The 133,529-nt window shown below is 38.7% G+C and overlaps 6 protein-coding genes and 1 long non-coding RNA gene across 17 annotated transcripts; 3 read left to right on the top strand and 4 right to left on the bottom strand.

Annotated features, from left to right (window-relative positions):
* Positions 1-29,146: 29,146 nt before the first annotated feature.
* On the bottom strand, positions 29,147-41,304 carry pax1b (paired box 1b). 3 transcript variants are annotated; one of them, XR_007885573.1, is made up of 6 exons: positions 41,186-41,304; positions 39,141-39,731; positions 36,973-37,106; positions 35,424-35,658; positions 34,389-34,503; positions 29,147-34,273 (listed from the first exon to the last, which is right to left on the bottom strand). XR_007885573.1 is itself a non-coding variant. In XM_051408420.1 (5 exons), the coding sequence occupies exons 1-5, from the start codon at positions 41,187-41,189 to the stop codon at positions 34,203-34,205; spliced, it is 1,035 nt and encodes a 344-aa protein (XP_051264380.1). In that variant the 5' UTR covers positions 41,190-41,304; the 3' UTR covers positions 29,147-34,202. The 3 variants fall into 3 exon arrangements, 1 of the variants encoding a protein (XP_051264380.1); XR_007885574.1 differs by having other exon boundaries at positions 34,389-34,500; XM_051408420.1 differs by lacking the exon at positions 34,389-34,503.
* Positions 41,305-42,734: 1,430 nt separating this feature from the next.
* On the top strand, positions 42,735-45,429 carry LOC127368014 (nuclear factor 7, ovary-like). Of its 2 annotated transcripts, XM_051408414.1 has the most exons (3): positions 42,735-42,836; positions 43,364-43,423; positions 43,636-45,429. In XM_051408414.1, exon 3 carries the CDS (start codon positions 43,653-43,655, stop codon positions 45,045-45,047), a length of 1,395 nt encoding a protein of 464 aa, XP_051264374.1. In that variant the 5' UTR covers positions 42,735-42,836; positions 43,364-43,423; positions 43,636-43,652; the 3' UTR covers positions 45,048-45,429. The 2 variants fall into 2 exon arrangements, with proteins under 2 accessions (XP_051264374.1, XP_051264373.1); XM_051408413.1 differs by having other exon boundaries at positions 43,364-45,429.
* Positions 45,430-47,598: 2,169 nt separating this feature from the next.
* Positions 47,599-53,808, top strand: nkx2.2b (NK2 homeobox 2b). Its single transcript, XM_051408430.1, is given in 3 exon segments — positions 47,599-51,765; positions 52,543-52,632; positions 52,635-53,808. Coding segments are annotated over 3 exon segments (792 nt in total). The 5' UTR covers positions 47,599-51,518; the 3' UTR covers positions 53,090-53,808.
* An 8,108-nt stretch (positions 53,809-61,916) lies between these two features.
* LOC127368033 (uncharacterized) lies at positions 61,917-71,272 on the bottom strand. 2 transcript variants are annotated; one of them, XR_007885577.1, is made up of 3 exons: positions 69,468-71,272; positions 66,208-67,886; positions 61,917-63,503 (listed from the first exon to the last, which is right to left on the bottom strand). It is a non-coding gene; the product is annotated as an uncharacterized LOC127368033 (long non-coding RNA). The 2 variants fall into 2 exon arrangements; XR_007885576.1 differs by having other exon boundaries at positions 66,208-71,272.
* Positions 69,683-71,587, top strand: nkx2.4b (NK2 homeobox 4b). Of its 2 annotated transcripts, XM_051408418.1 has the most exons (3): positions 69,698-69,854; positions 69,975-70,187; positions 70,906-71,587. In XM_051408418.1, the coding sequence occupies exons 1-3, from the start codon at positions 69,698-69,700 to the stop codon at positions 71,571-71,573; spliced, it is 1,038 nt and encodes a 345-aa protein (XP_051264378.1). In that variant the 3' UTR covers positions 71,574-71,587. The 2 variants fall into 2 exon arrangements, with proteins under 2 accessions (XP_051264379.1, XP_051264378.1); XM_051408419.1 differs by having other exon boundaries at positions 69,683-70,187.
* Positions 71,588-72,598: 1,011 nt separating this feature from the next.
* Positions 72,599-108,430, bottom strand: xrn2 (5'-3' exoribonuclease 2). Of its 5 annotated transcripts, none has more exons than XR_007885571.1 (31): positions 108,199-108,430; positions 106,936-107,063; positions 106,464-106,575; positions 106,070-106,181; positions 105,622-105,680; positions 104,936-105,025; positions 104,563-104,635; positions 104,129-104,179; positions 103,862-104,019; positions 103,459-103,533; positions 103,053-103,186; positions 102,376-102,433; positions 102,188-102,295; positions 101,503-101,547; positions 100,579-100,722; positions 99,976-100,020; positions 98,442-98,536; positions 96,018-96,153; positions 91,641-91,748; positions 91,066-91,155; positions 90,903-90,975; positions 90,406-90,489; positions 89,576-89,673; positions 87,917-87,996; positions 87,704-87,760; positions 86,285-86,353; positions 85,444-85,572; positions 83,895-84,010; positions 77,201-77,261; positions 74,652-74,885; positions 72,599-74,419 (listed from the first exon to the last, which is right to left on the bottom strand). XR_007885571.1 is itself a non-coding variant. In XM_051408405.1 (31 exons), the coding sequence occupies exons 1-31, from the start codon at positions 108,271-108,273 to the stop codon at positions 74,417-74,419; spliced, it is 2,856 nt and encodes a 951-aa protein (XP_051264365.1). In that variant the 5' UTR covers positions 108,274-108,430; the 3' UTR covers positions 72,599-74,416. The 5 variants fall into 5 exon arrangements, 3 of the variants coding, with proteins under 3 accessions (XP_051264365.1, XP_051264363.1, XP_051264364.1); XR_007885570.1 differs by having other exon boundaries at positions 72,599-72,968; XM_051408405.1 differs by having other exon boundaries at positions 74,652-74,841.
* A 15,389-nt stretch (positions 108,431-123,819) lies between these two features.
* Positions 123,820-128,283, bottom strand: LOC127368665 (bifunctional protein GlmU-like). 2 transcript variants are annotated; one of them, XM_051409719.1, is made up of 3 exons: positions 128,194-128,283; positions 124,999-125,190; positions 123,820-124,318 (listed from the first exon to the last, which is right to left on the bottom strand). In XM_051409719.1, the coding sequence occupies exons 1-3, from the start codon at positions 128,251-128,253 to the stop codon at positions 124,061-124,063; spliced, it is 510 nt and encodes a 169-aa protein (XP_051265679.1). In that variant the 5' UTR covers positions 128,254-128,283; the 3' UTR covers positions 123,820-124,060. The 2 variants fall into 2 exon arrangements, with proteins under 2 accessions (XP_051265679.1, XP_051265680.1); XM_051409720.1 differs by lacking the exon at positions 128,194-128,283 and adding an exon at positions 126,845-126,947.
* Positions 128,284-133,529: the final 5,246 nt, after the last annotated feature.

Raw genomic sequence — 133,529 nt, 5'->3', positions numbered from 1 at the left:
GCTAATAACCGTCTATGTAGCTGGATTTACTTCATAAAACTCAGTGATAGTCTGGTTTGTACCTGGATCGCAGCTACAGTCTGCAGCCATGAGGAAACACAATCTTCAATACACAAAAACAGCTCCTGTCTTACAGCTTCAAACTGGCTTTTATACAGTATTAAATAGGTTTACACCCTTGTGCGAAAGAGATTGTATTGTGACCGACCTATGAAATCAACAGTCACAGTTCATCTGTGTGTGTGCGTGTGTGTGTGTGTGTGTGTGTGTGTGTGTGTGTGTGTGTGTGTGTGTGTTGTGTTTGCATTATTGGGTGTTTCGAGTTGAGTTCCCGTAAAAAAAATCTTGCAATAGTGCCCGTCAGTACCAGCTAACTCCACTGCACAGCAGCCTGAAGAAGACTTTGGTTGGTTTTTTTTTTAATAACACCATACCTCCCAGCCGCTCAGTCTGACTCTTATCATAAAACATCCACCCTTCACTGGGGAGGGACAAGAAAGCTGCCGGCGGTGAAGCAGCAGTGAAATGACACTGAGCCAGATTTCATGAGCTGTCTGGGAAGCTTTCAGAGAAATAACGTCTACAGACATGGCGGGTTGTTCATTAACTTTACACACAAAGATCAATGTATGACGTTCAAACAGCCACTACACCAGCTCATGTTGAATATTAAACACTTCAACCTCTCTGGTGCAGGAGAGTTTTACCCGGAAAACCTTGTTTACATCCGGTCAGATGTAATTCATTACAGCCAGGAATTAAAAGCAAACACATCAGTGTTATTTGAAGCACATTTAGTTGTAAATACATTCAGCGCTGATATAAAAACACTCAACTCAGCTATAAGAATGCAACAGAAATGTTTCTGTATTGTGTTTTCTGTGATGGATTATCTCACTCTGCTGTATTTTTCATACTGAACATAAAAACCTAACATCTCTAAACATGACGTGTTGTCTCCAGCTGGAAATTGTGAGGTTTTTATTTTTGCATCCAGTTGGTTTAGGCCACGAGAGGACTATTGTTTGTAAACTGATAACAAAAACGGATGCTTTTTTTTTTTTTTCTTGTTCCGAAAGCTACGATAGCAGCTCTGTGAGGCCGTACTTGGGAACAGTGGGTGCTTTTAGCTAAATGCTCACAATGACAGTGCTAATATTCTGATGTTTAGCAGGTATAATGTCGCCATTTTGACCACTTTCTTAGTCATTTTTACACATATAACATAAACAAATAGTCATAATGTGGGTCATTTACATTTGTTTTGTTTTGTTATTGTGACCAACTTGTGAGAAATGGAGAATTATTGCATTATTGTGGAATAAACCCTGACAGGGTGATGCAGTACTTGGTCTTCCTGTGTACATTATCCCGCTTATTAGACACCTACTTACTAAAGAAAACGAAATTGAGTAGTCAACAAAACCCTACAATAATGTTTCTTATTGGCTGACATAAACACGAGTTTATAAGCAAGAAGATATCAGTTGATATAGGCTATCCAGCTCTAATGCTAACGTTAATTATCACAAAACAGAAAGTACAGCTGAGACTGATGCCAATATAATTTGTTTTGCAGGTGTTTGATCATAAACTAAAATACTGGACAAACTTAAATTTTGCACTGATGGTGGTGCTAGATGACGAGTCCTGAGGGATGCAGTTCATCCTGAGGGGAACATGAATGTGTGTACTAGATTTAATGGCAGTCAACCCAATAGTTGTGAAGACGCTTAAACTCAAAACTGTAGAGATAGAGCCAGGAGATCGCCAAAGTCAGAGAGATTCATCATCTGGTGACCATGAAGGTACAAAATGTTGTGTTTATCCATCAGATAGTTGTTGAACTCTTTCAGTCAGGACCAAAGTGGTTTTATACTGCTATCCATAGAGCCATCCATAGACTGCTGTCATCCATTTGACTATTCCTCTCATCAAATAGCTTCAAAGAACTCATCATGATGAAGGTAAATGCATGATGCAGAATATATGTGTGTTGTTTGATAGAGAAATGTAACTAATTTAAAGGGAAAATGAAGGGGAAAACAAAGGCATAGATTGGCGTTGAGGTATGAGGAGGTTCGTAGGACTCGCTGTCTCGCTGAGCGTCTGTTTGCTCAAGAAAGCAATCAGCCTGTTATGAATAATAATGACCTTTTTCTGACCATGAATAATGGGAAGGCTGCATGCCGAGCGACTGGAGGTCAGAGCTTAGCCAGCGATGCTGTGTTTGGACAAGGAGCTTTTACCACACATACACACACATGCATACATATGAGGGATGTCCTAACTTAAGCTTTGTATGCACTATTATTCCTACAGTGCCGCACAAACCCTCAGAGAAAAAATAAAAGCAGGGAGCCCTTTTAACACATAACTCATACAGTACATCTCAATATTGCCAAATATTAAGCTTAATTCCCAAAATTAGTGTGTGTTTCCTTAAGTGGGCGTTAAATTAATATTCTAAAAGAAGCATGAAAGATAACAGAAGTAACTCAGACGCTCTTACATTATGTAACTTCCACTTGTTTCAATCTATGATATTCATGTTAAACATCTTTAATCTCTACTCTTGATACACACCATGTTGTTTTATCAGCCAGCACTTTCATTTCTTTTTGGTCAATCTGTTGAATCGGAGGCTCAATCACATCTTTTGTCTTTGACACACCAGCTTTTCCACATCCGCCATGTTTAGATCAATGAGGCTGTAATGTCTGCCCACTACTAGGCTTAAATATCTCAAGAAATGTCGGATCAATTATGATGTAACTTTGTACAGACATTCATTGTCCTCAGTGGATGAATGACTTTGGTGATTTTCTAATTTTCCATTTTCTGGCTCTCCATGCTAAATGTTAGAATGTAAACATGCTAACTTTATTCTTGCTCTCAATAAGGTGATAAAATCAAATCATTAGAGTTTAGTGTGTGTAATGTTGCATACTAATACTAAAGATAATGGCAAATAACAATTTTTTATAGGAATGTCGCTACTGACCGTTCAAGTTCTGCTGGCAATACAAAGTGGGCTTTCTATGTGTCAGCATGGTAAGGTGAAAAAAGGTGTTGTCTTGCAAAACAGCACAAACTGCAGCTCAGCTCAATGTTGCAGTTTCCTCTAGTAACGTTACCCCCTTTTGCAATATTTAAAACTGACCGACTGACTGAGTGCAGAATAGGTCCATATCTTCCTGTGTGTAGACCGTCTTTTATTGAACGACAGCATGGCAAACTAAACACTGCTAACCTCTGTGAAAAATGCATTTAATTTCCCAGAGGCCACTCTGGAAATGGATGTGATCACACTACACCCGACAAGGAGAAAAATGCTTAGATTGAAGCTTGGCCCAGTCTGACAGTGAGAGCCCAAGCAGCAACTTCCTGGGTTGAAAAATGTAGCCAACACGGGGGAAACAAAAACTGCAGTTCCTTGAACGGCCACTCTAGGCATAAAAATTATAAAAAGGGTGCCAATCGCTTTGAGTGACAGGTGGGTGCTGTCACAGGTGCCTGGTTTCAGTAACCAGGTTTCAATAAGCCCACCTCAGCTCCACTGCTCCACGTCTTTGCTATGACTATCTGGGAGCTGGTGGAGTAAGGGCTTCCAAAATGGCAACGGCCGGTCACACTGAGCTTCAAAATGGCTCTTCAGAAACCTATAGGTGACGTCACAGAGTCAACGTCTGTGTGTCTGAAATGTCCTAAAACAGCAATCAAACGGAGGATAGACCCTTTGGATTTAGGCCTTACCTCAGAGGAACACAGCACAAAGATGCATTTTGGTAAGAATGAATGTCACAAAATACACTTCCTTCAGAGGTTAGGCTATCGGCATCTGGACCACCTTTTAAAAAAACATTCTCGCTTTCCTTGCTCTATTATTCTATAACTATAACTTAACTAACTATATTTTAATTACTACAATGAAAACTCTGCCAGATACATTTGCATTCAATCACTATCCTTTTGGTGCTTGAGTTTTCAAACAATAACCATGAGCCGGGAGGAAATTTAAGGACTTGGGAGACTGTTTGGTGTCATAACAAATATTCAAGAAGTGTAACTTTATGTATTACTGTATGTATGTAACACAGACTGTGTTTATGAGGTTGTGTTCATTTGACCATCTGTGTTGCTCTCTTTGTCTCTTTGCCTCTCCTTCCTCCTTCAGACCTCTGGTTTCTCTGCAGAGCTCGGCCGAGCCGCTCCTGCTGCCGTGTGTACACTGGGTAAACCTCCACATGCCGATGACCATCTTCCTCATATTTGCGCTTGGCTTTATCAGGCCCTCGATTGGTTTACGGAACAAACTCACCAGAAAGGGAAAAAGACTGCTGACGGGGTGAAACCCGGCAGACATGTCTTGCCTTAAAGGACAGGGAGTGTTTTTATTTGGTTTATTTAAGGATGTCAGAGAGACATGATGCCGTGCTGCTGGAGGTCGAGGTGAGGTCATCTGAGCCGTACAGCAATCAGAAACAGCAGGATGCAGCAAAACTGAATGGAAATTAGCAAATAACACTGTCACCTTCCTAAATAATTGCTACTCGTGCTAAATTTGAGCTGCGCTGCGGGAAAAGTAAGGAGTCTTTTTTTACTTTTTTACTCAGTCCACTCCTGCTTCACAGAATAAAAGAGACCGTCTGAAAAAAACATAGCATTAATATTATTTATGTAGCATCTAACTCAACAGCTTAATATAAGTCGACAAGAGTGGGAAGAGCAACACATATGACAGACGGTATAAAGACCAAGCACTCACAAAATGTGGCTAATCATATATTCCAATGATACCCTGAGTTAGACTGAGAATAACAACCATCCTCAACTGTACTTTGCGTTGAGTGCTAATTAGCAATGTTGGTGTGCCAACACGCTAAATTAAGATAACCTGGTAAATATTATGTTATATACTTTTACATTATAATGTTATGATTAGTTGCGTTTCCACTTTCTAGAAGTACAGGAACATTGGGGCTTCCAGCGCTGAACATTTCTGATTGGTCGAGTACTAGCAGCAGTATATTTTAGCCACAATGTATGTGGTTATTGTACTTTCACACATAAACATGGAGTTACAGAGGAAAGCCTACAACAGATGGGCCGACAACGATCGTCACACAAACGACACGCTTGTTGCTTTTTCATATGTCACTGAATTAATTTACCTAATCTTCACGGGTCTTTAAACCGCGTTGGAAATACAGACAGCAACGAACTGAAGGAACCTGTTATTTTATTTAAAAGTAGTTCCTGGGACTAAAAGGTCTGGGTACTTTGGGTGGAAATGCGGCTATCGTAAGCATTTTGGCATGTTGAAGGAAACATAATGCTAGCCGTGTTGCATTTTTTAAATCACCATAACAGGGGAAGTGTTAATCAACATATCTGGTAAGTTGCAAAATGTTGATACTGAGTGTTTTCCTACAATATCCACTCACTAAAATGTGATAAAAAAAAAAATGTTATGGTCATGTTTCTTGACTTCATACAGAAGAAGTCCACAGTGACTTGATGTATAAGTTTACTGTATTGACATTTAACAGAATCTTTCCATAACCTTGTTTTAAAATTAGACTCAAAACCAGGTCTTTGATGTCAAAGTCCTGAACTTTGTGCGCCCACTATCCACCCTAAACTGCCCCAAACTGTTGCACTTCCCTCATTTGAAACAAGATTCCCAGTGATAAATCCAAGCAGCAATTTCCCATCAAACTGTAATTGAAATTTGATATCAGCCTTCAAAGTCCAACATCAAGCAAATCCCAGGCTCCAGGAAGTGTTGTTGTTGTGGGTTGATGTGTGTCAGAGTGTGTTGTCCCTGACTTGCAGCCACCTGTGTTTGCTCAGCAGCTTTCCCTCGGCCTGCAGGCGGAGTGAGTGGCAGCAGCCAGATAACCCAAGGCTGCGGCCGTCTGCAAAGGCAGCAGGTTTTTAATACGGTTAATCATCATCTCTGCTCCGCTTTGTTCAGCGGCTCAACATGGACGATGAGGATCTGGGATGTTTTGTGTTGGTTTCAGGACAGACACGAGGCCACGAGTCAAAAACCAGAAGCCTTCATGTTGACTGTGATTTGATGCATTGTGGGATTTGAATACAACTAACCACCCGGTTACACACTCCAAAAAAAACACAGAGCCACCATAAAATAATGACGTAATAATAAAAACATTTAAGAATAAACTTCATCTGTTAGAAATAGCAGTAATATAGCTGTAAGCAGGGTTTATATATAGACAAGTTTATTCAACATTTTATACACAAAGACTTGGTGGTTGTATATTGGGCAAAAAACATAATAAATTATTATAAAACATTAAAACACAAATAACTTAAGACTGGAATATCTATGTAAGTGCAAGGTGGATAATAATGTTATAACATGTAAGCCATATTTAAAACCCTTTTATTCCAAAATATGACGTACTTATTTTAACCCGAAACATGATCCTTCCCTAAACCACTTAGGTTTGGTAATTAAACTTAACCAAACTGCCACTATTTCACAAGATTGACCACGTGTTTATTATTGTAACCATGATGACAAAAGTCACCTGATTATGAAGATAAAGGTCACCCACTTCATCCTTTCCTACGAGGTCCAACTCATAGACTGCATAATTAAAAAATTAGTAGTCTCCGTGACGTCACCCATAGGTGTCTGATGAGCCGCTGTGAAGCTCAGTGTGGTCGGCTCTGGCCTTCGCCATCTTAGCAGTCCTGACTCTGTCTGCATGGAGCATGGGTAGAGCTGAATGATGCCTGGTTACTGAGAACAGCCGCCTGTGACAAAATTGGACATTTTAATACTGGGGCTTATGGGGATTGAGGAACTGCAGTTTTTGTTACTTCTGTGTTGGCTTTATTTGCCACTTGGTCCACATAGACTAAGATATCCAGTCCACCTGATGAATGCAAGTCCAATATTAACTCTTCTGTTAGCTCTGGTCTCTTTAGCTGCTAAATGTTCCACTTTTGGGGCGCCCTGTTAGCTCACCTGGTAGAGCTGCCGCCCCATGTACAAAGGCCGAGTCCTTGCTGCAGTGCCCATGGGTTGGACTCCGACCTGTGGCCCTTTGCTGCGTGTCATCCCCCCCTCTCTCTGCTCCCTTACCTGTCACTCTTCAGCTGTCACTATCAATTAAAGGCTATAAAATAAAAGAAGTGTATGTAGGTAGTTTATAACTGTGTCTGTCTGCTGTTTGGTGCTGTGCAGGTTGTGTACAATGTGTTTATCTGACCACTGAAAACTTGAAACAAGGTTAATGAGACTGAATGAAAAAAATAATGTTGTGGAGACGTAAAACCACAACAAAAGAATGAGCTGAAAGACGCTAAAATGCTGAGGGGAACAGTGGGTTTATCCCTATGAGTGACATATTTTACATTACACATACTCATTTGATCCATTATTAATGTATTTAATTATTAATCCATATTCAGTTGATCAGATTGGCCAAAAGAAACATTACAGATTTATAGCATAAAAATGCACAAGTTAAAACAAACTCCAAGCATATATACTGTATATATATTAATTTCATTTTTTTTTTAATTTAAGTTTTTTCTGTATTAAGAGCCAGACTCTCCTGTAGCCAGAGATACAGACTGTTAAGATCACTGGACTTTAACATTAAAATCTTGCCAAGTGCAACTTAAAAGATCTTCATCTTTAATCTAAGTGTAAAAATACTTTTCCTACTCTAATGTCAAAGTGAACAAATGGTGAATCTGTGGTCTCACAGCAGTGGGACGTCTTTTAACCGCAAATACTTCAAAAAGAAAAAAGAAAGAAATTGGGTCCATCTTAAATAAACAGCAGTTTGCCATTCATGGAGATGTACAATGACGCTTTCTTAAGGTGAAAAGAGCTTAAGCGTCAATCTGGATGCCTTTCAGACCTCAAGCCTGGCCACCCAGAGAGCTCTGGGTCTGGGGGTTTGGGGTGGGGATAAAAATTGGCGGGGCAACGGTCAACTACGGCTAAACGTCAGAGTTATTGGCCTAAATGTCGTCTTCATTCTCCCACGTTTGAAGTGTGGGAGCACTCGATGAGGGCTGAATATCAGGCTGAATATTTATCTGTTTTTAAAGTTGAACTGCAGCGCCACGTGCAGCACAAAACTCAGCCAACTGCCTCTACGTCAACCAGCCAAATAAAACAAGTCAGAGCAGGTCACCTGACGGTACAGTTTTACAGAGAAAAGGCTTTAAATGACATGAAACCAGTTATATGTAGTGTTGTCTATTAGCTGGCAACGCAGACCTGCCACAACAAAAAGGCGCCTGAGACGGCGCCTTGATTCATGGGAACGCCTTGGCTCTGCCTTTGTGGCTGCTCCTCCACTGAGCAAATACTCCAAACTGTTCATTCCCCGCCGGCCCTTTCTCTCCTCCGGCACATTGTTTGTGCCCTCGCATTTCATTCAGGCTGGGGGGAAGATTGCTCTCAGAGCCACTGAGCAAACAGTGGAGAAAGGAGCCTGCCATCTTTACTCTGTTCCCAGGAGAACTTGCCTTTTTTTATTTTTTTATTTGAGCTCCAAGCTGTCGAGCTGAGCCGAGAGTTTGATGTCAGAAAGCTGAATTAATTGCTTTAAGCCAAAGGGGCGGGCCACCCATCACCAAACGCTCCCCGAAATGTTTTATTGGAGATTATTAAAGCTTTCCCGCTACACAAGGTGTACAAATATTGGGCAGCAGAAAGAGTCCAACTCTGTTTTAAGCCCTTTATTTATGGTTCTGAATCATTTCAAGGAAAAATTGTGGATGTTTTGCTTGCTCTTAGTCAACAGTTTTTAAGGATTATGTCTAAAGATTATTTTAGTTGTGTCTTTCTTCCAGAGAGTCAGGTACACAAGAAACTGTGGCAAATGACCACACATATGATCTACATTACGAGCCCATTTACTATGAATCATATACTTTACAAAGCATTTAACTAGAGGTTTCCTTTCATTTCAATCTGAAAATCAACTGCAGTCATTGGGCTTGCTTATATTTGTTGTCAAATCACGTTGTTGCTGTGTAATACTGCATTTCAAAAGTCTCTTTTAAGGTCTGAATGTACTCCCAGACGGATGTGTACAGAGACAACTGAGGACGCCACAGACGCCTAGTAATTCTGTTCCTGCTTTCTGGAGTCCGCCTGGAGGACACGTTCCACAACATGGACAGTAGATCGGCATCTGCAAGAAGAGGTGCCCTTGGAGAGGCCATGCAGACAGTCCGCGCAGTCACAACAAATTGGAGGCAAAGACCCTATGCGTACACCCTCTGATGACGAGATTTACGTCACGTGGACCCTAGAAGGTCCTAGCTTGTGCAAGATATCTTGACTTTTAATCCCTAGTATGGGTCAAGCTCCAAAACACGGTAGCTCACCTCGTACCAAGTGTGCACACCCTGTATTCAGGCTGCAGTAATCAATATTTTTATATAATAACAATGTATGAAATTTGAAAACAATGTGAAAGGAGCTCATAAGCCTACAGAGAATGATCCCCTTATAGAGCTCTATAGTGAGTTTCAGCTCATTGTTTAGCTGACCGGCTGCAACCTTACTGTTTTGGTTCACTCCCAGCGCTTTCATCATCTTTTTTCAGAGAAAAAAGGTCTAAAAACCCACTGCACACTACCTGCTCAACACCAAACAGCAGGCAGATGCAGTTGGAGACTAGCCAGATATTTCCCTCAGGAGTGGGTAGAGACCAGAAACAGAGCTAAAAGAGAGGGTAGTAAAGTTGCCTCATCAGGTAGACGCAAAAAACGACTCCAAATGAATCATAATGTAACTCCAGAACTGCTGGATGTGTAAATAAGTAAACAAGTTTGCCATATAAGCTGAAAAGTTGATGATAAGTTAACAAAAATCTGTTATTGCAGGTTTAACCACAGCACGGGTAAGAACAGTGCTAATTTTGTCCAGTTAATAGGGGCATCAGATCAGAAAACGTGTCTTATTTTGTCTTTTAATTTCAGGGACTTGTAGAAAGGTCTAAGCATCACAGGTGCTGGAACCTTCTTGGAATTATCTGGATTAATATCATCATCTGAGTCTCATAAACTGGAAGACCTGCAGCAACCAAACTTCTCAGACAGGTTAAACAACATACCTGCTACTCATAAGAAGTTTCATACTATGCTGATAATTCCACGTGTTTAAAAGGTTCATTCTACGTACAAAGACCTTCTCTTTAAAACTATCTCGTGCTAAAATCCCTGCTGCCATGTTACTGACCTCCACTTAACATCCATTCAATGTAAAGCACACAGTGGACTGATAAACACATCTGTGCTGTGTGTTATCAGCAGATTAGTGGCTCTTTGTTAACGAGGCTGCAAACACTGAGCGAGCTATCAAAAATCCTGAACAAAGAACAGAAGATAAACCTGCATCCTCTGAGGTTAAATATTAAAGAAATCCATCAGTTTGCCTCCTTCTTCTATGATGGCTATGATGAAACTGTGTTTTGTTTGTCTGATGAGCTTTAGAGTACTACAAATGTTGTCGTCACTTGCTTTCACTGACTGAAACAAATAAAAAAAAAAAAGACCAATTTCTAAATGGAGTCTGGTTTTAATTTTGCATTTGGTTTCTTAAAACAGTATTATTTAAGACCAGTTCCAACTGATGACTTCACCAAGAAACCAAATAATGTCTCAAAACCAGCCAGTAAACACAACATTTAAATAAATTCATCTTAAAATTCATCAAATTTCTAGTTTTACAGCCAACAAAGAAATAATGCTGGGATATGTAAACAATAAATGAGCAGAAAATGAATAAAGTCTGGTGGTCATTTACCATCTTGAGAAAAGTGACGTAATTCAAGCTCATATCAGATGGTGAAACTCACTCCGACGGATTGTGAAATATATATAGATCATGTCAGCGAGCATCTTCGCAGATTCAACCTTCAAAATCTTAAAATCTTCCCAGGATCACAGAGAAAAATCTATCCAGCTGTCTCCTGAAATGACAGGAAACCAGCTGCTTCATCCCCAAAGATTTTTTTATATAAATCTATGTCACTAAGATGCTTAGTTAGGTTTAAAGGTGGTGGAGGAGATGGAGGAGGTGGAGGAGGTGGAGGAGATGTACGTAGCTGTTTTGTGCTTTGAGGTGAACACAAACCTTAGCACACTGAGGTCACAAGATAACAAATTAGTTCATCAAAACCTAAATAATTTAATTTTGTTTTTAACGGAAACTTCAGTGAAGTCTCAGCAGAGTATCAGTTAGCGTGTAAGCATCAGCAGTTTGGCCTGAAGCCTTCCTGCTGTTTGCTGAAGAGACACAGAAATATGAGAGAAGAAGAAAAAGTGGATTTCCAGATGAGCTGCGGCTCACTGAGCTACAGCAAACAGTCTGTTTATCTGCTGCTGCTGGAAAACATTCAGTACACACACACCAAACACACACACACACACACACACACACCCTCCTTTTTTTTTGGTGTATCCAGACTGCTTTCTGCTACAATCGTTGAATGTTTTACAGTATATCTTCTCTCTCTACAGCCTCTTTGAATACTGACTTCCTAGTTTTTACAGCTCTATATCCCTACATTTACAGGATATAATTGCCCAATAATTTAAGATTTAAATTGACTCTAAACTGTTTCTCAAGCTGCTAAAGGAGAATGGAAGAAATAAAATCAAACTTGAATTTCTTGGCATCGTATTTTTGTATCCTATTGCATTGAATTGCATTGTGTTGAATCAAATCATATTGAATTGCACTGCATTGCAATAGGGGTGAATTGTATCGTGTGTATAAATGCATAAACTGTACGTAACCACCCACCTCATGTATATGAAGTAATCTGTTACACTACTATTACATTATTATATTGCTTTGCACTGATTGTACTTGCTTACAGTATACAGAACATTTGACTTGTATATAGACATTGTATGTTGTTGGTAATTGTTGTTTCATATCTATATTTATATACATGTACACATATTTTTCACCTATTTGTACTTATACAATAGTTTATGTTTATTTTTACCATCTTTGTTGGCCTTATTTTTAGCCGTATGTCTGTTTCTATCTTCTTGTAAATTGTTCCATGTGTAACACTGAAAGCAACTTAAAGTCAAATTCCTTTGAGGGGTACACATACTTCACCAATACAGCTGATTCTCATTCTTCTGTGCCATCAATACATTTTAATTTGTCCTTATTGATCATCTATTTAGGTCAAAACATCTTTTCTAAGAGACAAAGGGGCTAAGATGATAATATGTGTTCATGTGAAATGTATCAGTGGCATAACATCATCAGTAATAGAAAGCGTTCAAGCTTTCCTTTACACAGGAGCAACAGGCTGAGGAGCAGACCTGTGGCGCCACCCACAGGCCAGGATACAACAACACAGTTCACTGCAGTGAAAGTGAAGCAGAGGTTCAGCCATCAGTGCTGCAGAACCTTTGTGGGATCCATACCGTCCTTCAACATCACGGTATGGTTCAGAGGGATGAGTGCTATCGAACTGAACCCCCTCAACATTATTGTATCATCAGGTGGGAACAAGAGCTGCTCAGCATCATCAGTAAAGAAACAGACAGTAAAAAACACCTCAAATAGCTAAATATTACTGCCCCTCACTCTTGTTATAGGTTTTTATTTACTCTAGGTTTTTATTACATTTGAATCTTGATTTGTATGTTAACTATATGTACAATATTTTATGTATCCTGGCTGCACACAGCGATTAACCAATCATGACCATTGACTGTGCTATTATTGTCTGTAATCATTTGTCTTATTTGTCCACTGCAAATGAAGTTCTTCATGGAAAATAAAGTAATTTGATCAACTGCAAAGATCAGTTCTGTTATATTTAATGTTAGCCATTTATTATTCTCCAAATCAGTGGTTATTAAGAGGAATTCATCTTTTTTTTTTTAAACCTTTGGTTATAAAGGAAGAGGGAAGTGGAGGAATGTCAGAACTGGGCCAGCTCTTTGCTTTTATTATCATAAAAGTTTAAATAAGAAGAGTGTAGATGTGTAAATACCCGACATCTGTTGGCTTACATGATTGTGTCAATGTTTACAACTTGTTTCCACTGCCCCAAGTGGCCAAAGAAATCAGTCATTGCAGGTTTAAAGTATAGTGCTTGGGCATTAAAAGTGGAGTTTTTGACCACAAGTAGTGCTATGGAGCAATATTTTTATGTGAGTCTCCTGATATTACTGCATGTTTCCTCTGACAAAAGATCCCTTAAAGGAGATTTTAAGGCTGTTTTCTCCCACAGTTTCAAAATGGCACTTTGGAAAGGGAATGAGTGAAAAGAGGAGGCAAGGGAAGGAAATAAGGAATAATTTGAAGTGAAACAGATCACGCCCTCAGTCTTAGATTTCATCTCTCATTCTGCATTCAGCAGCATGATGCTTCTGTCTGCCTTCCAAATGGGAATCTGGGAGAGAAATCCCTTTAAGCAGAAAACCCTGAGAAGTGATCGGGGGGTGAGACGGCTCGTTACGACGACCAGCTGCTGTGTCAGACTTCCAAATCGAGTCTTAATGTTCGAAAGCCTGCAAGTCATTTTCTGCCAGAGAGAGTAAAGCTTCTGTAAAGCCACCATCCTCTGCTCTGATCGCCATGCTAAGCCGCTGTGACCATATGTGCAATACAGAAAAACTAAAAATATAATGGAGGTTGACATCAGCAGCACTGGCACAATGTTCACCTGAGTCACCTGCTGATGGACTTCAGTCGGCTGAAATAAAAATGTTTTTAGCCTAGTTTAGGAGTCTGCTGTTCATAAGAGGGATAGATTGACCAAAAGACATCCAACGAAAAACACATAAAAACACCAAAATGAAAATAAAAACGTGAAAGACTCAATGAAGGATGGATGGACCATGCTAAATTCTGCTGCCTGTACCATTAAGTTCTGTTCACACCAGAAAGACGCACATTGAAATTCCTCCATGTCTTCATGAAACTGGCGTTACTAGAAGCTAATGAGACAGTGAGTACTTGCAGGACTAGCTGGTGAACTACTGTAGCTGGTGAGATAACCACGCAATGGAGCATTAAAAATGTCATGGCAAGTGAAAAAGAGTTATTAAAGGGGAATGAAAAAACTTTCTCTGGTAGCAAACTTGCTGTCATTTACGAAGCTCACAACCTTGTTGCCAACGGCAGAATGAGTTCACACAGATTATTCAAAAGACGTGTTTGTTCCATTGACTACTGTCTCAGACTCTCTGACACAATTAGCTCTGACAGCTTTCTCTATTTTGTCTCCGGTTCTCCCTTAAAGGTCAGCACTGTCAAAGTTCACCACAGTTGAACTTGACACAAATAATTTGCATGTATTTACGCTGAGTGAATCCACTGAACATGGTGATTCTATTAAAATGAATTGATCTTAAGTGCTAGTGTGATGGGACCTTTACCGATGGGAAATCTCATTCAAACAGGAAGAGATTAAACTGTGTGGTAGCTGAATGCTTATATTCGTAAGATGCATGCTAACAAAGTTTAATAATGCAGACCTGAGCCTGACAAGCTGAATCTGAGATGTTCAAAAATCAAACAACCCAATAACTCAAATGATGAAAACTACAGAATACACTAAAAGTCAACAAAGAATTCCAATTGCAGAATAACAAATGCTCAATATTTTGCCTTTTTTGTTACCAAGAGATGAATTCTCCAAAAAAACAAGCCTTTTAATGACATGGCTACAGGACTAAAAACAAGCCTTTTAATGACATGGCTACAGGACTAAAAACAAGACTTGCACATAGTGACTGAACAGTACTTGATTGTGACAACAGAGGATATCACTCTGAGGGGAGTGATATCCTCTGTTGTCACAATCAAGTACTGTTCCCTCCATTGTTTATTATCACTCTGCTTATTCTATCACTTGATCATAGTTGAAGATACTTTAAAGATCCCCTCCTGACATGTATCAAGACATATATACAAACAGTCTGCTTGGAACACAAATGTGTCACAAAGTAAGTTCCATAAAAGGTTTCTACTCTTTTCTTTCTTCTCTTTTCGTTTTCCTGCTGGACACAAGATGTCTCCTACTTCACTAAAGTCCAGGTGGACTGACAGCTTCACGTTTTCTACATCACACTTACATACTGGACCAGGAACTATTTGTGATGTCATAAATTATGCTTGTAAGCCCCGCCCCTTAAAAATCTGATTTTCAGTGAGCTCAGAGAAACTTTCCACTTTCAGCAGATGAATGTAAAAACATATTTCTAGTGTCAAACTCTGCACATACATCATTCTGCACAGTAAAGCTCAAACGTCCAACTGCAGGAACAAGACGAAAAACCTATTTTTGAGTGGAGGGGAACTGTATTTATATATATATATATATATTTATATCTCCAGTAGTATACCGGGCCCAACTTACAAACTCAAAACCACAATGGACAGAAACAGTTATGTGGGCTGCAATAAAAACCTCTTCAGGTCCGTATGGTCAGTATCTGTTCGGCCGTCCAGTTTTGGGTCCGGAAAATTCCACTCGCTTACTGCATTTGTGAGCTTTGGAGTCAATATGTTAAATCGTACCAGAAGAATGTGCAATGTATTGCACCCTGGGTATGCTCGGTGGCCAAGGAAAACATACAGTGGGAGGTGTCGCCATGTGGGTCTGAGGCGGGGATATTTGTGTAGATGACTGGACTGTGTGGTCTGGTTCTGGCCGAATACGAATCCAGAATTTTCTGGAAAACGAATTTATGACTCAGTGAATTGATTTTGGCTTTGGCCTTACTGTAGTTGAATGCTAATATTAGCAAGATGCATGGTAATGTTCGGCAGCTTGCCATTGGTCAACCATTGGTCAAAGCTGAATTCAGCATAAATGATTTGCAGGGATTTACTTTGTTCCTTTGAGAAAATCCCCTGATTCACCTGGAAATTGAGTTCTGGTTTAAAAGCTGTTGTGAGCAGAGAATACTTAAAATTAAAGGCTTTTACTTCCAAAATGCGGCTCATGGGCGGCTATCTTTACTTCATCTTCCGTCCATTACAGCTTCTTTGTAAAGTATTACTACTCTGTGTGCAGAACATGCATGAATTGTAAAATTAAAAGCTTCGAAAGTGAGTCTCCCCGTCTTTCTTTGGTCCATCAGCCCACGGACGGGCTCAAAGTGTCTCAAATAGATGATAGATGTGTAACTTTCCTTCTAAACATAAGTCAGTGGTTTCAGCTGTGGACGACCCGACCAGGAGGAGCACAGACCACTGCAGAAGGAACCATTTTTCTGTTCAAGTATTTTTACTGCGTCCATTTAACTCCCAGATGGGAGAGATAGATAGTATTCAGCCTTCGTAAGATGTTTGCTCGCTTTTTCCCTGCAGGTGGTTTTGCAAATCTGGCACGAGTGCGAAGGATAACATTTTTTATTACAGGTAGTTATGTGTCTAAAAGAAATAAGAAATGACCACTGTGAAGAAAAGTAATTCAAAAAGAGTTAAATGCTCCTCTTTATATTATGTATTTTAAATTAGATTTCAAAAGAAAATTCAGTAATGCTTTAAGATTGGAGCCTGTAATTATTTGTAGTATATTATATTCTAGCAGTAGCACTTTTAAGGGCCCACTACAGGTGCTCGCCCCCTCTGCAATGAGACATCAGCTCTGCGCCTGAGAATATATGGAATCAATAAAATGCTTACTGGGTAGCTACTAGGACAAATATGTAAAGGTAAGAAGACAAGAGGTTAGGGAATAAAGGAGTAACCTGGCTTAATGTCCACACACCTGACACCATTTCTTTATAAGCATTGAGTCAAGAGCACAAATATTTCCCTCAAACAGTGTTAAAAAATGTCATCTTTGTTGCTCTAGTGTGCTGTGGGGATATTTTATAGACCAACCTTGAATTGTCCTGATTCGTTTTGCAAAGAGCCAATGGGATTTTTCCACTGGATTTTGGTTATTGCAGAAGATAAACTTTGTGGTGAACAATATGATACATGTTCAGTGCTGCAAGATAATCTTCACAAATGAATTATGATTTTTAAACCACAAATGTGATCGCCAGACAGCTTCAGGCATCTAATCAAAAACCTAGTCAAAAAAACTCACTGACTTCGAGACAAGGGAAGTGGAAGAATATAAATGTTAACTAAGCACTCTATAACTGCACGTGCAGACAATCAATCACTCACTTAGAAACAGCAGTCAAGAAGAGTGCAGACAGAAGAAAATACACACTTAGAAGAAACTAGAAATAAGCATTAAAAAGATTTTTTTAAAATAGGAATTTCCCCCCACTTTATCTACACAAAACCTGCAAGACAGATCCCACACATTAACATGTAAGTATGTGTTTTGGCACTAGGTGGCAGCACTCTGCAGGAAATTCTCCCACTGTCTGACTCTACAGACACATTTATTTCTCTCACTGAAGAAAACCAGGTATCCATCATGCTGTTTACTCAAACTGTAGCCTGGCAGTTTCAACCCTGCTGTGTGTTTATACAGCCTTTAATATTTTTCACATCAGGCACTTTAAACACTGCATCTGTGTCTGTTTTCTTCACCGAGCAGCTTGAGTGACTGTGGAAACCTATGTGACCCGAGAACTGAGCGCGCAGCCGCACACTTCGATGGAAACATGGCGTGGTGTGGTGCTACTTTTCATGTGTAGATAAAAAACAGGCAACAGCAAGATGCTCTCTTTGGGATAACAGAGTGTCACACAGCAGATACGTGATTAGCATCTTTAAATATTTAAAAAACAACACACCCCAACAGTTATAAAGGCTTAACAAGAAGAAAAAGATGCCCATACATCAAAGTCTCCTGCACCAGTCTGTTTGATTAAAGAGTTTTCAGAGCATATCCAGGTACAGGTAGCACTGTTATTAGGAGGTCATGTTTTTGCCTTGTGGCTATGTAATTATCTTTTTTTCCCCAAAAGATGACCATTATTATTATTTTTATAAATCACATACCCATTTAAGAATCATGTATGTAATAAAATTGTATGCAAGTATATTAAATTAAAAAAGTGGCCCATCCTCACCAACTCGGCTGCTGCTGATACCAGCTCTCATACATACTATACTTTTATCATCTGCTGTTCATTTTCTTATTTCTGCTACTTATCTTTGTTTATTTACAATTAAAATAATACGCATGAAGCGTCAACACAACTAACCAGTAAATAAAGTAAAACACTTGGCACACAGATTTACAGTATATTACCCTACATATTAATATTTTGGGAGTATTATTAAGTATATTGCTATACTTCAACTCGATATCCACACATCCTTTTGATGTTCATGTGGCCTGAAAGTCATGCAATGACTAATACTTTGAATCCAGATGTACCAAGGAAACGACAGTTTTGTACTCAGTCCCTCCAGGAAGTTGTGAAGTTCCGATCACACCAATGAACGCAAATTTAACCAATCCCCATGAATCCTTTAATGCTGCCAACAAGCAGCCTCCTGAAATACCTTCTACACTATCTGTTTAACCGATCTCACTGCCACGTCTTACATACAGTATATGTTTAAATATTTATACCTGTGAGATTATTTCTGCCCCTGAGAAACTCAGAGTTTTATAAGCCTCACTGTTGTGGTTGCAGCAGCGAAGAAGAAAAAGATCCACATCTCCATTATTCCACCATGATGTCATGAAGTCCACTCCACCCATGTGTGTTATTACTTCTGCCTGTTGTGTATAGTAAAGCAGCCCAGCCAGCGATTGGTCGTCTTTGATCTCAGACTCACAACGTACCGCCGGTCTCTGAGGCCTGCGACTGCACCCCCACCCTCCGACGTCAAACTAAGACCCGTCGGTCCGCCGTGAGCGTACACGAAGAGGACCGCAGACAAAACACAGAGCTGAGAAGTCCCACTCCTTCAGATCTGTCACTGTCTGTGTCTGACCCTCCCTCACCTCTGGACATGGACCCAGCACACCCAGAGGACCACAACCGCTGATGCAAGGCGAGTTTGGCAGCCATCTTGTTTTTACAGCTTCTCCATCGCCATCTCCATCTGGTCTAGTTCCTAGACTCGCAGTCGCTGTCAAATTTAGGCTGCCTACACATGATGACCAACCTTTTACAGAACACAGCGCAGAGGCAAAATGTAGAGCAGGTCTACGACATCAAGATGTTCGGTAAGGTTGCAGAAAAAACAAAAAACAAAACATTGCATCAGTCAGTTTCTTTGAGTTTAACACAAAAGATGTTCTGCCATGTAGCCCTGAAATTAATGATTATTTTCTTATTTATGTGTTTTGATAAATTCATTAATCGGTTAGTCTATAAAATGTCAGACAAGAGTGAAAAAAAAGCTTGTCACAATGTCCAAGAGCTGATATAAAATGAGAAAAGCAGCAAATATTTAGGCTGTCATTTGACATATAATAATAATTTTTTTTTCTGTCAATTGACTAATCAAGTCGTTGTCGCCGTCATCATCATATAAGGAGTACAGTCTAGACTTGCTGTATTTAAAAGGTTATGATTTGGTGCAATACAAAAAAAAAAAAAAAAACAGAAAACTAAACTGAACATAAGTACCATTGTGTTTTTGTTACCTTAGATTGAGCCGTTTTTATCTACTGAGTTTAGTCCCCATGTTTCTACAGTAGCCCAGAATGGACAAACCACAAACACTGGCTCTAGATATAGGGCCTTTTGCATTTTAGTGCGGATTTTCGCTACACGCTTGGAAGGCAGAGCTGTATTCAAATTACTGCAATCCTCAACTTCACCACTAGATGCCGCTGAATCTTACACACTCGTAAAAAAAGTACTGATTTACTGATTTTTGAAAGTATACAGAAATTGAGCCGTAGATTGCAGACATTGCTCAGGGCTAAGGAAAGTAGTTCCGCCTGCTCTGCATGTTTTTGTCTACAGTTAATTTTCCAGAAAAACACATAAGAATTGTACATTAAAGACAAGTTGTGGTCTTTGTTTGTGTAAAGATCTCTGTAGGAAACCGGACTGGAGGGTTAGTTGTTGTCGAACCACCAATATCATGGAAAGAACAGCACATCACGTTATTTGCTAGATTGATGTAAATGTATATAAATGCAGGAAATATCATTCATATTGCTTTGCTGCTGTTTATTGAAGAATCTTGTACTTCCCTGCTTCTGAAACCAAACCTACATTTTAGAAAATCTACTGATTGTCACATCAACAAAGCCCCTTTTACATGTTTATGTCTTATATATGTCACAGGAATTGTAGAAATATGAATGCAGCTTTTTGATTAACAGATCAACAAATGTATCTGAGTCACTCAAATGTAATAAATTCAGAATTTTGCTGCTTTTAGCTTCGGTTTGCAGATATTAGTCTTCAACCCGAAAACTGTTTTCTTCTCTCATGAATTCAGGCTCACATGTCACGTGGGTGAGAATGTCAGAAAATCCTCGATGGGACTATTTCTTTGCGTGGTTGGATATTTTCCACGAGCGATGGCGTGATTATCTAGGCTATTTTCACATGCCAGCCCCCCGTCCAAAACACCCGAGCGTCCCTGAGCTGCTGTAACTTATCTCAGAGGAGATTTATGACCTTCTGCTGTCGGTCCACAAGTCACAAGTTTGGAGTTCGACCAACTTGCTGTTACTTAAATTGTTTATGTAAGCGTGCAAGATGCTCATTAGATTTTCAGCTCTTTTATCACTCTTATACGGCAAATATCTTCATCAATCTGATTTAGTTTGAGCGCACACACCCCGTCCTTGTCCTGGTTCACAAATTTAACAAGTCAGACACGAGTGACCTGTGGAAACAGTGTAACTGCCCTCTGTGGACCCTGTTTCAGCACCAGCAGGGTGGGTGGTCCGTCCACATTTCTCCATTACACATCTCTTTACAATGACTGCAATGTGTTTGACAAATGAAGAAACATATCTGCTGATGAATCTGTCCCGAGGGCTGATGGTTACGTTTAATGTGAAGGTACAGTTGGTTTTATGTCCTTTTTCACATCATGATGCACTCATCGTCACAAAAACACCAATGTTTTATCAGAGCTCAGCAAGGGGTCATCTACACAAGACATTTAACATTCCTGATGAAGGAAGGATAATACTGACTAATTACTGACTCAGTCTTCAGTGATAAACCCTCATAGACCAGAGCTACATCATCGTAGGAGAGGTACAAAAAAGTGACGTGTAGTTGCGTCTACAACGTTTCCCCAGCAATAACTTTTATTTCTGAATGTAAATAAACAGTAAAACTGCAGTGATTTTTCTTCACTTTAATGTGGTTCTGTGAATGTACTAATTAGATTAAAAGGACCGAAATCAATAAACGTTAAATGTGTTATGGAAGTTGTGACTCACTGTGATGTGATCACTGCTGACATGTGCAAAGGGACAAGCCTGTGCCACTCCATTTTATGCTGATGCCAGGCTAATCTTCAGATGGCCCATTATTCTGAAACCCTAGTAGTCTGAATAATGTCCCAACCGAACCAAACTGTGACCATTTAATAACATTAACCACATCTCTATTATTGTTATCATGACGACGAAGGTCACTTGACTTTATCTTTTCTGTCCAAATAAAGATATTAAAAAACTCTAGAGAGAGTGTGTATTTTCTGGAAAACAGGGTTTTGTTTTTGGAATAACGGGGTGTCGGACAAATGGTTGTGAAAGTAAACCTATCTAGAGCCAATGTTTGGTTTGTCCATTCTGGGCTACTGTAGAAACATGGCAGTACAATATGGCGGACTCTGTAGAAAAGGACCAACTTCCCTCTGGAGATAAAAACAGCTCACTCTAAAGGTAACAAACACACAACTATTCCTATTTTCAGATGATTATACACTAATGAAAACATACCTATGAACATTATATTTGATTTCTGCCAATAGATCCTCCTAAATGTTAAACACTGTACCTTTAAGTTGATCTACTCACTTTTAAAGCTTTATACTTCTTCTGTTGGGACAGTTATTCTCAACCTCGACAGCAGTTAGTGTAAGAATGATTGACTCGTAGTTACAGCACAAGCATTAGACGTCCAGTGTTTTGTTACTGTCCTGCTGATTTATGGGATCAACGGCGCCGCATTTCCCGACTTCTCGTGCAATTTTAAAACCAGTGACATGCAACGTTAGATCAGAGCATCCTCGTCCTCATCTGCTGTTGATCAGCCGTCTCTTTTAATGTCGGACCGGAGGTTTTACTGCTGCTCTCCACCCTGCAGAGCCTTGAGGAGTCAGGTTCACCCAGACACTGGTCATAAACAGGTTCTTATTAACGAAGATATAAAGGTGGGTGAAAAGATCAATTACAGACAGGTTAAAAACACAAATTTATATGTAAGAGCAGCTGAGATAAAAAAAAAAAACTGTAAAACCTCATGAAAAGTATCAAAAATGTTTTCCAAACTGAGATGACTTAAAAATATTGTTAGTGCATGTTGAATTTATTTAAAAGCATTTAGCGTTATCTTTAGATTAAATCTGAATTCGTAACTTTTGACCATTTGAACATAAACAGCTCTTTGTATCAAATCTGTCAATTTTTTTGACTATATTTTAGACTATGGTTACAAGTAGCAGATGAAAAATCAGTCCTGCTTTCTAGGAGTCATTTATTAATGGAAATACTGTATTGTAATAGAAAATGACACGAGTTGTTTTGTCCATTAGTAGAGTATCAAACCCTGTAAAGCCACTAAGGCGTTTACAACCATTAGGATATTCTTTAAACAAGCACTATTTCCACTTGTTAATGGTTGATTAAAGGCAGTTTTCTATCAGCAGACATGATGTTGATGTAGTGGCGAACAGAGAGTTGCAGTAAGTCCGAGCGACATACATTTGCTCTCACATTAATCTGTTTTATTTCTGCTAATGAGTGCCACTGTACCGCTTTGGTGCAGATGGGGAATTTTTATTGTTTTTCCAGACTTTAGGATCAAGGTGACGATATATTAATGGCCAGAGAGAGCCAAGGAGAGCGGGAGAGGTTTTAAGAGTGGTTAAAATACAATACTGATTACCTGAGATTTACTGTACCATCATACAGTCAGAACTTGGAACAGGACCTGGTCTAAGAGCTGACTCGCAGATCCAAAAGAAACAACAACAGCACCCTCAATTTCCTCAAAAGCATTGGATAAACATTTCCCAACTGTCAGACTGTGGTAATTATTCGCCTGACTATCCTGATGACTGTGGCATCGGGAGAACGCAGCCTTTCAAAGTTAAGAATCAATAACTATTCGCATACATTAATGTCTCAGGACAGACTGAGTGGGCTCGTTGTTCGATCCATTGGAAAGCACGATGGGATCCAGAATGGATTACGCTGCTGCCAAGAAAACAATAAAGTTTAATTAATACAATTCAGCCTATGGTAAGTCATTATGATGGGATTTCTCACAGTGTTGCAATATAATGTGCCAATAGGATAATGAGAAAACTTTCTGAAGTGAAAGTGATGGGATGCGATTGCCCTAAATATTGCTTCTGGGTCTGTGTAATGCTGATAAAGTTGTGCATAATACCATTTGATATGAGCTCAATGCTGTTTAAAGGAACTATAACTAGCCCACATATAGATTTAGGCCACCTGTTGAATTCACACTAATTGGAGGCAGCTTATCACCAGAGAGTTGGGGTGTCCGCCCCTAAACATATTAACACTGTCAGTAACGTTACACAAACCTTTATAAACTATCGCTTAATAGCCGACGTTAGCATTAACAGCTGCTTAGAGTTCAGCATCAAACTTTATTCCATTTCTTGCCAAGAACAGATGTCTCTAGCAGTGGAAAGCAGCACTAGTGTTAACTCTTGCTTTGCTTCTATCACTTATTTCTTCGCCGTTGAAAGTGGTTTCTTGCACTTGTCTTGTCTTTATCCTCCTTCATCCTGAGGGCTGACTGCACTACAGTGACTTACTAACCTCACCTCTTGAAGTACAAAGTGGTAGACATGGTGGTACAGGGCTATCTGGTTAGCATGCTAACTCCATAATCTCTGCAGACTCAAGTATAATTTAAAAAAAATTACATGAAACTCCTGGTGTACTTTTCTCTGTTTACGAAGAATCCTCATGAAAAGACAAAAGTAGCTTTTGAGTTGGCATGATATCAGACATATATAGTTCTTCTATAGTTCTTCTGCTTCAAAGTACAAACAAACAACAAATTCTAGATTTGAAAAAACCCAGTGCAGATTGGTAATGCTGGTGGCCCATTATTCTGAAGCCACAACACTCCGAAAAATGTCCCATTTGACCGGAAGCCCATTTGTCGGACAGCCTGTTATTCCAAAAAAAACAAACGATCATTACGCTGAAGGCACGTTGTTCCGAAATTACACACTCTGGTATCACCGGCTTACGTAACTAACATACTTTTTTGAACCCAAACTATGATCTTTTTCTTTATATTTTCAGAACAAAGGGCCTTCAGAGCTTTTGTTTTCTCAATAATGGTCTGTTGGATAAATAGGCTTTTGGTCCCACGGGACGTTTTTCAGAAACTTGCATGTAACTTACTGCCATAACGTTTAATGCAACATTTATGTTGGGGTGTAACAGTTCAACACTGGAGGTTACTGGAAAAGAATATTTGAAAAAAGTAACCTCTGAAAATAATCCTCATATATGAACACTGTTTTGATTCCTGTTTGCCCCTCTTTGAAGTTTGAAGTCAAACATTTTTACCCCATTTTCATAGAAATGGAAGAAATAATGTTTAAGATGATGTTTTCATCCTTTCTACTTCGCTCCCAAACACCAGTTTTCCTCAGCTGATATCTTAACGGCTCGGAAACAGAAAAGCTTCCGAAAACAAACAGCCGATGTTAAACGGGAGCTGAGGGACTCAGTGCATGAAAATCCTCATAAAAAAGGCCTGTGACATCTGTTTCCTTCCCCTGGTGACCCCTGGGATGTCATGGTGGGGTCATGGGCACCAGCAGAGGTCACACAGAGGGGAAACCCTGCCAACCGCCCAGTCAACGGCAGACCACCTACAGTACTAACCTACCAGAGGACAAAGACCACCAACTCATCTTTGGGGGAAAGTTTAATTTAATTTGTTAAAGTGGTGATGGGTAACATCTTGTTTTTATTGCCATAATAATTGCAGCTATGAGTCGTTAGATCCTTCCAGATTGTTCAAATAATTCAAATAGTAAAGTCTTGAAGGAGACCAGCTTACTGGAAATCTTCTTGAGCTTTCAGCCACATGTACTGACTTTCTGTGGCGGAGTCTGTTCGGTTGTCATCTCATGACCTAAATATGTATGTATGTATATATATGTATTGAAAGTGATGAAAGATGGGGCTGAAAGCTATGTAACATTTACTGTAAGTGGACCTTTACATTTTATTTATAGAGTGCCTTTCATGGTATTCACAAACACTTCACATAAGTTAAAATAGGTTAAATGGGTAATAGAAACGACACACTAAAAAAATCTATCAATCTTTCCATCTATATATACACACACACACAATGAATTGATTAAAAGCAGTTCTGAAGATGTGGGTTTTGATTATTCTTTTGAACGTGGATGGATCAGTACAGTCTAGGACGAGGGAGGGGGCAGCTATGGAGAATGCTCTATTGCCCCAGGTATGATGCTTGGTCTTGAGTGGTGGAGACAGGAAAGTACTTGTACTTTACTTGAGTAAGTGATAATGTAGCTCTCAGCAAGCATTAATTAGCTAACCACAACACGCACACACATTGAAGAAAGTTACAACGTACTTACACTCTAAATCTTTTGTCAGGCAGTCTCTCTTTTTCTTTTCACATGACCAGTGAAGCCTTTGTTGTGGTTATGATGTGTTTCACTCACACAGGTGCTTTCACTTCCCGTTTGATTGGAGTGAACAGGCTGTAATTAACTGACATCTCAAACTATCTGAAACTAAACTACCTACACATCAGCATTTAATCTGGAATTCAATAAGTTATGATTATTAAATGTAATTTGTGGTTGTGCATCTCTTTTGTCATCATTTACTATCAGGGGTAGAATAAGAGTCACTTTAAGTTGGTTTAAGTTGACAGTACAAGAGCAAATGTAATTCAACCACTGAATTGCCACAAATAACCATCACTGTTTCTGCACACTTTAATCCCACTGTGGCATACACAGTGGACTTAATGTTAGCAAATGAAGCCGAACACTGTCTTTTAATTGTTCTTTTCTTCCAGAAACAAATATTTCTGTTGTATCTTTGTTTAATTTTATTCTAAAAGAGAAAAATAAGCAAAACTGCAGAGGTCAGAGTGTCTCATATTAATGTTCAAATGACACAAAAAAAGAAGAAGCATTTGCGCAAGCAACCAGTGCCGAGGAGAAAAATCCGCTGGAGCAACAAACATTGTTGGGAACTGTAAAAAGGTGTGAAAAAATTCTCTCCAGACAACAAAACTTTGTGGAGAAAGTCAATGTGTTTACAGAGTTATTGCTGAATGACCTCCACCATGAGCCCCAGTACACGCTGCCAAAATGTTATTTAATCCCCCAAATACTTTCACACATCTGTTAGACCAAAGTCAGCTGTTGAGATGTTGAGTTGACCTAATGAGTTCAAAATGAAGTCCTCTGTCATTAATAAGTCTGTGTGCGTACTTGCCTTGTTGTGATCTATTGTATGAAGAGATCATGATGTCAGTGAGATTTCCTGAATAAATAAAGCTTAAAGGACCAGTGTGTAGGATTTAATGGCATCTAGCAGTGAAGTTGCAGAGCTCTTTCAATACAGCTCTGCCTTCCAAGCGTGTAGGAGAACGTGAAAGGCCATATGTGTTTGGTTTGTCCGTTCTGAGCTACTGTAGAAACAATAAAAACAAACAATAGATCGGCCTAAATGTTACACACTGGACCTTTAACTAACCAACTATCAACAATATGTCCAATAAATTCTGCACTATCCCCTTAAGCTAAGCGTTTACTTCTTCTTCAGTCAAGTGTTGTGGAGGAGTAGACAAACATCCCAGAGTCCCTGCAGGTTCTTCAATGGACCCTCATTCAGATAAGTGTTGGTTCATCTCATGGTTTATACAGACGAGTCTATTCAGTGCGGTTGAGCCGAGAGGAAGTGCCACATCGGTAGTCCACCACACTGGGCCTTTTGTGTTTTTCGCAACTTTAACGCCCACCATAGTTTCTTCTACATGCTTCACAGCTCGTTCTCATTACCCGGTCGTCAAATACAGATGCGAGTGGTGTTCAGTTAGTTGCAATCTGTGAACTTTACTTCTGGTCTGTTCTATTTGTATTCTATTTAATTTATCCAATTTTTAAACTTTGATCTAAATTCTCCAGAATGACACATATTCGCAAAAGAAAAGTTCAGTTTTCTTATCTAACACAGCTGTGGTTTGTTTAGGTTTAGGCACACAAACCACTTGGTTAGGGTTATAGGGAAAGATCATGGTTTGTGTTAAAATAAGCACATGGTTAAGGTAAGGGGATGTTTGTTGTCATGGTTACAATAATAACCACAACTGGTGGCTCCCCTAGTCACGCATGTTTTCATATTACAGATAAACAGTGCACTAAAATATGTTTTTGAAAAGATTTTAGTTGAGAAATAGGCAACACAATGACAGAATCTTGATTCGTATTTGATCAGCACGGCCTAGTTTGACAGTTTTATCGTCTATGTTACTCAAAATTGGACCATAATTACATAATGTATGGAAGAACACTAGGAACCTGCGATTGAGACTAAACTAATTAGGAAACTGTTTATTGAACTAATAAATCAAGTGAGGAGTAGGGTCATTTGGCCCTATGACTCAATACTATCTGGCTTCTTTTTATGCAGCCCATGCAGCTGCCCCCTACTGGTCATTAGAAAGAATGCATATTTAACAAACTTAAGTGTTGGCTTCACAACGAAAGCTCTGTCCCCTAATTATATACTGTCAGTGTATAAAACGTGATATAAGAGCAGTACTTCCTTTTTGTTTGGTTCTAATTTACAAGAATCATAATAACTTCAGTCACTTCAACACAAACATATATATCGTTTTGGGACATTTGCTGAAACAGGATAGTTCTTATAGGGACTATTTCTTTGGTACAAAGTAGTTCAACTAAGATGTTAAATGCTCATTCTGGGAATAATTCATGTTATATGCAAAGCAAAACTTATTGTTTTAGTTTATAAGAGAACATTTTTAAACATGATCTTCACCATTTCAAAAGGTCAAGAGCATGAAGTTAAAACTATTGTATTTAAATAGAGTCACTTAGAACCACAGAATATACAGGCAGCTAACAAAGTAAATAAAGTCATTTTTCTTCTGTTTCTCACAGTTGTCATAACTTTTTGATCTTTGTGAAGCGCTGACAACTAATGATGGATGTGATTGCAACTGTATTTTCCCACACTACTTCATAAAAATATGGAAAAGTAAAAGAAATCCCACAACTTTAAGTAATACTCCCAAAAAGTACTGTCACCACAAAGCTGCACAACTGCAATAACAGGAGTAAACGTAGTTAGTTACTTCCACTCTTTTTCATGGCATCCTCACCAGCCGCAACATGCCTTGTGAGAAGCAGAGCATGGCGGTGGCTCGGCACGCTTCACTTGTCCTTAAGAAAAGAAACCTGTGCAGGTGAAAAAAGTTGTATGCCTCTTTTTTTTGTGAAACAAAACAAAAAACTGGGACAAAAGTGCTTTACCAACTCTGTGTTGTTTTTAAATCAATCTTCACTAAACAGGTGAGATACTGTATTCTGAAGGCTCGAAGGATCTCAGCATATAACAAGTCAGTGGTATGATGCCTTCAGGTACCAGGGGAAAGGTCCATCACTTCCATTTTACTGTGAAACCTGAGACTTTTGCTTATCTTCCTCCTCCCCCATTTGCTCAACTCTTTTAAAAGCCTCTTGGTGTTAATCCTCAGGTCAAATATTGTGAGAGTTTCTGTTGATGTGTGTGAGCCCAGATCTTCCCTTTAGATCAGCAGGAAGCATCAACAGATCAGCAGCACAGGTAAAAGATCTGGTGATCGGCAGAGATTCATCCACGGCTTTATGACCTGCTGGACAACCTAAGGGTATCATATTGGCTTGTCAAACAACCAGATTAGTTGTAAATAAAACAACCTGTTAAGCTTATTGTATATGGGAGAAACAAAGACACAGTGAAATTGCATCTTTAATGGGATTGTGGTGAGACATCAAACTGTAAACTAATGGAATATCAGCAGAAACGACGGAAAACCTTTGATCTGACATAGTTTTTATGGGATAGTTTTCTGATTCCTTTACTGGTTAGATATGTATGTTCACACCTATCACTACACGAGGAAAACACAAGACAGATTGACACTTTTTGGTAGTGTTAGTTACAAATCGACAGACATACCAGCGCACAGGTTGCTCATAACAGCGTAGGTAACTTGCATAGGGGGTGGCGTAGGCTTGCCGTAGAGCCGACACACAACTATGAAACAGCCTTTAGGGGAACCCCACATCAATGTAACATTATCTACCTCTAAACGTGGATCTGACTGGGGGATAAGGTAATTCACTTGAGACGGTCTGATTATGTTTTTTAAACCTTTTAAACCTTTTGTTGATGGGTAGATTTTATCTTTGTTTGAACAGAATTACTCACAAGGCATCTGTCACAGCACTAGCCTATGGTCCTAGAACTCAGTGCTATTGAGATGGAATATGGAAAACATAGTCCAAAAGCAAGCAACAGTATCAGGATGAAGAAGACTGTGAAAGGGATAGTTGTTGTTTTTGACGCCTTCACCTGAAGGAACATATTTTTCTTACTTTCCAGTCATGAATCTTGAAAACTATCACGCTTTGTAGACCCACAAAACTCTATCACACCCGACATACCTCTGATGGAGATCTGCATTAAGCTACTCATGTGGCACTATCACGAGTCGCCATAAGCAGCAACACAAAACATTCACAATAACACAAAGATGAGCTGACGGGAAGAAAGTGTAGAGCCTGGGTGGCAGCAGGGAACTATCTTACAGGAGTGTTTGAGGTTAAAGATGGCATGTCAGCAGGGTGTGTGGCATCATGGACGACAGTCAAATAGCTCAGATGGCATTTGTGATTATCCATACAACATGAACCTGTTCCCTCCTCCCTCACAGCTTTGTTATGTCTCTCTGTCTGTCTGTCAGTTTCCTGCAGCACAGGCAGCTATTCATTAGAGATGCTATCAGATGGCAAAAGACACTTGTTTTTTCAGCAGTATGATATCGAGGTGAGATCTATGGGAACCGTATCTAAATCTGCCCCAGTGAGACAGTTGTGTTTGTGTTTATGGAAACTTTGAGTACAGAGCGAGTTCATGACTGTTATCAGACAAACATCATGCGTCTTTCAGTTGGACAGCCCCACAACAGATATATAATTTAAATAATTTCTAAAATGGTATCTAATGGGTTTTGAGCAGGTTTTTTATGGGTATGTGTAACATGTTTTTGAAGCTGTTAAAAGCTCCAGTGTGTAACATTTAGGACGATGTATTGTCAGAAATGGAATATAATATTACAAGCACATGCAAAATCATTCCGATGAGGAGAAAACCTCCATCACGTGAGAGGAAAAGAAAAAAAATAAAGGAGATTCCCTGTCTGACATGTTAAGCCCTCATGATTTATACCTGATGTTGACAGGGTTTTGAAGTAATAAGCCAGGAACGTGCTTTGTGCAAGGCCACGCTACACTGGCGAAGACTGCAGCCAAGCATTCAGAAGAAACCACACGGCATTCAGTCACGAATCTATGTGAGGTGTTCACAATGCAAGATTCAACTGTGGTTAACAGCTACCGAGATGATATTAGTGATCATGAACGAGTTACGCAAGACTGACTCACTCTGTGATACTGTATTTCAATTAAAGTAATTGTTCTATGCCTACTTCATCAACAGGATGTGTATGTTGTACAAGACTCACAGTCATACAAGAAGTCAGAGAAGTTTGGTGCATCATAGTTATTGCAACAGCAGGTGTTTAAACTACGTCTGATCTAATTATGATCGTATCAGAGCGCACGGTTTGTGAGTTCGGCAGCTCACTGTTGTTTCACGTTCAGCCAGTTTTCTTCACCGCGCCGGCGCCTTGATTCTGTTGGTGCTGAGAAACAAACGTTGACCCCAGTTGGTTGGCGTGTGGGGGCGATGAGTGTGTGAAGAACAACTATGCAGAAAGGTGAAAATGAGTCATATTACAAAACATTATCTGAGCAGGTACCAACACACATAAACACAAGGGAGGTTTGGTGTGGTTAAAGGGGCAGCATGTGTACAAAACACAAGCTCTAATCCAGTTGTTAATGTCAGTAGAGAGTACAAATTTTCCATTTTATGCAACTTTATACTTCTACTCCACTAGGCTACATCTCAAAGGCATTATATATATATTTGTCTCTTTTTTCATACCCTTTCTCGTCAAAAAACTCAATAGGAAACAGTGTGAGCACAACTATGGCAAGTGTGTTAGGTATAAGATGGTCTGTGAACTGTTTTGTTTACATTTTATAAATAATAATAATAAAATAAATGTCTTTTTCTTTATACATTTTGCTAATCTGGTGTTTTGTTTGATCGTGTTTCATCAATAAAAATGAACGTTGTTGCGTTTTCCTGATCTCCATCCTTAATTTGGTCATTATAACTGAGGAATACCGGGCTTATCCTTTAATGTCCATCCCTGAGAGTCCTGGAAGTGACTCCAGGTGGATGTTTGTAGCTGAATCACTGAGCAATACAAAGCAGCTCACTGAACAGAACGAGGACTTAACAGGCTTCCTAAATGACTCAAACGCTTCCTACAGAGGCAGTTTTAAACAATGAGCTGATGTTTGCTCTGTCAGTCTGCGTCTCAGCCCGACTCAGATTGTTCAGGTATTAATGGACGGCCTCTATTTACTTTGAGCTGTTTGCTGCTGGATCATCTTACACCTTTTTCTTTACCTGCAGGAAACCTCTCCTGACCTGCACAGAGACCAGACAATGAGTGACAAACTGGAGCTGGTTTTCCAGGTTTGGTTGTTTTTCTTCCCTGTTTGATCCTTTAGTACCAATAACACACTTTAAAAATCATTTGTTATGTAAAGGTAAAGATCCTGCACTGAAAATGTTACTTAAACCTACTACAAGCAATTTTAACTACTGATGAAACAGTCTCACTGATGCCTCTATATGACCTACTTAAACAAACAAGACCATCAGCAGGAAGATTGGCTCTTTCTATGTAGTTATTCTTCATGTCTGCCACAGGGTTGGATTTGTTCGGATTCCCCTTGAAATCAATGAAACAAGGCGGTAGAAACACGCTCTCTACAGGGGCCGCCAGAATCAACAAAAAAAGTTCCATGTTGTTGCTTTAAATGTCCAGTGTGGAGGATTTAGTGGCATAGTTGAAGATGAATGTTCGTATGTACAGCCAGTGTTTGGTTTGTCCGTTCTGGGTTACTGTAGAAAGATGGAGGGTCAACGTCGCGGACTCCATGAAAGGCGTCCTGCAGCATCTGTAGATACCAACGACTAATTCTAAGGTAACAAAAACACAACGATTCCTGTTGTCAGGTGATTATTCACTCATGAAAACATAGGTGTTATCAGGGAACTATACTTAAGGTATTAAAAGTTAAAGTACTTACCACCTTTATGAAACTGGAAGCATAAAACGTTGCATTCAAAATGACCTAAATGATTATAAATGATTGATAAATTGTTGTATGTTTTGTTTTTAAAATCTTCATTTGTAAAGTAACTAGTAACTAAAGCTCTCAGATAAACGTATTAATAAGTTATTTACCACAACAGAAAATCCTAAAGCTCAAGTATTTAACTTGTTTTTTTTAAATATTATCTATATGATTTATTATGTTTCAGGTAGTTTAAATAATAAGGATAGACCTTTAAAGTTAACATGGCAGTGGAGATTAGCTGGTGTTAGCTTAACCCTTAATGGCAGGGTAACAAAACAGATTATTGCCAGACACAATGTTGATATTGGACAATTCTGCAAAACCCCTTTACTTTAAATGAGTATAAATATCTGTGTACGTCATGGTAGACGATCCTATAAAAACTGTGTGTATTTACTAACTGAACTTTAGGTTAAAAATATATTTATTATATTTGACCATCTGTTATTCTTCTCTGCTCTGCTCCAACATCTGGAAAACTGTTCCCGCTTCGTGCTCTCAATACTACTGACATACATTTTCTATTGCATGTCTTTATTAAGCACATTTATAGAAAAATATACTTACAGCTTTACCAAAATATTTTACAAGATGATACAATCCCGATAGCAATTTTTATTTTTGCCTTTTATGACAAAAGAATGGAAAAAGAATGGAGCTTTAATCAACAGATAATCTTATTGATCGATCCTCTCAAGTTTGTTAAATATAAAGCTACAGTGAGCAGCTGCTTAGCGTAGCTTAGCATAAAGACTGGAAACAGGAGAAAACTGCAAGCCTGGCTCTGTCTGAATGTAACAACATCTCGCTACCAGCGCCTCTAAAGCTCGCTAAATAACAGCTTGGTTGTTTAATCTGTACAAAAAGTGCGTGTCGAATTAAAAACAACTATTCGCTGTTTTACAAATGGTTACTATTTCTGTAATCGAAATTACGACAGCATCAGAGCGGATGAAAGCACAGCCTGGAACATTACAAACATTGCAAAATGAGATAAAATGTGTCAATTAGTGAGCTTTAGAGGTGCTGGAAGGTGTATTTTGTTACCTTTGGATAAAGCCAGGCTAGCTTTTTCACCCTGTTTCCAGTCTTTATGCTAAGCTAAGCTAACTGGCTGTTTGCTGTGGCGTAATGTTTAACAGACAGGCAAGAGAGTGGTATCCATCCTCTCATCTAACTCTCAGCAAGAAAGCTATAATTCTACATTTCAGGAAATATGCTCATATTTCCCAAAAATGTAGAATCATTACTTTAAAACTGTGTTTATTTCTGTTCAGGGTATAAAGGGGAAAAAACAGACCGTTAAAAGGAAAACGAATGGTGATGGATTTTACATTTTTGGGTGCATTTTATGTGTTTTTCCTTCACCGCACTGCAAGGAGTTGATCCTGGCTGAGTTGTAACAGTCAGAGGAGATTTCTCTCTCAGGTCTTCAGCTCTATCAGAAAATAAAACCTGACAGTCTTTTAGCGTCACATCTTCGTCTTCTTGTGATTCCTCAGCGTCGTCACGAGGCCGAAGACAATCTGTGAGCAGCAGGATGATGTTTGTACAGAGGACCCTGAGGTTTCCTGTCCTCTGCACAGAAAACAACGGAAATAAAATCATTAATCGTCACCATCAGGGTCATCAATCTCATGTCAACATCTGAATTAGTTCATCAAAATTCAACACGTCGCACGGCTTTATTCACCTTTTAAATATCGACCTGTTGAACTCTGGTGATCATTATCTGTTTGTTGAGCTTCATGAACAACTGGTTCTGCCTGCTGTGTGTTTATGAGCACTTGAAATGAGGCTTGAAGCTGCTGGTTGGAGATCAGATTTGTGATCATTATTTTCAACTTTCTCAGTCAAATTTTACGGCAAATGTGAGTTTGTAAAGACTTAAATGTAATAATTGCGATGACTGAAGAGGCAAAATTTTAGTTAAAGTTAAAGTTAAATTAGTGTTTTATATTGAATGTGTATATGAATTGTCTGCTGCTCTCAATAACAACCAAAACTCAGCCATATCTGCAGTTTACACAGCAGAAATGTTTCATTATATCATGTGTATTTATGATTGAACGAACAAACTGAGACAAAATATGAATTAAAACAAAAACTACACCAGGAGCTGCAATTTGGGACCATTTTAATCTCAACACGCCCTACCCTGCTTCGAAAAAACATTAGTGGTTGTTAGGCAGGGAAACGCAGCATTTAGCAAAAAATAAAGCCCCTCAGATGTGTTTTTATAGCTTAAAACACAGGATGGAAGTACTGCGGCTTTTTAGATGACAGTTTCTTAGATTTGTAATTTTCAGTCAGGCCACAAAGTTAACTTCCTCTTCAGCGTCCATCCTCCGAAAGACTGAAATACTGTGAATATCAACAGTGAGCTGGAGGAATCTGGGGGCAAAGAAATTCCCAGAGTCCACAATTTCTGTATATATGGTGTCAAACAGATGGAACTCGTTTTAGTTAAGTGAAATACAAATAAAAGGAAATGTCTTTAGGTTTAGTCAAGCATGAGACTGGGGATTTCTACGTGACCGTGAGTCTATTTCCTTCACAAACTGATACTGCTCATATTACAATAAAAACACTAAAATTAACATTAAAACTAATAAAAACTTAACATTTTTAAAGAATAAAAACTCTGAAATGAGCAAACCCACTCTGGAAACGAAACTAAAATAAAAACTAAAGAAAAATACACAACAAGTGTCTGATTCAGTCTCACCATCTCTTTGTGGAAGTTTGAAAGATGCTGCAGTGTGGAAATCTGCAGCCTCCAGCGGGGCTGCAGGGCCGGGACGAGCCTGACTCTGGGTCAAACTGGGAGATAGACTGCAGGACTGGGGCTGCCAGTGGTGTCCAGTGCTCATGTAGTTGGCTGCTGGACCTCCGTACACGCCGTACTGGTTCGGTGGAGAATACGCACAAGCTGAGACGTAACCAGGCAGACTGGATGAAGTCTGAGGACAGGAAAGAGAAAATAAACAATGTTTCTCCCTCGCTAATGAGAACTTCTGAAAAACACAGAATTATATTCAATGACAAGGTTTTTCAAAATAAGTATATGAATAGATAAAAGTCACCTGAATTATCAGGACTCAACCCCGAGGGATCAGAAATATCCTCTGCAGCTTTTATAGAAATCTGGCCTGCAGGTGTTTGAGAACAAACATACCTGCACAATTCTCAACTTGTTAGGAGCCTCACTGACATAACACATTTCTTAAACTCTAATTATAACATTAACTTGAAGCTTATTCTAACTGAACCTTAAAACCAACTCTTAACCCTTCAAACATCCACATTTCAACAAAATACTTTCCAAATTCGCCCCAAAATTGTCCTTGAATCTCAAAAAACGTCCTCACTTCACAAGAACGTCTTATTTATGTAGTTTTCTATTCAACCGAACACACGTATTTGCGAGCCTTCACTTTTGACGACCATCATTGACCAACATTACCCGTTTCCCAGACCCCAATTTGATCTTAATTTAAATATTTCAACATTAACTCTAAAACCAAATCTTAACTCACTTTGATTCTACTTTTCAAAAATGTTTTTGAATCCAAAAACAATGTCCAAAACATTTCCACATCTTTAAAAATGTGTTCACTTTCACTGATTCCCAACAAAATCCACACTTGTAAAAAAGTCCTTTTGTCTTCCTGCCAATACTTACTCCACCATTCTCAGTTCAATGTGTATTAAACTGCAGGTAACCATTAAACTGACTACAGTCACACTTTGTTTTACTTTATTAATAAACTGAAAGTGTTCTCATATAAGAAGAATGAGAGAAAGAAAGAAGAATGTCCAACATTTCATTTATTATCATTCGTCAATAAGCTGCAGCTGTTTGTAGTTTACTCCTAAACGAGCTGGAAAACAGGAAGTGGGCCTCGATGATAGCCAATAAGAGCTCTGGTTATTACACGTGAATGCCTCAGTGTGCCACTAATTAAAAACAGAGCTGGCAAATGAATAAATGAACAGATCGAAATAAAAAGAGAAAGAATTTTACTTTTTAAAAATGAATTTGTTATTTTCTCTTTCAGTAACTATGATGTCAAATTAGCCCCTAAATCCCTCTTTAATTCAACCTTTTTACTAATATTCTTTGATTTCTTTACAAAGTTAGTTAGTCCCTGTTTTTGTTGTTAAACATCAATAATTCAAATTTACAAGTTTCTGCCGCATTCGGCCTTGAGAAATCAGATTTTCTTAGAGAGTAATTGTTATAGTTTTAGTATTATAGAGTTTATTTCATTTACCTGCTGTGGGTATTTGAGGTCTGGCTCGTTGTTGGTTTTCTCCACTGCACTGATTCCACTGGGAAACGCTCTCATGCTGGTCATACTGGTCCAATCCTCCATTTTGGCTGCGTGTGCATCAGATCCAGACAGTGCTGGAAAAAAAATACTGACTTAACACAAATTTAACTATTTGAGCTGCTTCTTAACAAAAGCACGGCGTAAAAGATCAGTTTGCTTTGTATTCAGTCAATTTAAGCCATATTCAGTCTTCAAATATCAGTTTTTTAAAGGGACTAACAAGCAGGAAGATTAAAATGTTTTACTCAAGAAAATTCTCATATAAGAAATAAAAATTATACAAAATATATCTCACTATTTCCATATTTTTTCCAACCAAACAATCAATTGATTAATGGTGAAAATAATCTGGTAATTAATCCATTATGATCATCATCATTAGTTGCAGTCAACACATAAAAGAGTGAAGAAATAAGTTTCACCTCAACCAGCTGCAGCAGTAAAATCCTGCTTTTACATCAATGCATGAGTCATAATGAACTAATGACAACAGCCACAGGGCACATTTTACATTTTCCTGGTTATTACTGACATTATTTTACATTTTAGTAACATGCAGCTGTGTTTTTAAATGTACTTTTACCACAGGATCTGAATGAGCACAGGGATGATATGAAAATGTAACGTCATATTTATCTTGATTGCCTAATTAATTGCGATATTAACGTGACAATCATGAAAATATACTTCATACTTTTAAAATGGAATCTAAAACAAACTGGCATCACTCTACAGTTTGTTAGAAACACATATTTGGAATCTTTTTCCACATATTCAGTTTAAATATAATATAATATATACATTATTTTGTTGGTTTTGTTCAAAATAAATCAGGAAATTAGTGTAGGACTGTTTACTGGTGAGCTAGACAGCTGTTTCAAGTCAACCCATGTAAGGATATTCACAATTATTAGAAAACATTGATGTGTTTTATCATGATAATATCGGTTATGGTCCTATTATTACCTCTCCATCAATGTCAGTATATAATAAATATATATATATATATATATATATATATATAGGCTATAACTGTATCATATAACCCCGAACCCTCAAACATCCCAGCACTGTTTGTTTTGTTTTAATGTGTGGATCATATTTTTCAATCTTTGTTGCAAAGTCTGTTTAAAATAAAATAAAAGTACTTCTGAACAACGTCTGTACAACGATGTGATGATGAAGCCAAAGACAGGAGATTCCAAAAAATGCATTAGGCTACATATATATGACTTGATATGATAAAGAGGAAATAATTAATATAAATTAGCGATTAAAGGAGATAATATATAATAATATTTGTATTATTTAATCTGTGATTCTCCTGAACCAGTGTGTAGAAATCAATGACAATTTTGGGACAGAAATTCTGTTTATTCTAATTGTCTTATTTCTTTCTCCGTCAACATTTGTGAACAATTCGTTTTTAAAAGGCGGTTTTATTGATTAATAATTACTGATTTATGGAAGACAATTTAAATTTGTTTATCTTTTCAGGTAAACTTCTTGGATATTTTGTTGGCAAATTAAATAGGTTTAAGTTTGTTATTATTTTTCCTTATTTACACCAACATTAAATTAATAACTGTATGAATAAACTCTTTAAAAAAAAATCTAATAATCAAAAGAAAGCACAGACATTTCATTATTTACTTTATTTATCTCAAAACATTATTTTTTTTTGTTCACATTTCTCTTAACAAAATAATGTTGTTTTGCTTTTAATTCAGTTCAGGTTCATTTTAACCACCACTGACTCCATATTTTCAAAATTATTGTATTTGGACAAACATTCATTAAACAAAATTAACTTTATTTGAGTGAGAATATATATATATATATATATAGTGTGTGTCCAAATATATCAGAAATATGTGACTGAATTTAGGAGAAATGTGTATAAACCCATAAGTCATCAGAAGACGCACAGTATCGATTTTTATTATTTCTAATTATTATTTTATCTATTTACCTGTAGCCTGGGTAAGTCTTGTGTTTTAATATTTAATTGTGAACATCAATAATCAGATCATTATATTTATGTGACAGTGGGAGAAGTTTGGTTTTCAGTGAATTTAAAGTATAAATCTGGAAGTTTCTCCACCAACCTGTCGGGTCCATGAAGGCTCGGATGCCCAGGATGTTGTGCCAGCTCCGCGGCAGGCCGACGTGTCCTGCAGGGCCGCCGCCGACCCTGGCCCCGGTGTGGGTGACTGCGGGCCCGGTGTAGGAGGAGTACGGGTAGACGTGTCCGTACTGGAGCTGAGCCGGGGCCGGTTTGCTGCTCTCATACGGCTGTGAAAGAGTCCCGATTTTATTCCTGAGGATCCGGCTGATGGAGCTCACAGACGGCACGTTGTACTTGTCACACACCCCGTCCGACAGCAGCCGGTCCCGGATCTCCCAGGCGAAGATGCCCGGGTCGTCCTGCTTGTAATCCCGGATGCTCTTCACCACGGCGGGGGTGGTGACCCGGGGCTTGCTGCCGCCGATGGCTCCGGGCAGGATGGAGCCGGTGTCGTTATAGCGGGCCAGGATCTTGGACACGCAGCCGTGGGAGACGCGCAGCTGGCGGCTGATGTCGCAGGGCCGCATACCGAGCTGCGCCAGCTCCACGATCCGCAGCCGCACCGCGTTGGGAAGCGGCCGCCCGTTGACGAACATCCCGCCGAGCTGGTTCACCTCCCCGTAGCTCTGCTCTGCGCACACGGGGCAGACACAGGAACATAAAGCGGGTTTCCTTTATCGGTTATTCTTCAGTTATTGATTATAATGTCCGGTTTGGAGCTCAGTCACATCAATGGTGCAAAAAAACTAAATTAAATGGAAAAGAAACTGATGGTTTGTCAGAAAAAAACATGTTTTTTCTTGATAAATAGTCGAAAAAATGTAGATGTAAGTAATTTAGAAGGCGGAGAATATTAGAGGATTTCTTTACTTTCATTGCACATGTTTTTATGCATTTAATAAGTTGGTATACACAAATCAAATACAAAATTTTAATTAACACAAATATGTTCACAAATTCGTTTCATCATAATAATGTTAATAAAACATTTATTGTGTTAATGTCTTGTTTATTAGGCCTGTGGCACTATGACAGCAACAAGGCAGTACATTATCATTAAAGGGCCAATTAGTGTTTGCCATTTCAATTTAAGGTTTATTCTCATTCACCATGAAGAGTTTGATTTATGGAAGAGGATTTAAATTTCATGTTGGCCTGCTGGGATTACAAACTTGTCTCATGTAAACAAACCATTAACAGCCTCAGAAAACATGAATAAATCAGATTATGTTGTCAGATTATTAAAAAGGCCTGTCAATCAATTTAGGGGTGAAGGTTGTATTTTACATTTTTTTTGCTTTAACTTAAAACTACAAAACTAAAAGTGCTTCAGGGATATGTCCAGACTCAATCTCTCTCTTTTATTCATTTAAGCATTTCAGACACTATATAGAGCAGCATATTCAAGTTTTTGTGATACATTTACATTTCTGGACAAACAACAAACTGCACCAATCCAACATTTGTCTCTTCATTCTCATTTCATTCAAAGTGTTAAACCTACAATATACATCTCAAGATGTGCAGGAAGCAGCATTTACTCTCCGTTTGTTTTAATTAATCTGAAATTTTCAGTTTACATTTTAACCACTGATTTGTTTTTTAAAATATACTATCAGAGTCAAATTCAACTGCATGAACAATTTTCAACTTATTTTCTGCTTTTATCTGACTTTTTAATTGAACTACAATTAATCTAAATTTACAACCAACCATGCATGTGAACAACTTTTCCCTGAGTGAGGAGATTATAGTAAATGTCCAGCATAAAATTTTTTCCATTGAATTACATTTCACTAAACTGAAAACTAGAACACCAGACAACCCTTTATCTCCATGAAGCTGATATCTTAAAAATACCTTAACTTAAGACCTCTAGAGAAATTAAATAAAGTTAAAGCAGCTGTAGTAGCTGTAGGTGGAAAATTGGGGGTTTTCCTTTCCTTTCCTCCTGCTGCTGGTGTCTATAAGGACTCTAAAAGCACAGCCTACATTTCCAAACAGGGAACAAAAACAATAAGATAACATCCAAAAATCTCTCTCTTTGTGCTGTTTTGTGTAAAAGTTCAGTTTTTGTCGTCTTACCCATCAGCTGCGGGTCCACAGCGTCTCACCGATCCACCATCGAACACTCCGACTGCAGTCTGCAGGGATCTGAACCATCTCCTCCTCCTTCTCCTCTGGGTGGAAGTCGTGTCATCGTTTCCTGTTTGCAGGGCAGGAGGATCATTTGGCGTCAGCACCCAGAAAAACGAGGGCTCCTGAAGGGCTCTTTCATGATTTTAAAGCTGCAGTCCTCATTCCACTGAAAGTCCACATGTTGACACTGAACACGTCATAACAGGCTGATGAAAGATCTTCCCTTTTGACTCTGTAATGCTGCATTTCTTTCCCTATTTGGAAAGCAGAACTCACACAATCTATTGTTCAATGCAGTGAAAGCAGTGGTACTTCTTCAGTTGATTGAGGGTACATAGAAAGACTAGCTCAATGTGAAAATAGAGAGTGTGCGTAAACTAGGTAGAAAGTAGACTTTACATAGATAATTGATCAAAAGTTACTAAAAAGTAGCCTAATGGACAAACATTTGAAAAATAATGTATAGTAATCAAAAAAAATAATGGATAGGGCTTGTACAGTTGAAACAGTTAGGGTATAAGTACCTAATGGGATGAATTAACAGTTGTAATAGTTAAATGATGGGTAAACAGTTGTAATTAGCTAAAAGTAACAACCAGCAGGAGTCCACACAATGATGACCTCTTTACTTTGTTGGACATAATCAGTGAAATCAGTAGTTGATTGTTTCATATGAATGTTCATAAAAAAAGAGAGCTCGAGAACGTCATCTGTGAAATATTGAGAGCATAATAAACACGTTAGTAAAAAAGGTAAAAAACCTGGTCAGGTGTGTTTTCTAAATGAAATCTGAAAATTTGCATTAAGAAAAATGCAGTTTGTGAATTAAACTATTAATCGAAACAGGCATCACAGAAAACATGATTAGTAACAATACAATAGAGAAACATAAATAGAGAGAAAATCTCATTCTGATCAGACATTTTGTTCATTAAACTTACACAGTGTGCTTCATGGTTTCAGTTCTTTCTTAGAACAAAGAAACAGTATTTAACTCTGAGACTGAGCTTATGTTCATAGAGCTAGAGTTACTTAAGTAACCAAGCCCCAAGTAGCCTCTCAGTGAGAACCAGACACATTTAATTTCAGAGTGTCACAACATGCTTCACAAAATAAGGAAGCTAACTTAAATCATAGACTTAAGAAGCATAAAAACACTATAAAACAAGAAGGAGTTTTTGACTTGTAAACAACATTCACTTGAACATCCAAGTCATAACTGTGCAACTAGAAGGTGGTACAACTTGAGGGCCAGTGAATTTGGAGGCCTGTGAAAGTAGAGGTGTAGGAAACTACCAGAGTCAACTTGAAGCCAGTCTACAGGCTGTTGACAGCAGAGGCCAGTGTGGAGCTTCCTCTGCTGAGGCAGGTTACCTGTTGCTTATATTTGTGACGTTTGGATGTTACAATTACTATGATGAAACTAGAGGCCGGCACAAATTGGTGTGGTAAAAGTTGCTCAACAATGCATGAGAATGAGATGTCCACAGAGGACTCTAGTTTGTGTGCACACCAGTTGACAAAGGTGAACTGAGAAGATCTGGTCTCTTCGTGTCAACATTGTTTTCAACTTATGTAACGTTTTTTAAGTTGTCAGGTACGTACTGTAACTTACAATCTTTTCCTACACCTAAGCTAGAAGTTTTTGTGCCTAAACCTAAACCAGTGTTAGTGTCTAACAAGTGTTATTATTGCCAACCTGACCGTGGAGCGTTGTGTGCCCTGACATGATGATGAACTTGCACCTACAGCAAACCTTTGATGAAGAAAATGCCTCTACCAGATGGAAGAACACACTAAAACACAGAGAATACTGATGGGTATTTCTAAATGTGCTCATTGTTTATTTGCTGTTCGTCTCCATATAGTATGCAAAGAGGGTTATAGGCACTTTACAGGGTTCATGACGAGTCATATTAAAATGCTCACCATAGCAAATCAACCCCTTAAGTATAAAACAACATATATGTTCTTTTATAGCTTAGGGGGTGTTTATACCCTGGCAGTGCACAATTAACAATCATGCCATGCATCTCCTAAGGGCTTCAAAATAACTGGCACCAAAGTCGGCATTAAAATGTTGGTGTGATGATGTAATGATCCTTCCTTCTTTTTTTTTTTTAGAGACGAACCAGGAAACAGTTACTGTTCAGTTCTCACTGAGAAGAGAAACACAGACAGACGGTAAGATTTACCTTTAATACAAAGCTGTGACTTCAACTGAGGGAGGAAAGTTACAGGAGGAAGTAGTTAAGTATACTGAAGTAGTGAAGTACTTCAACCTGCTGCGGACTGAAAAAACACTCAAGACACAAGGTTTAAGTAACTGGGGCAACTTTCTACAGCAGGGTGGAGAAACACAAGTGACTTCCTGTTTTATCGTGCTGTGTTTCCAGATTCACTCAGACACAATATGGATTCCAGATTAGAGGAGGATCTCTGCTGTCCAGTCTGTCATGACGTCTTTAGAGATCCTGTCGTTCTGTCATGTAGCCACAGCTTCTGTAAAGACTGTCTGAAGAGCTGGTGGAGACAGAAACAAACCAGTGAGTGTCCAGTCTGTAAGAGAAGATCTTCAAAGGAACGCCTACCGTGTAACCTGGTGTTAAAGAACCTTTGTGAGGCATTCCTACAGGAGAGAGATCCGAGAGCTTCAGAGGCTCTCTGCAGTCTGCACTCTGAGAAACTCAAACTCTTCTGTCTGGACCATCAGCAGCCAGTGTGTCTCATCTGCAGAGATTCAAAAAAACACAACAACCACAGATTCAGACCCATCGATGAAGCAGCAGGACAACACAAGAAGGAACTTCAGGAAACTCTGGAGGCCTTAAAGGAGAAGTTAAAGGTATTTGAACAAGTTAAAGAGGAGTTTGATCAAACAGTAGAACACATTAACGCCCAGGCCCGACGCACAGAGAGTCAGATTAAAGAACACTTTATGAAGCTTCGCCAGTTTCTAGATGAGGAAGAGGAGGCCAGGATTGCTGCACTGAGGGAGGAAGAGGAGCAGAAGAGTCGGATGATGAAGGAGAAGACAGAGGCTCTGAGTAGAGAGATAGCAGCTCTTTCAGACACAATCAGAGCCACAGAGGAGGAGGTAAGAGTTGAAGATGTCTCATTCCTGAACAACTACAAGGCTGCAGTGGAAAGAGTCCAGCAGCGCCTCCTGCTGAAGGATCCGCAGCTGCTCTCAGGAGCTCTGATAGACGAGGCAAAACACCTGGGCAACCTGACCTTCAACATCTGGAACAAGATGAAGGAGATGGTCTCTTACAGTCCTGTGATTCTGGATCCAAACACTGCTCGTCCAGAACTGATACTGTCTGAAGATCTGACCAGTGTGAGAGGAGGAGAGGAGCAGCAGCTTCCTGACAATCCAGAGAGGTTTGATTATTTTCCTATCGTCCTGGGATCTGAGGGCTTTAACTCAGGGACTCACAGCTGGGATGTCGAGGTTGGAGACAGTACAGGCTGGTTACTGGGTGTGTTAGCAGAGTCTGTCCAGAGGAAGGGACTTAAACTGTCTGGACTATGGACAATAGGGTTCTATGAAGGCAAATACTCAGCAGAGTCACCGCCAGCTTCATCCACTGTTCTCCGTGTGCAGAAGAAGCTCCAGAGGATCAGAGTGAATCTGGACTGGAACAGAGGAAAGCTGTCATTCTCTGATCCTGATACTAACACACACATACACACCTTCACACACACTTTCACAGAGAGGACGTTTCCATACCTTGGCACTGTGGACAAACTCCCACTGAAGATATTACCAGTGAAAGTCTGTGTGACAGTTGAACGTAACAGTTAATGTTGGTTATTTCTTAAAGGGAAGAGTCACATCTCATCTGCTTCTGTCTCATTATACTAAAAATATGTTCATCTTTGTTTGTGCGTGTGCAACAGCAACCGCTTTGTGGGAGCTAATGGATCCAAAAAAATTAAAAAGAATCAACTCACCAATAACTGCATGTTGAGCAGCCAAATTGTTTAAATATATATTAAATGTGTTTTAAGACATCCAACATCATGGATGTACGTCATTTGATAACATGTCTAAGGTAGACATATTCATGATTTCAAACTGTATGTAACGTTGGTGATTTCAGAATTCATTAACATGAACATTAATGCTGAATGTACATTCGCTCCTGTTTTTCATCAACATAATAAAATAATGTCCTTTCTCTCCATTTCCTCTAAATGCATAAAAAGGCCTTTGGTATTCTTTGGTGTAAAAACACTTACTGCACACGAGCACAGCTGTGGTAAGTACAGTAGGTCAAAGCTGAAGAAGGAAATTGATAGGTAAACTTTGATGGACAAAACAGACCCACTGTGTGTGACACAGTGACACATTTTATTAAGTAATTTTAGTATTTAGGTAATAATTTTGGCCTCCATCTCACAGTCGATGTCGAGCAGAACCAACATTTATTCTTCTATGTCTTTTTTCTCAGTCTTTGTGTAAGTTGAAGTTAGCGTATATTACCTACACTGTTTGCCAGTTATCCAATCATAATTTCTCCCAGGTTACAGCTTTCTCAACAATTTGAGGAGACAACTTCCTGGTGATAAACTTGTATGAGCTGAAGAGGAGCACCTGAACGCCTCATTAGTTATGACGGCCATTTTTGGAAGAGCAGCGGGTTCAGTCGTCATGGCGGTGATTCCTTTAGAGAGTTCAGACCCTGCAGCAGCTTTAAAAGGAGCAATATGTAAGAATTTTACTTTGAAACATTCAAAAACGTCAACTGAATGTAAAGAAATAACAGCATTCACGTTACGTCAGAGACGTTTATGTATTGTGTTGCTGTGATATCTACTGAAGTTAGCTGATTCTTATGATAGGTGTGGACACTTTCTGGTGATATGGTGTCCTCAGTTTGTTTGGAGTATGAGTTTGACAGGCAGGCAATTCTTATAGCGCAGTGAGTAGTGATGTCTCTGTCTTCCATAACAGCCATTCAATTAGCAGGCTATGAAAGTATTTTTGTTTCTATATAACCCTAAATATAATGTTTTATATTGTAGTATGAAACACAATAATACACTGTAAAAACTTCCACACTGACTTTGTATTTAAAGGCATCATGGATCATTTTTAGTACAATGGCGCCGCCTTTTGGACAATTTCCCACATTACAGCTTTTTCCCCCTCAGTGGAAGCTCTGCTGTCATTTATTTAAAATGTGTTAATTAATTTTTATGTAATAAAGGTAAAACTATTTACTTAAAAAAATGTAGGTCTGTAAATTCCAAATAATTCAACCTGAGTTTTCTAGAGAAACACATGTAATTTGGAATTAATTATTATAGGAGTCCAGTTGGTACACTAACAGAAAATGAATTACAATTAATTGCTAAGTTATCACATCTTTTAGTCGGTTGGACATGCAAAAATGTAAAAATTAATAAAAAATTACAAGTAGGTCTTTTAAACTTTCAATAAATGTTTCAATTATTAGAGAATAACAGAAGTTAAACAAAAAGAAAAGAAAGAAAAGATCATTTTGATAAGAGAGAATAATAAACCAGAATTATTCTAATTACATGAATAATACATTAATACGTCTTCTAATTCATTCAGCAAACCTTCAGGATTGTAAAAAACACACCTGATTTCTGGTCATATTTAGTCATTTTCCTTTATTTTTTAGCAATAATTTCTTTATACGTTCCATTTAAAAGGTTTTCGGGATAAAATTACATTTAAATGTAACTATTGATTTATCTATATGTTGTTTTCTTGTGACTGAAGATGTGAGCTGAAGTTTATCGGTCTGACAGCAGGGGGCAGTCTGAGCTCAGAGATGGACAGAGGCTCAGGTAGGAAGGTTGGACACATTAAATGAGTGTAACTAAGATTTGTAATCATTTTTGTGATTTGTCATTTCTGTGTTTAAGGATTAAAGAACTCACTTCAGTGGGAAACAACAGGAAAACTGTTGACTATGATTTTGCCCAACGAGGCAACTAAAAATACCCTTCTGATGTTTAATAAACAAATTTATTATGAGGTTATAACTAATCCTGGGTCAGCTTTTATTTTATTTTTGAGTTATGAGTTGTTTATTTTTATTTTCATTAGATTAGACTTTCAAAATTTGATGTCTTTCATTTATTTGATTTATTAGGCTACTAAGGCTCAGTTTGTATTTTCATATGAGGCTACAACTGAACCTGGGTCCCAGAAATAAAATGTATTTTATTTTATTGTTTACTTTTACCATCATTTTCCTTTTTTATTTAGTTTTATTTTTAAATTTTTTAATATTTATTATCTTCATTCTTATTCTACTTTATATATTTTATTCATTGTTTTGATAAAAAAAAATATTTTAATTTTTAATTTTTATATCATTTTCATTTTAGTTTACCTTATATTATTTTATTATGTTATTACTTTTGGATTTTTATATATGAACCGGATTTTGTTTTTTACAAGTTAAGGGGTCCGGGGTTTTTTTAGGGTTTATTATAATAATTTAGGATAAATCAACTCGGGGAAGCTGCTAACTGCTGCAAATGGAAACCGCTTTGCGTGTGTGTGTGTGTGTGTGTGTGGTCATGAATATAGAAGACAGTCTTTTGAAGGCAGCAGTCTGAATACCATGACAACTCCCAGCAGCCTCACATGTATTCCCAGCTGTGTGTGTGTGTGTGTGTGTGTGTGTGTGTGTGTGTGTGTGTGTGTGTGTGTGTGTGTGTGTGTCAGGCCATTATAAAGTGTTCAGGGGGAATAAATGGGATAAATGTGGAGGCTGTGCGGTCTTTGTGTCCGTCAGCTCGTTGTGTGTTTGTTTGCAGAGTTCGACCACCCAGCAGGATCCAACACACACACACACACACACACACACACACACAGAAAGAGAGAGCCGAAGTCATTGTCACACACATCACACACAGAGAAAAGTGAAAACCAAAACTTAACCAAACACACAAACCCTGCAGTAAAAAATGCCCCAAAAAACAAGAGAAATCCCAAAGAAGTCTGGTTTGGAAAATGTTACATTTATCAAGTAATTTACTGTTTGAATTACACTTATTTTATCTTAAAATAAGAGACAACTGAGATGTAGTGACATCATCCCACTGCTTCCCAGAGCAGTTTGAGCAGTTTGAGCAGTTTAGGGTCAGAACCACAAAAGAAGAAGAAGAAGACGGATCAGTGCATTATAGAATCAAGTTGACTTTAGATTTTTGGTTTGTTTTAAGAAAATAGGGACAATCTTTTTTTTACCGTGTATGTGGACAAATGGTCTAAATTGACCTGATGATGGCGCTAGAGGAAAAGCCAGAGGATCACTAAGGGATTATGATTCATGAATGTTTGTATCCAACTTCATGTCAATCCATCTTTTATACTATTTCAGTGAAAACCACAAATGTCAACCTCACAGCAGATCACCAAAGTCAGTATTCCTCCTCCAATCATCTTAATCCTTCCAATCGTTGTTGAGACTAAAGAGGTTTGAGTCCAGATTACAATTAGACACTAAAGTGATATTAAGGTTGCAAACACTAACAGTTATTTGTCTATTTCAATTAACTGTTTAACCTACGAACAAGATACAACTTGTACATTTGGCAGCGGTAAAGTGGCTAAAAACCTTATTATTATTTTATCTTTTGATGAAGCTAGGCTAGCAGTTTCCCTCTGCTTCCAGTGTTTATGCTAAGCTAGGCTAAACAACTCCTGTAGCTTGTGGATGTGCCCTTAAAACCACTAAAAAAGATTTTTTCTAAATATGTTATGATTGAAACAGATCTACTTCTTGTGTAATTCTGGAGGGGAAAAAAAGGATTTTCCAAGTAGTCAGAGTGTTTCTTTAAATGGGAGCTCGGAGTTGATTTAGTTTGATCTCACTGTTACTGTTAAACTGTAGATTGATGAACAAACTGAGGAAGTAAGAGGACGTCATTCTAATGTTAAATATATACATAAAGAATCACAAAGTGGAGACGCTTCCTTTAAATTCATCAGTGAGCGATGAAAACATGCCAGAGCCTTGATTGTTTGTTAAGTTGTTCATTTCTTGTTGATTTCTTACTAGCTCTCCTTGTTGTTTATAATAAATAAACATACTTTTACTGTAGGACTTTAAAGAGGGGGACCCCGGTTACATAATCACATTGATCTTAACTCTGAATCAATATAGATGACTCCATTATAGCAGGTTATCCCTTGATTCAGCACACAAGTATTATCAGGAAAATATACTTAAAGTATCAAAAGTTAAAGGGCTTGTTTTACAGTGAAATGTCTCCTGAGAGTAATATATGATATTATTTTATAATTAATACTGATACATACATTTGAGGGGCCCTGAGATGATTAATGAGAGAAGAAAGAGGAAAAAAACAAAGTTCTAATACACAAATTTATAAAACATTTTGGACTTTTCTTTAATATTTGTAGTTAAATATTGGATACTTTGACCTCTTTGGTCTTCACTTATTATAATGAAACAACAAAAGGTGAAATGTCTCTTTGATGAAACTGCTAACAGACATCTGAAATGTAGCAAAGGACGCCGACCAGAGAGGTTGTGATACTTTTAATGAACAGATGCTGTAACTGATTAATGTCCCCTAAAGATCTGATCTGAATTACAGCTGTCAGATAGATGTAGTGATGTAAAGAGGATGATACCTCCAAACTGTGGTGGAGTAGACGTATAAAGTAACACAAAATGTACTTGAGTAAATGTACTTAATTTCCACCACAGCAATGACAATCTAAAAATGTATAAACATGTTTGTGTTATTTCTACTGCAGCTTAATACCACTTAATTTATTATTTACACTTGTGCTCTTTTTCCTACTGTGACATGGCACAATGTGAAAAAGATCTATATTATATACAAAGCAGAGCAGCCACCATAAAGAAATGGAGATAAGTGTTGGTAAATAATTTCCCCTGTGGGACGACAATAAAGATGTGAAATGAACTCTGTGACTGTGTGTGTGTGTGTGTGTGTGTGTGTGTGTGTGTGTGTGTGTGTGTGTGTGTGTGTGTGTGTCAGTGAGTCCATCAGCTGGTGTGTAAACACTCTTGAGTTAATCCTCACAACAAACACTGAAATACACTCTAAGTTTGCATTTAATACTTGATCATCCTAAATGTAGTGATTTTTTTCAAGGCAGTTTTGTGTGCACAGTAAAATATGTATAAAGTGTAAAAAGTGTTATTTTATTACTTTAGTTTTCATTTTTACTACTAAATAGATATAGAAACGGAGGCAACTTAGTTGTTTATCCAGCTAAAGGGGGACATGGGTACAGCTGACTCCACTATTTATTTATGTATATATATATTTTACTTAATTTGTTTAAATTTGACTAATTTATGGCAGCAAACTAATAAATATATAAATATAAAGTGAGTCTTCAACATTTCCACACCAGTATTTTATTCCTGCAGTATAGAGAACATTTAAAAAGACATTAATTTAGAGAATAAAAGTAAAGTATAATGAAGTTAACTGATTGCAGGCTGAGGTATTTATATTGTTTCTTTCTTTATGTTTTAACTTTTTGCCAAATTTTACTTTTTGTCTTTTTTTTTTTATCCCAAAAATAGTGTAAATAATATAAATATTTGTCCAGTATTGTGAATAAACACGTTATTATTTCTATTATGCTAATGTTTTATGTTGCGTTAATAGATCTTATATTTATATATCTTTACTCCTCACTAACTTGTTGGACACACTGAGGATTGTTTGGTTCTTTTTGGTAAACAGGAAGCGGATCAGTGACTCTAATAAATGTAAATGAGTCACTTCTTTCCTCACTAATCCTCCATCATTAAAACATTCACCTCCTCCCTGAAGCTCCAGCATCTCTCTTTAATACGCTGCTCCCGTTTTTTGTGTGTGTTTTTTTTTCACACCCTCAACCACTTGACCCTCGAGACCCGCCTCCGTCCTTTTTAACGGCACACACACACACACACACACACACACACACACACACACACACACACACACACACACACACACACACACACACACACACACACACACACACACACACACACACACACACACACTCTTAATGTCTTCCCTCATGTATTTTTCATGCTGTTAAATCCTCTCCGGTCGGCCCGTGCAGCTCCGGGCTCCCGCTCCGTTTAACGGCATTCATGGACCCAAACCCTCCGCTGGCTGCTCCTCTTTAACGGGCTGCAGCAGCTGAACCATCGCGGACACAAACCTGGAACTTTTGTCTCCTTCAGTCTCTCCTCTTTCTTTTTTTTCTTTTTTTACCGGCGTCATGTCTGTTGGCACCAGCACAAAAACGGGCTTCTCCGTGCGGGATATTCTGGATCTCCCGAGCCCGACCAGGAGATGCAGCTCCGGGACCGAGGAGACCGAGGAGGACGACACCGAGGAGGCCTCTGCGGAGGTTTCAGGGGCGGGAAACGCGCAGAAATTGGGATTTAGCGGCCGGAGTTTGTGCGAGCGCGGCGGCGGAAGCTACGGCAGGTGGAGCCGCGGATCCGGTAACCTGCACTTCTCATGTGAGCATACTTGTTTTAAAAAAAAAAAAAAAAAGTTAGTATATTTATATATGTGACTTATATTCATACATTAGTCTATATTTACTATTATTACATATATAGGCTATTATTATTCTCATTTCTGACTCTTGAATCTGACACTTCTGCTCGTGCGTAATTACCAACTCGATACAATACTGCTTAAAGAATCAATAATTACTTCAAATATTTTGTAAATGTATCTTTAGTTTTACTTTTAAAATGATAAAAATGACTTTAGATGATAATTTAATCCTCATTTCTGTCCGTACAGCCGCACACATCCGCGCGTAACTGGAGACCTAACCTGTCTCTTTGTCTCCCTCTTCTCCATCTTTCAGATTTCACATTACATCATTATATTATCAATAATTAAACCATTACCTCCTTATTAATGTTAACTGTTCAACTCGTTCAGTTCAAAATCGTTGCTGGTGTTTAGTTTTTGACAGAGCCCAATCATTCAGGCACATGTTGAACTTAAAAAGCGTATTTTTCTTAAGGGAGTTCAACACTGTGCTGATTTAAAAGCAGTTTCAGGATATTTCTGGGAAAACAGATACAATATGAAATGAAATCAACACTCTGGGCTCTGATCATGCGTTCTAGAGAAGAAAAATGTAGTCGTTAATTGATTTCTGTGGGGATGTTTCCAGTCTCTGTTTTAAAGGAATTACTTGTGATGGAAGTCTGTCAGAGCTCCAGTCTGTCTCTGCGGTGTTAAAGAGTAATCACATTACTTGTACTGTCTCCCTGCAGTACACGGTCTTTCCTTAGAGTCCAGTACCGAGCCCAAATCTCCCGAGCTCTCCACGGACGAGTCCCCAGACGCGGAGCGGGAACCGGCGGCGCGGCGCAGAAGAGCCGCGGCAGGAAGCGGCGGGTGCTCTTCTCCAAGGCGCAGACCTTCGAGCTGGAGCGTCGCTTCCGGCAGCAGCGCTACTTGTCCGCCCCGGAGAGGGAGCACCTGGCCGGGCTGATCCGCCTCACCCCGAACCAAGTGAAGATCTGGTTCCAGAACCACCGCTACAAGATGAAGCGTTCCCGGGTTGAGCACTGCAGCCTGGAGGCGCTGCAGCTGCTGCCGGCCCGCCGGGTCGCCATTCCGGTCCTGGTGCGGGACGGGAAGCCCTGCGACCGAATCACAGCGCAGAACCTGGAGGCGACGCTCAGGTCCGGCCTGAGTCTACCTCTGTGTGCCTACTCTCCGCTGCTGCACCCCGCCTACGGCCCGGACCACCCCGGACTGCCGCAGCAGCACCCAGCGGTGCAGCAGCTGGCGCACATGTACCACTGGAGCTGGTGAAGCCAAAACTCTTCCTGATTCCTAAAACACTGAGAAATCCACGTTATAAGCTCGAGTTCGGCCATGAATTGATTGTTTTTCTTGTCCGAATAGTCTCTCTTAAACGATAAATGCCACTATTGAAAAAGGAATAAAAATACATCTTTTTTTGAATGGAGTTTGGTTTATATCAGGATTTGTTTTTCCCAGAATAAAACAAAATACTAGGCCTATTTTTCAAAAAGCACGAGTGTGCCACATGAGAAAATTAAACTCTCGCAGTTGAAGTTTTAAACTTAAGACTCACTTTGTGATTTAGTTTCCAGCCCTTCTTCAGATGACCTGTTTTTAGGACATTTATTTTGTGTAATCCCATCAAAAATGTCCCTTTTTCCCTGTCTCCTAAAGCTTGATTGTTTTTTTATTTTTAACCTCATCACAGGTAACAAAATACATTTTCCCCATCCAGACGCGCAAAACGTCTAAAACTACACTATTGAATATGTGGATAAAAAGACTGAAGTTTAACTGTGCACAAAACCGATCAAAACAAACGTTTTCTTGTTTTTGGAAACTTTTTGTTTGTTGTTGTTGTTTCTGTTGTGTTTTTCTGCAAAAGTGTCACTTTTATCGCGAGAACTTGTTTCCGCGTGTTTCATAAATCTATTTATAATGTTGACCGGTGAGTTGTTTTGTAATAAGCTGGATATTTATGATGTTGAATAAAAGTTGGAGCCGTTGTGAGTTGTTTGATTTCAGCCTGTACTGAAGTTAATCAGGTTATGGTCGCTTTGGCAGGAATATTAATAATATTATTTTTTATATTTTAAATCAATAACGATATGTTGGTCTATGTTTTCGCATATTCGGGTTCGAGTTTCTTGCTCTTTATCTTGTTATCACCCATGATTCATTATCCAACCTATAACAGGACTTGATACTGTAGTCATGATGTACAATATAAACTTTTAAGTCAAATTTCGTAATAGATTTATTGAAGTTTTGGACAGTCTGGCTCCTAAACTGAGATATTACTAAAATATTTCTATATTATTGCTGCAGAAAAGCGTCTCTACTGTGTAAAAGTGGTCACTTACAGTTTGTCACTTTATAATATAGGCCTATTTCTTTCCTGTGAATTTGTGGACATCTAAATAACTTTAATATTTAAAAAATAAAATAAAACTGCAGATCTAACAAATAGATGTTAAGCCATTATTTAAGGATTAACATTATGTACTTAATTATAGCTAAATATGTAATAATCCTACGAGTTTGGTACATTTACATATTTTTATTTCTAGGAAAAAACTATTTTACCGATTTCTAGGAACTTACTACTTTTTATTAAGGTTGTAGAGCTTTTATAGCATCTTCCTTCATTTATATTTTACCAGCTGTTGTTCCTCCTCTGAATCATATCAGAGCAAACTGATCATCAGCAACATTTAAGACAGAAATTCACAACCTGGGGATCACCAAGTTAAATCTGACTACAAGAATAAAAAAGATTAAAAAGACCTTTTCTGGAAGTTTTTCTCGTATAATAAACTGGATATTTTCACCTCTCTAGGTCTCTAAAAAAGTCTCATGTCCATGTAATCTGTCTGCTTGGGTTACAGGTAGGAAATGCCTCATTTAAAGGGCCAAAACATTTGGGGGCCACTGAGGTATCTGAGGTACAGGCAGATGTGTCTTTGGTTTGTTAAGGAGAAAATGGAGTTGTTGTACTTTTACTTTAAAGTCAAGGTTGTCTTTGTAATAAATTATAACTTTGAGAACATGAGAACTTACTCATGCACAACATTAATCCATTTTATATAAAGGACTGCAGGTGAATCTACTTTTACACATTCATTTATGATGATGATTATGATCTTGTTGTGCGTATTCCTAAATTAATTTGTGTTTAATCAAATTACCTCACAGGAAACGCAGAGTCATCATGTTTTCCAGGAGTGATGCACAGACGAGGAGGACCGGTTGTCTGATGGGGTTTAACAGGTTCGTCTTCCCTGCAGAGAGTTAGATGAGAAGGTTGATGCTACTCTCACGTCTGTACGTTAGATATGAAGATACAGCCAGGAGACAGTTAGCACATAAAGAGTGGAAACAGCTGGCTCTGTCCAAAGGCAACAAAATCCACCTATTAGCACCTCTAAAGCTCCCGGCACATAACCTCCAGAAAACCTGCTGATTGTTACTTACACACTCTGGTTTTTGTACAAATTAAACAAATAAGTTACATAATAAGAATTAATTTAACCCATTTTCAACCAAAAAGTTTCAGGAACTTTGGAACTTGAGGAATTAATCTCAGGAAATAAACTAGGAAGGACTGTGAAGATTAGACAAATAAGACCCAGGGTGGATATAAAAAGTGTTCTTTGTATTTTCTGTTGGCTGATTCTGATGTTTGAGTTTGATATAATGAATAAACGAACAGGAGGAAAAAGAGACTGAAAACTCCAGAGCAGATCGTCTGCTGAGTGTTTGAAAGTTATTTCTGCTTTAGAAGATAAATTATATCATGAAACAATTAATAAAGCAATTAGGAAGCTGACAACAAAGCCTGACTTTGGTTTTAATATAGAAAAACAACAAGAAATGTACCAATATTAATACTAAAGGACTTTCTTGTTTTATGAATGAAATAGTAAACAAATTGAAGCAGCTGCCCATAAAAACAATAAAAAACATTTCCCCCAGAGCGAGAACTTTTTTGCCCCCCGGAGCAATCGTACAGGAACTAAATGTGGTCGAAACTGCAGTGGGAACACACACACACACACACACACACACACACACACACACACACACACACACACACACACACACACACACACACACACACACACACACACACACACACACACACACACACACACACACACACACACACACACAGGATTTGGTTTTTTTCGCCTTTGGAAATCACCAGGCTAGCAGTTTTCCTCCATTTCCGGTCTTTGTGCTAAGCTAACTGCATCCAGCTTCATATTCATGGTGCAGACATGAGATTGATATCAATATTACTTTAAAATTGCTTTTCACATGATTATTTTACAATAATGATTTGGAAATTTTCAAAAAATATACAAATGTTTAAAGGAATTCAATGATCACTTGATGCTTAAAAATCCTACAGTATTCACACATATTTGAAAAGAGACTTTCAGAAAGTTTGACTTTATAATGTTTTAGAAATATTGTAATATTAGGTTCACTATGTGTGTTTCTCTATATTGAGATCATGGTCACGGTTTCATCTTTCACAGTGCTGTTGGATCACTGTGGTCTAATCAGCACTGACAGTGTTTAAGTTAGTTAAAGACTTATTTATATCATTATTAACTTTTTGGACAGACCTGAACACACAGTGAACAAAAAAACAACAATCAAAAATATTAAAACTTGATTAAATATCGATGAAAACTCACTTCTCAAAAGTGGAAAATGTGTTGATTTAAAAGCATCAGATGTGATGCAGGTACAGAAACAATTTAACCTCGTAAGTTGGTTTGTGGATTCATTATCTTTAGAATAATTTTGTTTTCTAAACATGAGACAGGATTAAAACGTCTCTACTGCAGGAGACGACTTCATTCACCACAAGACAACCGGCTATTTACTGTGTTGTGACAAAGGAAAGAAAGACCCCCGTGTGTGTGTGTGTGTGTGTGTGTGTGTTGGGGGGTCTCTGTATTCAGAGGTGTCAGAGGTCAGCTCATCTGAGAGGGATGATGTCACAGGAGGGTGGTGGTGGTGTGGTGTGTGTGGGGGGGGGCAGTTAAAGCTTTGAGATGTTTATAATGTGTCACCTGCTGCTATAAAGGGGAAGAGGAAGAAAAGCAGAAAGATACCAGGATGAAGAAAAGAGAACGAACAGAGATTTGGAGTCTGGCGTTTTTTTCAGCTCACATTCGACACATATTTTACTTTAGTGCAGACTTTATTAAATTAATGAGGGGTCGGGTGATAATCTATATTCTTTAGTCCCAAACAAACACAGTAATTCCTCCTGTTTGTTTGTTTGTTTGATAAAAACTACAGTAAGAAGCTGTTTGAGGATCTTGGTGTAGCGGTGCAGTTGCCAATTACAACTCCGTCGCGTCAACCTCTCTGTCCAAGCGTGAAGGAGAAGTGGGCTGGGCTACTGTAGAAATATGGCGGACTCCATTCAAGGCAACCTGTTGAGCTCATTCTAACTTAACAAAAACCAAACAATTCCTATATTCAAGTGATTATACGCTAATGAAAACACACCTAATATTATATTCCATTTCTGCCAACAGATCCTCCTAAATGTTACACACTGGACCTTTAAATGATGTTTTTTAATGGCTCTCTTCCACTATCCCTCATCCATGTTTCTTCTTCTTGTTCTTTATTTCAGCCTGCCCGTATAGTGACTGGCTCTCTGCTGTTGCTTTGTCCGTCAAAGAACTTTGTAAACTCTGTTTTTATAGGTGCTGTATAAATAAAGTTATTATTATTCTTATTCCATTTCAGCACATGGTCCAACGATCACCTTAACACCTCAAAAACTAAAGAACTGCTCTAGCACTAGCTCTAAACACTGGTCCATGCTGCCAGTCTCACCATCAAAAGGAGAGAAAGAGAGACTCTTCTGTAAACTAAATCACGTGTCTGCATTATTGAGTCTGTAAGGTGCTGTATACTTACAGTCACTAAGAAGAAGACAACTTATTTAGCAAGAAATCTCATTAGTATTCCCACCCCAAACTTATCAGATGTGTGTGTCACCTCACTCATGATCCATGCACCTCTTTATCTGTACATGTCAGTCTATTAATTATTGTGATTTTGTTTGTTATATTTTCAGCTCTAACTCTATTTCATGATTTCTTTATATATAGTCGTTTTTTTCTAGTTAGAGCTACATATTGTTCATGTTTAAATGCAGCAGACGTCATACTCTCTGTTCATCATGTAGTCAGCAGGTGGCAGCAAAAGCTCAATCAAAGCACGCTTTTCCCAGCACACACACACACACACACACACACACACACACACACACACACACACACACACACACACACACGCACGCTCATTAGCATATCCCCCAAACATTAACCATCACATTTAAATAATAATATAATAATATAATGTTAACCTTAAAAACAAGTGTTAAACATCAAACAGCCATTTGAAGGTCTGTTATAAAGTGAAGACTGATCAAAACGTCCTCATATCAGACCCCACAGGTCGAAAACTCTAACTGGTCTTCACGAAGACAGACACAGAAAAAAAAAAAAAGACTTGAAATCATTATTTTATAATCAAACTGTTCTTTGTTCTTCTTGGAAATGTGTCTGACTGAAACTGCAGTCATGGATTTCTTTACTATGTAACACAAAACATTATTAAATAGAAATATTTTCTCTCAATGCGTCTTCACGACTTCTGTTTGTGGCTCATTAATTCCCACTGAAGACTCAAACAGGAGGAAAAAGCACATTTGTACTATTGAACTATTTTCAGTGGTGGATTAATCCACATTTGGAGCTCTGGTGAGTATTTGGGGCAGTTTTTAAATAGCAGTGCTTATACAAACAGACCAACAATTGATGGCTTCAAACACTAACCTGAAGCAGATGATTTCACAGTGTGCGATGCAGAGGACTTGAAGTTCGACTTGTCACAGCTCATGGATGATCTCCAGAACCTCACGCCATCTAAAAATCACTCAAAATCAGTCCACAGGTGCATTATATTATCATGTCATAGTCAGGGGCCAGCACTATAATCATTTATCACCCCCTACTGGCCTGGAAGGGAAATGCAATACTATAATACCAACTTCACCCAAAAAAAAAAAGAAAACGTGGGCTTTTTGTCACATCAGGAAAAACACAAGTGTAAATAATAAAATGAATCATGGCTAAAATCCATTTAGCTGCTTCAATTTCTGCTGTGGAAAAGATTTATTGGCTACAACAGTCATCATGGAGCTGCTTGTGAACCAGTGAGACAGACTGAAATTAAAGCTCCCCCATCAAGTAGGTTTTAAAGCATATAAAAATACTTTGCTCTAAATACTATTTTGTGTTTAACAGGTCGTTTACATGAAGAACTTCAATTAATCTGAACTTTATTCATTCATCTTCTCTTTCTTTCTTATTGGAAAATCCCATTGACAGTAAAGGGGACAGAGCGTCTGGGTCTGTGAAGTGAAGCCAGTGTGGAAGTGTCTTAAACATGTATTCTATGCCACGGCCAGCAGGGGGCAGCTCCACAGGCTGCAATAAAATCTGATAGTATGGAGTCTTATGGAGAAATAAACCTACTTCTCAGTTCATTTATTAGTAAACAGTTTAAGGGGTATATGGTCTCAATTGTTAGTTTCTAGTCTTCTTCCATACAGCATGTTGTTCATTTTTGTAAATTACGGTCCCGATTAAAGTAAAATACGACGATAAAGCAGAATATGGTTGCATGGCTACCTTGAATACCCAAACACTTGGATTGTTTTACTGACGATGAAGTTGTGATTTATCAAAACCCATGTGTCTTCAAATGGGATGTTTACCTGTTCAAAAAAATTTGATGTGATGCAGCAACAGCAGTGAAAACGATCAGGAACATTAATTTATGCACATATTTGCCCTTCTCACTGTGACTTGGGTTTGTCAAGTTTTTTAAAATAGGTCCCCAGAAAAAAAGTTTGGGAACCACTGCTCTAAAGGTTGAGCCTGCACCAACCCCCTTGTCCATCTATTTCATCCTCAGTTGGGAACAACACCCTGAGATGAACTCCATCACTTGGGGAAGCGACTCAGTGCCAACCCAGTGGGTGCAAATCCACCAGTTTCTGGCAGAGAGACGACACGTTTATCAATATTTAAAAGGCTACAGTCGGTAACGTTGAAGAAACTAGCAAGAAACAGCGACATTTTTAAAGTATCCAAGTGAAAAAAAATCCCACCTGCTCTCTTCAGGCCTTCCTCCAAAGCCACTCCCCAAAAAACTGTTGATGACTGTGGCTTCATTTCGACCAATAGAACACGGCACAATCCAGGCAGCGATTACGTTCGTCAGCACAATGTAACTGGGAGAACAATCTAGTAATATACAGGCTGGATGTAATTTCAGCCTTGGAGGCTTCAAGTTTCCACATCACACTCTGAATGGTGGTACCAAACGTCCCCCTTCAGCAGATGAATGTGAAAAATGCACAAACACCAACATCCACTTGAAGTAACAAGGAGCAAAACACATGTTTGAGTGGTTTCAAGGCCACAGAGGAGGAAGAGGAGGGTGGAGCAAAATCACAGAAACCCAACATAATATAAGAAATATTAGGGCCATTCAGTTGTGGAAGATGTATTCAGATCATTTATCATACCACACTGTGAAAATACCCCACTAAAAGTAAAAATCCTGTATTCAAAACCTTACTTAAACCTCAAAAGGAGTTGGTTTTGAAACTCAATTTAATACTGATGCCTCTACATAACCTACATAATCAAACAAGATGTGCCACAAGGTCAGATTTGGTCAGACTCCCCTTGAAATCAACCCAACGAGGCGGTGGAAACAGAACCGCTTTATCAACAGGGGCCGCCAGAATCACCAAAAAGGGAAAGTTCCTTGTATCTGCTTTAAGTAGAAGTGTGTAAAGTACTCATTGTGTCAGTGTTTTAAATTATATATGTTGTTTTTGGATTAATATTACTGCTGCATTAATGTGTATGTTGCATTTTACTGCTGTAGATATTCAAGGCTAAGCTCATTTTAACTACTCTACTGTGCATCATATTCTATAAGATCATCATATGTTTGCTGTCCTGTGAGAAACACGTATCTCTCTCAACGTTTCACCAGCTTGGAAAAACAGCTTGTGACGATGCATCTTCCAACTAATCCAAGAGGGTTTTTAAATAGTTTATTTAGCTTAAGGAAATAATTAGGTACAACAACATTTCAGTCACATCCTTGGATTCATTTTTGTTATCGTGAAGGAAACTAGCTTGGAAGATGGAGACTGACAGTCAGCAGCTGGAAATATTCCCATTAGTTTGATTTAACGAAGAAAACTGGGCACAATTACTAATTTTGTGGAGAGTAACAGAAAAGTAATATAACTAGTAGTGTAACTAATTACTGTTGGCAAGTAGTAATAAGTAAAAAAAAATGTATGTAATAAATTACATTTTTTGATTAACAAGCCCAACACTGCTAGAAAGTAAAGAAAGGGTGGAGTAAAAAGTACAGTGTCTGTCTCTTGAGATGTAGTGGAGTAGAAGTATAAAGTTGTAAAAAAACAAGAATTAAAGTAAAGTAAAAAGAAAAAGTACCATAAATTGGTAATTATATACAGTACTTAAGTAAATGTACTTGAATACATTGCACCTCTGGAACCACTGAACTTAAACAAATCTCAGTTTGTGCAGCAGATGTGGAGATTATTTTTTTTAGAAAAAAAAAAGAAACAGAGTAACCTCAGGATGGCGCTCTGGAGCTTCAGTGTCTTTGAATCGCTTAAACAACCAGCAGAGAGCTCTTCAACGCACACACACACGCACGCACACACATAAGCGTTTTCCATGTTTCTCATGTTTCTTAATGCAGCTTTAACTGCCAAGTGGTGGAGAGACGCAGCCTTAACCTCCTCGACCTGCACACAGACCCACTGAATGATTTCTGAAGACCACTTCTGGATGCGTGACCTCCGAACTCTCCCTGCACACAGGTGGAGATGAGGTCTTTTTTTTTTCGCCTCCTGGTGCAGGCTGAAATGTGTGAGCCTTTAACCTTGATTCTTTAAAGAAAAACAAACAATACATCTGATGGGGGAAATCAGGCAGAAAAATATCACAGGAAGCAACATAAAAAGGGTTTAATAAAACTTTTAACTATAATAACTATCATTAGGAGCACTGTGGTGAAATCTGACTTTGGTTTAAGCTGCAAAATACATGAATCTTAAAGGCATCCTGTTTTGGAGACTCTGCAGTATAAAATCTAATATTTTTTTTTGTTTTTAGTACAAAATGACTTGTAACAACATATAATAAGACAATAACAGACTAGATGGAAATAAACAGACAAGTGTTGGGTGCTATAATCACATAACAATTCTTAAAGGGGTACAGAAATAAACAAACACATCTTATGAGTCTGCTTATTTAAAATTATACAAATCTGAACATTATATTCTTTTCCAAAACAATCTCTAGTTAATGGAATATGTAAGCTATGAAAATAAATCTACGGTGACCCTGAGAGATCGAAATGAAATTTTTAAAAAATGCTTTTAGATCCCATTCCCACTCATATGGGGCTCTTAATGTTTATGCTACAAAAAATACATTTCTTTGCATTCTTGGATCAAAATCTAATCTTTTTATTCCCTTCAAAACAAAATGTGACATGTGCTTACGTAAAGCTTGAACCAACCAATTTCAACCAGTAATATCATGACATCCACCCATCAGCCTGGAGTAGAGTGTTTCTGGGGGCCAGGTCTCACTGGTTACTGGACAAAAAGTATTTTCAGTTTTTTTTTGTCTGATGTCCTCCAGCTGCTCTGCCTCAACTGCTGCTGTAGCCGCCGTTAGCGAGGTTACCAGAGCAGAGCCGAAAACATCCGGACAGACGGAGGCCAGTTTGACCACAGCGGTACCGAGTATCAAGGTGATTTATAGAGTTTCCTGATGGACTTGGTAAAGTAACTGACGGTAACTGTAATGGTAGCTGACTCAGCCCCCCCGGTGCCAGAAGTAAAACCGATAAGAAAACCACCTCAGTACTGCATTTCCTATTCCACTGGTTCCCTACTTTGAGGTCAGGACCCCCCACTAGGGGTTGCGAGGCTTTATTGATTTTAAGTGGTGTAATATTTGTAATAATAATAATCTATATCTCAGCATTTCATTCATTTCTGTGAGGAAAACTACATTTAAAATTTAAATTATTATTTAAGCAGAAATAAACCTGACGTTAGGACGTTGGCAGTGTGTTGAGCTCTCAGGGCCACCGTACAAACCTATTTACTTCTGTAAATAGTTAACAAAGTTATTGAGAGAATAACTGTAGTCGTATCCTTTGATTCCAGCTGTAAGTTCAAGAAAGAAAGAAATAAGAAAGAAAGAAAGGACACAGTTCATGAGTCGAGACATTTTAGCCTCCAGGAGCTGTGGCCACTAGAGGGTCGTCTCATCACCTCAGTGAGAGTCCTCCAACTCCCCCCAAGTCTCACTGTGGAGTTGCATGTTGGTGGATTTTTCTATGTTTCAGGAGCCAGGTGGTCTGGACGCCGCCCCCCCTTCCCCCTCACCCTCCTGGATGGAGTGGACTGCCTTTTCAAGAGGCGTTCAGGGGCCCCAGCTGCTTGGCCTAATGCTCCTCCAGAGAGCCGAGGATTAAACTGAGGGGAGACAGACTGAGAGGAAAGGCAGAGAACCGGAGTCTGTAGAGGGGAAATGAAAAGAAACGATGAGACAGGAAACGTAAAGAGTGAGTGCAGGTGGAGGTTGTCTCCCCCCCAACACCTCTTCCACCTTCAACCTCAATCAGAGACATGAGTTGATGCCACAGGTGGTTTCAGCTGAGGACTACGTTTGGAGAAAAAGAAAGACAAAAAGGGGAACTATATCTTTAGGGTGGCATTTAAAATACGCATTATGAGCACCAGCTCGGATTCACATTGAAAATCGATCAGCTTTTCTCCACTGGGTCCGCCAAGATCAACAAAAGAAGTTCCTTCTAGGTGCTTTAAGTAAAAGCAGAAATAAACCATACTTAAATATACTACATTTTAATAGTGCTGAATTTAAAATGTTACTTTTATTATTAGCTAAATGTAATGAAAGTATCAAAAGTGAAAGTTCTTATTGTTCAGAATGGCACCTTTCAAATATTATTATAGAAAATGATATTCTGTTTTCATCACCAACAATTAAATGTAAGAGCACTTTAATGTTTGTAGTTGTCAATGTGGAGACAATTTTAGATTATTTTGTATGCTACTGGCTAAACTACTAGAATAGTAATGAATACAATCAAATCACTAAGTAACTAAAGCTGTCAAATAAATGTAGTGGAGTGAAAGTACAAAGTAGCATTCAATGGAAAGTACAATTGAGATACAGTACTTGAGTAAACGTTTCCTTTCCTGTGGTTCAAAGTGGACACTACCTCTGAAGCAGATTATAAATAAGGATTATTTTGTTTTGTTAGATTTTTTTTTTTTTATAGTGTTTTGTGTATTCATGAATCTCTTAAGTTGGTAGAGAGGTTTTTAAGGTGGATTTAAAGTAGGGGATGCTGAAGAAGGCAGAGGTGAAGGTCAGATTCCTTTCAAATAAAGTTTATCACTAACAAAAGCTGCTCTAAACAGAGTAATACAAAGTACAGCTGAGGCTGGTGAGAATGTCATTAGTTATATAAATCTAAATATTGACCTGATGAAAAAACTGACCAGTTAATTTATTCTGAGGGGAACTTGAACGAGTGAACTAAATTTCATCCAATATTTGTTTTTCAGTCTGAATTAAAGCGGTCGACCGACTGGACGTTAATATGCACAAAACTAATAGAACTGAAAATAACCTGGAGAAAAATGTAAAGGGAAAAAATCAATAAACAAACCATGTGACCTGACTCAGGTAACAAAGGAGGTGAGTCAGACCGATTTTAAGCAACATGGGACTGTGATTTTATCCAGAATATAAATATGGACCTGTTGTCCACAGTGCATTATGGGATATGTATGCCCAGAGCCCAACAGTACTTGACACATCAAAACAACTTGAGTTTTCCTGCTAATATTCTGTTTATGTTACTATAGCACTTAAACATACCGGTAGATTTATTTGAGGATTTGGAAGATTTAATCCTTTAATGATGACAGCAAACCTGAACGTTGGTGCCTCCATATACTAGGCTAGGTGTGCGGGGCCCTGTGCCTGACTGGCCCTAAAAAAGCCTTCTAAATCACCCAGGGACATCTTCAGCTGATAATGACATTCATATTTTTCATCATAAAGTCACAATTTTCCATGTTTCATGTGGATGTCCAATCAGTGTTGATGGTAAATGTAGTCAACCTGAGCATTAAATTCCTCAGTGCGTGCTATATTGACAGAGAAAGTTGAGTTATTCTGCTTGTGGAGGCGTGCCGGCAGTGCCTACATGTACCAGGATGCATTGGAGTCGAGCTTCTGAAGCCCACGCCCATTGAGCAAGATAAATTAGCTGCTAGGTGCTAATCAAAGCTACACATCTACCACTGTATGTGTCAATTATCAGCGCCAGTGCTGGAAGAAGAACAGACTTTGAGGCGCTTTCTCGATCAATATGGCACAGCACTGAGGAATGTATTACTTCAACTGACTACATTTACCATCAACACTGGACATCCATATAAAAATGTTCCCTTTAGTGCAGCCACTGGAGGAGTTAAACGTAGATCAGTGAACGATTGCTGCTGAAGCTGACACATCTTAACTTTAACCATGAACTACTGGTCACAACATAAATATCTCCCACAGTTTAATGCCATTTTATCATATTAAGTGTATTCAAAATCACATTTTAATAGCTTAAACTCATAATTGTCCTTTTTTGTGGTTTACAAGAAGAAAACAAAGTAAACAAAATCTATAATTTTTCGTAAAATAATTGTCTAAAGTATTATAAAAAGTATTGGAGCTCTGTGTGACAGATCAGCTATGATTAAGGTTTATTCTGGAATAAAAATGTTTAATATTTTTGAATATTTACAATATTATCACAGAAACAGCAAGAAAAGCCTTGAAATGTAGTTTCCAGGTGTAGTATGTGTTTAACACTGGAGGGTTTTAAGTTGAATTAAAATCTAATCTAAAATCTTCTTTGTGGACACATTTTAGCTCGTATCCAGCTCAGTGTCCTTTCTTTATGGCTGTTAAAAGTATTTTCTTTTTCTTGATTTACCAGCAAATTAACTCCTTTGAACACTGAAGGATTTAAAGAATTTGCTTTGTTGTTATTACAGCATCTAATTCAGGAAGCTGCCTGAGGTTGAGGACGCTCCTGCCTTGGACTTGACAAATGCTTTTCTTCTCCGATTTACAAAAGGATTTTTTTTTTTTTTATTAAAAACAAAACGTGGAAGAAGAGAGTTCACTCACCTAAAGAGACTGAAGACATCCATCTTTACAGAGTCGAGTTGAGGAACTTCAGACTGATGTAAACCAGAAGATGAGAGAATGATTCTCTGCAAGAGGAAAGATTTCTGTTCTTTGAGCTCACTCTGCTTCTTCTTTACAGCTGCTTTCCCTAAATATTTAATATTTTCTAGAAAGCCAGACCGCAGGAGAGATGGAGGTCCAGGTTCTGGGTATTTTGGTCTGCAGGGATCTGTGGTTCTAATAAGAAATGTTTAGTAAATAGACTTTTTAAAAGAGAAAAATCATTAAACTGCAAAAAAAAAACATGAATAACACTAAAATCATCTGAAAATAAAGACTACACATACGAGGATGCAGGGCTGTAACCAGGAGTCATGAGTTCCCCCAGCATAAAATAAAAAAAGCTCTGTAATTTAGGTTAATCATTTATATTTTTGTGTTTTCTTTATAGTCAACTGCTCAATAATAACAGTTAACTTGTCCATTATGTTTCTTAAAACTGTATTTATATTGTTTCAAAGCCATCTCCACACTGCAGTTTATATATTTATTGTTTTGTTGGCTTCAAATTTAAGCATTTGTGTCTAAGACGACAGGAATCAGTTCATACGATAAAATAAAATAATAGTTTTTAATATGAGGGATGTTGTTAAAATCCTTCTCACAAAAAGGCAAAAGAGGCCTAAACATTAATACATGAGTAATAATAATCTAATTATACATTACATAACAGTATATCATTAGATATACTAGTAAGTACACTTTCCTGATAAATAATGATCATTATAAGCTACCAGATACATTATACTGTCCCTATAGGTTCATACAGGGGCAGATCAAGATGCCTTGAAACCCCAGTTTGGTGTCAAATGCTGTCAAATTTAACACATTAATTTAGAATCATTTTAAAAATAACAAAACAAAAGTTAACACATAATTTAATGACCTGTTATGGACACATGTGTGACTAAGTGAGTGGCTTCAGTTCAATGAAAAAAAGACAAGCAGCAGAAATATTATAAGTCTATAGACCAACTGTGGTGATGTTAGAAACTAACAGAGGCAGCAGGTAGTCATTATAGGAATATCAGAGCTCATATAACATTCCCTAAGAATTAGAACATTAAAACATAATTAATTCACTATAAAATCATTAGACAGCAGCTAAGAGACAATACTGTAATGTACCAGAGGCACCATGAAATATCCTACATATCATAAAATATAGTTTTACATGGCTTTCAGTATAATTATGTGTAATATATTGGCCTCAAACACACCATCCACTCCAATATAGACAGCTTTAGGAATATTGTAATGATATTAAGAAGCATTCCAGGTAAAGTCATTAAACAGAGATACATTATACCTACCAACAGAAAGTATATAGAATATTAAAGTGATATGTTCAGACAAAAGGAGAATGAAAAAGGCCTTTCAGCTGTAATTAATTCACCATAAACTTATGATTAACCGCTTACAGCTGCAAACATCTGTAAACACCATCAGGTCGCTGCAGAGCTCCACATTAAGTCCTTGAAGCTCCAGTGTTTCCGGGCCGTCTGGTCCCGGCGGGGTTACCTCTGAGAGCCGGTCTGAAGCTCCGGTCCGGTCCCGGTCCCTCCTGCAGCTGAACGGTTTTACCGGAGAGTAAAAAGCGAAGTCCGACGCCGGAAAAACTACAAAGAGCACGTGAAGTGACGTGAGGCAGCAGGTCAGCAGGTGATTGGCTGCTCGGACTGTTAACAGGGGACCGAAGTAAAGCTGAGTTTAAAGGTGCATCACTGTTTCTAAAGAGGAGCCTGCAGGAAACATCTGCAGCAGCTGTTTACTGGAGACACAGAGCGGCTGCAAAGACTATAAGTGAAAGTCTCTAGAGAAATATAATTAAAGTATGAAATTATTATTTAGTTAAGTTAAAAAAAAAAAATCTTAATTCCGGGAGGTGGTTTTACTTTGGTGGTCATTTGTTTTCTTTGTGGCTCAGCAAACATCCCAATAATTGTGTCTAAATCAATCAATAATAAAAACATATTTCGAGAGATTAAAAATCTTTTATAAAAGTCAAGAATTTCTTAGAAGTTTAACTTTTTATCGAAATTGTGAGTTAATTTGAACTTAGTTAAGAATTAGACAAACAGACATACGGACTATAAATAAGCAGTCTAACGTGCAGTGAATGAGATCAGGTCGCTCCTGAAGAGAGAGAGCTGCTCACTGCCCTGAATAAAGGAAGGTAAAATAAATAAATAAATAAATAAACAAACACACTATGATAAATTAATAATAAATAAAGCAAAAATAGAGAAAATAGACAAATAGGCTAAATGAATGCTGGCACATTATGGAAGTGTTTTGTTTTACAACTATAAATAGGCTTAATTAATATTTACATCTATTTTGGTGATTTCGACAGAAATGATAAAATAGTTAACAGCCTAATTTGTGTGAAATTTAAAAATAAAGAAAACAAAAAAACATGGAACAACAAAACTTGAATTAAAAAATGTTCGATGTCTTCAAAATAAGAAAAAAAAAGTCAACTTTTACTATTTTACTACTAAACTTTAAAAAGTTCTCATCAGGTTTTAAGACTCAGATTTTGTCTGAATTTGACAATCTGAAACAAACAAACAAGAAGCTGCCCTGTTAGGTAAGTTAAAAACAGAAAACCACTGACACTGTTCGGAGATCTGATTGGTTGATTGGTTGTTAAATCAAACAAATTATACTTTAAATATCCCCTGAAGTTTCCATCAACACCAGAAATTTAACTGGTCTCAGTTTTATGTGAACAAATGAAAATGAGGCTTCAACTTTTGTTTCTTCAAAAGTTATATAAAAATAAAAGTGCAGCTTTCAGTCAGGCAGATTTGTGCGTAGTTGGAAATCAAACAAAAGACCTGAACACACAAAACTAATTGTCAAAATAAAGCTATAACATAAAGTTCTGAACAAACCTGCAGTTAAAGCTGTGTTTCCAAAGAGTGAAGTGTTCTATCATGTAAAAAAGTCTGAAAGTTATGGATCTAATATCAATAATAATCACCTAACAGTTGGTGATCAGTGGAGTGAAATTAGATCATTTCAATATGAAGAAGCATTTTAATAAATTTCACCTCCACAGAGTGAAACTCATCTGGGAGTTTAAAGGAATTTGAGAGTTTGTGACTTCGCATTTTTGTTTGAGTCAAACCTTGTAAAAACCAAACCGCATCTGCGGAGGAAGAAAGTAGGTCCAAACCATGTTCTCCACTTACCTCTGTAATGTCAATTGCCATTGTTGGCTGCCGTGTCCGCGTCGCTCCGCCCCTCCATGTGTTGGAGTCCGGCGGGATAAGGGTAACTCCTCTCCTCCTGCAGCCGATCAGCTGGACTTCTTCCCAGGGAGGCAGAAGAAGCAAAAAGCCGGAGGGAGGGAGGGGGACGCAGGCAGACACCCACCGGACAGACCCGACCACATCCAGCCAGAGCACGGGGTGGCCGCACCATGTCCTTCAGCCCAAAGCACTCCACTCCCTTCTCAGTCACCGACATTTTGAGCCCGATGGAGGACAGCTACCGGAGGTACGGAGGTATGGATCCCGCCGCGGGGAGCCTAGGGTCTCAGCTGAGCGCCTACCGGCAGCCGCAGGTCTCACAGCCGGGTATGCAGCATCAGCAGCAGGGGCAGCAGCATCAGCCGCCTCATCTCCACCATCATCATCACCACCATCACCATCACCACCTGTCCTCCTCTTCATCCTCATCCTCCTCCTCTTCCTCAGCCTCGGCCACCGCAGCAGCAGCAGCAGCCGCCCTGGGACCCAGCGGGCCCTATCATGTGCCCCACGGGGTGCCACAGTTCTCCGGGCCCGTCAGCGGGTTCTGCAACGGCGGCATCGGCAACGTCGGAGACCTGCCGTCCTACCAGGAGACGGTGCGGGGCGGAGGAGCGGCAGCGGCGTGGTACAGCAACCCAGAGCCCAGATACCCGACAAGTAAGGAGCTTCACTTAAAAAAAAAAAGTTTGTTTTTTTTAATCTGAGAAAAGTTTTTTTTAAAAAAGAGAGAAATTGTGACCCGGACGATTGGGAAAAAATGTTTTTAAACTAAAGACTGTGTTTGGTATTCAACAGTGAGATTAAAGTGACTTTTACTGTATTTTATAGTATCTAAATTACCACAGGCAGCACTATTATGTTTCTATATAAAGGATTTATAAACAGGCCTTCTCAAAATTCAGTTTTGTGACCTTAAAATTCTTTTATTTGTAACGTTTATATATCATCATATAGTGACCACAGAGAGTTTATAGTCCTCCAGAGTGACTTTAATTTCTATAAGTTCTGTAACTCTTTATGGTGACATTAATGTACATTAATTATATTTATGAATAGGCTAATTTGTCTGCTTTGATAACGGGAGATAATCCGAAAGATACTCTTAAACTAATTTAATAAAAAGCAAGATGTTTACTTGCTTTCTACTAAAAATACTTAACTTAAATATTGTTTTCTACTTTTTGAAAATGTGTTTTTAACAGGCCTTTGTATTAATCAGCATTTTAAAGAAAAATAAAGATATTTATAATATTTGCTGATAGATTTAAGGATTGGCATCATCATTTTAAATGTTTTCTTGAGGACAATATCGCCAGTTAAATTCAACACTGAGCTCGTCCTTTTTCATTTAAACATTGGTAATTTTCTGGCTAAGTTTCCAGATTCATGGGCCCCTCCGCCGGGATGAACATGTCCGGGATGGTGGGCAGTTTGTCCGGGATGGACTCCACCGGCAAGTCCATGGTGACGCTGCACGCCGCGCCACGGAGGAAGCGGCGGGTGCTTTTCTCTCAGGCGCAGGTGTACGAGCTGGAGCGGCGCTTCAAGCAACAGAAATACCTGTCCGCCCCGGAGAGGGAGCACCTGGCCGGACTGATCCACCTCAGCCCGAACCAGGTGAAAATCTGGTTCCAGAATCACCGCTACAAGCTGAAGCGGCAGACCAAGGACAAGACCACGCAGCAGCTGCAGCAGGACGGGAGCAGCGGCGGCGGCGGCGGAAACGGTGGAGGTCTGTGCGGGACGACCCACCGCTCCTCCTCCGTGTCCCCGGTCCTCTCCAAGAACGGTAAGAGCTGCCGGAACGACTCCAGCGGCTCCAATCAGACCGGAAACCGACAGAGCAACACGGTGGAGGCCTTGAACGCGACCCCGCAGCAGCAGGTGAACCAGCTGTCGTCCACGGAGGAGCTGGAGGACTTGTCCCCAAGTCCGCCGCTGGGACTGCACGGTCAGATCAACATGACGCAGACGGACGCGGCGCTAATCGAGTACACAAACAGCATGATCGGCTCCAATTTACTGTACGGGAGAACTTGGTAGGAATACCGGGAGGTGGACAGACGGGATCGGGCCTGTGGGGCATCATTCTCGGGTTGGATTTTTCAGAGAATCGGCTGCAGGTCAAAGACGAGCACCAGACGTTTTTTAATTTTCATTCCGTGCGTAAAGTTCTGGTTCCTTTACGCACACAGGGACTCAAAAGACACTCAGTGGTTTTGTGCAACAAGGTTCGAAAATAAACTGCATTAGAGCCTCGAACCTGGACTTAATGTTGCTGATAATGTATTTTCTCCCTCTTCAAAACGAAATATTTGTTAAGTCTTATTTTTTTGTTGTTAATTACAGTTGTGACTGCTGCTGCTTTTAAGCTCATGAAACAAAACCACTAAATCCAATTTGCGGGCATTCAGGATGAGGCACGCGCACTGTGCTTCCCGTTCATCTCTAAGACAAATTAAATTATTGCAGGTTTAAACATTAACTTAATACAAAGTGAAACGATGAGGCCTGGTTGGACAACAAAAACAATCCCGGCTGTTTCTCGGTTGGAATTAAAGGAAGTGAGAAAGATTTTAGTGGAAGTAAAGTCATCACATACTTTTTGTCACATCTGATTTTTATTTGTTTCCAGCATTAAATAAATGATATTTTCATTTTGGACATTTCAATGTTTTTTTGTGCAACCTGAAGAAAAAATGTGATCGTTTTAAGTGTTTTTTTTAATTTTTTTTTATAAATTGTATTTGAAGCAATGATAATAATAATCAGCAGGCTGAAGCCACAATATAAACGGTAGTTTGCGGTTCCATAGCGACGCTTAACTTTACCGGAATATTCACCAGGAAATACTCAAAGCTTCAGGTATTCTGCAGTAAAACTGAAGTTAAATCTAAATTAACAACGAAAAATGATCATTTTTCATTTTGTGAAGAAATCTCGATTCTTTTGGGAGGTTTATTAAAAATGAGCGACTTTTAAAATGTTTGTGCTTTTTAATTTTGGTAAGATTTAAGTGTAAATAAATCAGTATTAAGATAGAGAATATTATTCCTGTTACACAAATATAATCCCAACATCAATGTTTTATTTCATTTTGTTTTAAACACATTAGATCACTTTGGAGGGACTTCTCTCAAAAGTAAACACAGCGGGACACTTTGTCCGTGACTCACTTGTATTTTACAAGTTTTACAGGCTGTTCATCTTAAAAATCACAAGTTACATAATAAGTTGTAAGTAGAATAAAAAGAAAAAAAACCCACATTGAATTTTACAAGAAGACAATAAAATGAAAAAAGATCACGTCTCCCCTACAAATAGTCACCCTGCCCTCCCCCAATTGAAACCCCAAAGTCCAACATTACTTTGAGTTTATTTCCAGTTATATCTTCTGGATGGAGGAGGAGGAGGGTAACCTCTGCCAGAGCTGTAGCCCTGAAAGACAAGAAATATACAGTAGAACAAGCTCTGTGTTTAAGAAAGAAGATGTAAATAATACCACAGCTACAGTGATTAAATACATCTACCGAAAAATAAACATAGTTACAAGTATATCCAAGTTTGGGGATTACATTAATGCAAATTATCTCCAACAGTGAGTGGACTTTTATCTTTAATTCAATTTCAATTTCTGTTCCCCCCCCACCTTATTTTTTTTTGCTAGAGACATTTTTAATCACATGAATCAATACACTTAAAAACAGAACTGTTTTATGTTGAAAGACATAAAATTAATTAAAAAAACAAAAACAAAACTTTATTCACAGACTCTAAAGCTAATTGACAAGTAACAAATGACCAAGTTTGAGGTTTTATTTTGAAACATTTTATGTGTTTGATGAGTGATACATTTTTATTTTGTCTATTGGAGGTCAGTTTACTACAAACTACAATTTTTTAAAATCATTTTTATCATTGGAACTATTTTCTACTGGAGAAATATTCCTCATTACAACCACAGACAGTGAATTTTGGATTATTATAAAACATTTTTTCTTTTTGAGAGCATCACAAACCAAAAATGCATTCTCCACTGGTTTGGGGTGATGACAGAAACCTCAGACAGAAACGCATAGACTGATATTATTGGAGATTTCAGTGAGAAAAGAAGTTATTTTTTTGTGAACTAAATCTGATTAAATCCCTGGTTGATCAGTAACAAACTGTTCTGTTTCAGCTGCATGAAACCAAACACATTTTTTTATTTTTTTACACTGAACTTCCCATTTCATTTGAGTAAAAGAAGACTAACACAAGTCAGATATAAACCATCATATTACTACCACCATCAGAAGACAGTCTGCATGTGTGTTGATTAAAAATGGTCAGTTGAGTTTTAGGTGTTTCATGATTCTGTTTAAAATATCCTGAAATCTTAAAATGTGTTCAAATTTACAAAAACAAAATATCAACATAATGGAGTCAAAACAGTTAGTTGATTAATATAAAGTGAAGTGTCAGTAATTGTTGATAAGTGATTAATCATTTCAAGTCATTTATTGAGCAAAAAAGTCAAACATTTGATGGTTGCAGCTTGTGAAGGTTTGAGACTCTTGTTTGTGAAATGAGCATCTGTTTTAGAGTCTGCTGACATTTTATAAACTCAGATTAATAAAACAACAATCGACAGATAAATTGAATCCAGAAATATGCAGCATAAATCTGGATGCTTTTTAGAGAATAAGAAATCAAAATGTAAAAACAGGATTAAAATTTGAGATTGTGAATTCTGTTTTCACGTCACTAACGATACGATCACCACAAAAGGAATTTCATTAATCTCAAAACAAGTTGAGTGAACTGTGAAGACGGTTCAGCTCTGATCGGAGAATCCAACCTGGACGAGAAGTTCAGCCACACCGAACTTCAGCTCTTTGCTACTTTTACTAAAAAGAGTACAGGAAATAAAAGTTTCAAATGTTTGAGTGAACAAAACTCTGACAGAACTGATTGCTTCACTTAACTTTTCTAGTTTTAACTACGACCTGCATGCAAAGACATCACGTTCTATTAATATCAAATATTTTGAGCTGCAGAAGAAACTTTAACTCCGCCCACGGCTCGTCAGACCAGACAGATTGTTTCTGAAGATCTCAGCGACAGATTTGAAGTATTTACCTGATGCTGTTGTCCCCGGTTGTCTCTGCGATCATGCCAGTCGTCTCTACGGTTATCGAAGCGCTGCTGGTAGCTGCCTTGCCCGGCCCCTCCCCGTCCGCGGTTCACGTTCTGCTGGTATGCCGACTGCTGCGACTGCTGGGCCCGATCCCAACCGTGACCCCCACTTCCGTACTGGTGCTGCTGCTGTCTGGAGACACGAACACACTGAACCTGTCAGCTTCTGAAAAATCCCTGTTGAGTACACTCAAGGTCTTAAATTTATACATACATTTTCTACCATGTTGAACTCCAGGTTGTGTTTATGTCTGAAGTGGATTTAAAGACTTTGGAAGAAGAGGTACCTGAACTGAAAAAAGAACTGCTGCTGATGGCTGAAACATCCCTGAATCTGTTAATGCAGTTAATGTACTTTATCCTTGGCTAGGAAGCAAAACACAATACTGTATAATCTCAGGTTTTTCAGGTTATCTCAGTGTGAAGTTGGAAATACTTCACCACAGGTTAAAACAGGTTCATTCACAGTAACAAGGCCATTATAAAGCATTAAGCATGTTGACATAATCACCTTTTGATTAATTTCTAATGAATATGAGTTTTTACTCAAAATGTTACACTTGTTATTGGCTGGATGGTGTTAAACTAATGTGGATTAAAGGGCCGATTCTGCATGAATTAAAACCAGGAACAGCTTTTGGTTCAATGCTCGGCCAAATAGTAGTTTCTTCTATATTTGTTTGTTTAAATACAGAAATTAAAAGTTGTACCTGCTTTATGCACAGGGACAAACTGCTACTTTCTTCAATACCTACGTTTGAGTAATATTAACATGTGGTTCCATGTAATAAAATGTGCCAAGCCAGTGATTAATGTTTTAAAGACATGCAGACAAAAGAAGGAGAGATTTAACAATCAGTTGACGACAGAACTATAATTGGCTATTTTTGTATAATAACCATTTTGATGATTGATTCAGTCATTTTTTAAAAACAAAATTAGTGAAAAAGTTAAAACCATTCTCTGGCTGCAGCTTCTCCAGTGGGAGAATCTGCCTATTTTTTCTGTTTTCTTTGGTCAAACAACATGATATCTGAAGGTGTCTGCTTGAACTCGTCAGAAAATAAAGAGAAATATCTGTCATTTTCCCGGACTAAACTATTTGCAGACTTATTAAAAAATAACTGCTCAGTTTAAACCACTTTATTTTGGCAAAGTTATGATTGAGACCTCAAAATGTTTCATCACAAAGTAAACAGAGGTTTTCGATGATTTACGTTACAATTTGTCCTCAATTCAAAAAGTCCTGAGGTTCTATTTTATTGATGGAAAACCAAAAAAGTTTAGATGTATTTATGTTATGAGGATTTTTCAACCAACAGATAAAACGCTGAACTTTGTGATCCTTTAACTCTGCTTTGAAGTGACCCCACTAAAATCCCCATCGACAGGCGTTTACTGAGGGATCGAGCTCTCAATGAGATAAAAGAGCCTCTCCTCTAAGATGACTTAGTGTGGACGCACATGAAAGAAGACGTATGAAATGATCCATATTCACATATGGCTCGGATCGCCCTCATCCCTGAAATGAGGCGGCCGCATTGCGTCCGTGGGACCGAGTGAAAAGTCGGCACGCCACGGCCCTCCAAACCACTGCCGGACAATGTGTCAATCCAACAGTGATATTAGTAACAATGAAGAGAGAAGAGACTAAGAGCAGCAGCCCCATCCCTCATTACTGAACCATGTCACACTCTGGCCAGCGCCGGACTTATCCGAGCGCTGGAATCCATAATCCCCCCCTCTCCAAGTTCCTCCTGCATTTCATTTGGTCCGGTCCTGAGCAGTTAAAGAAACTGTTTTCAGTCGCCGCTAATAACTACTGACCTGAGGTGACACCAAGCCACAATGGGCCTGAAAAGTTGAACCGGAGAACCTGATTAGGACTTTGGAGAGGTCTGGAGCCAGAATCAATAGCCGAACTGTGCTGCTGTGGCGCAGGGAACGAAGCGGCCTCCAACAGCATTAGTGATGCCTCATTAAGTTGCACAAACCTCCTCGAGAGAAATTTGTTTTAGAGTGACGGGGAAAAATCTTAATTCAGCAGCAGCAGCAAAGCCCCTCGACAGAGGAAGGCAGAGCGCGGGTGTAGAAAGGCTGGAAATCTGCGGGGGGATTTAGATGGAGACAAGCTACAATACCCACAAACTAGGCCTGTGACATGTTTAATGCACACGAGTTCTACATACGATTGTAAAAAGGACACAGAGACGAAAAGGAAGCGATATTTTCTCTCAAAATATTTCATTAACATTAGGCATAAAATTAAACCAACCGACTACAATGGATAGGGTGGTTGAAAAAGTCCTTGAGTGATACTGTAACAAAGAGAAATACCTCATTTAGAGTAAGAGGATGAAAATTTATGTAATTCTCTTTTTTGGATCAGTGTTTATATCCAACTAAATGTCAGCACGCTGACCATGAACTTTACTGCCCAAGGCAACCAGTAAACGTAGTTTTATAAAAAGCAGACAAACCGCCCGGCTCACCTTGGAAATTGGGGCTGCTGGAAGGGGGGAGGCGCTCCCAGCAAGCTGTTCTGCCTGGAATCTGCGGAGAACAAAAGACAACATGTTCAGAAGTGGTTCTGCTGGACTAAGTTTGAAGTTCTCGAAGAACCAGAGAGCTCAGTCCTCTGAGGAAAGACCAATTTGTCCTAAATTTTATGTGCAACTGAATGCTTTTAATACAATATGAAACCAGCAGTAAGGAGAAGGTTGCTGTCAGGTGTTATTGTTTTACTATATTTTTTTATCTCAAACTTTAAACATGTGGCTCAGTTTAAATACTCAACAAGGAAAAAAATAAAATAATAATGTTGTTAAAAGAAGTATTTCACATTCACATCATCCGAGTCAACTTTTCTGAGTTAAACTGCGATGAAACCTCCAGTTTCATTGTTTGGAAGCCAAAAGGATTTGACATTAAACATGGATACTAATTAACCCAATTCAAGTCAGCTTTAACCTTGAAGATTAAAAAACAAAAAATACCAACTATTTCATTTCTGTCATGGATACAGAACGAATCAGTTGTCATGATAAAATTAAGCTCTTTCAAACGTTGAATCGTGGCGAGCTCTGGAGGTGGAGGAGGGGGGGGAGGCAGCGGGGCGAGCCAGAGCGCTACATTTGCATTTTTTGTTCAGAAAATGAAATAAGCATTCAGCCGGCAGCATTGTGGACGCCTCAAGTACCCTGGTTCCATCGCTGCAAACCCTTCACAAAGACACACTTAAAAAAAAAAAAAAAGAAAAAAAAAAAAAAGGGAGCTAACGGCTTCTTCCAGATTCACTGTTGCCAAGGCGATGACCAGCTGCAAGCCACGGACTTGTTTGTTTATAGGGGCAGGCCTGCTGAGTGGCTCAGCTCAGGGTGGGTGAAGGGTACCATGAAAAGGACCTGGAGACTCACATTTACAAACCTGGGAAGGAGTCGGTGTAAAAATTAAGATTCGACCGATACGAGTTCACAGAAGCCGATGTTTATGTTTCTGGATTAAAGTCGATACCGAGTGTAGATACTAAAACTGGAGCAGGAACATTTCTATCACAGTAATTTGACATATTTAGCAGGTCTAGGACTGCAACAATTATTCTCATGATCGATTATTTTATTTAGGTTATCTGGTTAAAGCTTCTCAAGTGCAAACATTTGCTGGTCTTCTATAGGCAGGTTTCCATCCAAATGTAGAACATTTTAAATTAATGTGCACATTAATTAGCATTTTCTTTTGCAGAATTCCTAGAATTCTGGAAATGTTCACCTGCTTCTGTTAATATCTAACCTGACTGCGCCAGATGGTTTGTTACACAGAACCATCCCAGAAGCTATTATTGTAAACTATTTGGAAAAGGGCAGGCACCAAAACTATTCAGCAGGTGATTGAATGAACCATCCATCACCGTTATCCTGCCCACACTTCAACCAGTCAGGTCAACGAACCATATAACGCAGTCAAACTCTTAGAGAAGCCAGTTGGGAGAAGATCGAAAACATCTTTTCCATCTAGACAAACCTTCAGTGTCGTTTCTCTTCTTAAAATTAAGAAAAACTCTCCAGTTCTGATATATCTGATGCTAGCAGCATCAATGCTAACCTCTTTAGCAGCCACCACCTTCTCACTACGTCACATCTAGTCCACGCTGACAACTTAAAGAGAAGCTAAGCAGGAAATATTCCACCAGTTCCCTGCTGGCTGCTGCAGAAAGTAGTAAAAGACACAATTACCAGCAAGCAGGCAGACTGCTGTCGGCACATCATGATTTTGTTTTTGTCATTCAGTTTTCATGTTTGATTATCTCCTCCACCAACAAACTTTAAGTGGACCACCCAGTTGGGCTCCAATTATAACTCCATGGCACTCTGGTCTTCTTTTCCTCATCGCCAGCGATGACTCAAAAGAGGGAATTACAAGTGGACACCTGTCAATCTCTTTAATTAACAATGATCTGAAAGTGTATAGACCTCCAGTCTGGGCCGGACAAAAGCCACCAAAGGATTACGCTTTAAATCCTTAAAACACGCTGTGTCCACTGTATTAATGCAGGGATTACAACCGCGCTAAACAACTAAACGTCTCTCTCCACCTCTTTTCAATTAGTTCAGCGACTATTTGACTCAGCTCTCGTCCAGCCAGCTCAGGTTTGATAACAGTAGCAGGGCAGTAACTTTTCTGTCTGCTGGACAAAGCAGAAAGATTCCCAAAACAGCATCTGCCACTGCTGCTCCACAAGACAAGAAATCTCAGAATGAAAGCCAGTTCAGAGCACAACGGTTAAAATCAGAATAATTTATTTTAATAATTTATAGTAAGAATCAGGACTGTGTACCGTTTGAAAATGTGTTTGGTTGTTTTCTGCAGAGCTTCAATCAATATAGGAGTATTAAAACAAAGCACAAGCAAAACTAGAGCTTCAGTAAATTAGTCCTTGTGAGAAGAACGACAAGCTCCTGGATTGCTCAAAACACTCTGTTTTAAGAAGCTCCAAAATAAATATGTTTTGTAATTCATTTCTTTTGACAGAGAAAAGTCCTGTGAGAGAACAGAAATACTGTTATCACCAAGGCCACATGTATTTGGTGCCTCCTTGTTATTGAAGTTGGTCTACCAGGCAGTGTGTGCTGCTATTATGTGCAGTTGTTATTCTGAAGTGGTTGGGGAGTTTGGAGGCTTATCAGCCACTGTGGTCGCTGGATGAATCTGTTACTTTGCTGCCCTGGTTAAAATTTGGTGTCACTGTGTGTCAAGACAATAATGGCCACCAGCAGAGACTCCCCGGCTAGTTATTAAACACCAGCTGGTCTGGCTGCAGCATACAAAGCCTTGCAGCATGTTTCAGAGGCAGCATGTTGACACATCACCGCAGGAGGTAGCAGCGCTGTCAAAGAGGGAAGTTAACTTTGGTTTCAACCCTCTTCAGAGCGCATCACACTCCCAATCAAACGGGATCCTCCCGGATGCTTTTATCAGAGGGGGCCACTGTGTCCAGCGGAGCCACTCAACAGTCTCATTACTGGCCCAGGTCTCCCACAACGCTAATCAGCAAACAACCCCCCCCCAAATCACAAAAGCCCAGAGGAGCAAAGCCTGCAGTGATTATTGGCCAAGCAGAGGATTGGCCCTGAGAAAGTGTTATCTGGACAAAAGCAAGGCTCTGGCCTCCTGCTGCAGGATAAGGCCTACTTGTCTGGATAATCAAATTCCTAGGGATGCCAATATTATCACTGGTCCACATTAAGTCCAGTTAATCAATGTTAAACAGAAATCAGATCCCTGAGTCATTTGTGTTATTAAGTAAAGCTGAATTTTTTCAGCTGCAGATGGTTAAAAATCTTATTTTAGATCAAAATAGAGCATGTGACTGTCATCGCTCAAGGAAAAGTCAAAGGGTTTCGAACTTAACACACAAAAAATCAGCAGAAATCAAATCTAATATCAGTAATACCTCCAAAAATGGCATTTATGCTCTTGGTACTTGATATAATATACCTGATATAATAAAAATCATCCTCTGTCACCAGAATCAGGCGAGCCACGTTAAACATTTATAAAGATTCACATTTGTTAAGGTAACAATTTCCCCAATGATGATGAAAAAAATATAGAGCGAGTGAGATTAAAAAAAGAATGTCCGGGACCGCTCATTGGCAAGTTTAACATTAAGAACGAGCGGCAGAGGCCAGGTGAGGTGCTACCGCAATCCGGAGGAGCCAAAAACCCCCATTTGCATCAAGTGCCACCAGAATAGCTATGACTCCCCCGCACGCCATCAGTGGGCAGATGAGATTATTCATCTACTTGCAAATTGGCACATCAAAGTCAAACTGGAGAAGAGCTGGCAGAGGACCGCAGGGCCGAGGCCGGGGCCGAGCACAGAGCGTGATTAGGAGCTGGGAAAGAGATTCTGCCTCCATATGTGACGAGCTGCTCAAACATCCCTCACATGATGAACGAAAGGCAGCCATTTAATCATATACCAACATTATTTGTCTCTTAATGAGCGACAGTTTGGTGGCTGTGAATATAAAGTGTGAAATAATAATGGTCACCGTTTGTCTATTACGTTTACATTTTATGTATTTAGACTATGCGGTTTGCTTAAAACAAGCAGGTTCTGTGTTCTGGCACAAGAACACAACTGCAGAAGAGGAGAGAGTGGAGATGTTCAGAGCTCTGAGTTTTCCTGCTTGATATGGTTTATAAAAAATGAACACTTAACACACTCAGTACTGGGTATCTGCATCTTATCAAATGCTTATAACTCACCTAAATGTTGATTAAATATGTATCTGAGACATGGACATGACAGCTGCAGCTACTAAATCTGCCCCATCTTGTGTTTTGCAAACCAAATCCAAATACTGAAGGTCCTGGTTAAAAACTATTAAGTTTATAAGCATAAATTATTCATATGATGATATGAATTAAAGATCTGACTCTTGAAACTGACATGTGATCAGCTAGAGACAAGATCTTTCACTCTGCTGGAGAGGGAACTACAATAACGCTCGCAGCAGTACAGTGGCGTTACAGCGTGGACCTTCTTCCCTCACAAAAGATCTTTTCTGATTTGAGGTGAGAAAATAGGAAATGCAGAAACAGAATTTTCATTCACATTTGATCAGCAATGCCTAGTTTGATTAGAGTTTCGGAGAATGACAATCACACCCTAACACACACCCTGCTTAATCATCTATTTATTACAAAATAAACTATAAATTACAAAATGAACGTCATGCTGAATGGAAGGAAACTACAAACTAGCGACTGAGACAAACTAACTCATTAGGAAACTTGACCGAAGTAATAAATCAAGTGAGAAGTAGGGTCATTTCTCCATACGACTCCATACTATCTGACTTCTTGTTGTAGACCGTGGACCTGCCCCCTGCTGGCCATTAGAAAGAATGCAGTTTTAAGTTACTTCCACGTTGGCGTCACTTCTCAGACCCGGAAGCTTTGTCCACTAATTATTTACTGTCAGTGATTTTAACTGGTAACAGTTTGCGCCCGGCAAAACAATGTTTTCCACAATGATCTTTGCTAATGAACCAGTTGGAGCTTCCTGAAAAAAATAAAAGTAACTATTTTGCCAATCTGGGTGTCAGAACAGAGTCCCTTGCACCAATACACACAAATATATTTCTCATTAGTATATACGAATGAAACACTGCACTGTAGCACCCGGCTGACGTGAAGGAGAGCAGCACTGCGACATCAGCAGGCCAAGAAGGGTTCAGTCAAAGAAAGGATCAGACTTTTTAAATTGGCCTTATTCTGGCCAATCCTTCAAAATCAGCCCCAATACAGATCTTCGGATCGGTTTGGGACATCTCTTAACACGACTTGTCCCAAGCTAAATTATTAAACACTAAGTGAAAAAGAGTTAACCCATCTCACTTAGACATTATTGTGTTTGCTTATTTTATTTATTTACATTATTTATTTATTCATTTACATATATATTTATTTATATTTATCTATTTATTTACATATATATATATATTTATTCTCTTGTATCAAATTAGCTCATTGATGAGCATAAAGTATCACTGAACTCTTCATTTCTTTGGTGTTTTTTCTTAATTTTACTATGTCCATATACCACCTAAAGAAAAGTTTAAACTTTCTAAACTCCAAAATATTACAGTTTAGTGGACGGACAGTTGTAAGAGTATAATACACACTGTGCCACAAAACCTAATTTCACTATATTTGAGTTTCTGTTGTATGTACATTAACAGTTTGTGACAAACCGCAGACTCAGTGACCAGGAACACGGGGCAATTGAAAGCACCAAATCAAAAGTATAAAATATATATGTGTGTGTGTGTGTGTGTGTGTGTGTATGTGTGTGTGTGTGTGTGTGTGTGTATCTATATCTATATCTATACACATACATATACACACACATACATATACACACACACATACACACACACACACACACATATAGTATAATACCATAGTAGTACCATTTCTCTCATAAAAAACAAACAAAAACCTCATGAACACATGCACAATGATCTTTCTTTTCAGGTAGAAAGACACATTGAAGGAGAAGAAATTGTTGGCCAAAAGAAAATATTAGCTGCATTTAATGGGACTAGTACATTAAGTAGGGGTGGAATAATAGAGGACGTCACATTGCTTTGTTCAATACAAGGCTACAACTGTGAATCCATCAATTCACCCAAGTTCATTTATGACCTTGGGAATGAACAGTAGTTTGTCACGGTCGAACTTGCTTTTTTATAAAACTTTCAAATACATCGAGTCATATTCACCTGATGTTTGTTCAAACTCTGTAGGGAGAGGACCTTGAAGGATTCTGTCACCACACCAGAATGGGTTTGCTGTGTCACAGAGCTGTTATGGTTTTATTTACACCTCTGAGATCTCAGAATAAAACCAGTCGGGCAAAAATAAATCTATTTTCATTTTTTGGCATTTTACTAGTATTTGAGCGCGATAGATACACAATGTGGTGAAACTGACCCTTTTATTTGAATTCATATCCACAATATACATTTTTGTCTGTTTTTTGTTAAATATCTTCTGCAATCATATCAAAGGTTCCCATGTTAATTTGTGATGCAAATACAGCAGTAAATCAAATAAACTACCATCTATTGTAGTTTAACCAACTCCTTTCAGGATGTGTGTGTGTGTGTGTCTTACGTTGGTAAGACTGCTGGCCCCCGCTGTGTTGACGGTAGTTTCCTTGTTGGTAGTTGCCTGGTGGAGGCGCGTTGCTGTACTGTCCTCTGCCATGTTGGTTTCTGTTCATATTGTGACTAAAAGAAGAGAAAAAGGTTTTACTGTAAAAATCTGATTCAAAACAACACATCCTTTTACTTATCCTATCTTTCAACCTTTTGTCACAGAAAAAACCCTAAATCTGTATTAATTCACCCACTGGAGGGTTCTATTTCCAGGTTTAGCAGTTCCCTAATGGAGGGCCATATCACCCAGTAAATGGATGTTTAAACTGAAAACAGCCAGCTGCATTGGTTTGGGCGTACTGCCTCAGGTACAGGTAAGACAAGGACCAATTCAGACAGAACCAGGCCCTCCACCCATTCATTTTGGGGGTAGTACGTTTACGCTGTGGGGGGTTGTAGGAAACGCCGGGAAAAAAAAAAACAGACAAACCCAACTGCTTCAAAGTCAGCTTCTAATATCATTAAAACTGTTAATTATTTTACCTTTTGTAATGATGGTCATGTGGTAAACAGTAGAAATACACAGCTACACAGTAATCTACCACGAACGTGAGCTTGCACATATTTAACCGGTAGCTGCAAGCCCTTGCCAGGTGATGTCGCTGGTTTGCAATCAAGGTGATTTTACATCCTAAGAGGCTTTTTTTCCCTTTTCTTCTTTAAAAAAATAAAAATAAAAAATAAAAGGTCAGACCCATGGACCTAAACTTCTGGGTAGCTGGCTCAAATAGTGAGAAATATTTATTTTTAAAATACTTATCATTTTTAGACCTTTTAGGATATTGACAACCTGGACTGAGTTCATTCAAACCTTACAAGTGATTCTGGGTGAAGTCCAATATTCAACATTCAATTATTTAAAATCAGAACAACAACAAAAAAAGATCCTTTTCTTTTTCGTGCTCACCATCCTCTGAGCACGTGCCTGTTTGGCCCATCAAGGCACATAACTGTCTGAATTACTGAATTAACGACTTAGTTTAGTAGGAAAAAGAAAAAAAATTGGAATACGCTGTGTTTCTTCAAATCGGTGCATAATTAATTCCCAAACACGCTACAGTCGGGCCGAGCCAGATGTTCAATTATTCACATTTCCTTAATGATAATATCAATGTGTGGAGGAGAGAGCTTAGATCATAATCAAGGATGGCTGGTTAATGGGGACCGTTAGGGGGGATACAAACATTTTAAGATACTGTACTCTACTCCCAAATCTGAATACAGAGTCACTGCAGAATCAGCAGTCACTGTTTAACACTGCCTGCTATAAAATTTGAGTTAAATGGAAATTTACTGTGAGCAAATCTATTGCATTTTTTTAACTAAACCATTTCTGACTGGTAAAAAGAAATTATTTGCATTTTTTTCATACTTATATTCCTTCCAAATTTGTCATTGATCTGTCTGTAAGACAATAAAAGTGAGGAATCTTTCTTGCAAAAGGAATTTCATAACAAAAGAGCTTAATCAGACCTTGTAGATGGACGCTATGACTGGTAACTTACCCCAGAGCACGGAAGCCGGACTGGTCCAGGTGAGCCTGCTGCCTGTTTGGATTGAAGCCCAGCTGGGGTCTCCATGGTTCCCTGTTCCCCCTCTCCCAGTCTCCTGGCTTCAGGACCTTATTGGGCATCCTAAAAAACAACAAACAGAGAGAGTCAAAGCTTCAGTGAGAAAGATTTTCATGTCAAGAATAATGGCAAACACTGCAAACTCTACTTTGGCCACATTTATTGTTGTGTGGAATTTAGTGTTTGTGTACTTTTCTATCACTTTAAAAATCAAAGATTTGTTGGTGATGCCTCCTGGTTGGAGCACTCACTCACTGTTTTGTGTAATTCTGTATAAAACAGCTTGTTTTGAGTGGAGGGGAACTTTAAAACCCCTCAAAGTAATGTTTTGTTTCTACAGTGTGATGTTTGATCTTCACTGTGCAGTATGATGCATCTGCCAGTTTGACACTAGAAAGATGTTTTCACATTTATCTGCTGAAAGTGGAAAGTTTCTCTGTGCTCATTGAAAATCAGATTTTAAAAAAGGGACAGACCTACGAGCATGATTTGTGCCATGACAAATATTTGGAAGTCAAGCCTGGTCCAGTATGCAACTTATACAAGTGTGATGTAGAAACTTTAACCAACCATGGCACATCCACCGAGAATGGAATACAATTCTCCAGGGATGTCATTTGCTTCATTTCTTAAATTTGGTGGGAGGGAGGGAGCTAGCAGAATTTATGGGTTCCATTATTAAAGTGCAATAATAATGATTGAAACTCTTTCCACACCTGAAAAGAAATGGACTTAAATGTTTAGTATTTCTGAGCTAAACAAAAAAAACACTCACTTAGCTCCAGAAAGGAGGACCGCCTTGAACACAAAGTCATCTGCGTAATGGGGATCCTTGAACTTCACCCTGGAAAGCAGAAGAAAATCATTTTCAACTGAAGACAAAAGTAGTTCCATTAACTCACATTTTTAAAGCTCCATTATGTAACTTTTCTACCTTAAAATAACACTACACTGAGTTGTAATAGGGTCAACGGTGCCTCTGGGATTTTCCACTCTGTGCCCTGTATGCATGTTTCTGCACTATATAGCTTTCGGCTCCAGGTCTGAACAGGCGTGCAATGCCTTACAGAGTTTTCTGATGGACAGTAAAGTAGCTGCTGGTATCTTATTAGTTAAGCCGTATTGTCCGGGACTGGGTGCTCAGAGGAAGTTATCAGGCCTGGGACAGTGGGAGCCGGGCGAGCGGGCAATGTAACCAGGCTCAGTAACTTCTACGGCCATAGTTAATGGCAGAAGGGAAGAGGACGACGAAGGAAGTCAAGGAGAGAAAAGGAGAGAAAAGCCGCTGGACAACAGTAAATGTGGGACTGGCTTTTAGTTGTTAGCAAGATTTTCATTAAATAAAAGACTGCAGACAGAAAGTGACCCGGCCTTCTTGCTGTTAGATTAGTATGTCTTGTGTTGTTGCACTTGCTTGATGTTTGGTTGTGTTAAAGTTGTGGACTCTAATATAATCATAACAAATTCACATGTTCACGTGTCCATATTTACAGCTTATTATTGCAACTGGAGGTGTCAAATCATACAAATACCAAATCTTACATAATGTTTTAAAAAGGAAGAATTTCCCCCTCAACAGTTTGTGAAGTTAGAGGTTGAGTATTAGTTTGTGATGAAGTGTTGTCATTTTCTGCTCAACCTGCCTCGTCTACTTCAACCTGTCATTTCCGACATGTTCCTGAATGTCCTTTCAGCCTCGGTGAATGGCTGCACACTTGTGTGTCTAAAAATAATCTGTGGTCTAGCTGAGCTGCAAATGTCTGTGTGGAAGTATATCAGTGAATCACTGGGACAGACAAAATACACAGGAAAGAAAGGTCTTAGATAGTTTGTTTGCATAAAGTATATGTGATTGGTTTTACAAAAGTGGTGGACAAAATAACATGAACATCTGACCATATAATACAATACCTTAGAAAAGCCCACAGATTTGAACCAACTATGACAGTCTCAACCAAACTTTACATTTTAAGAAGCTATGAAAAAAAAGTTAATAGATTGCTTGATGGAGGAAAAATGTATCGCCAACCATTTTGATGATGATTTCAGTCATTATCATCATCGGCTAGTAGCAGGATCGCAGATGTGAGGATTTGCTCTCAAGTTGGAACAAAAGAACTAGAAATATGACAAACTCTTAGTGTTTATTGCTTCTGTTTTCAGACAGTTAATGGTGATGATAGATGTTCCTTACCCAATTGCACTGTTCTGTGAAATGTCACGCAGCATTGGGATGGGTGATGTCACCGGCCTGAAGGATAAATGTCAAAAAAAACAGAATGAATAAATAAGCAGGTCAGAATCATCACACTGGCTCGGCTGTCCCTCAGTGAGTGTTATAAACATTGGAACATGGGACAAAATGTACAAAATGTACAAAAGTGGGAATAAAGCAGGCAATCCTTACTTATCTGGTAGAATAGGGTCGTCATCAAGATTTAATGTACCTTGGATTCCATGGCACAGCTCTGCAGGGATCTCAGTGCCCTGAAGGAAATAATAGTGTAGTCAGTAAAGTGCTAAATGGTGATCTGATTCAGGATGTCAATGCAGCAGCATTTACTGACCAGATGAACATAACTAACAGTCCATATAATTTATGCTCACACCTTATTAAATGAGAAAGAAACTGACTATAAAACTGAAATAATGTTTATCAAGGAGCAACTTTTGTTCTGCTAGCATCAAGGGAATAACTCATTTTGGACAATGTGTGGGCTTTACATACAATATATCAATAATCTAATGTTTGGTCCACACAGGAGGTGTTTGAGCCACATTTTCCATAAAACTATTTGACAACATTGGTGCTCCTGAAGCCTTTTTTCATTTGATCTAATGCCACAATTGGGGGAATCTTCACATGTTCAGCTCTTCTACTAGTAAAACACTAAAACAGATACTGTAAAGCATCAGTATGTTGTTTGTTCTTTGGGATATAGTAACAGTTGGCTAAACAGAGCTTCAGATTTGTATCTTGTTTTAAGTAAGAAAACACTTGAGTGAGACCAGGGTTGGGCCGATGTAAACATTTTCAAACAGGTTCAATATTAAGCCAAATACAAGACCAGACCGGTAACAGAGATACAGGAAGTCTGACTTTGTATTAACAGCATGATGCAGTAACTTTAACAGGGCAAACGGACTGTACCAGCTGGCTAGCTGCGATTCTAACATAGTAAATGGATGTGATAAGCATGAGGGACATGACGGTTGTCAGGGACAGGGTTATATGAAAGTTGTATTGAAAAAGGAAAATTATGGAGTGGGGTCATTAATTATTCATTTTCCAGCAAAGTATTTCACAAACTAGTAAGCAACGTGAAGACACCGCTAACTCTGCACCTCGTCTGCTCAGCTATGATGCGTGACACTACATGTGCAGCAGACGGAGCTGAGAGCATGCTTTTTGTCCCTTTTTAATCTGTTGGAATGGCTCGACTGGCCAAAAATGAGAAACCGACCCAACCCCGCCAAATCTGACCAGTCCTGGTTAATGTTTGCTTCACTGTTCAGACATGCTCATTAAGAAGTATTCAGGCAGCAAGTAAAAAGTCGAAACAATTGCTTTGGTTCACAAATGCATAAATCAACAAAACAAAATCCAACACCTGCACAGCTACACAAACACATCTGCAGCAGAGTGCCGCAGGAAGTAATGCAGCTATTTTACTGGATGTGAAAGTTTGATCCACAGAGGAAGACTATTATTAGACAAAGCAGCTGACTGTGTGTAGAGTGGAGGGTGTCAGCTGGATGATGCATTAGACCACAGTAAAGATATTCAACACTGAACCAAGAAGAATTCAAATGCAACTATGAGAAACTAATTGCTTTATTGCCAAGTTTAAACTTTTGAGATGCTGCACGTTGTCAGTGTTTACCTTTGTGAACATGAAGACCATATATCCCATCAGCCCCTTTTTATTGCTTCCTGTCTAACAGTTCACTGACTGTTTGAACTTTGTTTAATCTCTGAGTGTTTAAAGAAAAATATATATTTAGCCATCAGCTTGAATTGAATTTAGGTTGGCCCTCATGTGCTGAGAGTTTCGGGATTTGTTACCTCTAGAGATTCTGTACGGTAGAGTTCTTGGATGAAGTCGAAGAGAGGGTGAGACTTCCCGAGAAACAACACGTCGCTTCCCAGGCTGTTTCGTTTCACTGCAACAGAGAACAGACAGCAGCTGTGGTCAGGGGGGAGAAACCAGTGAGTACTGGAGAGACTGGAGCTGACTTTACTGTACAGGATTGTTGAGGAGAAAGAAGAGAAGAGGGGATGAGAGGTCTGATGAATGGGAAGACCAGACAAAAGACTGACAAACAAAACTGCCACCAAAGAAAAAACATAATTGAAGTCAGAAAGAGGAAAACAGGAAGAAAGAAGAAAAGGGTAAGACGACAGCATTTAACTGATATTTGGATGATGGTTATAGAAAAAATTTCCAGTGAAGTGAATTGTTTTCTCAACTGTAGTTACAGCGACTAGTACAATTAAAGTATATTTAATGGTTGTCATTAACGTTGAATTTATCTTAATTTATAAAATGTAAAAACAATAATAAAAATACAGAAAGATACATCATTGTAATACAATGTAATACACACATAATGTAATTTGAAAATGTAAAGCAACTAAAAATATATATTTTTTTACAGCTTTAACCTTTCTATTTGTGAAACACAGGAGCTCAAGTGTACACAAATCTGTTCTCATTCTTCAGTTACACTTCACTTTATAAAGTAAATGTTTTTCATTTCAATATTTATATATTGTGAATTTAATCTAATCTGAAGATTCTTTCAATGACAATCATACATAGAAAACGATGTCCATGTCAAACACTTCATCTCAGCAGAGAAACATCTTTGTGTTTCAATGGGGCTTCTGCTCACCTTCCTCAGGTGTCAGGTCGGGGTAGACGTCAGCCAGAGCTGCCCTCAGCCGACGTTCATCCACAAAAGGTAGCAAGGCCACACCTTCGAAAGAAAAAACCCCCGCCACATATACAGGAATTTAACACCTTGTTATATTTGCGCTATGTGCGATCCATTGAGTGAAAAAGAAAAGAACTTCATGCAGATCATGTAATGTGTTGCTTTTGTTTGACAGTAAAGCGGTTGGGTGAAAATAAGAAAAAAACAGCAGTAAGTAAGATATTGCCCTTGACTCAAACAAACTTAATTGTATCCTCCCACCTTGGAAAGCAAACCTAGGCCCTGAGAAGAATAGTGGATAGAACTAGTAAAGTTCCATGAAATGGTCTACAAAACACAGCCTGGCAGAGAATCTATCACCTACAATAGTTTACTTGTAGAAACCCGAAACAATACTGTTAAAAACATATCCACCCACCTTTAAATGCTGAATTATTGATCGGAAAGTTACTCACCCTGCCAGGCGTATTTCTTGCCATTGAGATCAATGGCAAAGTCGTCGGGGTAGAAGTCGATGATGGAAGAATCCTATGTCAAAAGAAGCATTTAAAATGAGATGATAGGAGACTTGGAAAAATACAATCTTCTGATGCACCTCATTCTGGACTCAACACTTACAGGACTGCTCATGAGGCTTCGCCACGTCGGGGGCAGGAAGTTGCCGCTGGCAGCAGGAAACACTCCCATCAGCTGCTCCAGTGGCTTGAACTGCACACACCAACCATACACAAATAGTTTACATAGTCATACTTACTCAGTAGTAGCTTAGTGTGATGAAATTCAACAGTCTTGTCATATTTGATTAAACTGATTTTATTGATTAACCATGTCCATAGTAGGGAGAGCAATGTCATTTCATCAGCAATCCTCTATTGTGATGTGACATTTATTCCTTTGTTGTTATTGCCATAATGTGTAGCAGGCAACTTAATCCTGAATGGTCAATAAAAATATGAAAAATGCTCTGTAAGTTTGTCTGTTTATCTATTTTTATTGTAAAAATTCTAAAACTGTTGTGTTTTGGTGGATTTCTATAATAATAAAAGTTGCAGTTTACTGGCATTTGGTTGGAGCAGCATATTCAACATGCTTTGATTACAAAAACCTTTTCTTTTTTAGAGTGTGATCATGGGGAGGAGATGAGACAGAAGAACAAAGACAACAAAAGATAGAAGTTTTCAGTCCGTTCTTACCGGTTTGGTCCCCTTCTCAAACTCGGTGAACATCCCTTTGATGTCTTTGAAGTCGGAGGCGAACGGAGCGTAGTGGAATGGGAAGTACCACTTCCAGGAGGCACAGCCCTGCAAATCAACATGGAAACAATCACTGACTTTAATATGACATTGACATGTCAGAAGAAATCCCAAGTCTACCACATACTGGTTTACGCACTGCTTGTGTTTTACCAAACAGACCACAGAAACAATACATTTACCATTTAATTAATGCTTCGACTAACGTTTCATAGAGGATTCACATAAATGTCCATTTCAATTCCCCAGGGCAAAAAAGACGTCTATTGTTTTGCATGAAACCCAAAGATATTTAATTAAATATTATATAACTCATAAAAACCCGCTAATCCTCACATTTGAGGAGCTGGAACCGGTGAATGTTTGGCACTTTGGTTGATAAAAGTGATTACTGATCATTTATTAAAATAGCTGTTGATTAACATTGCTGTTCGATTTGGCTCCACACTGAAGAGTTCTCTTATTGCATTTTCATTTTAACTGTTAAACTAGAAGCAATCTCCTGACTATTAAGTTAACAGGACAAAATGAGAAAAAAAAAACCCTAAAAGAAGACTAGGACATGAAAAGAAAAAAGCTTTTCTTTGCCCTTTTTCCACAAACGTTACGCTGCAGCACAAAGCTTAAAATCCAATCTGATCAGACTAATGTGGCTGAGCTGACATTTAAAAACTTCACTGGCCTGAATCCTGATCAGACGAAGTGCGTTTTAAACTCTGTATGGGAGACTGTATGAACTGCCTGCTCAGTGGCTCCAACTCCTAAATTTAATTTCCGCCTGTTGGCGCTACACTTTCAAACTTGTTGCCGATGGTGTGTGGGGGCTGATTTTTGTTACTTGAACTACAATCGTGCAAAAACCAATCCAGTCCTTGGAACAGACTGTATCGTGAAGCCTGGCGCATCTGGGGACAAAATATTCCCCAACACCTGCTGAGGAGCTCTTGCATCTCAAAAATAATTCCCTTCCTCAGCTCTGTGATGCAAAGAAGAGAAAAGGGGGAACAAAAAAAAACATCTAATCCTGCAGATCCAGCATTTGGAACACTTATCCTTCCTGTGCAAACACATCTCACACCAAAGAATGACCTTCACTTCCCACAATCCACCTCTGAGAAAACGAGGCCCTCTGATAAATCCACCAATCCTCACATCTCAGCCAATCTCAGCACTCTATTATTAAAGATGGTCATTCAAATGATAATATGGGACTTTACCATAATAAAAGGTAGAAGAGGCGACAATCTCCACATTCAAATAATCGCACAAATCATTTATGCTAATATGACAAAATGTTTTGTCTCGAGGAGAAATTCATTTGTGACTGCAGCCGGCAGGGTCAAAGACCACAAACCACTAACACAGAAATACATTTACTGTTTCATAACTACTGCCAAAGGTTCATTTGTGTTCTCTCATCTTTCAACGTAATCTTCTCTGGATGATTTAATCATATTGTGTCACTGTGAAAGAAAACAACAGCAGCAAATACAGACATGTTGGCTGCAGACAGTTGCCTAAATTAGGACCGTCTTTATTACCAATTAATCTTTCAATTATTTTTCAGATTTATCGTTTAGTCTTTAAAATAGGAAAGTGATGTAGTCCGAAACAAATGATTACCTTTTCTTTGTCAACAATTAAAACATAAAGCAGAAAACCGCAAATGTTTGGTTGTTTGTCATCTAAAAAAAAAAAAATAAAAAAAAAAATCATTTATTAAACAGTTGGAGAATAATTTTCAGTTTTCAGCATCGTCTAAATAACCATTTGTCTTAACAATCACTGATTCAAATATAAATAATTTTTTTTTTTTTTTTTAAATGTGTCTGTCATTCACAACAGCGGGAAATAAGCAATATCAATCTGATTATTTTATTTACAATTTTGCTGACATTTGATAAATAATAAGAACATCTTCTTGATAGCATCATATCACTTATTTCCAAACGTTTGGTATTTAGTATTTTCGATTAAAATAAAATCAAACCCTCTCATCCAGAGCTTCACAAGGGTTGATTTTGGAAAATTAGAAGTTCTGCTAAAGATTTGGAACAGTCAGTTCGGTTTAAAATGAAATCAAGTGCCCTTTACAAACCAAATATCAAATACAACTAAATAAATTAAATAATTATTAAGAAGCATCTAGATTGTTGATTAAAGCAGACAGGGGACTTTTTAGGGCTTTAAACTGATTTCTTGATTGTATTCAATTTTCACCTAAGAATCCTGACTGATTTGTTTCAGTTTGAATTTTTTAAGTCAAGTAAATTACACAAATACCAATATTCCACATAAAAGTGCTTTTCAGATTGTGTGCTGGGAACCTAGATCTATTTTTATTTGACACTGTTTTCTTTTGATTTTATGAAATTGCTGAGTCCAAAATTAAGCTCAATTGCCAGTTTATTAGGTACAATCCAATACAAAAGTCATGAAAGAAATCTTGCTGAGGTGTTTTATTATTACTTATTATGACTATTAGAAACACCACTTAACATAATGCAATACAATTAGCCTTCAAACTGACCACGAAGTTACATCAACAGCTCACTAAAAACAAAAACTAGACTTTATAACCTCCATAAAGTTTGAATTTATTTCAGGGCTTCAACGGCATGGATTCTAACTGGGTGGTCCAAATAAACTGGCAACTTAGTGAATATACGCACTTTAAAATAAATATATATTTATTTGCGAAACCAAGAAAAATACAACTATAACTAGGAACCACCGCCTACAGATGGGCAGATCTTGTGGTTTTAACAAAAAAGAAAATTGCGATTAATCAGAAAATCGTTTCAAATGATTGAAAAAGAATTAATTTATGACAAAGAGGGTATTGTCTATTGTCGGTTTGATTTTTATAAGAATTATAAAACAGAAACCATATTTTTGGGTCAGCGGTCTCAAATAGACTGTCAGCATGGAAAATGCCGCCTCCATCAGGGTGACACACCTTAAAAACCCAAAGGATCTGAAAAACTGAGATACAGTGTGAAGTGTGAATTTTGTCTTTTGGATAAACCCAGCTCTGCCTTCCTGGATCATTTGGCGAGGTGTGCGTGATCATAACTCTGCAGTGGCGGGTAGGACCGTGAATGTGTGGCAGCAGAGAGCAGACACGTCCCTGTCCGCAGAGGGCCCACTAATGAATTCATCCAGAACAGCCCCCCGAGACAGGCTTTGGATTGGCGAGCATGTGGTGTCAACACAGAACATGCATATAACACAGCTCACAATCAGCCCGGACAAATCCCCCCAACTAAGCCAGAGACACCCTGGCTCTTCTGAAGAGTACCCACAGCTGATTATTTCATTTCAAGATAAAGATCAATATTTTACAACAATAAACTTATTTAGTGTATAATCACACTCCAAATAATAAGTGAAGATATCAGCGACTGCTGTATGGAGGTTTATTTGTTGAGACACTCGACAGTGAGGAGTTCTTGACAGAAAACCTGTCGCTCTGTTAAAAAGACTGGTCCCCCTGTAGGTCTCCTTTCTATGGACAGAATGACTAATGTATGATCTGAGATGATCCATTATAAAAATGAATTTGACTAAAAATAAATAAAACTTAAGACAAAGAATGAGCCTAAAACCCTTTCAACAAACCTGCAGCATGTTTTTGGATCTCAGAGTTTCTTTTCAAAACGGACTTAAACAGCTATAGTTTGTACAAGATAGGAGAGGCTCATCTAGGTTTATCGCAATAACCACGTTAATGAAATACCACAGATCGAAAACTGATAAGAATGGTCAAAGTACACATTAAGACACCAAAACCTTGAGGAACACCATAAAAAAAACAAAAAAAAACACATGCTGTCATTTGGTATCAAAAACAGTTTACACTTCTGTAGGAATTCCATCAAGCGGTTGGAACCAATGGATGCCTCAGGTCATCTAGGTTTATGTGATAACAGTATCCTTACTCTTGCTTTAAACTGAGCCAGCTACAGCCTTTTAAAAGACAGTAATGCTGGCCGATGATGTCTGCGTTCTAGTTTAGTTGTAGAGGTTAAGGAATGCTAAATACAGCTGAACCTTCTCGTGCATATGCGGTCTGATTGTGAAAGGTGAGGGGGGGTCACCAAAATCACTGGAATAGTTTAAAAGGAAGCCAATTAAAAGTTGGTAACACTGATTAAATTTGATACAGAGTAAGTACTCGCAATCTTTCAGGAAAAAAAACACAATTGTTCTGAGCAGAAAAGGCCCATTAAGAGTAAAAACTGTCATGTAACTTCAGGTTGGATTATTTTACTGTGTGAGCGCATATGAATGAAGCCACAGTGATTTCAGTGTTACCTGGTAGTAGTAGCGCAGCACCCAGCAGAGACCCTCCACGTACGACTTAACCACCTTCCGCCTGAAATCCTCATCCGTCACGTCCACGTCAAACTTGGTCTTGTAGTATCTCTGCTTCCAGCCCTCCTCCCACAACCTGCAGCACATATAGACATTGTTATACTTTACTGATCCAACCAATTCAGAAGATGGAACTAGTTTTCCGGACAAAGAGACAGTCCTTGAAAAGAAAGTGGCAAAAATGTAGCAGTCAGCTATGATAAAGAGTCATTAACTGCAGACTTCAAAGCTGAGCAGACACTGTACACTTCTATTAATCCTGTATACTGGATTAACTTGGGATTGGGTGTTTCATGATTATTCTGCTGCAGTTTTTTGGCACCTAGCTCCTTCCACATTTTTTAAACGTAGAAACTTCATTCAAACGTCTAAATATTCGGCTCAATTAGGACAGGTGTGCTAGCATTTAGATAGTTTATACATTTCATACTTTCAGAAATATTCAAGGTTTTCTGGTGATTTTTCCCCATTCATACATAGTGAGGAATGTTCAGAATTCACAGTTTTTCATGAATTTTCAACTCTTCATACTCTCAGCTACAAACTCCATTCAGACATTGAATAGTTCTACATCTTTCAGACATTTTAGCTAACATTCAACTTTCAAATCACATTGAAACTTTTTCAAATATTCAACCTGTTTCTAAAAAAAAAGTTACAATGGAAATCAATTAGAAAACCCTTCAAACCTACTGACCTTCAGCCTCTTCCCACTCATTCATACATTCACATAGAAACTCCGTTCAAACTTGAACATGTTCACGCAAATAGGACTTTCACACATTAATTCAGCTCAGTGTGTGTGGCGCAAAATGTTCAGAGCTAGAACGGGAGACATGTAACTGTGGAAGCAAACAGACTTAGATTTTAGACTTTTAGATCTATGAGCTTCCAAGTGCCAACCAAATGCCGCATTAACACCCATGTTAACCTCTTTTTCTTGGCTATTAGATCAAACAGCGTCAAAACAACAGATGTGATAATTGTAGTATAAATGTACCTAAATTCTACATTTGCTTATTAAAATAACTAGTTTTGAGGACGCTGCTCTGTTCATCTATAGGCTGAAAAAAACTGCACTAACTTCCTCACTGTTGCTGGAATAGTTTAATGGATTTGACTTCTTGGTAGATTTGGGGCGGCAATGCCGTTCTGCACACATAATCAAGGCCGTCCAGCATCTGTGTCGTGGATCCTCGGAGCGGCCCGCAGGGAGCACCGACTCCTGAGAGGAAAGCCTCCATGAATACCAATTTAGCCCGATAGATTTAGCAGCTTTGATGAGTGCGTCACAGAGGAATTTACTCGAATATTCCTGCTTTCCATATTAATCACGTGCAGAAGAAGGTGGGAGCTGGGGAGAGGGGTGTGTGTGTGTGTGTGCTGGAGAGGTGGCAGAGAGTTAAACAGCTTGTGCAGTAGCACTGTGGCATTAATGAGCGGATCTTTATGGTTGTGTTTGTTAACACCATCTCCGCTGGTTGAGGTTGATATGTATAGATTTATTTTAAAGTTATTTTATTGAGTACAGGCAAACTGTCTGGTGGACACAGACAGTTTTTTCCACAGAATTAGATTCTGTTTGTAACCACGCTACCCTTAATAGCTATGCTCCAGTATATCACAAGGTGTGTGCACAGAGTGACAGTTAATGGGAGCAGATGAAGAGGTGAGCAGTGAAGCTGTCAGTTTAGCAGAAAATATACTGTGTATGTTGTTGTGTTGTTTCCCCAACTGCTAGAAAAGTGAAGGGGGTTATCGTTTTATCACGTTAAAGACAATGTTAGGCAGGGTCAGTTGTTAATGTGCTTGTGAGACAGAGAGCACAGGGGCTGAGCGAATCAATACACTATGTACCTCTACACTGAAGTTTTTATCAGTTACTACGTGGTAAAACTGAACATAATATTCATTGGTATGTTTTCCATAGTGTATAATCCCCTCTCTAATTGCTGTGTTTTAGTTACCTTAATCTGAGCCATTTTTAAAGACACCTTGCTGAACCACCATATTTCTACAGTATTCCAGAAAGAAAAAAACAAACACTGGCTCTAGATATTTTTTTGCTGCATTTTCCCCCTACAAGGCTGAGCTGTATTCAAATGGTTGCAATCTGCAACTTCACCACTAGATGCCACACACAGGTCAATTACAGGAGAGTGCAATACTAAACTGGTGGAGACACAATTATGTGCCACTTGTATTGGCATACTTCCATAATATATGACCACAACTAAGAGACTTTGGAGGTCTAACAGGTCCATCAAGTCTTCGTCACTAAGAAGCAGATGTAAACACTAGTTTGCATGCTTACTTTCCCACAACGCCACCCTGACATCACCCACCCAGCTTGTGTAGGTTTACCTGACGTTGTCTTCAGGCTCCGGCTCGCTGTCACTGTCATCAGCTTTCCTCTTCAACCCCTTGCTGTCTGTGCTGTCGCTGGGCCCTGCAGAAGACTGGGCAGGGCGACAAAAAACAAAGGAAATATGCAGATCAACAAACAAACAAAACTATGTCATATCTTAAAATTAATTCAAATGTTATTTCAGTATATCTGATGGAGGGTAAAAGGAGTAAACATCCCTAGTAAACCCTAACAACCGAGAAGGTAAAATTCAGGAATGTCTGGCATCTTCGCTCAAAACGTGACTCAAACAATTAATCAATTATCAAAACAGTTGCTTTTTTGGTCGATTGATTAATTGATCAACCGACTACAAATTTCATCTGTAAACATTTTCCATTGAGCAGAAGTGTAATTTTTAACACGTAAGCTCACACCCACATCACCTCACTGTTCAACAATGTCTAAAATTAAATCCATATTTTATACACACATGTATGACAGATAAACATGTATTCAACAGGGACGTTTGTTGCTAAATCATAAAAATAAATCATACGATTATAAAAGGACACGGACAATGAATATGTCAAAGAAACTGCACTACTGTCTGGTACAGCTGCTAATATGTATGTATGTGGTTTCTATGTTTGAAGGATGGAACGAAAAAACAATCACTACCGTAGCTACTTAGCCTTCCTTTTTTTCCTGAAGCCTTTATGCTCTTTTCATTCATGTGCTAATGTATGGCCAGCTATTGTCGGCCGATACATTTAACGACGTACACGGGGAGGAAATTTAACAACTTAACAATCACATTAATAGAAACACGACCATGAACTCAACAACAAGACGGCGTCCACATTCTAACAGACAGCTGTCAGCTACAATCCAACTTATATGAATATAATATAAGAAAAGATGACAAAATGACGGACAGACATTTTAACTAGTGTCTAAGTCTAGAGACATTTTCATAGTTTGCTAAAGGAAAGATTACCTGCTAGAGAACAAGATGCTTTTTATTCAAGAAGAAATAAATGTTTAATTATGTATATCCAGCAAAAATTACACTGCGTTCTACAGGCTCCAGCTAAGTGGCTCACATTAAAATCCAAATCCATGTAACACACAAACCCTCCAGAGTAAAGAAGGGCAGAAGATTGTAAGGTAAAAAGGTTTTTAGTAGTTTATGATGGCTGATTTGTAATAATGTAAAACAAACAAAAATATGCTGTAAAATATGCTTAAAACAAGAGATAATGAAGATATAACGGTCAACACTGGCTTCCTAAGTGGACCAGAACCAGAGGATTGGTTCTATTCTTGCAATTTAAATAACAAAAATTTAAATAGGAGGAATATATTCAAGGATGTATTAAGTGTTACGTCTTTTAATTTTTCTCATAAATGAATACAGGATGTAACCGTTTTATGGCTGAAAAATTCTGAGATTTTGTATTTTATTAACATACAAAAATCAAATGAAACCAAACCAACAATGCATGTTTTATGTGCACATGTCCAGCTTGCATTTCACATAGAACTTACATTGCCACCGTTCTTCAACGAGGCTTTCAGGGACTGAGCAGCATCCTGCAAAAAAAGACACTTCATGACTGCACTCCTACGATTTATCCATAACCATGTTATATTGCAAAATGTCCTCCCCTTCGTGACTGGATCTAAAGATGACCGCTTTACTCAAAATATTACAATATGTAATTGGACAGCAGCCTCAACGACACTATATATGCAAAATATTGATGCAACGTCTATCAGTTTTTCAAAATTTTGCTGTGATTATTCTCCTCACTGACATATTAGGATAAGAGAGATCAGTAGAGTGGAAAACAACTCTGTAATTCTATAATCCACAATACATAAGTCAAATACTATACTTTGAATTTCCAATTTCCTTTTATTTCCAAATAAAAGCACACAGTTTACTCGAGATATCATCTAGGATTAACAAATCAAACAGCTTCAAAGAACTTAATAGGGATTATATTAGCCTGCTAACAGCATTTGCCTGAATTTGAAGAGTTGTGCCATGGTCTGCATGGGAGCCTTTTTTTAAAACCAGGAACTTGTGAGAATCTTTTTCCAAATCTTCACAGAAACTTTATATTGTGTATAAACAAGCTGTCCAACCTTGTTGTGTTGCTCCCTGGACTGCATCCTCATGTCGTAGGCCTGGTGCCGAGCATTCTGGACAGCCTCAGGTCGGTCTCTTCTCCCGAGAGCCTGAGGGGCAAACTGGCCTGTGGTCATGTAGGCTGGACCTCGCTGTTCTATCTGCAATAATACAGAGAGAAAAACAATTCAATCAATTCTAATAAACCTTTAGTGAACATCAAAATCAGAGAGTTTGGACCACTGTCTATCGAGATGATGGACAGGAAACTTGACAATATGGCAGGGCAGAAGGATGGACTATTGCTGATGATCTTATGTGGTGACCTTGACACATCTGTGATAAATCTAAAGCTATTCCTTGATGACTGACAACCTTTTAATGTGATGGAAACAAGCGGAAAAATACTTAAAGAATGCTGAAAAACAAAACACAAAAACCATCCCTTATTCTGAACATAAACACTTCAGCTCCTATCTGAGAATGTTAAGATGATAGTGAAATAAATGCAGTTTAGAAAATAAATAAACAGGTGTAGCGTTTTCTTTGATGATTATCAAACACTGTGAGAGATGTATGCCAACATCACACGATCAAGAAGAAATTGAAAAAGTAGAAACTTGAACACACTTGTGAGCTCCAATTATTTTATCAGTACAAGGCCATCACTGCTGCAGTTCATCTTCTAGATGCACAATTGTCTATCACTGAAGAAAAACTTAACACCGTTCATATTTTAGCATATTCATATCTACCTCTTGCTGTTTATTCTATTTGTTACTATACCAACTATACATATGTAAGTCTAGATGCTAATCTGCATGTTGTATTTGTACATAATGGCAATGGCGTTAAATCTAACTCTTCAAATTTTGTCAATAGTTTTTTCAGGCTAGCTTGTGTAAAAAATATCATCATCCTACGACAACTGCTTTACTCACCTTCATCCTCTTTCGTTTTTCTTTCATTCTTCTCTTAAAGCCTTCCTAAAAAGAAAAAGTCAAGACTTTTACAATAAGACAATTACTCAAGGTTAGACCAGAAATATATATAATGCTACTGTGGTTAACTGGCCTGGCTGTAGCTAGCTGTGTGATTAAACAGCAGTTTCTGTATCTTATGGCTCGCTATCATTTGAACTTGACTTTTGGTACCAAAACAATAACATTTAAGAACTTTCCGTTTATAGTTCTCAAAATTAGGCAATGGAGGAAAGTCCTTACAAGGAAGTATCATTGTGTGTTGATTCTGGTGGCCCATGTGGACCTAAGTGGTAGTGTTTCTACCGCCTTGTTTAATTTATTCTAAGGCAAATCCAACCTGCTGGCAGGCATTAAGAATAACTACATAGAAATGTTTCATAACTAGTTAAAACTCCTTGTTGTGGGTCTAACTGTTGTCTTAACACAAGAAGCACTAAAATAACATAAAATAGTCTAAAACATTATGATTTCAATCAGGAACTATCTGAGAATAAACAAAAAATAAACTGATAAAAACATCTTATACTTGGGCTTCCAAAATACTACGAACACATTTCGGCCCTCATCAAAAAAGGCGTGATACAAAGTGACTTTATAAAGGCAAAATTGTAATGATCATTGTGTGAAATAGTAGAAATCTTACATCGTCCTCTTTGCGTTTCTTAAAGATGTTGTCCTCAGCCACGCCCACCGCCTGCATGATCAGCTCAACTCGCTCCAGATTGACAAAACCATTCTCTGTCAGGTAGCCCTACAGACAAACACAGGCCTGGTTATAGCACTGTACCAGACAGTAATTTGACAGCGACAGAAATTTATGATGATACCCACTCCAGTTTTATGCACAACGTCTTTGTAGATGTTGACCAGTCGATCAATCGCACCCTCTCTGTAAGACACAAGAGCGACACCAGTGAGTAATTAATCAGTCAGTGTCAATTTAAATGGGGATACACATTGGACTGACACCAAACACTAGTCTATCTTTTAAAGCAACAGGAAATTTGGCTGCCCTATGAGCCACTCTGGCGAGTAACCAACAAACATTTGGAGCTCTATTTTATCTGTGTACAAGAAGAACAGAAGTCTGAGTCTCTCCATCAGTTTTCAGGCTGATCAGTGTTGGAGGTTAAAGTAAAGAGATGGGAGAACTACAATCACTGTGAAAGTGAATAATCAGACTGTCTTCTGTAGAGAGTAAAGAAAAAAACCTGCACCATCTAAACACAATACAACTATCCTACAATCAACCCTGTTTTTGTGAAGCTTAAACAAAGCTGAAGTCTCACCCATGTCTGGGTTTGCTCATGGAATAACAGCCGGCAGGAAACATAAGTGCAGCCTTTTTAATTTATTTATTATACCCCGGTACTGTTTAAGGTCTTTAATTTAGATAACTGAGAACTGTTTAAGTTTTTAAAAAGAACCAACACATACAATCGCTACCACTTCAAAATATTCAAATTATTCAAATCAGCTCTCAGCATAAAAAGATGCCCGAAGCTCACCTGATTTCTAAGGACGGCAGGTGTGGTAGGAAGTCATTTCCAACAAAGAAACACATAAAGACCCAGTCATCGATGCTCCTCTCAAAGTCAAAGGGAAACGGCAGGCTGGCCATGGTCAGTTCTCTGGCGAGGTACTGAAAGCATGAAGGAAGCATAATAAAAGAAGGTCATTTGGCAGGTTCTTTTATCTGTAAAGCCAAAGTTCGCTTTTGCAACCGTTACAGTTCAAACAGACATAAATATACCCAGAAAAAATATATACAAAAATTACAACCTGCGAGAAATGAGAATAGTGCTTGTCATTACTCTATTAGGACATTTTTAATGAAGTTAAAAAAGTTTAATGAACATGTCATTTCACTTTTTTAATGCCAGAAGGCAGCAATGAATATCATAAAGCTCATACCTCCCGCAGTACACAGAGCCTGATAAATATGAACTCCTGTTCAGACACTGGCATTGAGTCTGCAAACTCATCATGCTGAAAGAGAAAAAAACACAGATATCAGTTGTCTCACTAATGGCACATTTCTGGATATACAGAGAGAAAGTTGTTATAATTTAAAGCATTAACAAATCTGCAAATATGACAGCAATTATTGTAAAATTCACATTAGATTGAGAGAAAGCCAGACTGGAAGATACTGGCATTCACTCCACAGTTGCAAGGCGTGTTTCTATCCAAATGTATCGCAAATTTTAACTGACTTTTTAGTAATTGGGCAAAAGAAAATGCAAATGAATACTTGTTTCCTATTTTTTGCAAACAGTCAAGAAACTTAATATCCAGAAGTACAAACAGAGCTCACCTCTCCCTGTTTCTCTCTGGCCGTCCCTTGACAATCTTTGATTTCATGACCAATCTGTCCACAGAGTGCGCAGGGACGGGGTTTGTTGGGTTTAAACTCCTCTCTGATGATGGTGAAGTTTGGCTCGTGGGTGGCCAGACCCAGCATGATCAGGTCAGCTGATTGTCAGTCACCACACAAAAAGAAAAGGTGTTATTTTGAACACTTAACATGAATTTTCTTTCATTCATTGCTTTTAAATTTCAGAAGGTGGACTTAAAGGCTTACCATCAGCTCCACACAGGCAGTGGTGAGTGTTGGGGTCGTGGTTGGGTTGAGCTGTCAAAGCGAATCACAAACATGTCAGAATGTCTCACAGTGTGTGTGTGTGTGTGTGTGTGTGTGTGTGTGTGTGTGTGTGTGTGTGTGTGTGTGTGTGTGTGTGTGTGTGTGTGTGCGCGCGCGCAGAAGATTCAGACTGGGAAAATGATGTGTGATATTGATTTGTCTCATATGTTTTATTTTGTATTTTCTTGTAAGGCTGTCATTTTTGAGATTTTTAATGTTTAGTCTTGTCTGTTTTGACTTGTGGTTTTATAAGTTAGTTTTATAACTTTTGTTGTTTATAATTTATCATACTACAGTATGTGCTTTAAAGTAATCCCTTGTATGTAACAAGCAATCATCACTTATTAAAATTCATCAGTGTACGGCAGCTGTACCTCTCTGTCTCCTGATGTAGTCCATAATCTTGTGTTCACCTTCACCGGGAACACTGGCATCAGACAGAAAGACCTGGACAACAAAGAGTTATGGTTAAAGGTTGGTGAGTGAACACTGCCCATATAAACATACAACCAGGGTGCAACATGTCAACTGTAGAGAGCTGAAAACTAACAACCACAACAAAGTAAAAAGGGACAGTTAATTTTGTTATTCCTTGTTTAATGGAATAATCTGCTTATTTTGAAAAAGAGAGGCTTCCTCTCAGCGAAACCTCCCTGAATAAATAAAGATCTATCACATGTTTTAACTATAAAATGTCAAAAACAATTATAAATTGCTGGTAACATCAAGCAGCAAGGTTATACGCACTGTGACATTCCTCCATCCAGGATCATTGCTGACTCTGTCTGCGACGTAGTACCGAAGACACTTTGCCAAGTTGTCCATGAACTCTGTTCCCTGGAGACAAACAGTTAGATTAGTTAGAACACACAACCTTTATTTACACAAAAAAAAACACATTCAACAACATAAAGTAGTAAAGTTATAATAAACATAAAGTAACAAATAGCCATAATAGAAGGTCTAGCAAAATGAAAATGAATATCACAGAAATTAACGAGATGCACGATTCACTTTTTATCTGTTCGGGTCCGATCACGATACCTGAATTTGGATATCTGCCGATACATATCTGTTAAATCATTTCTCTGACACTTGAACTCGGACAACCAGACAGATAACATAAGTATGACTGCAGGCTGCAAGTCATGTCTGTCCCTCTTTGTACATCGATCTGTCTTTCACCTACTTTCTTCCTCTCGCTTTCTCTATCTTGCTGATCCTCACACACACAAATCAGGAGTAACAAAAAAGCAACACCAAAAAAATTAACTCCAGTAAAGCCCCATAACAGCATCAAACTATGTAATGCAGATCGATATGTGGATCTGCGATGTCCGGCAGCTGATGTGTGAATGAAGTTATTATTGGCACCTCAGTATACCGATACTGGATTGGACCCAACTCTAGGATGTAGTACTTATCCCACTTACCGGAGTGATACAGTTGCTGTCAAACCTCTCTTTAATCTCCTCAGGTGGAAGATATCCTCCTGTAGAGGAAAAAACATAGCAAGTAAGGTTACACTGAGCATGCAGCTACAGATTACTGCACAAACACACAATGAATCTTCTATCAGAAAACAACACTAGTAGAACTGTAAATCATGGGGGATTTGTTTACTCATCCAGAGTGGGTTGTCTGATTAATTCAGGACTTTTCAGAAAGTTTAGTCAATGCATTTTGAAAGTTGCTGGCCTGAGTAAGGAGCCTTGAGACGTAAAGAGAGTGGTTTCTTTTGCGTCCTACCAGTAGGAAAATGATAAGTAATGTTTTGTACCATCTGAGGTTTGTACAAACTGTATAATCTAAAAGAAAATCAGTCAACATACATTCTGTATTTGCTATCAAGCAATGTAAGGATTTAAAAAGATCACACACCTCTCGCCAGGATCTCCTCCCTTATGCGATTCTTCTCATCCACCAATTCCACTCCTTCTTTGGAGGCACGAAAACGCCGAGAGCGCTGCTGGTTCATTTTGGCCCTTGGAGCCTGGTCATAGATAAGCAGGATGTTATTTCTAATTTACAGCAGGTGATTTCAGGTTGGTCATTAAAGCCATTTCCATGTGTGTATTAAATCAGATAATAGATTATTTTCAATAGGATAGATGAATGAGAATATTATTGAGCAAATGAAAACAATATTTGACTGATAAAATAAAATCTGTTAGATCTGATAAATGTTTGATTCTCTGGAGGATATTCAAATTAGCTCCAAAACACATGCAAACTTTGCTCTGTATGCAGGATTCTGTAAGTGAAAGGTGCTTACCACTCCATCAATGGCCATATAAAGAACTCTCCTGGGTCGCACAATATTGAACAGGCGGTCAATGTACTCAAAAATGGCAACCATCATCTCATCTTCATTTTTGGGAGCAGCTCTGTGGACAGCAGAGATCAGAGAGTAGTTTAATTTTTAATCCCTTATTTATGCTGTTCTTATTTGTAGGGATGTATCATTCCAAACATTTAAAAAGTTCCCTTATATAGTACAAGCAACCAAGTTGTAGAATATAACTTAAAGCACTTTATAAATGGGAGGAAATCCCACAGACAACATTCAAGTCCCTTCATCAATAATGCTCTCAATGCAATATAGGGCTGCAACCAGAGATAGTTTTATACATCAATTAATCTGTGGACTATTTTTCAGATGAGCAAACCAAACCTCGACAGAAAAAGAAACATACACGTTATCACTAAAATGTCTCGCAAACAGAAACAAAAAGTATTTTCCCTACTTGTCCTCTGGATGTGTACAAGGGTGAATGATCCCGTTCATGTCCAAGTACAAATTGTCGAATTCCACCTCGTTGGGGTTTGGCTTGGTTGTATCAACAGGAATACGGACTCCATTACATTCTTTCCCCTGCGAAGATAAAACAGATAACGTTGTCTGAAGATGCACCAGGCCTAGACAACTGACACAATTATTACACACATGGAAAACTCTTAAAACAAAAGGAAGAAGTAAGGATGGGACGATATATTATGACAAAAGACACTCATATAAATGTATCTTGGTGAATTTTCCATTATCCGGATAATCATGAACCAGGCTAATTGTGAATATATTCGTATAGTTTGACTTGAAAAAGCTGTGTAGTTGAGCAGCATACAGCCCGATATTGATTGACAACAGGGAGCCTCTTTCCTGAGCAACCTCCAACAAAAAATAAGCTTTAATAATAATAATATTAAATAAGTCAAACCGGATGTGTGTAAATAGATTCAATACTAACATAATGGGACATGAGGTCTGCAACGCAATGAATGTGTGTTTCTTAACAAGATGTGAGCATTAAGTATAATTTTATGATTAACATTTTCATATTGTCCCATGTCTAGAAAGATGATCATCTTTATTAATCCCCAATTCTTTCACTCAGTTTGATTTAAATGCAGTCAGGGGCTCGGTGCTTTGCTCAAGGGCAGCCCGGCAGCGCAGAGGAGGAAGAGGAGGAGGAGGAGGAGGAGGAGGAGGAGTCGACTCCTCCTTAATTAACGTTAACTACCGACGCACACCCGTTACAACCCCCCCCCTTGAATGTCACCGTTAAAAACATCTTAATAGTGCGTTAATATTTAAAATGTTAGCTGAGGCGGGAAAAGTCGTCCAATGCACAACAACAACAACAACAACAACAACAACCACGCGTCATTACAGAAAGCCGGTCAGTATCTTTCTAACAACATGGACGTTTAAACATTCACATTAACCGTTAAATAACCGTTAAATAACCGTTGACCGTTGGCTTCATAGAGCGCGAACGTAAACGGTAAAATAACGTCTTTTGTAAGTTGAGGACAAACCCCGCGCAGTTTTTTTTTTTTGTTTGTTTGTTTACAAAGAGAGAAGTCCACAAACTTCCGTCGTTTAATGTACACGAACTGAAACCTTAAAAATAAAATAAAATAAATTAAAATAAAAAAAAAAGGCACAATGAGTACTTAGACGGTTGTCCCGCTAACGGTTAACGTAGCTCAACATGCTATTCACTTACCTTCTCCTCAACACAATGCACAATTATTGACGCGTATTTGCGGCTAAGCCAGCGGAAAAACGCCGGGACTCCCATCTCCGGTGGAAAACTCGCTTGTCCGTCAGCTTCTAAAAAAAAATATTAACTCGTACAAAACCGGTAAAACAGCTCAATTAAAACGGGAAACTTGATTTCAGTCCCACAGTTCAGTTACATGCTGTTGGCCATGACCGATTGTGTACTGTTTCCGGTTTATGTCGTCTTTTTCCGGAGCATTCCAGAGGGTCGCACCGGCCTACAGCGACCCCCAATGGCCATAAAGCGGTACTGCAGGCAGCTCATTGATTTTTTTTTTTTTTTTTGGTAGTCAAGCATTTGTAACATCCAAACATCTTAAATGTTATATATGCACTGTAAACTTCATTTTTTCCCCCGGCACTAAATTCATTTATTTGTGTCATATTCAGTTATTTAATTATTACATTTCAATATTAGTTTTATTTATTTAGGTTTTGAAATTGTCTAATTGTTGTACTAATCAAGTGATCAGTCTGTTTACCATTTTTTATTAATTTTTTTTGTTTTAATTACTGAAGTACCTTATATTGGTTATAAAAGATTGTTAAAGTCTTTGCACTTTATGCAAACATTGTATACAATTGAGACATCTAAAACATCAAACAACTGACTCTATAATTTGAAATGTTTCCTAAACCGGTTCTTGTTGGCTAATTGATTATATGATTATGGGCTGAAAAGATCAAATCAACAGAAAAAGAATCAATAAATTTGATAATTGATTGAATTGTTTAGCGTTATCAGCTATAATCAAGTATACTCTTATATTTATGATTTATATGATGATTATTTATTTGTATCCTCATTAGATGTTGGCAACAACTCATCCTGGGGTCCTTAATAAGTCAAGTCAAGTCAGTTTTAGTGCACATCACCGTTTATCCTTACACCCTTGATTCGATGAGGAAAAATCCCCCCAAAAAGCCCTTTTAAAAGAGGAAAAAAACACAAGAAACCTCAAGAAGAGTAACAAGAGGAAGGATCCCTTTTCTCAGGAACACCATGTAGTGTGTACAGAATAAACCCACATAGTTAAATTCCAGTACGGACAATATAATCTATAAAAAAAAAATTACAGATCGATTGTAAAATATATGAGGAATATGGATCCGAGAAGATGTGAAGCAACAGACCTGAGTCACATGACCTCCTCTCTACAATGGAGACCTGGAAGAGGACACGCGGGGCAAAGTTCAAGCTCACCGTTCACACAGATATTATTGAAGCGTACACGTCACTGTTACATTTCCAGATCTGATAATACTGACATACTGATAATACAGGAATCTTTAATTCGCCTTCTAAATGCTCTTTGTCATTACAGCTGTTTTGTAATCGTTGTGTTAATGTGTATGTGTCCCTGCGATCAGTTTACTGCTGATAAATTCAGCCTTCAAAGGTCCAGTGTGTAGGACTGCAACCCCCCTCGCCTTACTCTCCTGTTCCAAGCGTGCAGGAGAAACTACGGTGGTTGTGAAAGGCACGAAAGGCCCTATCTGGAGCCGGTGTTTGGTTTGTCCGTTCTGGGCTGCTGTAGAAACATGGCGCTTCAACATGTTGGCCTCTGTGGAAGAGGACCCGCTTCCTCTGTAGCTTTTTTCAGGTGATTATACTTATTATATTCCATTTCTTCAACTAGATCCTCCTTAATGTCACACACTGGACCTTTAAAAACATGTTGAAAGTTTCAAATAATTGAAGTAATAATGATAATTATTGTTGTTAATTTCATTAAGGGTTGAATTTTGCGTGTTGTATTGAACAGGAAACCACAAAATACCACCAGGTGTGTGAAATGCATGAGCCAGACTCGTGTCCACAGTCCCCGTAATTGTATGGTGGTTGAATCTCCACCCTCCACCGTCTGATGTTACATAATGTTCCTTTAATGGGGACTCTCTGAACAGATGCCCTCTCGCTTCCCAACCCTGCAGCACCACATTTAAGGTGAATTTGATTTCCCCCCCCTACTCATCTATCTGGTTCATGCAGGGAGAAAGGGGGGCTGGGGGAGGGCCATTAGTCTCCCCTCTTGAGGCAGGGTGGGTCTGACATCAACACTGCAGTATTATTACTGCAAAGAGCTGCTGATGGAAAACACTTGGCCTGCTCCGACGGGCCATTTCCATAAACATTTACGCTAGAGTTGCAGGTAATAGGATGAAACCATCATTTCAGTGTTTGTGGAGAGAAACAGAGGAGATGAAGGGAAATCTGATGCAAATCCCAGATGTGAGAGCTCCGACACAAACCTCCCACTCAGACAGAGACAGCTGAGGAATGTGACATGAAAATATATTATGACAGCTGCAGATGACGCATTTTACTACATTTATATTAAAGAATTAAGCTGATTTTGGACTTTGGCTTATAGACTACAATTCCATAAAGACCTTGTTATTAAAATGGTTAAATGTAGTTTACCAAATCAAACTCAGAGCAGTATTTAACCCTAAAGTTTCCGTTTCCAAGACTCTTCCAAGAAAGTGTTTCAGTCAAACAGCTGAAAACTGTTTTCTTACATCAAACAGGATGAAACCGAATCAAAACATACAGGTTGAGTCTTTTCTCAGTTTGTGAGTGGGCTGACTTTTCAATATTCTCTGACTCGATTTCCCTCCAAAATCCAGATGACTTAAAGAGAGAGAGCGCCCTCACCTGGTGAACCATCACCATTACAACCAATAGGAAACCTCATGCCAGCCTTCAGCCCCCCGTGTGTGTGTGTGTGTGTGTGTGTGTGTGTGTTTTCATGCTTTGGCATTTGTCATTTTAATCTGTCTCATTTCAGATATTTCATTATCGAACATTCGGGCTATAACATATATGATAGTTTATACAAGCACAGCTGAAACAATTAATCAATGAATCAATTAGTCGACTGTAAAATCATGTAAAAAGGCTTCATGGTTCCAGCTCAACTAATATAAAGATTTGCCTCTTTTGCTTTTAATTATTTAAATAATTTAAATGTATTTGTAACAGTTTTGAGGTTTGGGCTGTTGGTTGGCAAAACAAGCATTGTGAAGGGGTCACTTTGGGTTTTTGGGTAATTGTGAGAACATTTCTCACTATTTTCCTATTTTTTTTACAAACCAAACAATCAATCGATTAATGGAGAAAACAATGAGCAGAACATAAAAATCCATAATGAAAATAATCATAAGTTGCAGCCCTTTACAAAATACTTCACAATGAGCTCCACGTCAACCAACTGCAACAGTAAAACATTGATGTATGAGTAATACTTAACTACTTTAACTTGTAACAGAATATTTTTACAGGGTGATATTAGTATCTAGGATCTGAATACTTCCTCCACCATTAGCCTTAGACTTCTTCACTGTTGGCACCCCTTCTTGTTTAAAACTGAAAATGTTTGAAACTGTTTAGTTGCAATTATTCCATACGGAGAGTGCATCAGTATGTGAAAGAGTGGCACACAATATAAACAAACATTTGAAAAATATAAATGCAATTTCTTGGCTTTTACAGTTCATACAAACTTAAAATACAGTCTTGGGATGTAAAGTTGCTCTGGAGTTAAATCAATGACATTTACTGTTCCATTGGGTTTAATTACAGCAGTCAGGACTGAAGAATGATGATAATTATGTGTAAATCATATAACACAGCAAATCATTGATTTGCAGCACACAAGGCCTCTGCTCATTTAGACTGCAAGTATTATACACACACACACACACACACACACACACACACACAGTGATAATGCATCATCTCCTTCAGGCGTTAAATCTGAAACAAAACACTGGAACAAACTTTCTGAGGATTCATTTTGCACAAGGACGCTGCTGCAGCTCTCAGTTAAGTATTCAAACAACAATTATTCTCCTTTAATCTCTGGTTTAGGAGATCCAGGAGTTGATCTGTGTGTCTGTGGGTTAAACTCACACTTTAATGGTCCCACACCCCCGGTGCTTCGCTACAGGGAGTATTTTACACACAAGATATGAATCATCTGATTAATAGTAGTTTAATGAAAGAGCTCGTCAAGGAAAAAGGATCTCTTTTTCCGTGGTGTTAGTCCAATTCAAACTGCACTGTAGTTTCGTGCTAACAAATGCGTTAGCGCTCCTTCGTCCTCGCGCCTTTGATTAGCTGATCCCTTTGGCCTGCACATGAAAAGCTCAGCAGGAAGTCACATGGTTTAATACAGCAATTTGTGTCTCCAAGGTTGTGATGTGTCCTCAGCGGCTCGCAGAATGTCTTCACATCTGAGCCTCTTTGAGTTGGTTTCTACCCATTGTGCCGCAGGAATAAAGGCCTGCCGCGTTTGCGTTTTTTATCCCTCCAATGAAACGCTACACAGATTGAAACTTCTCATTTGGTCTCCCTTTTAGCAGAATTTCACAAAACACTGTGATGTTTCTTTGTGGAAAGAAATTTTGGGTGCCATAGGGGACAGTGTGATTGGTGACATTTTGGATCATCAGTAGAAAAACTTTAACCTTAAAGGCGCCATAAGTAAGATTCTGAAGCATTTTACGTATTATTTTGATATATTTATCACTTTTTGTAATGTAATGTAACTAAAAAGATGACTGACTTTCTTGGTTGCCTGTAGACCGATTTCTATGCGCGGTCTCGAGTGCCTTCTCCCGCTGCTTCCCTACAATGTCAACAATCTGCAAAACTAGCTGAAGTTCGCTTATAAGTGGAGTCTGCTAATGTCAACCAACTACCGACTCCCACCAAAGTCAAAGTTAACATTACTGCAAAACTTGTGAAGTATATTGTGGTTTTAGCTATCTACTGTTACAGACAAATTGATTGCCAGCTGATTACTGTCTTTAGAGGATAAATACAATACAGTTCATCATGAGGGAGACATGCATGTGTGAACTAAATGTCATGGCAATCCATCCAGGAGATTTTGAGACATTTCACTTTAAAAAAAAAAAAAAAAAGATAAGATATTTCTTCTGAACCAGAGCGGTGGTCTGACATTTGCATCCTACAGCCATGTTGCTCGCATGTCTACAAACTCGTCTTTACACCTGTCAATCAAACACCACCCTTCCTGTTTTAATTGTTCAGCCTCATTTCCTTATTTATTTATTTTATATATTAATTTACTTATTAATTAGTCTGTTTGTTTACTGATGTTATAAACTGTTAAAAACATCCTTGATCTCCATTATGGACATTCGGGGTTATGTTGACAGAGCAGCAGCGGGAGGTTTTCACCACCACAGTCACAAACCCAAACAGTAATAGGATCAGTGGTGAATCTGCTCACGGTGGCTAATTGAAAAAGCTCTGATGCTGTGAAACACTCTTGGCAGAGGTAAAGCGGTTTAATTGAGCTAAATTTGTCTCAATGAAGGCGCTCACTTAAAAGGGAGAGACGGTCCTGGCAGCGGGCCTGGTGAGCCGTGAAAGTGAAGGGGTCCTTACCTGCACATTAGAGGAGAAGGCATTTTAATAACAACACAGACTATCCCCCCTCCTTCTCCCCCGTTAGCATCTCACTGGAGTGGGACTCAATTATTGTTAATGGAAGTTCACCGCACATTTTCAAATGGGAGCCCTCGTCTGCTGCAGATGGGCCAATCTGTACACTGAGTTTCAGCTACATAAACATTTCTCAAATGTAGAAATCATCTAATTGGTTAATTAAACTTCAGTAGGAGAACCCAAACAGAAATCTGCTGTGCCATCTAGGGTGACTTTGTTCCAAAGTTTACTGTCTTCTCTACGCGGACACACCTGGTAACTTTTAGTTTCTCAAAATTCAGTGCAGCAACAACTCCAGCAACCAGGAGACAACTGAAAGGTGGTGCAGGTGAGTGCCGCGGCTCTCAGCATCTGACTCTGCTTGTTCGTGTCTCAAAATCTGAAATCTGTTATTGGCGATTGCACATATTGTCGGCATAAAATCTGAATTGAAACTAACTGAAACTGATAAAAGAGTTAGAAACCAACAATGGCCTTCTGAAAAAAAATGCTGTCATTTCATTAAATTTAATAATTAATCAGATGTTGTTTTTAACTATTAGTGTAGTGTAGTGTAGTGTAGTTTCAGATAACTTCATCCTTCCCTTCCAAGCACAAAGGACAAACTACAGTGGCCACAAAATGTGTGGCCACTGGACTTTTAACTTGTATATTTGAATGTATAGCTAACATTCATGATATCAACATTCTGCATTGGAAGTAGCTCCATGAACACTTTAATTGAAAGTAAAAATCTACACTGAGTTACTACAAAGTAGCTCAATAAGGAAGCTATTTCACATGAAGAAGCAACTATTATAAGGCAGTCAATAAAGGATTATTTGACAATAAATCAATAGCTACTGGGAGATGTGGTTGGCTTAACTATTCCCTTGACACTGATAATCATCAGCAGCTAACATAATGACGGTGAGCATGCCAACATGACAAATACTACATCCTACAGTGGGTTAATATCTAATATGAAAGACAGTGCCATTAGCATTCAGCTCAAAGCTCAGTTGAACCAAAGTGCAGTTGAGGATAGGCCTGGGCTATAAAACAATAGCAACACGTATCGGCAATAGACACTTCATCAAGCAGTAAGAAAATTATATAGTTTCACTTAAACCGCCATGAAAGCACATAACAAATACGCCCGGGCTCATATTAAATGAGACCGTGATAATGGATCGTTCTGTGAGTGAATCAACATGGCTGCTTCCACTATTTGGAGTTCATGACCTACACATAAAGTTCAGCTTAGACTGAGATCAGTCAGAGTTTGAGCTAACACACACACACACTTGGTTGATGCGTATGTTGTAGCTATAGCAACAGTTAATATCTGTACAGTCAGTACATAGGCTGCTAGGGGCGAATCAACAGAAAAAAATTAACCTTCATTTAATTCTGACATTTTATAGCAGAAACAGAAAAGCGGTACATAATACATTTAAATGACGATGTGAAAGGGGTCGCTCATAGTAATCAACATACAGAGAAGTGTCCGTTGAATCTGCAGCTCTAGTCTTTACAGAGTTCTAGGGTGAGTTTCAGCTCATTGTTTAGCTGTTCAGTGTTCAAGTGCACTGTTTTGGTTCACTCTCACTGCTCTCATAGCATTGTTGTCACCCACAGCAAGCAGCAACTGTTTTATGAGAAAAAGCTCTAAAAACCCACTGTACACTACACAAACAGCAGCTGGTGAACAATGTGGAGCATTTATTTCTGTCAGGAGTTGATAGACACCAAAAAACAGAAGAAGATTGGCGACACTTTAATATAATAGAGCCATCATTGATGTTTTTAATATGTGATTTTCATTTTATGTCAGCTCAAGATACCTGCTGTGAGTTCTGCCACTGTGTCAGCTGTATTACATCCATGGGATAAAAGCCTGATGAGATACCAGCTTAGGTTACAAACCTAACATTCACGTTTGACCCTCATTATCAAAATGTGTTTTTGGCTTCTAAAAGAGCTTTGGAGAGTGAGATTACAGTTCGTTCATACTTCAGAGCGTTCCAGGAGTTCTTCTCATAAATGAACAATTGAATGTATTTCATGACCTTGAGCGGAGTATGTTTCCCAGAACTTGTTTCAGCACTCCGCCCTGGGAGACATTTTTTTCTGTTAGTATTGCTCAAAATAATCGCCTACAGGATAAAGGGATGAAAAGGGATTTAGAGCTGGCACCAATTCAACAGACTACTATTTTCCCCAAACAACAGAGCTGCTCAGGCCTTGCAAACACAAAGCAGTTGAACAGGAGAAAGGAAAGGGCACTTGAAGTAAGAGCTCTCATAAAATGCATCGGACAGTTAGTTTTTATTTGTTTATACCTGTATCTGTTTGACCTCATTCTCTTCTGGCTGATTGTGCTCGTTTATTTTGTAAAAGCCATCGCTTATTCTCTAACGTATAGAAACAAATATCATGAACAAATATATATATATATATACATTAAAACAAATACATAAATACATTTTTAGTAAGTGAACTGAGATGGAAGAGGAATGCTGTATCTCTAAAAGTACAGGCTTATTGCCAAATATTCCTTATTCCTTAAGACCAAAGTCAAACAAAATCAAACCTATAGATCCTGATAATGATGCACATGTTTCTACAGTAGCCCAGAAGGGACTAGCTTTTTGCTGCATTTTGCGACCACTGGTTACTAGTTTCTCATTCACGCTTGGAACTGGAGGGTGAAGCGAGGAAGTTGCAATCTGCAATTACACTAGAGGCCACTAAATCATACACACTGGACCTTTAAAAGGTGATTATATATCAAAAGTGGCCAGAAAATGTAATTTTTGCAAGTCTGAATAGTGTTAGTGGTGCAGATCGCAACTGAGTGAATACAGCTCAGCCTTCTAAATGTGTGTGTTACCTTTTATTTGAGGTTTTCTTTGCCTTTAGTTTACGGACTTTCCACCATTCATTTTTTGCCGTCATAATTTGCACCTAATTTTCCACTTTTTCATTTGTGTAACTCAGTGAAACTTTCCTCTGACATTTTTGCGCCACTTATGATTTTTTGAAAAAAACCTTGTTATTACAGAGAGATCCTACTGCCACGTTCCTCTTCCTCCATCATATTGCCTCAAGCTGCCCCCTGGTGCTGAACAGCGGTAGTAGCAGCTGCACCCGCAAGGTTCTGAGGCCCCCTCTGGGTCCCAAAAGGTCACAAGTCCAAATCCAGAGTTGCATGAGAGGGATGCTGTGTCTTTTCATCTGTGTCATTATCAATCAGTGGACTAGAAGTGACTGTGAGCAGAAGCTTAAAGACACACTGAGAGAACAAATTCACTTGAGCTGCCGTCGATACACTTAACTAGAAAAATAGTTCTGCAAACACCTACTTTAAAATCAAGAAAAAAGTAAAAATCACAGTTTTAAGTAGATTTCAGACATTTTAGCTAAATAAACTGTGAAACACTGGATGTTTTCATCAGCTATCTTTATGTGATTATATTCTAGAGGACTTCACAACAATTTGTCCCTGCATTTCATTGTTGTCTCCCATATAAGGTGTATTTGTGTTTTCTTTAGTGAATGTTCTCGTCCGACCCACATCCAACTATTGGATGGATTGGCATGAAATTTGGTTCAGATATTTATGTCCCCTTGAGGGAGAACTGTAATAATTTTAGTTATTGGTTCACTTTGAATCTGGTGCCATCATCAGGTCAAATTTTACTTTTACTTTTACTTCAACAATTAACGTTAAATTTAACTAATACCAATGAATTCTACGCAATCTTTTTTGACCAACCGCTGCAACTTTTTCACGTAAGATAAGGTAACTTGATTGATTCTACACTGGGGAAATCCACAACACACCTTCTTGTTTCTAGTTGTGAAGATACAGACCTTGCAGACGTACAATGTCTCACATTTACGCTCATTATGCGCTGCCTTTTTGGAACACTACAGTCTGATTGTATTCTCACTGAAACAAGTATGCTTTATAAATAAAAATTGCAAGTATTTTATTTTTTTTGTTGCAATTTTCACTTTCTCCTGCAATTCCATAAAGAAATAGCTAAAAATATAATGTGTCACAGTTCTTTTTAGAAAAGCTGCTGTGAAATCAGGTAATTTAGGCTTCAGCAATCCCTCCAAAAAGCCTGTAAAACATGGAAGGCCTGATTATACATGCTAAACATCAGCATGGCATAACTTTGCCATTGTGAGCATGTTAGCATGCTAATGTTAGAATTTAGCCAGTGGAGGTGGAAGTATTCAGATGCTATACTTAATACCACACTTATATACGTCCTGCATTGGAAATGTTACTTAAGTCAAGTATAGTTGGGAAAATGTACTTAAATCAGAATCAGATCAGGTTTATTGCCAAAGTTTGCACATTTGAAAGAATTTGCTTTGGTTTATTGGTGCATAACGGTCACAATGATCAGAGAAAAGAACTAGAGCAGAAGTCAAGAATCCTAAATACAAAATATATAAGAAAAAATATGAAAAAGCAGCAAATCTTCACATTTGTGAAGCTGGAACCAAGAAATGTTTTTGCATGAAAAATAACTAATAAAAATTTAAGGTACAAACTGAAAATGAAAAATACATAAAAGCAAACTGTTAGTTGATGTAAATATACCAAAATGTCAAAACAACTTTCCAAAAAACGTTCATAATTGATTGTTGTGATATTTCTGTTCAAATGGTTCAAACAGAAGGTCAGTCAGTGTAGAAAATGATTTGAAAAGTGTTCTGACACATTTGACACAGCTCAAACATACCCACATTTGAATGGAAAATTGAAGGGCCAATCGATAAGCATCGATTCTGAAACCACATCAAAAGGCTTCAGTGTCCTCTTACTGTGGTTTCAGCCTTTGAGACGAAATTTTGCAACCTTCTCCAACAATATTCAGCTGCAGTGACTTGACCTTGTGAGAGAAACAGGCTTTTCTCTCATCACACTGAGCTCATCCATGCGTTAGATGTGAATAATAAAATCTCTTAGATATTGTATTGTTGTTAGACGAAGAATGTTTCCACCCAAAGTTCCTGGAATTTTTATTCTCAGGAACTACTTTTCAAGGATCTAACTCAGTTCAGTATTGTCTCCGCTCCCACTGCGGTCTAAAGACCCATGAAGATTAGACAAATTAGCCCACTGATGTATAAAAAAACAATGCATACAGCAACGATGTCACTGGTCTATCTGTTGTATTCTTTCTTCTGTAACAGACAGACGTACTGTATGTCAAGTCATTTTATGTTGAGAGCAAGAGATCCTGCTGCACGGTACAGGATGAATATGACACACTAATTTCCTCTTTCCTTCCTTCTTTCTTCTGCATTTCTTCCCTTTGTATCTTGTTTTTTCCTGTTTCTTACTTTTCTTCTTTCTTTCCTTTACATATTTCTTTCATTTACATCTTCATCTGATCTTTATCTGAATCGAGGGTCCAAAGATACAGGGTTGTGTGCTGTAGAGATTGTAAAGGCTCTTTAGGCAAAATTGTGATTTGTGACATTGGGCTATATACTGTAAATAAAATTGACTTGAATTTTTCTTTGGGAAAGGATTTGTTCTCCCACCTCTGAGGAGAAACTTTCTGAACTGGATGCATTGTTGTTGTTGGAGACAGAACTGAACTGTATGAAAGCCATTTGTGTTTACAGTCATTCTGATTTTGTGTGTATTTGACTCTCCTCAGTGTCTCTGTGAGTCTTTAAATGTTAAAAACGGCACAATGTTGGTGTAAAAACTCAACAAACTTGTGACAACTTCCCTCAGCAGTGACAGCGATGGCTCGGATGTTTTGATCTGTGTGTATTATCCGTCCGGCCCTCTGCCCCATGCTGCGACATTCAAACAGAGCTGCGTGTCATTAGCCTGGGAGATCTTTGGCTGCCACATGAAAGCTGCCTGATCAGCGGCAGCAGCTCCCCGGGGGGGCGGCTACTTGCATCCCTGCGCCGGAAGACGTGCAAAGGCCTGCGACCGCCGCCACGGCTTCTCTTGTTTCACCAAATAGGAGCAGACTTACAAATGACCTGGGTTGGTCTCAACGGAGAGGGGGCGTCTTATCAACAACGGAGTCCCTGTGCCGCTCACACGGCTCATTACTCAGACAGATAATACAGACAGTTAGACAAAAGGCGACAGGGAGGAGAAGTCACTAATGAGCGAAAGAGCAGATACTAAACAGAGGAATTACAAGCCTCCTCACCAGCTTTTCTGCTCCTTGTCGGTCACTCAGAGTCTCTATGGTCTACTGGTTCAGGGGGAGATTCACCTGAGCAGAACAGGAAGAACAATAAAAACAGATCTCACTAAGTACGTCTCAGTCCCTTTAGTTTAAAAAGTTGGACACTGCCAGAAGATATTCGACCTTCTGACAAGCAGTTCTGATGAAGTTGAATAAAACATGAATAAACACAGCCTCCTCATTCATTTCAATGAAACCATTTCATTGACAAAGTGTGGTGCTGATGTAGAGGCTCCAGCTTAAAAAAAGGCACCATCGTCTGTAAAATGTTTAAACTTGGCTCAATCTTTGCTACAAAGCAATGCAACATCATCTGGCAACACACATTACAGTCAGTCACATTACAGTTCTGTCTCACAAATATTCACTCAGTCTCCCTTTAACTTCAACTCTTCGCCAACTCACATGACAGTATTTATTTTTGTTTCACTTTTACTTGCGTAGTGCTCGGTCAACAAATAGAAACCGTGTTTGTGTTTGGAAATGGAGAAATTATTTTTCTAGCGAGTACATTTACCTTGCTTAGTACAATATTACATCACCTGACTTTACCTGTGGGCTACTGTTGGTCTGTCTCTCCACCAATTTTAATTCAACAGGCCATGATATGATTTAGTGTCCATCCTGAAAGACATCGAAGAGAACAGAACGGTCATATCCTCCATAAAAGTCTTTTCAGACTGAACACAAAGCTGTTTTCTGAGGCTTAATGGTTCCATTCTCCTCTGAATTGCCTGTGTATGTATGCACTGTAATGCATGTATTGTGGTTGATAAAGGCGATATGTGGAGGTACAGACAACACAGAGTCACGTGTAATTTAACAAAAGTACGTTGGCGATGAAACATCTCCACTATGACCTCCGTTGCTGGAAAGAGGAGCTGATGCACCGAAACAACTCAAAGAAGTCGGAGGTATAAATAATCAGTCACTAGTTTAGCTTTATTCAGCCACGTCCTCGTCAATTAATGTGTTTTAGTGTGTTCAATCAATACTTACTCAGCATTCTTAAAAATCAAGGTCTGTACCTTCTTTTTCCACATTGTGTGAGATTCGAACTGTTTTAATGAAGTTAAAACTAAGACATAAAATATGACTAAAGGTCTCTATAACAAGGACATTTAACCTGAAGGAACAGAAATCAATAACTTTGTCCATGACAAAAACATACAAACAGGGACGTGTTGAGCTACAGTGTGAACGCAGCCACAGCGGTCTTGAACACTAAAGCTGTGCAGAGATTAAAGTAAGCTCTTTGTTGAGCAAGAGTCTCCCAGTAAAATGTAATTGGTGCCTCACAGCAGGATGCCAACTGCAAACGTCGCAATGAAACATTAATAAACAACAAACATTACAACCAACTTGTTATTCACAGATATTTCAAACAAGGATAACACATTTATTCCTGTGGAAATGTAAGAAGTGCACATAAGCATTGGAAAAACAACACGGTGGATGTTTAATCATTTCTGCCACACGAGGATACCATTTACAGAGAGACAAAAAGAGGGGAATTGAGTACGGTCTTTAAATCAAAAGCTATATTTCAAATCCCGAACATCCGCTTTGGGCTGCTGCGCCGCCTTTCAATTTGTCGGGAACGACAACTGAGCTGCTTTAGTTGGATGCGTAAAACTGCCTCCCAGGGGGCACTGGGGCAGACCACCAACGCTTTTCGGCCACCATGCTGCGTCAACACAGCAAAACAAAAGCACAAAGCTGCAGCGGGGACGCTTTGTTGCTCTGCTTTAATGTGGCGGCAGGCCGGCTGCCCCGCTGACGCGCGGCCTTGTCCTCCTGGAAGCAACACAAACTGCACAGACCTGCAAGGGTATCGCTGAGCTGTGGGAGAAACTTTCAGAGATGTTCATCCTAACTGGGACCATCCTGGTGGTTTTTGAATTTTCTATTAATTGACAACAAATCACACGTTCTTTATTTTTCTTAGTATTTTACAAATCATCCTTTAGTTATAGACTGATTTATGTTCTTTCAGGCACTGACTGGTTTAAGTTTAACTGGTTTAACTGGTTAAACTTTATGCACATAGATTCCATTTAGCAAGATTTACTCTTTTATTATGATTATTATTATTATGTTGTTGAGGTTGCCTTATGCGGATTTCTATCACATCATCACATTTGTAAACAGAAGTGTTAGAATTATACAAAAATATTGAAAAAAGTCCAACTATCACAAAAAAAGCTTATCTGAGGCGTAAAAGTCGGTGAAGTGCCAAAAACATCCGATATGTGTTGAGCGTCGAAGAGACCGTAACATTCCTCACATTAATACATGAAACAAACTTAAATGTCGTATTGTCGTATGTTTTCTTGTTTCCATCATAATTTTTTTTTTTCATCTTGTTGCGATAAAAATTTGCGTTACATTTCTATAGGAACTTGACTACTGTCGCACGGGAATGTGGTTGCATACAGGTAATGTTTTTAAAATTCTCCTGAGTGGTATGTTTGTTTTGGAGGAGGAGGGTCCAATATTCAAGATTTGAGAAATACTTTGATACAAGAAACTTCCAAATTCTGTTTTCACATGAAACCTTCTAAAAATGTAGCTCAGATCTCAGATCTATGTTTCTACAGTAAACCAAACACTGGCTCTAGAAAGGGCCATTTTGCAACCACCATAGTTTCTCCTTAATGCTTGGAAGGTGAGGGTTAAACAACTGCTAAATGCCACTGAATCCTACACGCTGGGTCTAATTTAATTCTAAATTCACAGCGTTCTGTAATGAACAGATTGAGTCAAAATAAACTACAGTGTGTGTGTTTGTGGTAATGAAGGAACACGTCAACCAGACTGGAATCAATCAGCCCGAGGTCCAATTAGACTCCATGAACTGGATTCCATCAAAAGGCTGTTACCACACCCCTCTCCCCTCCTTCCGACCCGCCTGCCACACGGCAGCAGAGGCCTTCCTTTCTTCGCGGCGGTGGCCATGACTGAGCTGAGCTCATGGCTAATCCTTAGGGGGGGTCAGAGGCTCTGAAAGGCCGCAGCTCAGTTTAACATCTATTAGCAGAAAGCTGGGACCCCTGCAGAGGCGCTCCTATTGGCTGCTGAGGCTCAGGACAACGGTGCGTGTATGTATGTATGTGTGTTTGGAAGCTGCATCCCCTGACAATGTTCTTAAAGCTGGAGAGATGCTATATGCTTTTACTAATATTCTATGTTGTGTTACATTACACTACACATTTTAATTGATGCCATACCATCCTTCTGCTGGTGTGTTATTCCAAAAAGCCAGTAGTATGGAAAATGTCTGACCAAGTTTTGATGCCTAAACCTAACCAAAGTGGCAGTTTCACAACCTTAACCAAATGTTTACTATTGATACCATGACGATGGAAGATCCCCTGACTTCGTCCTTTCCTGCATGTCCAAATACATAAATATATTATTTATATATTATATATTACCATTTTTTCAGACTATTAAGATTTTGGAGTAATGGGGGGTTGGAAAAATAGGCAGTCTCAAATTGCGCAACCTCTCAGACAACACATAGATCAATTAAACGATCACAGCATGGTGCTCACATTGAACATAAACGTTGAGACCCCAATAAATTCTATCTATTGGGAACTGACAAACTGACAAAAAGAGAGAGGCAGCATTACTTTGTGCGATTATACAATGAATTTAAGCCAGAGGAGACGCAGACAATATGGTCTGTTCTGCAGGTCAGATTTTCTATCAGTCTCAGTCCAGACTCAACATACAAAGAACACTACTGTTTATGATGGATGTTTTCACAGTCGCCATGTGGTAAATCAGATCACAGAGCTGCTCCAACTCCAAACAGAATGATCAAAAATCAAAAACACATTACAGGAAGAAGCTTGCGATGGGTTTATCTAGCAGGTATCACCAAAAACATTTTACAAAACACGTATTTTTGACAGTTATGCAATAGCCGGTGTCATCAGCTGCCATAGTCAGTCAGCCAGTTGGTCTGTTCTATTATTTGTTTGTCCATAAGTCTACAATAATACAATAATATAAAATCATTGTGACATTAAAGTAGATACAGTAGCAGTGACAGTATTGTATTTTTACTCCTTCATCTGTCACATCCTTCAGTTATCTTTACTCTGTGATCGCGGTTTAACCACAAGCTCAGGAAAGCCCGTCCCATCGTCCATCTCTCTGGTGAACTGCAGGTCGACCGCCTCGCCGACGACCACCTCGGCAGTGGTGAACACCTCCAGATCTCCCATCACGTGACCACCGACTGTCTTGCCCTCAAAGTCTGACAGGCAGATGTGGAGGTGGGCGTCGGGGTTCAGCGTACCGACCAGGGAGACAATCTCGAACCGCCCGCTGAGGTGGATCATCTGAGGGAACATGACAAGCTTACATGGAGGACAATGTAAAATCACATGGATCTTCCGTTTTGGTTTTCACCACCCAAAGTGTCCACTGCTCTGAAAATACACTCTTTGGTATCACCATCTTACATACGTAACTTAACTGACATAACTAACAACATTTGAACAAAAAACTGGATATTTTCCTAAAACCAACAGACCTTTGGAGCAGTGGGGTTCTGTTTTTCGGGATAATGGGCTGTCAGACAAATAGACTTTCAGTCCAATTGGAGATTATTCAGACTATTGGGGTTTTGGAATAATGGGCCACCAGAACAACACCAATCTCCATTTATATATTGTATAGAGACAAGCTGAGAAAACCAGTTGAAAGTATGACTGTGGGTTTCACACAGTATCTCATTTTTGTCTGTAGATGAATAACATTGGCACAAGTTGGGACATATAAGTAAACTGTATTATGATTTTATTTTTGTCAGTCTTCTTCCTTATTTGTGTATATGAATAGTAAAACAACCTTTTATCAACCTTGAACTCTTCTATATATATCACATTTTGAGCGATTTGTACATTTTTATTGGCGCCTGTGTCATTTTTCTTGTATTTTGGCTTCCTGCTTTAGCTTTATACTTGAAAGAAATTAATAAGACTTCATATCAGGCCTTCACGCTGCTGCCAGTGACTACCTCATTCGTATTTGTTGCCGTGGCGTTGGCCAGCCGGAGCGTGGCCTTGGTGACGCTGCCGACGCAGGTGATGATGAACGGCGCTCGGAGTCGCCTCTCCGCCACAAACGCCTGCAGAGATCCCAACAGCTCCTGACCCGGGCCGAACCGGACAGCATGGACCTTAAGGGAGGATCCTCCTCCTGCTGAACTCTGGGAGAAAAAGATGGTTTCACTTCTTTATTTGAGTATTTTTTCCTTCAAGATGCAAATACGTCGACTGGTTTTCAGAAGTTTTTACGCCTCAACAGTAATTTGAGAGCTTTCTTGGAAAACTTGGAACATTTTGACCAAAAATATGTTGACAAAGAGTGTCTGAACACACCATCAGTTTTGTTCTCTGTAAGGCTTTGAGTCGGGCATCTTTTCATCAGATACTGCAGTTATTGAGTAAATAAAGCCTTATTTACACATTTCCCTCCCTGCCAGAAATATGATGGCACACCTCATTAAATGAGTGCTTTTAGACTCTACTGGAGTGCAATGTCCCGGAAGTCCTGCACACTGATGACACTGACATGTTTTTGACGAAAACAATGTGTGTATGTTTGTGCATGTATCAGAGAGTGCGCTCTGAAGTCCTTAACAAGGCTCTAATTCATACACTGATGCAAGGTGCAAGTCTGCTCATCGGGAGCGGTAAAATTCCATGGTGTGTTTTGTGACATTGACCAACAGGAGCACAGAGCGCTCTTCAACTCTGTCAGTATCAAACACACGCTTTGGATGTCATTGTTTGTTTATATTCTCCTTCCTAACGACACGCAGGTCGTGAAAGATGGCCATATATGATTGGTCAGTCTGTCATGTCATTTATGACTCTATAACCACCTAATCTGACACAGTAACCATCTTAACAAACACAAAGGTCTTGTAGTCTGAAGCGGGCATTAAGAGGTTTTTGTGGTGCTATAACAAAGTCACGCTTGGTTCTGAGACCAGAATCATAATTCACATGGTCAGTAAAGGTTTGTGTCAACTAAATGTTGATCAGCTGGAGAACCACAAAGTGTCTCTGTGTAAAACGGGCTCTAAATGTATTGAAAAAAAACTTTTGTTCAGTGGATGTGTGCGTGTGTGTGTGTGTGTGTGTGTGTGTGTGTGTGGTCCATTCAGATCTTTAACAGGATCACTGTGCTTAACCAAACACCAGCCTGACCTCTGACCCTGCGGGGGGAGAGGAGGGCGATATCAGTGAAGCTCACACTGATCCGTAAGTTTAAAAAGAGTTTATAGAAAACAGGCAGAGAGGTGGAGCAAACATCACATTACTCTACATGTTGACGAGCCAATGTGTGAACTAACAATCATCTTTAGCTTTAATAATCATCATATTTGATCATTTAAAAGGTCCTACTTGATTTTTTTGGTACATGATTCTTATAAAGGTGAAGAACATAATTATATTGTAATTTTATTGATGGCCTGCATTAAATGGTTACTGAACAAGGTTTGATTTCTTCCTTTATAACTCTTCTTACACTCATTTGTCAGAGTTTAGTTTTAGAGTTTTAAGGATCTGCTTCAGTTCTGTGAGTCTGAAAAGGCCTTTAAAACATGAAGTAGTAAATTATGTTTAGTTGGATATTTCCCTCTTGCCTTTGCTGCAGTTTGCGTCTCTCCAAACACTATAGAGAGAACTTCATGAAAGTAAGGGTGGTGTAAAGATGAGACTCATAGAGTGAAGGTCTGTAAGTCAAACAAACCTGCAGAGTGCATTTACACAAATGGATGTCTAACATGTGCTTTGGATTGAGTTGAGTGCAAAGTTAGAAAGGTTTTCAAAAGATCAGAACTGAGAACTCACCATTCTGCACAAGTCTGAAGCTCCTGACTAAACTCTGACCACAAACACTTCTGTTAAACATTTACAGTCACGCATGCAGGATCTTTAGCAGTTTGGAAGGATCTGAGCATGCTCACTAAACAGCAAAGACTTCCTGAGCAGGTTTTAGTTTTTTTTAGTTTTTTTTTTCATGGTCTTTTGCTGCCACCTGCTGGTGGTTTTAGATTGTTGAAGCGTCTCAAAGTTTGGGCACTAAGTTATGTGTGTACAGTTGTTATGTTACATATTCAAATATTTCACATAACTATAAACATTTATTCAATTATATTGATTTTATTTTTCAAATACTTTTCTTTTTTCAGAAGTGGAGGAAAAAGCTTATCATGATGTTGGTTATTGTGATTTTAATAACAATGATTGCAATGTTCTCTACTGCCTTATCTCTGATTCATGTTTAAAGACACTACAGGTGAATAAGGTGAACATTTTAACTAATAGATATCACCATGAAAGTTCCACCGTTGATTTTAAATATGCAATTAATGGATTCTTTAATTAAATATGCACTTATTTGCATGCATGTTTTAACTGGACAATATATATATATTTCAAACACTATTCACTCATGTTTTTGGTATATTTTGTCTCACAATGATCTAAATTCTGTTTCAAAAGCAGGAAAATAATTCTGTAGTTGAGAGATATGATGTCCTTTTAATTCAATTGTATTCATTTGTTGACAAGATTATTAAAATTCTGAAATAAACAACAAAAATAACAATTTAAATATGAGTCTAAACCCCATCAGAATGAACCTTGAGTGTAATTTGTATGTAAGTCCGCATTAAATTAACAATCTTACCTCTGTCACTTCATGGATTTAACTTTAATGGTTCCAAACAAGCTTTGTTTTTTTAACCCTAGGTGGCGCTGTGGTTTGGAAAATGGATCGACTTGCAAAAGACTGTCATCACATCACATCACTGTTTCCAACATTGCTGCAGCACAGCAGGTTATTTAGACACCTTTAACCTTCTCGACATGTGGTTTGTTATAGACTGAAGACTGAAATTTAATCACAAGTATTTTACAGGAATCAAAACAACAACCCAGAATACTTTCATCAGATCAGTGGTAAGGTGAGGTAACAGTCCACCTACTGATTGTATTTGCTTTGCTGTGCCTAAACCTAACCAAACCTTAACTATAGTGCTGTAATATCAGAAAACAGTTGCTGAATCTCAACTAGTGAGCTGTTGAAATGTTCCAAATACTATGTGTAGGTGGGCTATCCAAATAAAGTGCTGCTTAAAGGTCCAGAGTGTAACATTTAGGAGGATCTATTATCAGAAATGCAATGTAATACTCACAGGTTTGTTCTGGTCCTTTAAAGTGAAATCAAGCAGCGATGTTTGGGGTCCAGGCAGCATGTGGATGCTTGTTGTTTTTTTTTATGAAGCACTTGAAAACCACACCACATGCACGAATTGCCACACTGTTGGCAAGCAGGACTTTCCACCTGGGGATTTTAACCCTCAACCTTTGTATTCCCAGAGTGGGTGACTTAAAGGACCAGTGTGTAGGATTAAGTGGTACCAAGTGGTGAAGTTGCAACTAAAAGACACTGCTTGCGTATTTGACAACTTGAGGCATCTGTAGATAAAAATGTCTCATTCTAAGGTCACAAAAACACAGTGAGTCCTATATTCAGGTGATTACACACTAATGCAAACATACCTGTAAAGATCATATTCCATTTTTACCAATAGATTGTCCTTAATGTTACACCCTGTACCTTTAAGATCCGAACTAACGTACTAAAGTCACCCTCAATCGTATGCTAGCCCCCTGAACTGGCACTCAGTCATCAAAACTTTGAGAAGTGAATAAATAAAAGCACATTTACCTGCTGTATGTGTGTGGGAATATAATAAAAATGTACATCAATATGCTGTGCATCAAACTGCCCATGCATGTTAGCGCATATAATTTAAATTCTGCACAATAAAAATCTAGAAAAATGTCACTACTACAGTATAAAGACTTGAATTTGATCCAAACCTTTACAAACAAAACACCGTTAGTGTGAATTTTCATTAAAAAAGTCTTTATTGATTTCATTCAAACACCAGAGTTGTTGTGATCAAATTGCTAACAGGTGAACCGTGGATTATCCAAAGGGGGGTTTATGAGGCAGAATGCAAATCACGCTGCCACTCAGATAAATCCCAGATCTGCTGATGTATTTTGTCAGTATTTTTCCGTGTAATAATGAGCAGATTAAATCAGGGTTGTGGTGGTGTCGGGGCTCCTGGGAGCCAACGAGGCCACGCTCTGGCGATTATTTCGAGTAGAGGCGCTCGCATGTATTCCCCCTGCGAAGCCCTGATTACTATCAGGTTACAGCGTCCATGACAACAGCCTGCAGCTTAAAGCAACAGGACTTTATTGAGTAGAAACAGGAGTTTATTTCAGCGATGGTGTTCTCTACAGAACAGAGGTTTTGTTTAAAGATAATATTTTAATCAGTGGTGGAAAGTAACTGTACACACTGTTACACACTGTGATACTGCCTGTGTGTGTAAAATGTGCTACCTCTGTTGCAGATAGATAATGGTTGATGAGCTGTTATGAATGGTGGTTTTGGAGGTCTGTTTTGTACTGAACAGAATAAAACAGTTCAATCCAGCGACGCACTGAACGCACTACTGAACTGAAGATGTCAGAAGCAATGGCCTAACATCACAGCTCGATGAACAGTGCCATGTTTGAGTAATGTGTATTTGAATGTTGATGCTGTTGCTAAGAAATTATTCGAATGAACAGAGTCCACCTGTATTTGACATGCAGATTAAACACAGACTTGGCCTCTGAGGCGGTCACATTGTCCATAATGACCACTACAAGCTCCGTTTGGGACTGTCTTGGCATGGGCATGGGAAGCAGTCTCAGGTGCATCCCATAGAAAAGCTTAGTGAAGCTGGTGTGTGCTGTTCTCTGTCAGAGGTGGGTAACTAAACCCTGGCAAAACCAACCTCTTAATCCTCATCCTTGAAGCTTTTTGTCCTGTAAATGCAAAACATAACTGAGTGCGGGTGGGTGATCATTTGTAACTTTGGGAAAATAGCCCTGTACGGTGATGTAGGGTCTAACAAATGCATTGAATGGATTTCCTTTCTCATAAAATATTTGAAAAGCAGATTTCTTTAAAAAGTTTGAAACCTGCATTTTTTATATCCTTGTTAACTTCCTCGCAGTCGTCTTTTTGCATTGCTATTCCGTTTCTTAAAGCCTCCGTACATCAGTGGAATAATGTCAATTGTTACCAACAAAAACAATGCTCCATAAAGCTACCAGTGGTCAAAAATGCTCCTGGGTACTTTGACACCCCCTGACTTTATTTTATTTTTTCTTGTAGTTTAACTTCCCACCTTGCTGCAGTGATGTCGAAGTGTACTCCAAGACCAAGTGACATCACTGTTGGGTGTGGTTATGATTACAACAGAGCACATTTCTGACCCGACAAAAGTGGAACTTGAGATCATAAAAATATGCGTTCATTCTTTATCTACATATCCCATTGTGAGACAATCTTTCTTCTTAAAGGTTGGGGCAATCATTCTGGAGAAAGATAGTCGAGTCTCATTCCCAGGTTGTCAGATTTTAATGACCTCGGAGCCACCTGTTGTTTTGTGTGACTCGCTCTGAGCAACTGTGGTTCCCATTTACCCTAACCCAAAGCGTCGGTATTTGACAACGTGGGAATTAGACTCACCAATCAACTCCAGAAGGGTAGGTGGGGTCAGATAAGCTGTGATGGTATGGTTGGTTCAGATTTTAATGAACACTTTGCTGGGATGAAATGAAGTGGTCTGCAAATAGGATTTTATAATAGAAAAACCCAAACATGACTTTTTCACAGTAGGGGAGCTTTAAAATGTCAACATTTGTCTTGCGAGTAATTAATATAAACACTTAATTTCTATTTTTTATTTAAACATGTCACTATTTAACGCGACAAAGTCAAACTGTTCTCATTTCACAACAAAATTATGATTATTTTCATAATTAGTCAAAAACAAATTCCTTTAAACTGGTGCTTTGTTTTCCTCCATAATCCACTGACCTCTGCAGAGTAAAAAAACTTAACACCAGGAGGTAAAGTGGGTGTCCAACCACTCATCAACATAACTGTTAAATACAGAATTAAGAGATAAACCATCCGTCTGTACCCATTTGGAAATGAACAATGACGCTTTAGAAAATACACATTACATTGTTTTAGTGAAGCTTCCCTTTAATAGGATTTGGGCATTTAATCAGTATTTTTGGCATATATGTGTGTGTTTACGTGAGAGGTGTGTGTGTGTGTGTGTCGATGTGTGTGTGAACTAATTAGGACCAGCAATTACCCCAAACTGTGGCTGTGTCTCCTGCTGAAGGGGTGGGTAACAATAGCAGACTGTCAGTGCCAACGCTGCCATGCATGACAGATGTATGTGGACACGCCAGACAAAGGCACGGCTGGCCGAGCGTGTGTGTGTGTAAAGGGTGTGTGTGTGTGTGTGTGTGTGTGTGTGTGGAGGGGGGGGGTCAGCTTGTGTCCGATGCAAAAGAAGTGGAGGAGCGCTGCTGGCGGCTCAGGCATCGTTCCACGGCACCAGCAGCTCCCAGCAGCCCCTGCTGCCTCAGCCATAACCACCACCCCAGAGCTGTCAGACTCCCAGCAGCCCCTGCTGCAGCTCCTTTGGTCCAGCCTGCTAATGGAGGGACAACTCTGTTCATTATAACATCATCTGCATAACAAGACAGTAATCTGCTACAACGTTCAAGTACTGATACCATTACAACACTGTTAGACTGCAATATAATACACTAATACTCCACACACTGTTCGACCACCTGTGATCACGTGACTGAAGTCTCCTCATCTCTGCTGCAGACTAGAGGCTACATTAACCACCAATAGCTTAACACACCCAAATCTCGGTGGTCGAGTTGCATTGTGGGTAACGTAGGCACAATGTTTTGACTAGGAAAAAGAATGTGTGGAATAAAAAAGATATTTGGTTTTGGGGCGTCGAATTTGGTCTTTTTAATTATATCCAATGTTATAATGCTGTATTATTAATAATTATGTTGAGAAGTCTTTTAAGTTATTTTTGTCAAACTACCATTTTATTCCAATGTCATAAATTAACTTTCATGCTCAATTGCTTTTACAACTACTTATACTACAAATACTAAAACTGATATTTGCCTGATTCCAGTTTTCAAACTTATACCACCAATACCATTAATGCTAGTACTTCTACTACTGCTGCGAACAACGACACAGTAATGTAACTAACGTTAGTCCGGTTGTGGATTTGCAGACTGTTGCTACAGTTGCTGCTGCGGGGCTAACATGCAGAGAAGATGAGTTTCCCAGAGCCAGCACACCAAGCTAGCTGTTTCCCCGTTTCCAGGCTTTATGCTAAGCTAAGCTAATCACTTCCTGGCTCCAGTTTAGTGTTAACAGAGACATGAGAGTTATATCTTCTCATCTCTTGGAAAGAAAACAAGCCATAATCCCCCAGATCTACTACATCTACTACGAGGACTAAAGGCCAAAACACACCGGCAGCATCTTCATGCTGCATCAACGCTTCAGAAAAACAGCAATTTATCACATGAGCTCCCTGGATCGGCACCTCCCAGCTGTTATTCTTTGAATACTTCTGTACTGTGTGTGCGAACGGATGCTATGTGGCTACCTTGTTGCACTTTAGAGTACTATGATCCATTTTCACATGTAGAAATAGGCTAAAATAAACAACGTGAACATGTGTGAAGCCTCAAAGGTCATTGTTTCCTCTCCAAAATAAATGAATAAACCAATAACATGCCAATTACACACACACACACACACACACACACACACACAGAAATAAAGTCCTTAATTAGGTTGGAGTGTGTTCAACAAGCTCATTAGTGCTTACGGCCAGAATTTGTCCCCCTGCTGCTTCTTGTTAATTCAACTCGTACTGGCACAGTTCATCCTCAGCCGTTAACTTTTTATGATGATGTGGAATTAAATCAAAATGATCTAATTAAAAGAAACTATTCGTTTCAAGGTCAGCATCATATAATCAAATGCTGCTCTGCTGTCAGAAAAGGTCCCCATCTAACAATATTAAATGTGAGGCAATACAAGAAGGAACAGACAAGAACATACAACATGTACACGTCTAGGAGCGAGCCCAGCCAGACCGACATTAAAGCTTTTTGTGGAATTAATTTCTTATTTCTGATGTTTCTTGTTCATCTTCATTTGAGGTCAAATTCAAAATTTTATAGACAGAAAGATGCAAACATATTAAGTTATTAAAAGCAGCATCAGAGAGAAGATTTCAGTCTGCCCTGTTGAAGGTCGTTGAGCTCAGATGTTTCCACATGCGTGTGTGTGTGTGTGTGTGTGTGTGTGTGTGTGTGTGTGTGTGTGCATGTGTGTGGGTGTGTGTTTAGATGTTTTGTCCAAGATGCCACTCAGCAGCATGTTGGAATGACATGTATGAACATGTCAGAGCCACAGGCAGCTGCATGTGTCAGGTGCCTCATGGGAAATGTGTGTGTGTGTGTGTGTGTGTGTGTGTGTGTGTGTGTGTGTGTGTTCTATGTGTGAAGTAATTGGGACTAGTGTGCAGCAGTGTGTGTATGAATGTTC

The sequence above is a fragment of the Dicentrarchus labrax genome, unplaced genomic scaffold (genome assembly GCF_905237075.1).
Source record: "Dicentrarchus labrax unplaced genomic scaffold, dlabrax2021, whole genome shotgun sequence".
Lineage (NCBI taxonomy): Eukaryota > Metazoa > Chordata > Actinopteri > Moronidae > Dicentrarchus > Dicentrarchus labrax.
This window is presented reverse-complemented; position numbering and strand designations above follow the sequence as displayed.

Bases quoted from the DNA above. Each gene is read 5' to 3' on its own strand.
- pax1b (XM_051408420.1), bottom strand. The intron at 37,107-39,140 runs GTTGGTGGAGAA...TTTTTTTTCCAG, and splicing joins AGCCTTCATGGACCCGACAG to CACTGTCTGGATCTGATGCA. The intron at 35,659-36,972 runs GTAAATGAAATA...TCCTGTCCTCAG, and splicing joins ACCTCAAATACCCACAGCAG to ACTTCATCCAGTCTGCCTGG.
- LOC127368014 (XM_051408414.1), top strand. From the start codon at position 43,653: ATGGATTCCAGATTAGAGGAGGATCTCTGCTGTCCAGTCTGTCATGAC.
- nkx2.4b (XM_051408419.1), top strand. From the start codon at position 69,698: ATGTCCTTCAGCCCAAAGCACTCCACTCCCTTCTCAGTCACCGACATT. The intron at 70,188-70,905 runs GTAAGGAGCTTC...TTTCTGGCTAAG, and splicing joins AGAGCCCAGATACCCGACAA to TTTCCAGATTCATGGGCCCC.
- xrn2 (XM_051408403.1), bottom strand. From the start codon at position 108,273: ATGGGAGTCCCGGCGTTTTTCCGCTGGCTTAGCCGCAAATACGCGTCA. The intron at 91,749-96,017 runs GTAACACTGAAA...GTTGATTTGCAG, and splicing joins TGCTGCGCTACTACTACCAG to GGCTGTGCCTCCTGGAAGTG. The intron at 87,761-87,916 runs GTAAGGATTGCC...TTTATCCTTCAG, and splicing joins GACCCTATTCTACCAGATAA to GCCGGTGACATCACCCATCC.
- LOC127368665 (XM_051409719.1), bottom strand. From the start codon at position 128,253: ATGCTGCCTGGACCCCAAACATCGCTGCTTGATTTCACTTTAAAGGAC. The intron at 125,191-128,193 runs GTGAGTATTACA...TTTTTCTCCCAG, and splicing joins TAAAGGACCAGAACAAACCT to AGTTCAGCAGGAGGAGGATC. The intron at 124,319-124,998 runs GTAGTCACTGGC...ATGTTCCCTCAG, and splicing joins CGGCAACAAATACGAATGAG to ATGATCCACCTCAGCGGGCG.